At 49.3% G+C, this 143,763-nt stretch overlaps 2 protein-coding genes across 2 annotated transcripts in view; one reads left to right on the top strand and one right to left on the bottom strand.

The window, feature by feature from the left end:
- The window catches only part of LOC134432648 (adenylate cyclase type 3-like), a 73,965-nt gene extending 20,663 nt beyond the window's left edge, over window positions 1–53,302 (bottom strand). The window contains 16 exon segments of the mRNA XM_063181545.1: window positions 628–692; window positions 694–747; window positions 827–844; window positions 846–915; window positions 3,856–3,914; window positions 3,917–3,997; window positions 3,999–4,020; window positions 8,136–8,281; window positions 11,869–12,006; window positions 19,809–19,971; window positions 24,835–24,993; window positions 32,286–32,413; window positions 35,737–35,848; window positions 37,783–37,913; window positions 41,130–41,279; window positions 52,526–53,302. Of these exon segments, the coding sequence (XP_063037615.1) occupies window positions 628–692; window positions 694–747; window positions 827–844; window positions 846–915; window positions 3,856–3,914; window positions 3,917–3,997; window positions 3,999–4,020; window positions 8,136–8,281; window positions 11,869–12,006; window positions 19,809–19,971; window positions 24,835–24,993; window positions 32,286–32,413; window positions 35,737–35,848; window positions 37,783–37,913; window positions 41,130–41,279; window positions 52,526–53,230 (2,201 nt within the window). The 5' untranslated portion in view covers window positions 53,231–53,302.
- Window positions 53,303–67,008: 13,706 nt separating this feature from the next.
- Window positions 67,009–131,435, top strand: LOC134432647 (nuclear receptor coactivator 1-like). Its single transcript, XM_063181544.1, has 15 exons — window positions 67,009–67,066; window positions 74,472–74,572; window positions 83,795–83,899; window positions 87,883–88,049; window positions 91,466–91,560; window positions 100,984–101,161; window positions 102,051–102,230; window positions 106,070–106,165; window positions 107,037–107,177; window positions 109,819–109,966; window positions 111,533–112,706; window positions 121,292–121,667; window positions 123,947–124,034; window positions 131,012–131,116; window positions 131,195–131,435. Exons 3-15 carry the CDS (start codon window positions 83,814–83,816, stop codon window positions 131,433–131,435), a joined length of 3,075 nt encoding a protein of 1,024 aa, XP_063037614.1. The 5' UTR covers window positions 67,009–67,066; window positions 74,472–74,572; window positions 83,795–83,813.
- The last annotated feature ends 12,328 nt before the right edge of the window (window positions 131,436–143,763 follow it).

Raw genomic sequence — 143,763 nt, 5'->3', positions numbered from 1 at the left:
CCTCACGGCAGCCACGATGGGGACATGGGGACACGGTGGCCACCATGGACACCAGGGTGATGGAGCTGCACAGTGTTGCTCCTCACAGCCACCGCCCCTTGGTGGCCCTGATGTCCCACTGGCCACCACCTCCATGGTCCCCATGGCAGCTGAGCTGGGGACATGGGGACATCATGGCCACCATGGCCACCAGGGTGATGGAGCTGCACTCAGTGCTGCTCCTCACAGCCATCACCCCATGGTGTCCCCATGGCACCTGAGCTGGTGACACAGTGACAAAATGGTGGCCACCAAGGTGATGGAGCTGCACTATCGGTGCTGCTCCTCACAGCCACCATCCCATGGTGTCCCCATTGGCCACCACCACATGGTGTCCCCATCGGTCACCACCCCATGGTGTCCCCATGGCACCTGAGCTGGTGACACAGTGACAAAATGGCGGCCACCAAGGTGATGGAGCTGCACTATCAGTGTTGCTCCTCAGAGCCACCACCCCACGGTGTCCTCATCGGCCACCACCCCACGGTGTCCCCATTGTCCACTCCCCTGCGTCCCCCACCCCATCCCATCCGTGGCCACCGGGCCACGGGTGACATCGCGGCCAGGTTGGCGTCCCCCGCTCCTCACCATGTCCACTGACGTCGGCCGCAGGTGACGACGGCCACGGCCGCCGCCGCCCAGGAGTTGCGCGCCCCAGCGCGTGCGGTCGATCCAGGTGGAGAAGGCCACCAGCTTCTTGGGGAAACCCTTGGGCGACAACGCGACCGCGGTCACCGCGTGCCACCGCCTGCCGCCATGTCCCCAAGGTGACATCGTCCCACCTCACCCTCGGGAAGACGGCGGCCGATGGAGCAGAGCGTCAGCGCCGCCAGCAGCGCCTCGCCCACCACGAACGTCACGTAGTTGGTCACCAACCTGCCCAAAGGCCCCACGGAGAACCTCAGAGGTGACAACATTCGGGTGCCACCACCGCGGGCGTCCCCAAGGTGTCCCCGAGGTGTCCCCGAGGTGTCTCCATGGTGTCCCTGAGCTGTCCCCAAGGTGTTTCTAAAGTGTCCCCAAGGTGTCCCCACGTTGTCCCCATGATGTCCCCATGATGTCCCCATGCTGTCCCCGAGGTGTCCCCGAGGTGTCTCCTCCCCAAGGTGTCCCCATGATGTCCCCTTTATGTCTCCATGGTGTCCCCGAGGTGTCTCTGATGTCCCCAGATGTCCCCAAGGTGTCCCCAAGGTCTCCCCAAGGTGTTCCCAAGGTGTCCCCAGGGTGTCCCCAAGGTGTCCCCACGGTGTCCCCGAGGTGTCCCCGAGGTGTCCCCGAGATGTCCCCGAGTTGTCCCCAAGGTGTCCCCAAGGTGTCCCCATGATGTCCCCAAGATGTCCCCAAGGTGTCCCCAAGGCGTCCCCGAGGTGTCCCCAAGGTGTCCCCGAGGCGTCCCGAGGTGTCCCCAAGGTGTCCCCGAGGTGTCCCTGAGGTGTCCCCGAGGTGTCCCCGAGGGTGTCCCTGAGGTGTCCCCGAGGTGTCCCCGAGGTGTCCCCAAGATGTCCCCATGGTGTCCCCAAGGTGTCCCCAAGGTTGTCCCTGAGGTGTCCCCAAGGTGTCTCAGATGTCCCCAGATGTCCCCAGGGTGTCCCCAAGGTGTCCCAAGGTGTCCCCAAGATGTCCCCAAGGTGTCCCCGAGGTGTCCCTGAGGTGTCCCTGAGGTCTCCCCAAGATGTCCCCAAGGTGTCCCCATGGTGTCCCCTTTATGTCTCCATGGTGTCCCCGAGGTGTCTCTGATGTCTCCAAGGTGTCCCCAAGATGTCCCCAAGATGTCCCCAAGGTGTCCCCGAGGTGTCCCCAAGGTGTCCCCAAGGTGTCCCCAAGGTGTCTCAGATGTCCCCAGATGTCCCCAGGGTGTCCCCAAGGTGTCCCCAAGGTGTCCCCAAGATGTCCCCAAGGTGTCCCCGAGGTGTCCCTGAGGTGTCCCTGAGGTCTCCCCAAGATGTCCCCAAGGTGTCCCCATGGTGTCCCCTTTATGTCTCCATGGTGTCCCCGAGGTGTCTCTGATGTCTCCAAGGTGTCCCCAAGATGTCCCCAAGATGTCCCCAAGGTGTCCCCGAGGTGTCCCCAAGGTGTCCCCAAGGTGTCCCCAAGATGTCCCCAAGGTGTCCCCAAGGTGTCCCCAATGTGTCCCCAAGGTGTCCCCAGATGTCCCCAAGATGTCCCCAAGATGTCCCCTTGGTGTCCCCATGATGTCCCCAAGGATGTCCCCGAGGTGTCCTCTGCTGATGTCCCCAGATGTCCCCATGATGTCCCCAAGGTGTCCCCAATGTGTCCCCAAGATGTCCCCAAGGTGCCCCCAAGGTGTCCCCAAGGTGTCCCCAATGTGTCCCCAAGGTGTCCCCAAGGTGTCCCCAAGATGTCCCCAAGATGTCCCCTTGGTGTCCCCAATGTGTCCCCAGATGTCCCCAAGGTGTCCCCAAGATGTCCCCAAGATGTCCCCTTGGTGTCCCCATGATGTCCCCTTTATGTCTCCATGGTGTCCCTGAGGTGTCTCTGATGTCCCCAGATGTCCCCAAGGTGTCCCCAAGGTGTCCCCAATGTGTCTCCTCCCCAGGGTGTCCCCGAGGTGTCCCCAAGGTGTCCCCAAGGTGTCCCCGAGGTGTCCCCATGATGTCCCCATTATGTCCCCGAGGTGTCCCGAGGTGTCCCCGAGGTGTCCCCAAGATGTCCCCGAGATGTCTCCAAGGTGTCCCCAAGGTGTCCCCAAGGTGTCTCAGATGTCCCCAGATGTCCCTGAGGTGTCCCCAAGGTGTCCCCGAGGTGTCTCTGATGTCCCCAGATGTCCCCAAGATGTCCCCTTGGTGTCCCCATGATGTCCCCATTATGTCTCCATGGTGTCCCCAAGGTGTCTCAGATGTCCCCAGATGTCCCCGAGGTGTCCCTGAGGTGTCCCTGAGGTGTCCCCAAGGTGTCTCAGATGTCCCCAGATGTCCCCAAGATGTCCCCTTGGTGTCCCCGAGGTGTCCCCGAGATGTCCCCAAGATGTCCCCGAGGTGTCCCCCGAGGTGTCCCTGAGGTGTCCCTGAGGTGTCCCTGAGGTGTCCCCAAGGTGTCCCCAAGGTGTCCCCATGATGTCCCCATTATGTCTCCATGGTGTCCCCGAGGTGTCTCTGATGTCCCCAGATGTCCCCAAGGAGTGTCCCCAAGGTGTCTCAGATGTCCCCAGATGTCCCCGAGGTGTCCCCAAGATGTCCCCAAGGTGTCCCCACGTTGTCCCCATGATGTCCCCATTATGTCTCCATGGTGTCCCCAAGGTGTCTCCAAGGTGTCCCCGAGGTGTCCCTGAAGTGTCCCCATGATGTCCCCATTATGTCTCCATGGTGTCCCCAAGGTGTCCTGAGGTGTCCCCAAGATGTCCCCAAGGTCTCCCCAAGGTGTCCCCGAGGTGTCCCTGAGGTCTCCCCAAGATGTCCCCATTATGTCTCCATGGTGTCCCCAAGATGTCCCCAGATGTCCCCAAGGTGTCCCCATGATGTCCCCGAGGTGTCCCCAAGATGTCCCCAAGGTGTCCTGAGGTGTCCCCATGATGTCCGCATTATGTCTCCATGGTGTCCCTGAGGTGTCCCCAAGGTGTCTCTGATGTCCCCAAGATGTCCCCAAGATGTCCCCAAGGTGTCCCCAAGGTGTCCCCAAGGTCTCCCCAAGGTGTCCCCAAGGTGTCCCCAAGGTCTCCCCAAGGTGTCCCCAAGTTGTCCCCGAGGTGTCCCCGAGGTGTCTCTGATGTCCCCAAGATGTCCCCAAGATGTCCCCAAGATGTCCCCAGATGTCCCCAAGATGTCCCCTTGGTGTCCCCTTGGTGTCCCCAGTCCGTACCCGGGGTCCACGGTGGCCTCCACGAGGGTGGAGAAGACGAGCACCACGCAGGAGCAGCCTGAAGGCGGCCGCCGCTCTGCTTCTCCTTCTCCAGCGAGAAGCGCGTCTCCATGGCCGGGTCCCTGAAGCGCAGCGACAGCCGGGAACGTGCTCCGACCCTTCAGCCTGAAACGTTTGGGCGAAATTTGGGAATTTTGGGGATTTTATGGAATTTTTTGCGATTTTTTGGAGGAATTTTAGGGAATTTTTGAGAATTTTTGTAGATTTCTGGAGGGGTTTTTTTGCAAATTTTGGAGAATTTTTGCAGATGGCTGGGACAGCCGGAACGTGCTCCGACCCTTCAGCCTGAAAGGTTCGGGGAAATTTGGGGCATTTTGGGGATTTTATGGAATTTTTTGGAGGAATTTTGGAAATTTTGGGGAAATTTTGGGGAAATTTTGCGAATTTTTGTAGATTTTCTGGAGGGGTTTTTGCGAATTTTGGAGAATTTTTACAGATGCCTGCGACAGCCGGAACGTGCTCCGACCCTTCAGCCTGAAACGTTTGGGCGAAATTTGGGAATTTTGGGGATTTATGGAATTTTTTGCGATTTTTTGGAGGAATTTTAGGGAATTTTTGAGAATTTTTGTAGATTTTTCTGGAGGGGTTTTTTTGCAAATTTTGGAGAATTTTTGCAGATGGCTGGGACAGCCGGAACGTGCTCCGACCCTTCAGCCTGAAAGTTTGGGCAAAATTTGGATTTTGGGGATTTTATGGAATTTTTTGCGATTTTTTGCAGGAATTTTGGGGAAATTTTTGGGAATTTTTGAGAATTTTTGAAGATTTTTTGGAGGGGTTTCTGCGAACTTTGGAGAATTTTTGGCAGATGGCTCGGACAGCCGGAACGTGCTTCCGACCCTTCAGCCTGAAATTTTGGGGAAAATTTGGAAATTTGGGCGTTTTCCTGGAATTTTTTTGCGATTTTTCTGAAGGAATTTTGGAAATTTTGGGAAAATTTTGGGGAATTTTGAGAATTTTTGTAGATTTTTTGGAGGGGTTTTTTGCGAATTTTGGAGAATTTTTGCAGATCACTGGGACAGCCGGAACGTGCTTCCGACCCTTCAGCCTGAAAGGTTCGGGGGAAATTTGGGGGATTTTGGGGTTTTTTATGGAATTTTTTGCGATTTTTTGGGGGAAATTTTAGGGAAATTTTGAGAATTTTTGTAGATTTTTTGGAGGGGTTTTTGCGAATTTTGGAGAATTTTTGCAGATGGCTGGGACAGCCGGAACGTGCTCCGACCCTTCAGCCTGAAAGGTTCGGGGGAAATTTGGGGGATTTTGGGGTTTTTTATGGAATTTTTTGCGATTTTTTGTGGGGAAATTTTAGGGAAATTTTGAGAATTTTTGTAGATTTACTGGAGGGGTTTCTGCGAATTTTGGAGAATTTTTGCAGATGGCTGGGACAGCCGGAACGTGCTCCGACCCTGCAGCCTGAAAGTTTTGGAGGAAATTTGAGGATTTTGGGGATTTTATGGAATTATTTGCGATTTTTTTTGAAGGAATTTTGGAAATTTTGGGGAAATTTTGGGGAAATTTTGAGAATTTTTGTAGATTTTTTGGAGGGGTTTCTGCAAAATTTGGAGAATTTTTGCAGATGGCTGGGACAGCCGGAACGTGCTCCGACCCTTCAGCCTGAAAGTTTGGGCAAAATTTGGGAATATTTGGGGATTTTATGGAATTTTTTGCGATTTTTTTGGAGGAATTTTAGGGAATTTTTTGAGAATTTTTGTAGATTTTCTGGAGGGGTTTTTGCGAATTTTGGAGAATTTTTGCAGATGCCTGCGACAAGCCGGAACGTGCTCCGACCCTTCAGCCTGAAATTTTGGGGAAATTTGGAAATTTTGGGATTTTTCTGGAATTTTTTGCGATTTTTTGGGAGGAATTTGGGAAATTTTGGGGAAATTTTGGGAATTTTTTGTAGATTTTCTGGAGGGGTTTCTGTGCATTTTGCAGAATTTTTGCAGGTGGCTGGGACAGCCAGAACGTGCTCCGAACCTTCAGCCTGAAAGGTTTGGGGCAAATTTGAGGGATTTGGGGGTTTTTATGGAATTTTTTGCGATTTTTTTTGGAGGAATTTTGGGAATTTTGGGGAAATTTTGGGGAAATTTTGAGAATTTTTGTAGATTTTTTGGAGGGGATTTTGCGAATTTTGGAGAATTTTTGCAGATGGCTGGGACAGCCGGAACGTGCTCCGACCCTTCAGCCTGCACGGTTTGGGGGAAAATTTGGGGGATTTTGAGATTTTTCTGGAATTTTTTGTGATTTTTTTTTAGGAATTTTGGAAATTTTGGGGAAATTTTGGGGAAATTTTGAGAATTTTTGTAGATTTTCTGGAGGGGTTTTTGCGAATTTTGGAGAATTTTTGCAGATGGCTGGGGACAGCCAGAACGTGCTCCGACCCTTCAGCCTGAAATTTTCGGGAAAATTTGGGATTTTTGGGATTTTTCTAGAATTTTTTGTGATTTTTTGAAGGAATTTTGGGGGGGAAATTTTGAGAATTTTTGTAGATTTTTTGGAGGGGTTTTTGCAAATTTTGGAGAATTTTTGCAGATGGCTGGGACAGCCGGAACGTGCTCCGACCCTTCAGCCTGAAAGGTTCGGGGGAAATTTGGGGCATTTTGGGGATTTTATGGAATTTTTTGGGATTTTGTGGAATTTTGGGGAGATTTTTGGGAGATGTTTTGAGGATTTTTTGAGGAATTTTGGGGGAAATTTTGGGGATTTTGCGGAAATTTGAAGAATTTTTTTAGATCTTTGAGACGATTTTTTGAGAGCTTTTGGGACGCTTTTGGGAATTTTGGGGAATTTTCAGGAATTTGTGGGAATTGGGTTCGAATCTCTGGGAATTTATTGGGATTTTTTGTTAATTTTTGGGAATTTTGGGGAGATTTTTTAGGAATTTTGGGGGATTTTTTGGATTTTTATTTAATTTTTGGGAATTTTGGGGAGATTTTTTTTGGATTTTTTAAATTTTTGGAGAATTTGGGGGGATTTTCAAGATTTTTTTTTAATTTTGGGGAATTTTGGGGGATTTTTAGAATTTTTAAAATTTTTCAGAATTTTGGGGGAATTTTTAGGAATTTCTGAGGAATTTTTAGGAATTTCTGAGGAATTCTTAGGAATTTTTGACAATTATTTTGATTTTTAGGGAATTCTCGAGATTTGTTTGGGATTTTGTAATATTTTGGAGGGCTTAATAGAATTTTCAGGAATTTGGGGGAATTTTTGGGGGATTTTTGGAAATTTTGGGGAAATTTTGGGAATTTTTGTAGATTTTTTGGAGGGGTTTTTGTGAATTTTTGAGAATTTTTGCAGATCACTGGGACAATTTTTGAGAACTTTCGGGATGCTTTTGGGAATTTGGTTTGAATTTCTGGGAACTTTTGCAAAATTTTTGAGGGATTTTTGTGGAAATTTTAGGGAAATTTTGAGACTTTTTGTAGATTTTTTTGGAGGGATTTTGGGGAATTTTTGAGAATTTCTGCAGATTTTTGAGGGGATTTTTGGAGAATTTTCATGAATTTTAGGGATTTTATGGGATGCTTTTAGGATGCTTGTGGGAATTTTTTTGGAATTTTGGAGAGATTTTGGGGGATTTTTTAAAATTTTTTTTTTAATTTTTGGGAATTTGGGGGGATTTTTAGGAATTTTTAAAACTTTTTCGGAATTCGGGGAGATTTTTTGGAAATTTTAGGGGATTTTTAGGATTTTTTTTTAATTTTTGGGAATTTTGGAGAGATTTTTTGGGGAATTATTGGGAATTTCTGGGGAATTTTGGTGAGATTTTTTGGGAATTATTGGGAATTTCTGGGGAATTTTGGTGAGATTTTTTGGGAATTATTGGGAATTTCTGGGGAATTTTTGGGGGATTTTTTTTTGGAATTTTGCAGGATTTTTTAGAATTTCTTTTTAATTTTTCAGAATTCTGTGGCGATTTTTTAAAATTTTTTGGGACTTTTGGGTGAATTTTTGGGAATTTTTGCGTATTTTAGGGCTATTTTTGGGAATTTTCATGAATTTTCCAGAATGTTCAGGAACTTCTGTGATTTTTGAGAATTATTTGGAATCTTTGGGAATTTTCAGCAATTTTGAGGGTTTTTTTTAGGAATTACCGTGATTTTTCCGAAATTTTCGGGATTCTTTTTTAATCCTTGGAAAATTCATGGGTTGTTTGTTTTTTTTAATTTTTTGGGGAATTTTTTTTGGGGGTAATTGGCGGGAATTGGGTGCTGCCGACTCACGCCCGGATGCTCTCGCGCTCCAGCAGGGCCTCGTTGAGCAGCCGGTTCAGCTCCTGCTCGTTCTGCGCCGCCCCCGCCGCGCGCGCCTCGGCCAGGTCCCGCAGACGCAGACGGCGACGCGGGTTCGGGAACGACGGGTTGGGGACCTGGGGACAATGGGGGACATTGCCAGGACAGGTCATGGACACCATGGGGACACCATTGGGACACCATTGAGACAGCCCAGGGACAGCCTGGGGACACCGCGCGCTCGGCCAGGTCCCGCAGACGCAGCCGGCGCCGAGGGTTCGGGAACGACGGGTTGGGGACCTGGGGACAATGGGTGACACCATGGGGACACCGTGGGGACAGGTCATGGACACCATGGGGACACTGCAGGGACAGCCTGGGGACACCGCGCGCTCGGCCAGGTCCCGCAGACGCAGCCGGCGACGAGGGTTCGGGAACGACGGGTTGGGGACCTGGGGACACCATGGGGACATTGTGGGGACACCGTGGGGACACCATTGGGAGAGCCCAGGGACAGGGCAGGGACAGCCTGGGGACACTGTGGGGACACCATGGGGACAGGGCAGGGACAGCCTGGGGACACGGCGCGCTCGGCCAGGTCCCGCAGACGCAGCCGGCACCGAGGGTTCGGGAACGACGGGTTGGGGACCTGGGGACAACGAGGTGACACCTTGGGGACACTGTGGGGACAGCCCAGGGACACTGCAGGGACAGCCTGGGGACACCGTGGGGACACCATTGGGACAGCCCAGGGACACTGCAGGGACAGCCTGGGGACACTGTGGGGACACCGTGGGGACACAATTGGGACAGGGCAGGGACAGCCTGGGGACACGGCGCGCTCGGCCAGGTCCCGCAAACGCAGCCGGCGACGCGGGTTCGGGAACGATGGATTGGGGACCTGGGGACAACGAGTGACCCTTTGGGGACACTGTGGGGGACACCATTGGGACAGCCTGGGGACACCGCACGCTCGGCCAGGTCCCGCAAACGCAGCCGGCACCGAGGATTGGGGAACGACGGGTTGGGGACCTGGGGACAACGAGGGTGACACCTTGGGGACATTGCCAGGACAGTCTGGGGACACTGTGGGGACACCATTGGGACACCATGGGGACACTGCAGGGACAGCCTGGAGACACCGCGCACTTGGCCAGGTCCTGCAAACGCAGCCGGCGACGAGGATTGGGGAACGATGGGTTGGGGACCTGGGGACAATGGGGGACACCGTGGGGACACTGCCAGGACAGGTCATGGACACCATGGGGACACCATGGGGACACTGTGGGGACACCGCGCGCTCGGCCAGGTCCCGCAGACGCAGCCGGCGACGAGGATTGGGGAACGATGGGTTGGGGACCTGGGGACAATGGGTGACACCATGGGGACACTGCCGGGACAGGTCATGGACACTGTGGGGACACCATTGGGACAGCCTGGGGACACCGCGCGCTCGGCCAGGTCCCGCAAACGCAGCCGGCGACGAGGGTTCGGGAACGATGGATTGGGGACCTGGGGACAATGGGGGACAGCATGGGGACACTGCCGGGACAGGTCATGGACACCATGGGGACACCGTGGGGACACTGTGGGGACACCATTGGGACAGGGCAGGGACAGCCTGGGGACAGCCTGGGGACACTGTGGGGACACCATGGGGACAGGTCAGGGACAGGGCAGGGACAGCCTGGGGACACTGTGGGGACACCATTGTGGCAGGGCAGGGACAGCCTGGGGACACTGCAGGGACAGCCTGGGGACACGGCGCGCTCGGCCAGGTCCCGCAAACGCAGCCGGCGACGCGGGTTCGGGAACGACGGGTTGGGGACCTGGGGACAACGAGGTGACACCTTGGGGACACCATGGGAACACCAAGGGAACACCATGGGGACACCAAGGGAACACCATGGGGACATCATGGGGACAACACAGGGACACCATGGGGACACCATAGGGACATCCTGGGGACACCAAGGTGACTCCGTGGAAACACCAAGAGGACACCAAGGGGACACCCTGGGGACACTGCAGGGACACCTTGGGGACACCAAGGGGACACTGCAGGGACATTGTGGGGACACCATGGGGACATCACGGGGACAACGTGGGGACAGCATGGGCACCCCAAGGGGACACCAAGGGAACACCATGGGGACATCACAGGGACACCAAGGGGACAATGAGGGGACAATGAGGGGACATGGTGGGGACACCAAGGGGACACCAAGGGGACACCACGGGGAGAGACCAAGGGGACAATTGGGGGACACCATGGGGACATCGAGGGCACACTGTGGGGACACCAAGGGGACACCAAGGGGACACGGTGGGGACACCATGGGGACACCATGGGGACACCAAGGGGACACGGTGGGGACAGCCCAGGGACACCTTGGGGACACCACAGGGACACCAAGGGGACACTGAGGGGACACTGAGGGGACACTGAGGGGACATCTTGGGGGCACCAAGGGGACACAAGAGAGGACACCGTGGGGACAGCCCAGGGACACCTTGGGGACACCGTGGGGACACCAAGGGGACACCAAGGGGACACCAAGGGGACAACAAGGGGACACACTGGGGACACCTTGGAGACACTGTGGGGACAGCAAGGGGACACCAAGGGAACACCTTGGGGACACCATGGGGACACTGTGGGGACATGGTGGGGACACCAAGGGGACACCACAGGGACAACGTGGGGACAGCACGGGCACCCCAAAGGGACACCAAGGGAACACCATGGGGACACCACAGGGACACCGAGGGGACAATGAGGGGACACTGTGGGGACACTGTGGGGACACTGTGGGGACACGGTGGGGACACCAAGGGGACACCACGGGGAGAGACCAAGGGGACATGGCAGGGACAGCCCAGAGACACCTTGGGGACACCACAGGGACACCAAGGGGACACCAAGGAGACATCAAGGGGACACCACATGGACACTGTGGGGACACTGTGGGGACACTGTGGGGACATGGTGGGGACACCAAGGAGACACAAGAGAGGACACTGTGGGGACAGCCCAGGGACACCACAGGGACACCAAGGGGACAATGAGGGGACACTGTGGGGACACCAAGGGGACACCAAGGGGACACCAAGGGGACAACACGGGGAGAGACCAAGGGGACAATTGGGGGACACTATGGGGACACATCGAGGGCACACTGTGGGGACACCATGGGGACACCAAGGGGACATCAAGGAGACACCAAGGGGACACGGTGGGGACAGCAAGGGGACAACACGGGGAGACACCAAGGGGACACGGCAGGGACAGCCCAGGGACACCTTGGGGACACCACGGGGACACCAAGGGGACACTGAGGGGACACTGTGGGGACACTGAGGGGACACTGAGGGGACATCTTGGGGGCACCAAGGAGACACAAGAGAGGACACCGTGGGGACAGCCCAGGGACACCAAGGGGACAATGAGGGGACACTGTGGGGACATGGTGGGGACACCAAGGGGACAACACGGGGAGAGACCAAGGGGACAATTGGGGGACACCGTGGGGACATCGAGGGCACACTGTGGAGACACCAAGGGGACACCAAGGGGACACGGTGGGGACACCAAGGGGACAACACGGGGAGACAGCAAGGGGACACGGCAGGGACAGCCCAGGGACACCTTGGGGACACCACAGGGACACCAAGGGGACACCGTAGGGACACCATGGGGACACGGTGGGGACAGTTTGGGTACCTCGGTGTCGTCGTCGTCGTCGAGCTCCACGGAGCTGCTGCGGCCGCGCTCGGCGTCCTCGGGCGGCTCCGGGCTGAGGCCACCGTTGGTGGTGACAGGAGGGGGGGACACGCCCTGGGACGAGGTCAGGGACAGCTTCTGCGGGGACAGGGACACCGTGGGTGACACCGTGTCACTGTGTCACCAGTGTCACCCATCATGCCCTGGGACGAGGTCAGGGACAGCTTCTGCAGGGACAGGGACACCGTGGGTGGCACCGTGTCACCGTGCCACCCATCACACTGTGGGACAAGGTCAGGGACAGCTTCTGTGGGGGACAGGGACACCATGGGTGACACTGTGTCACAAGTGTCACCATGTCACTCATCATGCTGTGGGACGATGTCAGGGACAGCTTCTGCAGGGACAGGGACACCATGGGTGGCACCGTGTCACAAATGTCACCATGTCACTCATCACGCTGTGGGACAAGGTCAGGGACAGCTTCTGCAGGGACAGGGACACCATGGGTGGCACCGTGTCACTGTGTCACTGTGTCACTGTGTCACCCATCACGCTGTGGGACGAGGTCAGGGACAGCTTCTGTGGGGACAGGGACACCATGGGTGGCACCGTGTCACCGTGTCACCAGTGTCACCAGTGTCACCAGTGTCACCGTGTCACCCATCACAGTGTGGGACAAGGTCAGGGACAGCTTCTGTGGGGGACAGGGACACCATGGGTGGCACCGTGTCACTGTGTCACTGTGTTACCAGTGTCACCATGTCACCAGTGTCACCCATCACACTGTGGGACAAGGTCAGGGACAGCTTCTGTGGGGACAGGGACACCATGGGTGGCACCGTGTCACTGTGTCACCAGTGTCACCGTGTCACCAGTGTCACCCATCACACTGTGGGACAAGGTCAGGGACAGCTTCTGCGGGGACAGGGACACCATGGGTGGCACCGTGTCACAAGTGTCACCAGTGTCACCAGTGTCACCGTTGTCACCCATCACGCTGTGGGACGAGGTCAGGGACAGCTTCTGTGGGGACAGGGACATCATGGGTGGCACCGTGTCACTGTGTCACCCATCACCATGGAATGAGGTCAGCGACAGCTTCTGCGGGGACAGGGACACCATGGGTGACACCGTGTCACCAGTGTCACCGTGTCACCAGTGTCACCAGTGTCACCGTGTCACCCATCACAGTGTGGGACAAGGTCAGGGACAGCTTCTGTGGGGACAGGGACACCATGGGTGGCACCGTGTCACCGTGTCACCGTGTCACCAGTCCCAGTGTGGGACAAGGTCAGGGACAGCTTCTGCAGGGACAGGGACACCATGGGTGACACCGTGTCACTGTGTCACTGTGTCACCGTGTCACCCATCACGCTGTGGGACAAGGTCAGGGACAGCTTCTGTGGGGACAGGGACACCATGGGTGGCACTGTGTCACTGTGTCACTGTGTCACCAGTGTCACCAGTGTCACCGTGTCACCCATCACACTGTGGGACAAGGTCAGGGACAGCTTCTGTGGGGACAGGGACACCATGGGTGGCACCGTGTCACCGTGTCACCAGTGTCACTGTGTCACCGTGTCACCCATCATGCCATGGGATGAGGTCAGGGACAGCTTCTGTGGGGACAGGGACACCATGGGTGGCACCGTGTCACCGTGTCACCAGTGTCACCAGTGTCACCAGTGTCACCGTGTCACCCATCACACTGTGGGACAAGGTCAGGGACAGCTTCTGCAGGGACAGGGACACCATGGGTGACACTGTGTCACCGTGTCACCAGTGTCACCAGTCACAGTGTGAGACAAGGTCAGGGACAGCTTCTGTGGGGACAGGGACACCATGGGTGACACCGTGTCACTGTGTCACTGTGTCACTGTGTCACCCATCACGCTGTGGGACAAGGTCAGGGACAGCTTCTGTGGGGACAGGGACACCGTGGGTGGCACCGTGTCACTGTGTCACCGTGTCACCCATCACGCTGTGGGACAAGGTCAGGGACAGCTTCTGTGGGGACAGGGACACCATGGGTGGCACCGTGTCACCAGTGTCACCGTGTCACCCATCATGCCCTGGGGTGAGGTCAGGGACAGCTTCTGTGGTGACAGGGACACCATGGGTGGCACCGTGTCACCGTGTCACCAGTGTCACCAGTCACAGTGTGGGACGAGGTCAGGGACAGCTTCTGTGGGGACAGGGACACCGTGGGTGGCACCGTGTCACCGTGCCACCCATCACACTGTGGGACAAGGTCAGGGACAGCTTCTGCGGGGACAGGGACACCATGGGTGGCACCGTGTCACCAGTGTCACCGTGTCACCCATCATGCCCTGGGACGAGGTCAGGGACAGCTTCTGTGGGGACAGGGACACCATGGGTGGCACCGTGTCACCAGTGTCACCGTGTCACCAGTGTCACCAGTGTCACCGTGTCACCCATCACACTGTGGGACAAGGTCAGGGACAGCTTCTGTGGGGAACAGGGACACCATGGGTGGCACCGTGTCACCGTGTCACCAGTGCCACAAGGTGCCACCTGTGTCACTCACCGTGCCATGCGACAAGGTCAGTGACACTGTGATGGCATGTGGTCACCTTGAGCTGTCCCCACACGCCATGTCCCCAGTGGCCCCAGCAGTGTCACCACACCATGGGACGAGGTCAGTGACAGACACGGTCACCTTGAGTGTCCCCACGCACATGTCCCCATTGTCCCTGTTGTCCCCAGTGTCCCAGCTGTGTCACCCACCACGCCGTTGATGCCATCAATGACAATGTCCCCACACCCGTGTCCCCGTGTCCCCTCCATTGTCCTCCCATTGTCCCCATTGTCCCCACCACGTCACTCACCACGCCGTTGACGCCATCATTGACAATGTCCCCACTCCCGTGTCCCCAGTGTCCCCACCATTGTCCTCCCATTGTCCCCATTGTCCCCACCACGTCACTCACCATGCTGTTGACGCCATCATTGACAATGTCCCCCCCAGCCATGTCCCCATGTCCCCATTGTCCCCATCAGTGTCACTCTCCACGCCATGGGACAGGGTCAGTGACAGAATGGCCACCCTGGCTGTCCCCACTCCCGTGTCCCCAGTGTCCCCATTGTCCCCATCAGTGTCACTCTCCACGCCATGGGACAAGGTCAGTGACAGACATGGTCACCTTGAGTGTCCCCCCAGCCATGTCCCCAGTGTCCCCATTGTCCCCATCAGTGTCACTCTCCATGCCATGGGACAGGGTCAGTGACAGACATGGCCACCCTGGCTGTCCCCACTCCCGTGTCCCCAGTGTCCCCATTGTCCCCATCAGTGTCACTCTCCATGCCATGGGACAAGGTCAGTGACAGACATGGTCACCTTGAGTGTCCTCCCAGCCATGTCCCCAGTGTCCCCATTGTCCCCATCAGTGTCACTCTCCACGCCATGGGACAAGGTCAGTGACAGACATGGCCACCCTGGCTGTCCCCACTCCCGTGTCCCCAGTGTCCCCATTGTCCCCATTGGTGTCACTCTCCACGCCACGGGACAGGGTCAGTGACAGACATGGTCACCTTGAGTGTCCCCACTCCCGTGTCCCCAGTGTCCCCAGTGTCCCCATCAGTGTCACTCTCCACGCCATGGGACAAGGTCAGTGACAGACATGGCCACCCTGGCTGTCCCCACTCCGGTCAGTGACAGACATGGCCACCCTGGCTGTCCCCACTCCCGTGTCCCCAGGGTCCCCACCAGCGTCCCTGGTGTCCCCCCATTGTGTCACTGCTGTCACTCACCACGCCATGGACACAATCACTGGCAAGGTCTCCCCACCCCCCATGTCCCCAGTGTCCCCCACCACTGTCCCCAGTGTCCCCAGTGTCCCCCACCACTGTCCCCCACTGTCCCCAGTGTCCCCACCGCTGCCACTCACCACGCCATTGACGTGATCATTGGCAATGTCCCCATACCCCAGTGTCCCCATCGTCCCCACTGGTGTCACTCACCATTCCATTGACACAATGTCAACGTCCCCATTGTCCCCCCATTGTCCCCACCACTGTCCCCGTTGGTGCCACTCACCACGCCATTGACACAATCAATGTCAACGTCCCCATTGTCCCTCCCACTGTCCCTGCTGGTGCCACTCACCATTCCATTGACACAATCAATGTCAACGTCCCCATTGTCCCCCACCCATTGTCCCCACTGTGCCCGTTGGTGCCACTCACCACTCCATTGACACAATCAATGTCAATGTCCCCATGTCCCCTCCACTGTCCCCATTGTCCCCGTTGGTGCCACTCACCACTCCATTGACACAATCAATGTCAATGTCCCCACACCCATGTCCCCATGGTGTCCCCAGTGTCCCCACTGGTGCCACTCATCACACCATGGGACACCATCAGTGTCAATGTCCCCACACCCCACACCCATGTCCCCAGTGTCCCCACCATTGTCCCCATTGGTGCCATTCACCACTTCATTGACACAATCAATGTCAATGTCCCCACACCTCACACCTCATGTCCCCATTGTCCCCACCATTGTCCCCGTTGTCCCCATTGGTGCCACTCACCACACCACTGACACAATCAATGTCAATGTCAATGTCCCCACACACATGTCCCCACTGTCCCCACTGTCCCCACTGGTGCCACTCATCACACCATGGGACACCATCAGTGTCAATGTCCCCACACCCCACACCCATGTCCCCATTGTCCCCGCTATTGTCCCCATTGGTGCCACTCACCACGCCAATGACACAATCAATGTCAATGTCCCCACACCCACACCTCATGTCCCCATTGTCCCCACCATTGACCCCATTGTCCCCGTTGGTGCCACTCACCACGCCATTGACACAATCAATGTCAATGTCCCCACAGGCATGTCCCCCCATTGTCCCCACTGTCCCCGTTTGGTGCCACTCACCACGCCATTGACACAATCAATGTCAACGCCCCCACAGCCATGTCCCCCCAGTGTCCCCCACTGTCCCCACTGGTGCCACTCATCACACCATGGGACACCATCAGTGTCAATGTCCCCCACACCCATGTCCCCCAGTGTCCCCATTGTCCCCCCATTGTCCCCAACAGTGCCACTCACCACTTCATTGACACAATCAATGTCAATGTCCCCACACCTCACACCTCATGTCCCCATTGTCCCCCCCATTGTCCCCGTTGTCCCCCACTGGTGCCACTCACCACGCCATTGACACAATCAATGTCAATGTCCCCACAGGCATGTCCCCCCATTGTCCCCACTGTCCCCGTTGGTGCCACTCACCACGCCATTGACACAATCAATGTCAATGCCCCCACAGCCATGTCCCCATTGTCCCCACCACTGTCCCCGCTGTCCCCACCGGTGTCACTCACCACGCCATTGACACAATCAATGTCAATGCCCCCACTACCAAGTCCCCATTGTCCCCACCACTGTCCCCACTGTCCCCACTGGTGCCACTCACCACGCCATTGACACAATCAATGTCAATGTCCCCCACAGCCATGTCCCCATGGTGTCCCCACTGTCCCCACTGGTGCCACTGGTGCCACTCACCACGCCATTGACACAATCAATGTCAATGTCCCCACAGCCAAGTCCCCATTGTCCCCCCCACTGTCCCCGCTGTCCCCATTGGTGCCACTCACCACGCCATTGACACAATCAATGTCAATGTCCCCACTACCATGTCCCCATTGTCCCCCCCACTGTCCCCACTGTCCCCATTGGTGCCACTCACCACGCCATTGTCATGATCATTAGCAATGTCCCCACAGCCATGTCCCCATTGTCCCCACCATTGTCCCCATTGTCCCCGTTGGTGCCACTCACCACACCATTGACACAATCAATGTGAATGTCCCCAATGTCCCTCCCACTGTCCCCACCGGTGTCACTCACCACGCCATTGACACAATCAATGTCAATGTCCCCAATGTCCCTCCCACTGTCCCCGTTGGTGCCACTCACCACGCCATTGACACAATCAATGTCAACGTCCCCACAGCCAAGTCCCCATTGTCCCCACTGTCCCCATTGGTGCCATTCACCACTTCATTGACACAATCAATGTCAATGTCCCCACAGCCATGTCCCCATGGTGTCCCCACTGTCCCCACTGCTGCCACTCATCACACCATGGGACACCATCAGTGTCAATGTCCCCACACCCCACACAGATGTCCCCAATGTCCCCACCACTGTCCCCGTTGGTGCCACTCACCACGCCATTGACACAATCAATGTCAATGTCCCCACACCTCACACCTCATGTCCCCATTGTCCCCACCATTGTCCCCGTTGTCCCCACTGGTGCCACTCACCACGCCACTGGCACAATCAATGTCAACATCCCCATTGTCCCCCCCACTGTCCCCACTGTCCCCGTTGGTGCCACTCACCACGCCACTGACACAATCAATGTCAATGTCCCCACACCCATGTCCCCCATGGTGTCCCCAGTGTCCCCACTAGTGCCACTCATCACACCATGGGACACCATCAGTGTCAATGTCCCCACACCCCACACCCATGTCCCCAGTGTCCCCGCTATTGTCCCCATTGGTGCCACTCACCACGCCATTGACACAATCAATGTCAATGTCCCCACACCTCACACCTCATGTCCCCATTGTCCCCCCCATTGTCCCCGTTGTCCCCACTGGTGCCACTCACCACGCCATTGACACAATCAATGTCAACGTCCCCAATGTCCCTCCCACTGTCCCCACTGGTGCCACTCACCACACCACTGACACAATCAATGTCAATGTCAATGTCCCCACACACATGTCCCCACTGTCCCCACTGTCCCCACTGGTGCCACTCATCACACCATGGGACACCATCAGTGTCAATGTCCCCACACCCCACATACCCAGTGTCCCCACTGTCCTCACCATTGTCCCCACTGGTGCCACTCACCACGCCATTGACATGATCATTAGCAATGTCCCCACAGCCATGTCCCCATTGTCCCCACCATTGTCCCCATTGTCCCCGTTGGTGCCACTCACCACACCATTGACACAATCAATGTGAATGTCCCCAATGTCCCTCCCACTGTCCCCACCGGTGTCACTCACCACGCCATTGAAACAATCAATGTCAATGTCCCCAATGTCCCTCCCACTGTCCCCGTTGGTGCCACTCACCACGCCATTGACACAATCAATGTCAATGTCCCCACAGCCATGTCCCCATTGTCCCCCCCACTGTCCCCGCTGTCCCCACCGGTGTCACTCACCACGCCATTGACACAATCAATGTCAATGTCCCCACAGCCAAGTCCCCATTGTCCCCCCCACTGTCCCCACTGTCCCCACCGGTGTCACTCATCACGCCATTGACACAATCAATGTCAACGTCCCCAATGTTCCTCCCATTGTCCCCCCCCACTGTCCCCACTGGTGCCACTCACCACGCCATTGACACAATCAATGTCAATGCCCCCACAGCCATGTCCCCATGGTGTCCCCCCATTGTCCCCACTGTCCCCATTGGTGCCACTCACCACGCCATTGACACAATCAATGTCAACGTCCCCAATGTCCCCCCCACTGTCCCCACTGTCCCCCCCACTGTCCCCATTGGTGCCACTCACCACGCCATCGACACAATCAATGTCAACGTCCCCAATGTTCCTCCCATTGTCCCCCCCACTGTCCCCACTGGTGCCACTCACCACACCATTGACACAATCAATGTCAATGTCCCCACAGCCATGTCCCCATGGTGTCCCCCCATTGTCCCCACTGTCCCCACCGGTGTCACTCACCACGCCATTGACACAATCAATGTCAATGCCCCCACAGCCATGTCCCCATTGTCCCCCCCATTGTCCCCACTGTCCCCACCGGTGTCGCTCACCACGCCATTGACACAATCAATGTCAATGTCCCCACAGCCATGTCCCCATGGTGTCCCCACCGGTGTCACTCACCACGCCGTTGACGCCGTGCCGCAGGCCCTGCTTGGGGACCACCACCAGGTAGGTGACGATGCCCTTGTCCCTCAGGTAGTCGCAGCGGGAGCCGCCCTCGCCCGGCTCCACCTCGAACTCTCCCTTGAGGCAGTCCACGGTGCTCTGCGAGATGTGCACGCGCCTGCCGCGGCCACCGCGCGTCACCTCGGCGTCACCTCGGTGTCACCCACCACGCCGGTGACACCATCACTGGCGATGTCCCCACACCCCACACCCACGTCCCCACATTGTCCCCATTGGTGCCACTCACCATGCTGTGGGACACAATCAGTGGCAATGTCCCCACACCCCATGTCCCCACCGCGCGTCACCTCGGCGTCACCTCGGTGTCACCCACCACGCCGGTGACACCATCACTGGCGATGTCCCCACACCCCACACCCACGTCCCCCCATTGTCCCCGTTGGTGCCACTCACCACACCGTTGGCACAATCAATGGCAATGTCCCCACAACCCCATGTCCCCACCATTGTCCCCACCTGTGCTGTTCACCACACTGTTGACATGATCAGTGGCAATGTCCCCACACCCCATGTCCCCACCATTGTCCCCATTGTCCCCATTTGTGTCACTCACCACACCATTGACGCAATCAGTGGCAATGTCCCCACACCCCATGTCCCCATGTCCCCCCATTGTCCCCGTTGGTGCCACTCACCACACCGTTGGCACAATCAATGGCAATGTCCCCACACCCCATGTCCCCACCGCGCGTCACCTCGGCGTCACCTCGGTGTCACTCACCATGCAGTGACACCATCACTGGCAATGTCCCTCCGCCCCACACCCCATGTCCCCCCATTGTCCCCATTGGTGGCACTCACCATGCTGTGGGACAAAATCAGTGGCAATGTCCCCACACCCCATGTACCCATGTCCCCACCGTGTGTCACCTCGGTGTCACCTCGGTGTCACCCACCATGCCGTGGCACCATCACTGGCGATGTCCCCACACCCCACACCCACGTCCCCCCATTGTCCCCGTTGGTGCCACTCACCACACCGTTGGCACAATCAATGGCAATGTCCCCACACCCCATGTCCCCACCATTGTCCCCATTGGCGTCACCCACCATGCCGTTGGCACCATCACTGGCAACGTCCCCACACCCCACACCCACGTCCCCACATTGTCCCCATTGGTGCCACTCACCATGCTGTGGGACACAATCAGTGGCAATGTCCCCACACCCCATGTCCCCACCGCGCGTCACCTCGGCGTCACCTCGGTGTCACCCGCCACGCCGGTGACACCATCACTGGCAATGTCCCTCCGCCCCACACCCCATGTCCCCACATTGTCCCCATTGGTGTCACTCACCATGCTGTGGGACAAAATCAGTGGCAATGTCCCCACACCCCATGTCCCCACCTCAATGTCACCTCGGCGTCACCTCGGTGTCACCCACCACGCCGGTGACACCATCACTGTCGATGTCCCCACACCCCACACCCATGTCCCCCCATTGTCCCCATGGTCCCCAGTGTCCCCATTGTCCCCATTGGTGCCACTCACCACACCGTTGGCACAATCAATGGCAATGTCCTCACACCCCATGTCCCCATGTCCCCACCATTGTCCCCACCTGTGCTGTTCACCACACTGTTGACATGATCAGTGGCAATGTCCCCACACCCCATGTCCCCACCATTGTCCCCATTGTCCCCATTTGTGTCACTCACCACACCATTGACGCAATCAGTGGCAATGTCCCCACACCCCATGTCCCCATGTCCCCACCGTGTGTCACCTCGGTGTCACCTCGGTGTCACCCACCATGCCGTGACACCATCACTGGCAATGTCCCTCCGCCCCACACCCATGTCCCCCCATTGTCCCCATGGTCCCCAGTGTCCCCATTGTCCCCACCTGTGCCACTCACCACACCGTTGGCACAATCAGTGGCAATGTCCCCACACCCCATGTCCCCATGTCCCCACCATTGTCCCCACTGTCCCCGTTGGTGCCACTCACCATGCCGTTGGCACAATCAATGTCAATGTCCCCACACCCAAGTCCTCAGTGTCCCCAGTGTCCCCATTGTCCCCATTATTCCTGGTGTCCCCATCACTGTCATTCACCACCCCAGTGTCCCCAGTGTCCCCAGGATCCCCAGTGTCCCCATTGTCCCCAGCATTCCTGGTGTCCCCACCACTGTCACTCACCACGCCATTGATGCGATCATTGGCAGTGTCCCCACACCCATGTCCCCAATGTCCCCACCATTGTCCCCAATGTCCCCGTTGGTGCCACTCACCACACCATTGGCACAATCAGTGACAATGTCACCCCACCCATGTCCCCAATGTCCCCATTGTCCCCATTGTCCCCATTGTCCCCAATATCCCCAGTATCCCCAGTGTCCCCATTATTCCTGGTGTCCCCAGCACTGTCATTCACCACCCCAGTATCCCCAGTGTCCCCAGTGTCCCCAATATCCCCATTGTCCCCAGTGTCCCCAGTGTCCCCATTGTCCCCATTATTCCTGGTGTCCCCACCACTGTCATTCACCACCCCAGTGCCCCCAGTTTCCCCAGTATCCCCATTGATTGTCCCCAGTATCCCCAGTGTCCCCATTGTCCCCATTGTCCCCATTATTCCTGGTGTCCCCACCACTGTCATTCACCACCCCAGTGTCCCCAGTGTCCCCACCACTGTCACTCACCATGCCATTGACGCGATCATCGGCAATGTCCCCACACCCATGTCCCCAGTGTCCCCACCATTGTCCCCAGTATCCCCAGTATCCCCAGTGTCCCCAGTGTCCCCATTGTCCCCAGCATTCCTGGTGTCCCCACCACTGTCACTCACCATCCCAGTGTCCCCAGTGTCCCCACCACTGTCACTCACCATGCCATTGACAGTGTCCCCACACCCATGTCCCCATTGTCCCCCCATTGTCCCCATTGTGCCCATTGGTGTCACTCACCACACCATTGGCACAATCATTGACAATGTCACCCCCCCCATGTCCCCAATGTCCCCAGTGTCCCCATTGTCCCCATTTTGCCCATTAGTGTCACTCAACACACCATTGGCACAATCATTGACAATGTCACCCCACCCATGTCCCCATTGTCCCCATTGTCCCCAATATCCCCAGTATCCCCAGTGTCCCCATTTTGCCCATTGGTGTCACTCACCACGCCGTTGGCACAATCATTGTCAATGTCACTCCCCCATGTCCCCAGTGTCCCCATTGTCCCCAGTGTCCCCAGTGTCCCCAGTATCCCCAGTGTCCCCAATATCCCCAGTATCCCCAGTGTCCCCAGTGTCCCCAATATCCCCAGTATCCCCAGTGTCCCCAGTGTCCCCAGTGTCCCCAGTGTCCCCAGTGTCCCCAATATCCCCAGTATCCCCAGTGTCCCCATTGTCCCCAGTATCCCCAGTGTCCCCAGTATCCCCAGTGTCCCCAATATCCCCAGTATCCCCAGTGTCCCCAGTATCCCCAGTGTCCCCAGTGTCCCCAATATCCCCAGTATCCCCAGTATCCCCATTGTCCCCAGTGTCCCCAATATCCCCAGTATCCCCAGTGTCCCCAGTGTCCCCAGTGTCCCCAATATCCCCAGTATCCCCAGTGTCCCCAGTGTCCCCATTGTCCCCAATATCCCCAGTATCCCCAGTGTCCCCAATATCCCCAGTATCCCCAGTATCCCCATTGTCCCCATTTTGCCCATTGGTGTCACTCACCACGCCATTGGCACAATCATTGTCAATGTCACCCCCCCATGTCCCCAGTGTCCCCATTGTCCCCAGTGTCCCCAATATCCCCAGTATCCCCAGTGTCCCCATTGTCCCCAGTATCCCCAGTGTCCCCAGTATCCCCAGTGTCCCCAATATCCCCAGTATCCCCAGTGTCCCCAGTGTCCCCAGTGTCCCCAATATCCCCAGTATCCCCATTGTCCCCAGTGTCCCCAATATCCCCAATATCCCCAGTATCCCCAGTGTCCCCATTGTCCCCAGTGTCCCCATTGTCCCCAATATCCCCAATGTCCCCATTGTCCCCATTGTCCCCAGTATCCCCAGTATCCCCATTGTCCCCAGTGTCCCCAATATCCCCAGTATCCCCAGTGTCCCCATTGTCCCCAATATCCCCAATGTCCCCATTGTCCCCAGTGTCCCCAATATCCCCAGTATCCCCAGTGTCCCCAGTGTCCCCAATATCCCCAGTATCCCCAGTATCCCCATTGTCCCCAGTGTCCCCAATATCCCCAGTATCCCCAGTGTCCCCATTGTCCCCAGTGTCCCCATTGTCCCCAATATCCCTAATGTCCCCATTGTCCCCAGTGTCCCCAATATCCCCAGTATCCCCAGTGTCCCCAGTGTCCCCAATATCCCCAGTATCCCCAGTATCCCCATTGTCCCCAGTGTCCCCAATATCCCCAGTATCCCCAGTGTCCCCAGTGTCCCCAGTGTCCCCAATATCCCCAGTATCCCCAGTGTCCCCAGTGTCCCCATTGTCCCCAATATCCCCAGTATCCCCAGTGTCCCCAATATCCCCAGTATCCCCAGTATCCCCATTGTCCCCAGTGTCCCCAATATCCCCAGTATCCCCAGTGTCCCCAGTGTCCCCAGTGTCCCCAATATCCCCAGTATCCCCAGTGTCCCCAGTGTCCCCATTGTCCCCAATATCCCCAGTATCCCCAGTGTCCCCAATATCCCCAGTATCCCCAGTATCCCCATTGTCCCCAGTGTCCCCAATATCCCCAGTATCCCCAGTGTCCCCAGTGTCCCCAGTGTCCCCAATATCCCCAATGTCCCCATTGTCCCCAGTGTCCCCAATATCCCCAATATCCCCAGTGTCCCCAGTGTCCCCATTGTCCCCAATATCCCCAGTATCCCCAGTATCCCCATTGTCCCCATTTTGCCCATTGGTGTCACTCACCACGCCGTTGGCACAATCATTGACAATGTCACCCCACCCATGTCCCCAGTGTCCCCACTGTCCCCAGCGGTGCCACCATCGGTGTGGGGACACTCACCCGGGGATGCCGCCCGCCTCCATCTTGTTGGCCACGGTGACGTCGGTGGACCAGACGTCGTACTGCCAGCGCTTCTGGCCCAGCACGCCGCCGAGCACCGCGCCGCTGTGCACGCCCACGCGCATGTCCACGGCCGTGTGCGTGCGCTCCCGCACCGAGCTGGGACACGGGGACATCGTGGGGACATCGTGGGGACACCGTGGGGACATGGGGATTGTCACCAGGAATGGCCATGGTCACCAGGAATGGGCAATGGGGAATGTCCACGGCGGTGTGCGTGCGCTCCCGCACCGAGCTGGGACACGGGGACATCATGGGGACATCGTGGGGACACCGTGGGGACATGGGGATTGTCACCGGGAATGGGGAATGTCCACCAGGAATGGGCAATGGGCAATGGGGAATGTCCACGGCGGTGTGCGTGCGCTCCCACACCGAGCAGGGACACGGGGACATGGGGACATCGTGGGGACACCGTGGGGACATTGTGGGGACATGGGGATTGTCACCAGGAATGGGCAATGGGCAACGGGGAATGTCCACGGCCGTGTGCGTGCGCTCCCGCACTGAGCTGGGACATGGGGACATTGGGGACATCGTGGGGACATGGGGATTGTCACCGGGAATGGGGAATGGCCACCAGGAATGGGCAATGGGGAATTTCCACGGCCGTGTGCGTGCGCTCCCGCACCGAGCTGGGACACGGGGACATCATGGGGACATCGTGGGGACACCGTGGGGACATGGGGATTGTCACCAGGAATGGGGAATGGGGAATGTCCACGGCCGTGTGGGCGCAGTCCCGCACCGAGCTGGGACATTGGGGACATCATGGGGACACCTTGGGACACCGTGGGGACATGGGGATTGTCACCAGGAATGGGGAATGGCCACCAGGAATGGCCATGGTCACCAGGAATGGGCAATGGGGAATGTCCACGGCCGTGTGGGTGCGCTCCCGCACCGAGCTGGGACATGGGGACATGGGGACATTTTGGGGACACCGTGGGGACATGGGAATGGGGAATGTCCACGGTTGTGTGTGTCCTCTCCTGCACCGAGCCGGGACACCATGGGGACACCATGGGGACACCATGGGGACAGGGAATGGTCACAGGGACCGGGATTGGCCACCGGGAATGGGGAATGGCCACGGCCGTGCGTGTGCGCTCCCGCAGCCAGCTGGGACACCACGGGGACACTATGGGGACACCATGGGGACACCATGGGGACATCGGGAGTGGCAGTGGGAACCAGGAGGGGTCACAAGGACTGGGAATGGCCGTGGGGAAGGGGGATGGAATGGGGAAGGGCCATGGGCGACGTCAGCACAGAGAGAGGAGCGGCCGCAGGGAATGCAAACAATCCTCGGAATGAGGAACATTCCGGCAACACTCACACCCCAAGGCCGTCCTGAATTCCCCTTCCCATTCCCATCCCAATTCTCATCCCCATTGCCATGCGCATTCCCAATTCCCAATCCCCAATCCCCAATTCCCAATTCCCAATCCTAATCCCCAGTTCCCAATCCCAATTCCCAATTCCCCATTCCCATTCCTCTTCCCATTCCCATCCCAATTCTCATCCCCATTCCCATTCCCATTCCCATTCCCATCCCATCCCATTCTCATTCTGATTCCCATCCCATCCCAATTCCCATTTCCATTCCCATTCCGTTTCCATTCCCATCCCAATTCCCAATCCCCAATCCCCAATTCCCAATTCCCAATTCCCAATTCCCAATTCCTATCCCCATCCCATCCCAATCTCCAATCCCCAATTTCCATTCCCAAAACCCAATCCCCCCAATTCCCATTCCCAATCTCCAATCCCAATTCCAAACTCCCAATTCCCAATTTCCCATTCCCAATCCCATCCATGGATCCCATCCCAATTCGTAATTCGCAGTTCACAATTGGCAATTCCCAGTTCCCAATTCTCATTCCCAATCCCCAATCCCCAATCCCCATCCTCATCCCAATCCCCATTCCCATTCCATCCCAAATCCCATTCCTATCCCATCCCAATTTCCATCCCAATCCCATTCCCAAACCCCAATTCCCAATTCTCAGTTCCCAATTTCCCATTCCCATCCCAATTCCCAATCCCCATTTCCCGTCCATGGATCCCATCCCAATTCGTCATTCCCAATCCCCAATTCCCAATCCCCAATCCCCAATTCCCATCTCATCCCATGGATCCCCAATCCCAAATCCCCAAATCCCTTACGCAATGGCGTCGACCATGGCCAGCCCCATGCGGATGGAGCACGCCGCGTGGTCCTCGCGGAATTCCCAATCCCCAATCCCCAATTCCCAATCCCCAAATCCCCCATTCCCAAATCCCAATTCCCCAATTCCCAATTCATTCCCAAATCCCAAATCCCCAATTCCCAATTCCTAATTCCCAATTCCCAATTCCCATCCCCATCCCATCCCAATCTCCAATCCCCAATTTCCGTTCCCAAATCCCAATCCCCCCAATCCCCAATCCCCAATCCCCAATTCCCAATCCCCAAATCCCAAATCCCAATTCCCCAATCCCAAATCCCCAAATCCCAAATCCAAATCCCCCAATTCCCCAGTTCCCAATCCCCAATTCCCAATCCCCAATTCCCAAATCCCAAATTCCCAAATCCCTTACGCGATGGCCTCCACCATGGCCAGCCCCATGCGGATGGAGCACGCCGCGTGGTCCTCCCGGAATCCCCAATTCCCAATTCCCAATCCCATCCATGGATCCCATCCAAATTCGTAATTTGCAATTCACAATTGGCAATTCCCAATCCCCAATCCCCAATCCCCAATTCCCATCCCCATTTCCAACCCCATCCCAATTCCCATCTCATCGCATGGATCCATTCCCATTCCCATTCCCATTCCCAATTTCCCATTTCCCATTCCCATCCCAATTCCCCATCCCCAATTCCCAATCCCCAATTCCCAATTCCCCAATCCCCAATCCCAAATCCCAAATCCCGTGGAATTCCCGTTTCCCTTACGCGATGGCGTCGACCATGGCCAGCCCCATGCGGATGGAGCACGCCGCGTGGTCCTCCCAGAATCCCCAATTCCCAATCCCCAATTCCCAATCCCCAATCCCCAATTCCCAAATCCCAACTCCCAGTTCCCAATTCCCATTTCCCATTCCCATTCCCCAACCCCCAATTCCCAATCCCCAATTCCCATCCCCATTTCCAACCCCATCCCAATTCCCATCTCATCCCATTCCCATTCCCATTTCCCATTTCCCATTTCCCATTCCCAATTCCCATCTCATCCCATGGATCCCAAATCCCAAATTCCCGTTTCCCTTACGCGATGGCGTCGACCATGGCCAGCCCCATGCGGATGGAGCACGCCGCGTGGTCCTCCCGGAATCCCCAATCCCCAATCCCCAAATCCCCAATCCCCAATCCCCAAATCCCAAATCCCCAATCCCCAATCCCCAATCCCCAATCCCCAAATCCCAAATCCCCCAATCCCACATCCCAATTTCCAATTCCCAATCCCCAGATCCCAATCCCCATCCCCAATTCCCAATCCCCAAACCCCAAATCCCAATCCCCAAATCCCCAGTCCCCAAATCCCAAATCCCAAATCCCAAATCCAAATCCCCCAATTCCCGAATCCCAAATCCTGTAGAATTCCCGTTTCCCTTACGCGATGGCATCGACCATGGCCAGCCCCATGCGGATGGAGCACGCCGCGTGGTCCTCCCGGAATCCCCAATCCCCAAATCCCAATTCCCAATCCCCAATCCCCAATTCCCAATTCCCAATCCCCAATCCCCAATCCCAAATCCCAAATCCCAATTCCCAATCCCCAATTCCCATCCCAATCCCCAATTCACATTCCCATTCCATCCCAATTCCCATTCCCATTCCAATCCCCATCCCAATCCCCAAATCCCAACTCCCAACTCCCAACTCCCAACTCCCAATTCCCAATCCCCAATCCCCAATTCCCATTTCCCATTCCCAATCCCATCCATGGATCCCATCCAAACTCGTAATTTGCAATTCACAATTGGCAATTCCCAGATCCCAATCCCCAATCCCCAATCCCCATTTCCAACCCCATCCCAATTCCCATCTCATCGCATGGATCCATTCCCATTCCCATTCCCATTCCCAATTTCCCATTTCCCATTCCCATCCCAATTCCCCATCCCCAATTCCCAATCCCCAATTCCCAATTCCCCAATCCCCAATCCCAAATCCCAAATCCCGTGGAATTCCCGTTTCCCTTACGCGACGGCGTCGACCATGGCCAGCCCCATGCGGATGGAGCACGCCGCGTGGTCCTCGCGGAATCCCCAATCCCCAATCCCCAATTCCCAATCCCCAATCCCCAATCCCCAAATCCCAACTCCCAGTTCCCAATTCCCATTTCCCATTCCCATTCCCCAACCCCCAATTCCCAATCCCCAATTCCCATCCCCATTTCCAACCCCATCCCAATTCCCATCTCATCCCATTCCCATTCCCATTTCCCATTTCCCATTTCCCATTCCCAATTCCCATCTCATCCCATGGATCCCCAATCCCAAATTCCCGTTTCCCTTACACGATGGCGTCGACCATGGCCAGCCCCATGCGGATGGAGCACGCCGCGTGGTCCTCCCGGAATCCCCAATCCCCAAATCCCCAAATCCAAATCCCCCATCCCCCAATCCCCAATTCCCAATTCCCAATTCCCAATTCCCAATCCCCCATCCCCAATTCCCAATTCCCATCCTCATCCCAATCCCCAATTCCCATTCCCATTCCATCCCAATTCCCAATCCCAATCCCCAACTCCCATTCCCCAATCCCCAATTCCCAATTCCCATTTCCATCCATGGATCCCATCCCAATTCGTAATTTGCAATTCACAATTGGCAATTCCCAGTTCCCAATTCCCATTCCCAATTCCCAATCCCCAATCCCCAAATCCCCAATTCCCAATCCCCAATCCCCAATTCCCATCCCCAATACCCAATCCCCAATCCCCAATCCCCAATTCCCATCCCCATTTCCAACCCCATCCCAATTCCCATCTCATCCCATGGATCCATTCCCATTCCCAATTTCCCATTCCCATTCCCATTCCCAATTTCCCATTTCCCATTCCCCATTCCCATCCCAATTCCTCATCCCCAATCCCAATCCCCAAATCCCCAAATCCCAAATCCCGTGGAATTCCCGTTTCCCTTACGCGATGGCGTCGACCATGGCCAGCCCCATGCGGATGGAGCACGCCGCGTGGTCCTCCCGGAATTCCCAATTCCCAATTCCCAATCCCATCCATGGATCCCATCCAAACTCGTAATTTGCAATTCACAATTGGCAATTCCCAATTCCCAATCCCCAATCCCCAATCCCCATTTCCAACCCCATCCCAATTCCCATCTCATCGCATGGATCCATTCCCATTCCCATTCCCATTCCCAATTTCCCATTCCCATTCCCATTCCCAATTTCCCATTTCCCATTCCCCCATTCCCATCCCAATTCCTCATCCCCAATCCCAATCCCCAAATCCCCAAATCCCAAATCCCGTAGAATTCCCGTTTCCCTTACGCGATGGCATCGACCATGGCCAGCCCCATGCGGATGGAGCACGCCGCGTGGTCCTCCCGGAATCCCCAATCCCCAAATCCTCAATTCCCAATCCCCAATCCCCAATTCCCAATCCCCAATCCCAAATCCCAAATCCCAATTCCCAATCCCCAATTCCCATCCCAATCCCCAATTCACATTCCCATTCCATCCCAATTCCCATTCCCATTCCAATCCCATTCCCAACCCCCAATTCCCAATTCCCAATTCCCAACTCCCAACTCCCAACTCCCAATTCCCAATCCCCAATCCCCAATCCCCAATTCCCATTTCCCATTCCCAAATCCCATCCATGGATCCCATCCCAATTCGTAATTCGCAATTCACAATTGGCAATTCCCAGTTCCCAATCCCCAATCCCAATCTTCAATTCCCAATCCCCATTTCCAACCCCATCCCAATTCCCATCTCATCGCATGGATCCATTCCCATTCCCATTCCCATTCCCAATTTCCCATTTCCCATTCCCATCCCAATTCCCCATCCCCAATTCCCAATCACCAGTTCCCAATTCCCCAATTCCCAATCCCAAATCCCAAATTCCCAAATCCCAAATCCCAAATTCCGGTTTCCCTTACGCGATGGCGTCGACCATGGCCAGCCCCATGCGGATGGAGCACGCCGCGTGGTCCTCCCGGAATCCCCAATCCCCAAATCCCAATCCCCAATTCCCAATCCCCAAATCCCAATCCCCAAATCCCAACTCCCAGTTCCCAATTCCCATTTCCCATTCCCATTCCCCAACCCCCAGTTCCCAATCCCCAATTCCCATCCCCATTTCCAACCCCATCCCAATTCCCATCTCATCCCATTCCTATTCCCATTTCCAATTTCCCATTTCCCAATTCCCATCTCATCTCACGGATCCCAAATCCCAAATCCCGTGGAATTCCCGTTTCCCTTACGTGATGGCGTCGACCATGGCCAGCCCCATGCGGATGGAGCATGCCGCGTGGTCCTCCCGGAATCCCCAATCCCCAAATCCCAAATCCCCAAATCCCAAATCCCCAAATCCGAAATCTGAAATCCCAAATCCCAAATCCCAAATCCCAAATCCCAAATCCCATTAAATTCCCATAGAATTCCCGTAGAATTCCCATTTTCTCCCATCCCTTACGCGATGGCGTCGACCATGGCCAGCCCCATGCGGATGGAGCACGCCGCGTGGTCCTCCCGGAATTCCCAATTTCCAATTCCCCAATCCCCAATCCCAAATCCCAATTCCCAATCCCCAAATCCCAAATTCCCAATTTCCCAGTCCCCAAATCCCAATTCCCAATACCCAATTCCCATCCCAATCCCCAATTCCCATTGCTATCCCATCCCAATTCCATTCCCATTCCAATCCCATTCCCAATCCCAATCCCAATGCCCAACTCCCAACTCCCAACTCCCAATTCCCATTCCCCAATCCCTCCAGTCCCCAATCCCCAATTCCCAATCCCCAATTTCCCATTCCCAATCCTATCCATGGATCCCATCCCAAGTCGTAATTCGCAGTTCACAATTGGCAATTCCCAGTTCCCAGTTCCCATCCCCATTTCCAACCCCATCCCAATTCCCATCTCATCCCATTCCCATTCCCATTTCCCATTTCCCATTCCCAATTCCCAATTCCCATTTCATCTCACGGATCCCAAATCCCAAATCCCAAATTCCCGTTTCCCTTACGCGATGGCGTCGACCATGGCCAGCCCCATGCGGATGGAGCACGCCGCGTGGTCCTCCCGGAATCCCCAATTCCCAAATCCCAATCCCCAATCCCCAATCCCCAAATCCCAATCCCCAAATCCCCCATTCCCAAATCCCCAAATCCAAATCCCAAATCCCAAATTCCCGTTTCCCTTACGCGATGGCGTCGACCATGGCGAGCCCCATGCGGATGGAGCACGCGGCGTGGTCCTCGCGGAACTCGGGCAGGCCGCAGATGCAGTAGTAGCAATCCCCCAGGATCTTGATCCGCAGCTGGTGGTGCCTCTGGACAACGCCGGAATGCCCGGGAAAACATTAAAAAAAAATTCCCAAAATTGTCCCCGGAATTCCCAGGAAAAATAAAAAAAAAATTCCCGAAATCGTCCCCGGAATTCCCGGAAAAAAATAAAAAAAAATTCCCCAAAATTGTCCCCGGAATTCCAGGGAATAAAAAACAAATTCCCAAAATTGTCCCCGGAATTCCCGGGAAAAAAAAAATTCCCAAAATTGTCCCCGGAATTCCCAGGAAAAAAAAAAAAACAAATTCCCGAAATCGCCCCTGGAATTCCCGGGAAAAAAAAAATTCCCGAAATTGTTCCTGGAATTCCCAGGAAAAAAAAAAAACCAAAATTGTCCCCGGAATTCCCGGGAAAAAAAAAAACAAATTCCCAAAATTGTCCCCGGAATTCCCGGGAAAAAATTAAAAAAAAATTCCAAAAATCGTCCCCGGAATTCCCGGAAAAAAAAGAAAAAAATTCCCAAAATTGTTCCCGGAATTCCCGGGAAAAATAAAAAAAATTTCCCGAAATCATCCCTGGGATTGCTGGGAAAAAAAACCCAAATTCCCAAAATTGTACCCGGAATTCCCGGGAAAAAAAAACAGCAAATTCCCAAAATTCTCCCCGGAATTCCCGGGGGAAAAAAATTCCCAAAATTGTCCCCGGAATTCCCGGGAAAAAAAAAACAAATTCCCAAAATCGTCCCCAGAATTCCCAGGAAAAAAAAAAAAACAAATTCCCAAAATTGTCCCCGGAATTCCCGGGAAAAAAAAACCAAATTCCCAAAATTGTCCCCGGAATTCCCGGGAAAAAAATAAAAAAAATTCCCAAAATCGTCCCCAGAATTCCCGGAAAAAAAAAAAAAAATTCCCCAAATTGTCCCCGGAATTCCCGGGAAAAATAAAAAAAATTTCCCGAAATCATCCCTGGGATTGCTGGGAAAAAAAAAACAAATTCCCAAAATTGTCCCCGGAATTCCCGGGAAAAAAGAAACAAATTTCAAAAATTGTCCCTGGGATTCCCGGGAAAAATAATGAACAAATTCCCAAAATTGTTCCCGGAATTCCCAGGAAAAAAAAACAAATTCCCAAAATTGTACCCGGAATTCCCGGGAAAAAAGAAACAAATTTCCAAAATCGTCCCCAGAATTCCCGGGAAAAATAAAAAAATTCCCAAAATTGTCCCCGGAATTCCCGGGAAAAAAAAACAAATTCCCGAAATTGTCCCCAGAATTTCGTGGAAAAAAAACCCAAATTCCCGAAATTGTCCCCGGAATTCCCGGGAAAAAAAAAAAAACAAATTCCTGAAATTGTCCCCGGAATTCCCACGATCCCACAATAAATCCCAGATTTCCCAGTTTTCCCATTTTTTCCCCATTTCCCACCCGCCGAAGCTCGAACGTCTCCGTCGCCTCGTGGACTCCCAAAATCCTGGCCAGGATTTATTTTTGGGGGGAATTCCGGGGATTTTTGTTTGGGAATTCTGGGAATCTCGTGGGAGGAATTCTGGGGATTTTTTGGGAGGAATTCCTGGAATTTTTTTTGAATTTTAGGGGATTTTTTTCTGGGAATTCCGGGGATTTTTGGGGGCAAAATCTGGGGATTTTTGGGAGGAATTCCTGGAATTTTTGGGGGCAAATTCCGAAGATTTTTGGGAGGAATTCGGGGGATTTTTTTGGGGGGAATTCTGGGGATTTTTGGGAGCAATTCCTGGAATTTTTCTTTGGGAATTCTGGGGAGTTTTGGGAGGAATTCCTGGAATTTTTTTCCAGGAATTCTGGGGGTTTTGGGAGGAATTTTGGGGACTTTTTTGGGAAGAATTCCAGGAATTTATGGGGGGGAAATTCTGGGATATTTTGGGGGGAATTCCAGGAATCTTTTTCTGGGTATTCTGGGGATTTTTGGAGGAATTCCTGAGATTTTTGGGGGGGGAAATTCTGTGAATTTTTGGGAGGAATTGCAGGAATTTTTGGGAGGGACATTCCAGGAATTTTTTAGGAGGCCTTCCAGGAATTTTTGGGGGGCAAATTCCAGGAATTTTTTGGGAGGGCTTCCAGGAATTTTTTGGGGGTGGAAATTCTGGGGATTTTAGGGAGGAATTCTGGGGAATTTTGGGAGGAATTCTGGCGATTTTTTGGGAGGACATCCAGGAACTTTTTGGGAGGGAATTCTGAGGATTTTTTGGGAGGGAATTCTGGGGATTTTGCGGAGAAATTCCAGGAATTTTTCCAGGGAATTATGGAGATTTTAGGGAAGAATTCCAGGAATTTTTTGGGGGGGAATTCCGGAGATTTTAGGGAGGGAATTCCAGGAATTTTTTCAGAGAGTGCTGGGGATTTTGTGTGGGGGGGGGAATTCTGGGAATTTTTGTGGAAAATTCTGGGGATTTTTTGGGGGGAATTCCAGGAATTTTTTCAGGGAATTCTGGGGCTTTTTGGGAGGAATTCCTGGAATTTTTTTGGGGAATTCTGAGGAGTTTTGGGAGGAATTCCTGGATTTTTTTTTTCCAGGAATTCTGGGGGGGTTTGGGAGGAATTTTGGGGATATTTTTGGGGAAAATTCTGGGAGTTTTTGGGGGGGAATTCCAGGGATTTTTGTGGGAAATTCCAGGGATTTTTTGGGGAAATTCTGGGGATTTTTTGGGGGGAATTCTTGGAATTTTTTGGGAGGAATTCCTGGAATTTTCGGGGGGGAATTCTGGGGATTTTTGTGGAAAATTCTGGGGATTTTTGCGGGGGAGAATTCCAGGAATTTTTTCAAAGAACTATGGAGGTTTTTGGGAGGAATCCCGAGGATTTTTGGGGGGAATTCTGGTGATTTTTGGGAGGAATGCCTGGAATTTTTTTGGGGAATTCTGAGGAGTTTTGGGAGGAATTCCTGGATTTTTTTCCAGGAATTCTGGGGGGGTTTGGGAGGAATTTTGGGGATATTTTTGGGGAAAATTCTGGGAGTTTTTGGGGGGGAATTCCAGGGATTTTTGTGGGAAATTCCAGGGATTTTTTGGGGAAATTCTGGGGATTTTTTGGGGGGAATTCTTGGAATTTTTTGGGAGGACTTTCGGGAATTTTTTGGGGGGGAAATTCTGGGGATTTTAGGGAGGAATTCTGGGGATTTTGGGGGGAATTCCAGGAATTTTTTCAAGGAATTATGGGGGGTTTTGGGGAGGAATTCCGAGTATTTTTGGGGGGAATTCTGGTGATTTTTGGGCGGAATTCCTGGAATTTTTGGGGGAATTCTGAGGAGTTTTGGGAGCAATTCCTGGAATTTTTTGGGGAGGAATTCCTGGCATATTTTTTTCAGGAATTTTTGGGAATTCTGTGCAGGGACTCACGGCGGCCAGCTTGTCGAAGCGGGCGAAGAGCTCGTTGAGGAGCTTGACGAGCTCCTGGGCGCTGCAGGACGACGAGAGCTGCGTGAAGCCCACGATGTCAGCGAAGAGGATGCTGCCCACGGAAACGATTCCCATCAATCCCGGCCCCACAAACACGTCCCAGGCACCCCAAAAAATTCCCAGACGTGGGGGAACTCAAATCCAGCCTCCCAAACCTCATCCCAACCTCCCCACGCACTGCTTTACCCAGAAAAAATATCCTGGATTGGGCAAAACGATGCTCTGCGAACTCAATCCCAAATTCCTCATTCTTGTTTTCCCCCCAAAAAAATATCCTGGATGTGGGGATACAAACGAAATCCCAAATTTTTGGAAACATTTTCCACGCAGAACGGGGGAATTTTGGGGAATTTCCGTGGTTTTTTCCAGGAGCGTTTTCCACTCGGAATGGGGGAAGTTTGGGAATTCCCAGCAATTTTCTGGGAGCATTTTCCACGTGGAATGGGAGGGAATTTTGGGAATTCCACTGGGTTCTGTGGGAACGTTTTCCACCCTGGAATTTTGGGAATTCCCACTGTTTTTCCTGGCAACACTTTCCACACAAAACGGGGAATTTTGGGAATTCCCAGCAATTTTCTGGGAACATTTTCCACCCTGGAATTTTGGGAATTCCCACCATGTTTTTCTGGGAATGTTTTCTGTGGGGAATTTTGGGGATTTTGAGAATTCACGGTGGTTTTCCAGAGAAATTTTCCTGTGCAAGAATGGGAGGGAATTTTGGGAATTCCCACTGTTTTTCCTGGCAACATTTTCCACACAGAAAGGGGAATTTTGGGAATTCTCAATGGGTTTTCTGGGAACGTTTTCCACCCTGGAATTTTGGGAATTCCCACCATTTTTCTGAGAATGTTTTCCACGCAGAATGGGAGGATTTTGGGAATTCCCAGCAATTTTCTGGGAGCATTTTCCACCCTGGAATTTTGGGAATTCCCACCCATTTTCCGGGACCATTTTCCACGTAGAATGGGAGAATTTTGGGAATTCCCACTGGGTTTTCTGGGAATATTTTCCACCCTGGAATTTTGGGAATTCCCACTGTTTTTCCTGGCAACATTTTCCACACAAAACAGGGAATTTTGGGAATTCCCAATGGGTTTTCTGGGAACAATTTCCACCCTGGAATTTTATCAATTCCCACCGTTTTTCCAGGAATGTTTTCTCCGTGGAAAGGAGAAATTCAAGGAATTCCCAGTGGTTTTCTGTGAACATTTTCCAGGCAGAACGGGGGGAATTTTGGGAATTCCCAATGGGTTTTCTGGGAATATTTTTCACCCTGGAATTTTGGGGAATTTCCGTGGTTTTTTCCAGGAGCGTTTTCCACTCAGAATTGGGGAATTTTGGGAATTGCCAGCAATTTTCTGGGAGCATTTTCCACCCTGGAATTTTGGGAATTCCCACTGGGTTCTCTGGGAAGGTTTTCCACCCTGGAATTTTGGGAATTTCCACTGTTTTTCCTGGCAACATTTTCCACACAAAACGGGGAATTTTGGGAATTCCCAATGGATTTTCTGGGAACATTTTCCACTCTGGAATTTTGGGAATTCCCACCATGTTTTTCCGGGAATGTTTTCTGTGGGGAATGAGGGGATTTTGAGAATTCACGGTGGTTTTCCAGAGAAATTTTCCTGTGCAAGAATGGGAGGGAATTTTGGGAATTCCCACTGTTTTTCCTGGCAACATTTTCCACACAGAACGGGGAATTTTGGGAATTCCCAATGGGTTTTCTGGGAACGTTTTCCATCCTGGAATTTTGGGAATTCCCACCCTTTTTCTGAGAACGCTTTCCACGCAGAACGGGAGGATTTTGGGAATTCCCGGTGGTTTTCCTGCCACCGTTTCCCACACAGAAAGGGGTGGATTTTTGGGGAATTTTGGGGGATTTTTTCCGGGAATTTTTTTCCGGGAATTTTTTTCCGGGAATTTTTTTCTGGGAATTTTTTCCCGGGAATTTTTTTTCCCGGGAATTTTGTTGGGGAGGCTGCTCACCTGACGTTCTCGTGGCGGTACATGTACATGGTGTTGAACTGCTGCAGCTCCTTCTGGCTCGGGTCCTTCTTCATGTCCTTCAGCATCTCGTCCGCCACGTGCTTGGGCAGGATGGACAGCATCAGCCGCTCCTGCAATTCCCGGGGGGAGGGAGGAAAAAACGTCGGGAATTCCGCGGGAAAAGGTCGGGAATCGTAGGGGAAAATGTTGGGAATGGCAGGGGAAAAATTGTTGGGAATTACAGGGAAAAAATCTGGAATTTTGGGATCGCATTCCCACCTCCCACCCAAATCCCAAAATCCCTCTGGGTATCCCGGCCCCATTCCCAATCCCATTCCCACCTGGCATCCTGTTCCCACCTCCCACCACCATGATCCCAAAATCCCTCTGGGTATCCCGGCCCCATTCCCGATCCCATTCCCGGCCCCATTCCTGATCCCATTCCCGCCCGGCGCCGTGTTCCCACCACCCAGCACAATCCCAAAATCCCGCTGGCCATTCCAAACCCATTCCCATTCCCATTCCCAATCCCATCCCCACCCCATTCCCATCCCAATCCAGTTCCTGTTCCTCATCTCGTTCACAATCCCATTCCCATTCCCATTCCCAATCCCATTCCCATCCCCAATGCCATTCCCACTCCCATTCCCAATCCTGACCCCATTCCTAATCCCATTCCCAACCCCACCCATTCCCATTCTCATTCCTGACCTTGTTTGCATCCCCATTCCCATCCCCAATCCCATTCCCCATCGCCATCCCATTCCCATTCCCAATCCCATTCTCACTCCTTTCCCATTCCCAATCCCATCCCCATTCCCATCCCCAATCCCAATCCCATTCCCCATCGCCATCCCATTCCTATTCCCAATCCCATTCTCACTCCATTCCCATTCCCAATCCGATCCCCATCCCCATCCCCAATCCCCATTCCCAACCCATTTCCCAATCCCATTCCTGATCACGGTCCAGTCCTATTCCTATTCCTATTCCTATTCCCATTCTCACTCTATTCCCATTCCCTTCAACAATCCCAATCCCAATCCCATTCCATCCCAATCCCAATCCCAAACCCATTCCATCCCATTCCCAATCCCAATCCCATTCCCATTCCCATCCGAATGCCATCCCCATCCCCATTTCCGATCCCAATTCCCACAATTCCCGCCATGTCCCCACCTGCTGCTGGCTCTGCTCCTCCAGGTTGAGTTTGACCCCAATCCCATCCCCATCCCATTCCCATTCCCATTCCCAATCCCAATCCCATTCCCATTCCATCCCCATTCCCAATTCTCAATCTCATTCCCAATCCCCATTCCCATTCCCAATTCCGAATTCCCGCATTCCCGCCATGTCCCCACCTGCTGCTGTCTCGCCTCCTCCAGGTTGAGTTTGACCTCAATCCCATCCCAATCCCAATCCCAAACCCAAACCCAATCCCAATCCCATTCCCAATCCCAATCCCATTCCCAATCTCAATTCCAATCCCAAATTCCCGATCCCAATCCGCGCATTCCCGCCGTCCATCCATCCCCACCTGCTGCTGACTCTGCTCCTCCAGGTTGAGTTTGACCTCAATCCCATCCCCATCCCATCCCCATCCCATCCCCAATCCCAATGCCAACCCTATTCCCATTCCCATTTCCAATCCTAAATTCCCAATCCCAAATCCCCAATCCCAAATCTCAATCCCCATTCCCAATCCCATCCCCATCCCCAATCCCAAATCCCCAATCCCAATCCCAATCCCCACATTCCCGCCATGTCCCCACCTGCTGCTGGCTCTGCTCCTCCAGGTTGAGTTTGACCCCAATCGCATCCCCAATCCCAATCCCATTCCCATTCCCAATTCCATTCCCAATCCCAATCCCAATTCCATTCCCATTCCCATTCCCAATCCCAATCCCATTCCCAATCCCATCCTCCCCCCATCCCCAGTCTCAATTCCAATCCCATTCCTGCCCCCATGTCCCGATCCCATTCCCATTCCCAATCCCAATCCCATCCCCATCCTCACCCCATTCCCAATCCCAATCCCAATCCCAAATTCCCAATCCCCAATCCCAATCCCCACAATTCCCGCCATGTCCCCAGCTGCTGCTGGCTCTGCTCCTCCAGGTTGAGTTTGACCCCAATCCCATCCCCAATCCCAATCCCATTCCCATTCCCCAATCCCCACTCCCTTCCCCATTCCCAATCCCATCCCCAATCCTGGATTCCCAATCCCAATCCCCGCATTCCCGCCGTCCGTCCATCCCCACCTGCTGCTGGCTCTGCTCCTCCAGGTTGAGTTTGATCTCAATCCCATCCCCATCCCAACCCCAACCCCAATCCCAATCCCAATCCCAATCCCAATCCCAATCCCATTCCCAATCCCAATCCCAATCCCAATCCCATTCCCAATCCCAATCCCATTCCAAATCCCAATCCCAATCCCAATCCCAAATTCCCAATTACCAACCCCAATCCCAATCCCCGATCCCAATTCCCACAATTCCCGCCATGTCCCCAGCTGCTGCTGGCTCTGCTCCTCCAGGTTGAGTTTGACCCCAATCCCATCCCCATCCCACCCCCAATCCCAATCCCAACCCCAATCCCAATTCCCAAACTCATTCCCAATCCCATTCCCATTCCCAATCCCAATCCCAATTCCCACAATTCCCGGCATGTCCCCACCTGTTGCTGGTTCTGCTCCTCCAGGTTGAGTTTGACCCCAATCCCATCCCCAATCCCAATCCCCACTCCCAATCCCAACCCCATTCCCAATCCCATCCCCACCCCATCCCCAGTCTCAATCCCAATCCCATTCCTGCCCCCATGTCCCGATCCCATTCCCGTTCCCAATCCCAATCCCATCCCCATCCCATCCCCATTCCCAATCCCAATCCCAAATTCCAAATCCCAAATCCCAAATCCCAATCCCAAATTCCCAATCCCAAATTCCCAATCCCCAATCCCCATCCCCAATCCCACTCCCAGATTCCCGATCCCACTCCCCGCATTCCCGCTGTCCGTCCATCCCCACCTGCTGCTGGCTCTGCTCCTCCACGTTGAGTTTGATCTCAATCCCATCCCCATCCCAACCCCAATCCCAATCCCAATCCCAATCCCAATCCCAATCCCAATCCCATTCCCAATCCCAATCCCAATCCCATTCCCAATCCCAATCCCAAATTCCAAATCCCAAATCCCAAATCCCAAATCCCAAATCCCAATCCCAAATTCCCAATCCCAAATTCCAATCCCAAATCCCAATCCCAAATTCCCAATCCCCAATCCCCATCCCCAATCCCACTCCCAAATTCCCATTCCCACTCCCCGCATTCCCGCCGTCCGTCCATCCCCACCTGCTGCTGGCTCTGCTCCTCCAGGTTGAGTTTGACCTCCAGCGACTGCCGCGCCTCCAGGAACGCCTTCCGGTGCTTCCGGTCGGCCATCACGTACGACATGGCGCCCACCGCCACCGCGCACGCGTACAGCGCCACGTTGGACAGCAGCTGCAGGGATGGAAACCACCAAAATCTGGGAATTTGGGGTATTTGGGATATTCAGGAATTTGGGATATTCAGGAATTTGGGATATTTAGGATGAGACACTGGGATTTGGGAGGAACGCCTTCCAGTGTTTCCGGTCAGCCATCACGTACGACATGGCGCCCACCGCCACCGCGCACGCGTACAGCGCCACGTTCGACAGCAGCTGCGGGGACGGAAATCACCAAAATCTGGGAATTTGGGATGTTTGGGAATTTTTGGGATATTTGGGATGGAACACCGGGGTTTGGGAGGAACGGCTTCCGGTGCTTCCGGTCGGCCATCACGTACGACATGGCGCCCACCATCATGGCCGCTGCACACATACAGCGCCACCTTGGACAGCAGCTGCGGGGATGGAAACCACCAAAATCTGGGAATTTGGGGTATTTGGGAAATTTTGGGAATTTTTGCGATATTTGGGATGGGACACCGGGGTTTGGGAGGAACGGCTTCCGGCGCTTCCGGTTGGCCATCATGTACAACATGGCGCCCGCCATCATGGCCGCCGCGCACGCGTACAGCGCCACGTTGGACAGCAGCTGTGGGGATGGGAACCACCAAAATCTGGGAATTTGGGATATTTGGGAATTTGGGATATTTGGGATGGAACACTGGGATTTGGCAGGAACAGCTTCCTGGGCTTCTGGTCAGCCATCACGTATGACATGGCGCCCGCCATCATGGCCGCCGTGCATGCATACAGCGCCACGTTGGACAGCAGCTGTGGGGACGGGAACCACCAAATCTGGGAATTTTTCCCAAAATTTGGGAATTTTTGGGATATTTGGGATGGAACACCGGGGTTTGGGAGGAATAGCTTCCAGCGCTTCCGGTCGCCCATGGCACACAACATGGCACCCGCGATCATGGCCGCCACGCACGCATACAGCACCACGTTGTACAGCAGCTGGGGATGGAAACCACCAAAATCTGGGAATTTGGGATATTTGGGATATTCAGGAATTTGGGATATTTGGGAATTTGGGATATTTGGGATGGAACACCAGGATTTGGGAGGAACGGCTTCCGGTGCTTCCGGTCGGCCATCATGTACAACATGGCGCCCGCCATCATGGCCGCTGCACACATACAGCGCCACATTGGACAGCAGCTGCGGGGATGGAAATCACCAAAATCTGGGAATTTGGGATATTTGGGATCATGGGATATTTGGGATATTTGGGATGGAACACTGGGGTTTGGGAGGAACGGCGTCCGGTGCTTCTGGTCGGCCATGACACACAACATGGCGCCCATCATCATGGCCATCATGGCCGCCGCGCACACATACAGCGCCACATTGGACAGCAGCTGCGGGGATGGGAACCACCAAAATCTGGGAATTTGGGATATTCGGGAATTTTTGGGATATTTGGGATGGGACGGAGGAGGTTTGGCAGGAAGGGCTTCCGGTGCTTCCGGTCGGCCATCATGTACAACATGGCGCCCGCCATCATGGCCACCGCGCACGCGTACAGCGCCACGTTGGACAGCAGCTGTGGGGATGGGAACCACCAAAATCTGGGAATTTGGGATATTTGGGATATTCAGGAATTTGGGATATTTGGGATATTCAGGAATTTGGGATATTTGGGATGGGACACTGGGATTTGGGAGGAACGCCTTCCAGTGTTTCCGGTCAGCCATGATATACGACATGGCACCCACCGCCACCGCGCGCGCGTACAGCGCCACGTTGGACAGCAGCTGGGGATGGAAACCACCAAAATCTGGGAATTTGGGGTATTTGGGATATTCAGGAATTTGGGAATTTTGGGATGGAACACCGGGGTTTGGCAGGAATGGCTTCCGGTGCTTCCGGTCGGCCATCACTTACGACATGGCGCCCACCGCCACCGCGCACGCGTACAGCGCCACGTTCGAGAGCAGCTGCGGGGACGGAAATCACCAAAATCTGGGAATTTGGGATGTTTGGGAATTTTTGGGATATTTGGGATGGAACACCAGGATTTGGGAGGAACGGCTTCCGGTGCTTCCGGTCGGCCATCACGTACAACATGGCGCCCGCCATCATGGCCGCCGCGCACGCGTACAGCGCCACGTTGGACAGCAGCTGTGGGGATGGAAACCACCAAAATCTGGGAATTTGGGGTATTTCGGATATTCGGGAATTTTTGGGATATTTGGGATGTAACGGAGGAGGTTTGGCAGGAACGGCTTCCGGCCGGCCATCACGTACGACATGGCGTCCACCATCATGGCCGCCGCGCACACATACAGCGCCACGTTGGACAGCAGCTGCGGGGATGGGAACCACCAAAATCTGGGAATTTGGGATATTTGGGAATTTTGGGGATATTCTGGAATTTGGGATATTAGGGATATCCGGGAATTTGGGATCATGGGATATTTGGGAATTTGGGATATTTGGGATATTCGGGAATTTGGGACACCCTGGATATTTGGGAATTTGGAACACCCTGGATATTTGGGAATTTGGGACACCCTGGATATTTGGGAATTTGGAACACCCTGGATATTTGAGAATTTGGGATATTAGGGATATTCGGGAATTCAGAATCACAGGATATTCGGGATATTCTGGAATTTGGGATGCTCGGGATATTTGGGATGGAACAGCTGGAATTTGGGATCGTGGAATATTTGGGATGGAACGGCGGGGATTTGGGATCGTGGAATCTTCGGGATCGAACCGTGGGAATTTGGGATCAGGAATCTTTGGGATCGAACCGCAGGAATTTGGGATCAGGGATAATCAGGAATGAACGGCAGGAATTTCCGATATTCGGGAAATTTGGGGTGGAACGGCAGGAATTTGGGCTCTCAGGACCTTTGGGATGGAATCGAGGGAATTTGGGATAAGGGGATTTTTGGGATGAAACAGCAGGAATTTGGGATCACGGGAAATGCGGGAATTTGGGACCGTGTGCTGCTCGGGATTGGACGGTGAGAATTTGGGATCACAGAATATTCGGGATGAAAGAGCAGGAATTTGGGGCTGGGGGAGCTCCAAGATGGAGCAGCAGGAATTCGGAATTGTGGAATATTTGGGATGGAACAGCAGGAATTTGGGATCATGGGGTCTCTGGGATGAAAGGTCTGGAATTTGGGATCCCAGGATCTTTGGGGACAAACAGCGGGAATTTGGGATCACGGGATCTTTGGGAAAAATGGTGGGAATTTGGGGTCAGAGGATCTTTGGGAAGAAAGAGTGGGAATTTTTGGGATCGTGCGGTATCAAGAATGAAAAGAGGAGAATTTGGGATTGCAGGATCTTTGGGAAAAAACAGCAGGAATTTGGGATCACAGGATCTTAGGGATGAAATTGGGAATTTGGGATCACCAGATCTTTGGGAAGGAAGAGCGGGAATTTGGGATCAGGCGATCATTGGGAGAAAAGAGCTGGAATTTGGGATCACAGGATTTTTGGGAACAAACAGCGGGAATTTGGGGTCGGAGGATCTTTGGGAAGAAAGAGCGGGAATTTGGGATTGTGGGAGATTCAGAATGGAAGCCCTGACATTTGGGATCACGGGATTTTTGGGAACCAGCGGCGGGAATTTGGGATCGCAGGATCTTCGGGAAGAGAGACTGGGAATTTGGGATCGTGGGATCTTTGGGTGGGAATAACAGGAATTTGGGATCACAGGATCTTTGGGAACAAACAGCGGGAATTTGGGGTCAGAGGATCAGAGGGAGCGGGAATTTGGAATCACGGGATTTTTGGGAGGAAACAGCGGGAATTTGGAATTGTGAAATATTTAAAATTAAAGACCAGGAATTTTGGATCACAGGATCATTGGGATAAAAGAGCTGGAGTTTGGGATCACGGGATTTTTGGGAACAGCAGGAATTTGGGATCGCAGAATCTTTGGGGAAAAAAAAAGCAACGGGAATTCCGGATCACGGGATCTTTGAGAAAAAATTGGAAATTTGGGATCGGAGAATCTTCGGGAAGAAATACTGGGAATTTGGGATGGTGGGATCTTTGGGTGGGAATAACAGGAATTTGGGATCACAGGATCTTTGAGAAAAAATTGGAATTTTGGGGTCAGAGGATCAGAGAGAGCGGGAATTTGGGATTTGGGATTTTTGGGAGGAAACAGCAGGAATTTGGAACTGTGGAATATTTAGAATTAAAGACCAGGAATTTTGGATCACGGGATCATTGGGATGAAAGAGCTGGAATTTGGGATCACAGGATCTTTGGGAACAGCAGGAATTTGGGATCGCAGAATCTTTGGGAAAAAAAAAAAGCAACAGGAATTCGGGATCATGGGATCTTTGAGAAAAAATTGGAAATTTGGGGTCGGAGGATCTTCGGGAAGAGAGAGTGGGAATTTGGGATCGTGGGATCTTTGGGTGGAAATAACAGGAATTTGGGATCACCGGATCTTTGACAAAAAATTGGAATTTTGGGGTCAGAGGATCAGAGGGAGCGGGAATTTGGGATCTCGGGATTTTTGGGAGGAAACAGCAGGAATTTGGGATCCTGAAATATTTAGAATTAAAGAGCAGGAATTTTGGATCAGGGGATCATTGGGATGAAAGAGCGGGAATTTGGGATCACAGGATTTTTGGGAACAGCAGGAATTTGGGATCACGGCAGCTTTGGGAAAAAAACAAAAACAGGAATTCTGGATCACGGGATCTTTGAGAAAAAATTGGAAATTTGGGATCAGAGGATCTTCGGGAAGAGAGAGTGGGAATTTGGGATCGTGGGATCTTTGGGTGGGAATAACAGGAATTTGGGATCACCGGATCTTTGAGAAAAAATTGGAATTTTGGGGTCAGAGGATCAGAGGGAGCGGGAATTTGGGATCTCGGGATTTTTGGGAGGAAACAGCGGGAATTTGGAATAGTGAAATATTTGGAATGAAAGAGCAGGAATTTTGGATCACGGGATCATTGGGGTAAAAGAGCTGGAATTTGGGATCACGGGATTTTTGGGAATAGCAGGAATTTGGGATCACGGCATCTTTGGGGAAAAAAAAAAAACAACGGGAATTCCAGATCACGGGATCTTTGGCAAAAAATTGGAAATTTGGGATCGGAGAATCTTCGGGAAGAGAGAGTGGGAATTTGGGATCGTGGGATCTTTGGGTGGAAATAACAGGAATTTGGGATCACAGGATCTTTGGGAACAAACAAGCGGGAATTTGGGGTCAGGGGATCAGAGAGAGCGGGAATTTGGGATCTCGGGATTTTTGGGAGGAAACAGCAGGAATTTGGGATCCTGAAATATTTAGAATTAAAGAGCAGGAATTTTGGATCAGGGGATCATTGGGATGAAAGAGCTGGAATTTGGGATCACGGGATTTTTGGGAACAAACAGCGGGAATTTGGGATCACGGGATTTTTGGGAGGAAACAGCAGGAATTTGGAACTGTGGAATATTTAGAATTAAAGACCAGGAATTTTGGATCGTGGGATCATTGGAATAAAAGAGCTGGAATTTGGGATCACGGGAATTTTGGGAACAAACAGCGGGAATTTGGGATCACGGCAGCTTTGGGAAAAAAACAAAAACAGGAATTCTGGATCACGGGATCTTTGAGAAAAAATTGGAAATTTGGGGTCAGAGGATCTTCAGGAAGAGAGAGTGGGAATTTGGGATGGTGGGATCTTTGGGTGGGAATAACAGGAATTTGGGATCACGGGATCTTTGACAAAAAATTGGAATTTTGGGGTCAGAGGATCAGAGGGAGCGGGAATTTGGGATCTCGGGATTTTTGGGAGGAAACAGCAGGAATTTGGAACTGTGAAATATTTGGAATTAAAGAGCAGGAATTTTGGATCAGGGGATCATTGGGATAAAAGAGCTGGAATTTGGGATCACGGGATTTTTGGGAACAGCAGGAATTTGGGATCATGGCAGATTTGGGAAAAAAAAAAACAACAGGAATTCCGGATCGCGGGATCTTTGAGAAAAAATTGGAAATTTGGGATCAGAGGATCTTCGGGAAGAGAGAGTGGGAATTTGGGATCGTGGGATCTTTGGGTGGAAATAACAGGAATTTGGGATCACGGGATCTTTGGGAGAAAGGAGCTGGCATTTGGGATCACGGGATTTTTGGGAATAAACAGCAGGAATTTGGGATTGCGGGATTTTTGGGAACAAACAGCAGGAATTTGGGATCACAGAATCTTTGGGAAGAAAGGCCGGGAATTCGGGATCACGAGATCTCCAGGATGAACAAGGAGCGACTCCAGGCTGAGCAGATCCAGCCTGGCCCCAATCTCTGTTCCCACCCCGAATAAAAAAAACCCCAAATCCCATTTTGGGGTAAAACCTCGGGAATTTGGGGGCAGAGGCGGCTCCGGGAGCATCCCAGGGTTCGGAATCCCGGGGATGTTTTGGAAAAAGGCGGCAGCCGGGCCGGGATCCCGAGGGATCCGGGGGATCCCGGGGGAGGGAAGGCGGCGGCTCCGGGCCGATCACGTGGAGCCGTTCCCTGGGAATTGCAGCCCCGGCAGAGAGAAAGTTCCGGAAAAACACGGCCGGGCTGCGAATCCGCATCCCCGGGAGCGGCCGAAAATCCGGGAGAGGTTCTGGTGCGTCCCACAGGGAACGGCCGGGGCAGGGGGGGCATCCCTGGGATCCCATTGGCTGGATCCTGACCCCATGGATTCAATCCTGATCCCATTGGCTGGATCCCGACCCCATGGATTCAATCCTGATCCCATTGGCTGGATCCTGAACCCATGGATTCAATCCTGATCCCATTGGCTGGATCCTGAACCCATGGATTCAATCCTGATCCCATTGGCTGGATCCTGAACCCATGGATTCAATCCTGATCCCACGGGATTGGTGCAGGCCCAGGGGGTGGGGCCCGTCCTAGGGCTGGGGTCTGATCCCATTGGCTGGATCCTGATCCCATGGATTGGATCATCCTGATCCCATTGGCCGGATCCTGACCCCATGGATTCAATCGTGATCCCATGGGATTGATCCCGATCCATGGGATGGATCCCATCCTTGGATTGGGTCCTGACCCCATGGATTGGGTCCTGACCCCATGGATTGGATCCTGACCCCATGGATTGGATCCTGATCCCATGGATTGGGTCCTGACCCCATGGATTGGGTCCTGACCCCATGGATTGGATCCTGACCCCATGGATCGGGTCCTGATCCCCATGGATTGGGTCCTGACCCCATGGATTGTGTCCTGATCCGATGGATTGGATCCTGACCCCCTGGATCGGGTCCTGATCCCAAGGATTCAATCCTGACCCCATGGATTGGATCCTGATCCCATGGATCGGGTCCTGACCCCATGGATTGGGTCCTGACCCCATGGATTGGATCATCCTGATCCCATTGGCCGGATCCCGACCCCATGGATTCAATCGTGATCCCATGGGATTGATCCTGATCCATGGGATGGATCCCATCCTTGGATTGGGTCCTGTCCCCATGGATTGGATCCTGATCCCATGGATTGGATCCTGATCCCAAGGATCGGGTCCTGACCCCATGGATTGGGTCCTGACCCCTTGGATTGGATCCTGACCCCATGGATTGGATCCTGATCCCATGGATTGGGTCCTGTCCCCATGGATTGGATCCTGATCCCATGGATCGGGTCCTGACCCCATGGATTGGGTGCTGACCCCATGGATTGGGTCCTGTCCCCATGGATTCAATCCTGACCCCATGGATTGGGTCCTGACCCCATGGATTGGGTCCTGACCCCATGGATTGGGTCCTGATCCCATTGGCTGGATCCTGACCCCATGGATTCAATCCTGACCCCATGGATTGGATCCTGACCCCATGGATTCAATCCTGACCCCATGGATTGGATCCTGACCCCATGGATCCGGTCCTGACCCCAAGGACTGGATCCTGATCCCAAGGATTGGATCCTGACCCCATGGATCGGGTCCTGATCCCCGTCACTTTTCCACCATTCCCGCACATTCCCAGACGGCTCCATGCATGGAATTCCCGCCCCATTCCCAACTTGCCCGCCCCATTCCCTCAATCCATTCCCACACCTGCCTGGCCACCTCACCTCCATCCATGGAATTCCCACCCCATTCCCACCCCATTCCCAACTTTCCCGCGCCAGGCCCTGAACCCATTCCCACCCCATTCCCATTCCCAGCGTTCCCAAACCATTCCCTGACCGATTCCCAGTCCCCATTCCCAGTCCATTCCCAGTCCATTCCCATTCCATTCTCTTCCCATTCCCACCCCATTTCCAATGCATTCCTGCACCTGCTGGGCCACCAACCCTCAATCCATGGAATTCCCATTCCCATTCCCATTCCCAGCCTGTTCCTGCCCCATTCCCAGTCCCCTTTCCCTGGCCCCATTCCCAGCCCAGTCCCAGCCCATTCCTGGTCCATCCCCATCACTTTTCCACCATTCCCACACCTGCCAGACCCCTCAATCCGTGGAATTCTCACCCCATTCCCAGCCCATTCCCATCTCATTCCTAGTCCATTCCCACCCCATTCCCACTCCATTCCTGCACCTGCCTGGCCAGAACCCCTCGATCCATGGAATTCCCACCCCACTCCCAGTCCATTCCTGGTCCATCCCCGTCACTTTTTCACCATTCCCGCACCTGCCAGACCCCTCTATCCATGGAATTCCCACCCCATTCCCACCATTCCCGCACCTGCCTGGCCGCCTCACCTCGATCCAAGGAATTCCCACCCCATTCTCACCTCATTCCCAGCCCATTCCTGGTCCATCCCCATCACTTTTCTGCCATTCCCGCACCTGCCGGACCCCTCAATCGGTGGAATTCCCACCCCGTTCCCACCTTTCCCAACCCATTCCCTGTACCCATTCCCGCACCTGCCAGACCCCTGCCTGAGCCACCTCACCTCGATCCAAGGAACTCCCACCCCATTCCCAGTCCCATTCCCAGCCCCATTCCCGCACCTGCCTGGCCGCCTCCCCTCCATCCATGGAATTCCCATTCCCATTCCCATTCCCAGCCTGTTCCTGCCCCATTCCCAGTCCCCTTTCCCTGGCCCCATTCCCAGCCCAGTCCCAGCCCATTCCTGGTCCATTCCCAGCACTTTTCCACCTTTCCCGCCCCATTCCCGCACCTGCCTGAGCCACCTCACCTCGATCCATGGAATTCCCACCCCATTCCCAACTTTCCCGCTCCATTCCCGCACCTGCCTGAGCCACCTCCCCCGATCCAAGGAATTCCCACCCCACTCCCGCCCCATTCCCATCTCATTCCCAGCCCATTCCTGGTCCATCCCCATCACTTTTCCACCATTCCCACACCTGCCAGACCCCTCTATCCATGGAATTCCCACCCCATTCCCACCTTTCCCAACCCATTCCCTGACCCCACTCCCGCACCTGCCTGGCCACCTCACCTTAATCCAAGGAATTCCCACCCCATTCCCAGCCCAGTCCCACCCCATTCCTGGTCCATCCCCATCACTTTTTCACCATTCCCACACCTGCCAGACCCCTCAATCCATGGAATTCTCATCCCATTCCCATTCCCAGCCTGTTCCTGCCCCATTCCCAGCCCATTCCCAGTCCCCTTTCCCTGGCCCCATTCCAGTCCAGTCCCACCCCATTCCTGGTCCATCCCCATCCCTTTTCCACCATTCCCGCACCTGCCAGACCCCTCAATCCATGGAATTCCACCCCATTCCCACCTTTCCCAACCCATTCCCTGTACCCATTCCTGCACCTGCCGGACCCCTCAATCCATGGAATTCCCATTCCCATTCCCAACTTTCCCAACCCATTCCCTGCACCCATTCCTGCACCTGCCTGAGCCACCTCACCTCGATCCATGGAATTCCCACCCCATTCCCACCCCATTCCCAGCCCCATTCCCGCACCTGCCTGAGCCACCTCACCTCCATCCAAGAAATTCCCACCCCATTCCCACCCCATTCCCACCATTCCCGCACCTGCCTGGCCACCTCCCCTCGATCCAGGAATTCCCACCCCATTCCGCCCCATTCCCGCACCTGCCTGAGCCACCTCACCTCAATCCAAGGAATTCCCACCCCATTCCCACCCCATTCCCACCCCATTCCCGCCCCATTCCCGCCCCATTCCCGCACCTGCCTGGCCACCTCACCTCAATCCAAGGAATTCCCACCCCATTCCCACCCCATTCCCAACTTTCCGCCCCACTCCCGCACCTGCCTGGCCACCTCCCCTCGGTCCACGTCCTCCTCCTCTCCGCCGTCGCGGCCGCTCCCCCGCGGAGCTGCACGATGCCCAGCACCAGGGCGTGCCCGCCGCAGGCCGCGGCCGCCAGCAGCAGGATGCGCGCCAGGCCCTCAACCCATTCCCACCCCATTCCCATTCCCAGCGTTCCCAAACCATTCCCTGACCGATTCCCAAACCATTCCCAGTCCATTCCCAGTCCATTCCCAGTCCATTCTCTTTCCATTCCCACCATTCCCAGTCCCCAATTCCTGCTCCATTCCCTGCACCTGCCTGGCCAGAGCCCCTCAACCCATGGATTCCCCATTCCCATTCCCATTCCCATTCCCATTCCCAGCCTGTTCCTGCCCCATTCCAGTCCCCTTTCCCTGGCCCCATTCCCAGTCCAGTCCCACCCCATTCCTGGTCCATCCCCATCACTTTTTCACCATTCCCGCACCTGCCCAGACCCCTCAATCCATGGAATTCTCACCCCATTCCCACCCCATTCCCATCTCATTCCCACCCCATTCCCACCCCATTCCCACTCCATTCCTGCACCTGCCTGGCCACCTCACCTCGATCCAAGGAATTCCCACCCCATTCCCAGCCCATTCCTGGTCCATCCCCGTCACTTTTCCACCATTCCCGCACCTGCCAGACTCCTCAATCCATGGAATTCCCACCCCATTCCCAACTTTCCCGCCCCATTCCCGCACCTGCCTGGCCGCCTCACCTCGATCCAAGGAATTCCCACCCCATTCCCACCATTCCCGCACCTTCCTGGCCACCTCCCCTCCATCCATGGAATTCCCATCCCATTCCCAGCCCATTCCTGGTCCATCCCCATCACTTTTCCACCATTCCCACACCTGCCAGACCCCTCAATCCATGGAATTCCCACCCCATTCCCGCCCCATTCCCACCCCACTCCCGCACCTGCCTGGCCGCCTCCCCCCGATCCAAGGAATTCCCACCCCATTCCCGCCCCACTCCCGCACCTGCCTGGCCACCTCCCCTCGGTCCATGGAATTCCCACCCCATTCCCAACTTTCCCGCCCCACTCCCGCACCTGCCTGGCCACCTCCCCTCGGTCCACGTCCTCCTCCTCTCCGCCGCCGCGGCCGCTCCCGCCGCGGAGCTGCACGATGCCCAGCACCAGGGCGTGCCCGCCGCAGGCCGCGGCCGCCAGCAGCAGGATGCGCGCCAGGCGCAGCGGCAGCGTCAGGAAGCAGGAGAAGGCGAAGAACGCCTGCCAGCCCGCCGTGTCCACCGGCTCCGGGGAGCTCCGGCGGAACTCCAGCCCCAGCAGCGCCCACAGCTGCGCCACCGTCAGCGCCCACAGCCCGCACGGCAGGAACCTCTGGGAGAAATCCTCGGGGAGAAGCCGCGATCTCAGCAGCAGGAAAATCGCCCCGTGCGCCACCAGCCCTCCGAGCGCCGCCAGCGCCGGGAGGAGTTTCTCCACTCGGGAGAACGCGGCGCACATCCCCAGCACGTAGAGGTCGAAGAGGGCCGAGAAGACGACGAGGACCAGCAGCGTTTCGTGGCGCTGGCGGCGGAAATAGGTCTGGTAGAGCTTCTCCAGGGACTCCGGGGAGAAGGCGGAGAGGCGGCCGGGCAGGCACGGGCACGGAGCGCCGGGCGCGCCGGGGGAGCCGCGGGAGCGGCGGAGCTGGTGGCTCCCGTCGGGCTCCGAGGGGAAGCTCAGCGAGTAATCGGCGGAGTACTCGGCGGAGAACTCGGGCTCCGAGAAGGCGCGGTTCCTGGGCATCATCGTGGTGGTGGGGTTTTGGGGATAATTCACGGGGTTTTGGGGTTTTCTTTGTGGTGGTTTTTTTTTTTTTTTTTTTTTCCGGTGGGGATGCTCAGCGCAGCGGCGGCGCTGGCGGCATCGGGGTTCGGAGGATGCTTCGGTGCACGGGAAACGGCGGGGTTTGCGGGTTTTGGAGGGTGGGATGGCCGGGATTCCTTCCCGGTTAATTCCCGGGTCCTTCCCGGCTGAATCCCGGACGAATTGCGGCTCCTTCCCGGCTGATTCCCGAAATTCCTTCCCGGTCAATTCCCGGCCGATTCCCGAAATTCCTTCCCGGTCAATTCCCGGTTCCTTCCCGGCTGAATCCCGGCCGATTCCCGGCTGATTCCCGAAATTCCTTCCCGGTTCCTTCCCGGCCGATTCCCGGACGAATCCCGAAATTCCTTCCCCCGCCAATTCCCGGTTCCTTCCCGGCCGATTCCCAAAGTCCTTTCCCGGTTTTTACCCGGCTGAGTCCCGAAATTCCTTCCCGGCTGAATCCCGGTCGAATCCCGGCTCCTTCCCGACCGAATTCCAGAAATTCCTTCCCGGCCAATTCCCGGTTTCTTCCCCAAATATTTCCCCGGGTTTTTCCCGGTTGATTCCCAAAATCCTTTCCCGGTTTTTTCCCGGTTGATTCCCGGCTGATTCCCGAAATTCCTTCCCGGCCAATTCCCGGTTTCTTACCGGCCCCTTCCAGGCCGATTCCCGAAATCCTTTCCCGGTTTCTTCCCGGTTGATTCCCGAAATTCCTTCCCGGTTTCTTCCCGGCTGGATCCCGGTTTTCTTCCCCGCCGATTCCCGGGTTTTTTCCCGGATTATTCCCGGATTATTCGCGGTCAATTCCCGGCGGAATTCCGGCTCCTTCCCGGCCGATCCCCGAAATCCTTTCCCGGTTCCTTCCCGGTTTTTACCCGGGTGAATCCCGAAATTCCTTCCCGGTCAATTCCCGGGCCGAATCCCGGTTTCTTCCCCGCCGATTCCCGGATTTTTTCCCGGATTTTTTCCCGGATTTTTCCCGGCCGATTCCCGGAATTCCTTCCCGGCCGATTCCCGGCTCCTTCCCCTTTAATTCCCGGAATTCCTTCCCGGTCAATTCGCGGTCAGTTCCCGGCTGATTCCTGAATTTCCTTCCCGGCCGGATCTCCGCTCCTTCCCCGCCGATTCCCGGATTTTTTTCCCGGTTTTATCCCGTTTTTTTTTCCTTTTTTTTCCCGGATTTTTCCCGGTTTTTTCCTGGATTTTTCCCGGTTTTTTTCCTGGATTTTTCCCGGTTTTTTCCCGTTTTTTTTTCCCGGTGTTTTCGCGGCCGATTCTCGGTGTTTTGCAGGCGCTTTCCCAGCTGTCCCAGCTCTGCCCCAGAGATGTCGCGATGCCTCCGCTGCTCCTCCTTCCCGAGATCCCGCCGGGATCCGCACACACAAAAAAAACCAAAAAAACCCGGGAAAAAAGGCAAAAAAAAAAAAAAAAATGGGGAAAAAACGCAAAAACATCGGGAAAAAACACAAAAAACGGGGAAAATAAAATAAAAATAAAATAAAATACAAATAGAATAGACTAGAATAGAATAAAATAAAATAAAGATAAAATAAAAATAAAATAAAAATAAAATAAAAATAAATAAATAAAATAAAAATGAAATAAAAAAATAAAAATAAAATAAAATAAAATAAAAATAAAAAATGAAATAAAAATAATAATAAAATAAAATAAAATAAAATAAATAAAAATAGAATGAAAATAAAAAATTAAAATAAAAATAGAAAAATAAAATAAAATAAAAATAAAATAAAAATAAAATAAAAATTTAAAAAAATAAAATAAAAATAGAATGAAAATAAAATAGAAATAATATAATAAAGTGAAAGAAAAATAAAAAATAAAGTAAAATTAAATTAAATTAAATTAAATTAAAATTAAAATTAAATTAAATTTAAAAATAAAAATAAAAATAAAATAAAATAAAAATAACATAAAAATAAAAATTAAAATAATAATAAAAAAATAGAATGAAATAAAAATAAAATAAAAATAAAATAAATTTAAATTAAAATTAAATAAAATAAAAATAAAAATAAAATAAAATGAAAATAACATAGAAATAATATAATAAAGTGAAATAAAAATAAAAAAATAGAAAAATAAAGTAAAATAAAATAAAATAAAATAAAATTAAATTAAATTAGAATAAAATTAAAATAGAATTAAATTTAAAAATAACAAAAATTAAAATAAAAATAAAAATAAAAATAAAAATAAAAATAAAAATAAAAATAAAAATAAAATAAAAATATTTTCGGTTCCCGCATCCTCCTCCCGCCGGGGTTGGGGCGATGGGAAAAGCTCGGGATGGGAAAAGAACGGGAGGGGATTTCTGAGGGAATTTCCCGGATATGGAGGAGATCCCGCCCCCTGTAACCCTTGCGCTGCCGGCATGGGGAGAAAAACCGACAAAAAAACAGAAAAATTTAAAAAAAACCCACAAAAAAGCAAAAAATAACCCACGAAAAACCAGCAAATCCCCCCCACAAAAAACCCCCCAAAAGAACAAACAAAAGAAAAACGAAAAACCCACAAAAAAACCCCAAACATTCAAAAAAAAGCCCCTCCCAAATCCCCCAAAATTTTAAAAAGTTCCTCAAAAGGCTCCCCAAGATCGTCAAAAAGTCGCCAAAAAAACCCGCCAAAAATCCTAAAAAAAAATAAAAAAAAAATATCCAAGAAGTGCCCCCCAAAACCCCACAAAAAATTTTCAAAAAATCCCCCCAAAAAATCCCAACCCCCCCCCCAAAAAAAAAAAAAGAAAACAAAAAAACCACCAAAAAACTCCAAAAAAATCTCCAAAAGGACCCCCAAAAGGACCCCCAAAAAACAAATTAAAAAATCCCAAAGAAAACCGCATGAAAAAACCCAAAAACCCCCCAAAGAACAAATTTTAAATAAACAAGAGGAAAAAAAAAACCAAAAAAAACCCCAAAAAAACAAAAACAAAAAAAAAACTCAAACCCAAGAAACAAAAAAATGAAACGAATAAAAACCCAAACAAACAAAAAGAAAACCACAAATCCCCCCCGGAAAAACCAAGAAATAAAAAAACTCAAAAAAAAAAAAAAAAACAAACCACAAAAAATCCCCAAAAACCAAGAAGTTCATCCCCAAAACCCCAAATTTCCCCCCAAATTTCATCCCAGATTCCCCCAAAATCCCCAAACCCCCAAAACTCACCGCAAATCTCTCCAGTCGCACCCCAAAAATCCCAAATTCCCCAAATCTCACCCCAAACCTCCCCCAAAACCCCCAAATTTCACCCCAAACTCCCCAAATCCCACCCCAAACCCCGAAGTCTCGTCCCAAACCCCCAAAATTTCACCCCAAATTTCACCCCAAATTCACCAAACCCCCAAATCTCCCCAAACTTCCCCAATCTCACCCCAAATCTGACCCCAAATCTCTCCAAAAACCCCCAAATTTCTCCCCAAAAATTGCCCCAAAAATCCCCCAAATCTGAGCCCAAATCTCTCCAAAACCCCCAAATTTCACCCCAAACACCCCAAATTCCCCAAATTTCCCCCCAAATTCCCCCAAAATCACCCCAAATTCAGCAAACTCCCAAAACCCCCAAATCTCACCCCAAAACCCCAAATTTGACCCCAAATCCCCCAAATCTCACCCCAAAATCTTCCCCAAAATCCCCCAAATCTCCCCAAAATCTCCCAACATTTCAACCCAAACCCCCGAAAATTTCCCCCAAATTTTCCCCAAATCCCCAAAATCTCCCCCCAATTTCACCCCAAAACCCCCAAATCCACCCCAAATTCCACAAATTTCACCCCAAATTCACCGAACTCCCAAAACCCCCAAATCTCACCCCAAAATCTTCCCCAAAATCCCCCAAATCTCACCCCAAATCCCCCAAATCTCTCCAAAAACCCAAAATTTCACCCCAAACACCCCAAATCCCCAAATCTCACCCCAAATTCCTCAAATTTCCCCAAATCCCAAAAATCTCCCCCAATTCCACCCCAAATTCCCCAAATTTCACCCCAAATTCAGCAAACTCCCCAAACCCCCAAATCTCACCCCAAATCCCCCAATCTCACCCCAAAATCTTCCCCAAAAACCCCCAAATCTCCCCAAAATCCTCCAACATTTCGACCCAAAGCCCCGAAAATTTCCCCCAAATTTCCCCCAAATCCCCCCAAAATCCAAAAATCCCCAAAGCCCCAAAATCCCCCCCCAATTTTCCCACTTTTCACCCCAAATTTCCCCCCAAATCTCATCCCAAAACCCCCAAATTTCACCCCAAAACCCCCAAATCTCCCCAAACTTCCCCAATCTCACTCCAAATTTCCCCAAATTCCCCAAATTTCACCCCAAATTTCACCCCAAACCCCGCAAATTTCCCAAATTTCCCCAAATCCCCCAAAATGTCCCCCAATATCACCCAAAATTCCCCAAATTTCACCTCAAATTCCCCAAATTTCCCCAAATCCCCAAAATCTCCCCCAATATCACCCCAAATTCACCAAACTCCCAAAACCCCCAAATCTCACCCCAAAATCTCCCCAAAATCCCCCAAATCTCTCCAAAAATCCAAAATTTCACCCCAAACACCCCAAATCCCCAAATCTCACCCCAAATTCCCCAAATCCCCCCAAATTTCACCGGAAATTTCACCCCAAATCCCCCAAATTTCCCCCAATCCCCAAAATCTCCCCCCAATTTCACCCCAAATTCCCCAAATTTCACCCCAAAACCCCAAATTTCACCCCAAATTCACCAAACTCCCAAACCCCCCAAATTTCACCCCAAAAAATTGATTTCAAATCAAAAAAAAAAAAGAAGAAAAATAAATTTCACACACATCCGTTATTTCAGTTTTTTATTTTATTTTTATTTTTCTTCCACAATAAAGAATCAAAAATTTTTAATTTTTCTTTCCTTAAAACCCCCCAAATTTGAAAATTGTAATGATTTAATTTAATTAAAATGAAATAATTTAATATTAATATCAATAGTAATGCCGATATTAATATTATATTAAAATAACATTCATGTTAGCATTAATATTAATATTAATATTAATATTAATATTAATATATTAATATACATTATTGTGCATTAATATATTAATATTAATATTAATGTATTATCAATATAAATATTAATGTTAATGTTAATGTTAATATTAATATTGTATTGATATTGTTATATTAACATCAATATTAACATTATGTTAGATTACAAGAATTTAATTTAATTTAATTTAATTCCATTTAATTCCATTTAATTTCCTTTTAATTTAATTCCATTTAAATCCATTTAATTTAATTTAATCCAATTCGATTTAATTCAGTGTAATTTAATTTAATTTAATTTAATTTAATTTAATTAATTTAATCTAATTCCATTTAATTTCCTTTTAATTTAATTTCATTTAAATCCGTTTAATTTAATTTCATCCCAGTCAATTTAATTCAGTGTAATTCAATTACATTTAAATTAATTAATTTAATGTAATTAATTTAATTTAATTATATTAATACATCGTTATTAACAATAAATATTGAGCCTTAGGACAGCGTGGAAAATTGGGGAAAAAAATTGGGGAAAATCCTCCCAAAATCCTCCCAAAATCTCCCAAAATCCTTCCAAAATTTCCCAAATCCTCCCAAAATTCCCCAAAATTTCCCAAAATTCCCCAAAATCTCCCAAAATTTCCCAAATCCTCCCAAAATCTCCCAAAATTTCCCAAAATCTCCAAATTCCTCCCCAAATCTCCCAAATTTTCCCAAAATCTCCCAAAATTTTCCCAAATCCTCCCAAAATCACCCAAAATCCTCCCAAAATCTCCCCAAAATCATCTAAAATCTCCCAAATCCTCCCAAAATCTCCCAAAATGTCCCAAATTCTCCCAAAATCTCCCAAATCCTCCCAAAATCTCCCAAAATCTCCCAAAATCCTCCCAAAATCTCCCCAAATCTCCCAAAATCCTCCCCAAATCCTCCCAAAATCTCCCAAAATCTCCCAATATCTCCCAAATTTTCCCAAATCCTCCCAAAATCTCCCAAAATCCTCCCAAAATCTCCCCAAAATCCTCCCAAATCCTCCCAAAATCCTCCAAAATCTCCCAAAATCTCCCAAAATTTCCCAAAACCTCCCAAAATCTCCCAATATCTCCCAAAATTTCCCAAATTTTCCCAAATCCTCCCAAAATCACCCAAAATCTCCCAATATCTCCCAAAATCCTCCCCAAATCCTCCCAAAATCTCCCCTATTCCTCCCAAAATCTTCCCAAAATCTCCCCAATTCCTCCCCAAATTGTTTGGGAATTGTTTGGGAATATTTTGGGAATTGTTTGGGAATTTTTTGGGAATTGTTCAGGAATTTTTGGGGATTGTTTGGGAATTATTTGTGAATTGTTCGGAGATTATTTGGGAATTATTTCGGGAATCCTTTGGGAATTTTTTTGGAATTGTTTGGGATTGTTCGGGAATTGTTTGGGAATTGTTTGGGGATTGTTTGTTTGGGAATTCTTTCGGGATTGTTTGGGAATTGTTTGGGAATCGTTCGGGAATTGTTGGGGAATTGTTTGGGAATTGTTCGGGAATTGTTCAGGGAATTGTTTGGGGATTGTTTGGGAATTGTTCAGGGAATTGTTTGGGAATTATTTGGGAATTGTTCAGGAATTTTTGGGGATTGTTTGGGAATTGTTCGGGAATTGTTTGGGAATTATTTGGGAATTGTTCAGGGAATTGTTTGGGGATTGTTTGGGAATTGTTCGGGAATTATTTGGGAATTATTTGGGAATTGTTCGGGAATTGTTTGGGAATTGTTCGGGAATTGTTCGGGAATTGTTCGGGAATTGTTCGGGAATTGTTTGGGAATTGTTTGGGAATTGTTTGGGAATTGTTTGGGAATTATTTGGGAATTATTTGGGAATTGTTTGGGAATTGTTTGGGAATTGTTCGGGAATTGGTGGGAATTTTTTGGGAATTTTGTGGGAATTATTTGGGAATTATTTGGGGATTGTTCGGGAATTATTCGGAATTGTTGGGGAATTGTTCGGGAATTGTTTGGGAATTATTTTGGAATTATTTGGAAATTGTTCGGGAATTGTTTGGGAATTGTTTGGGAATTTTTTCGGAATTGTTTGGGAATTATTTGGGAATTATTTGGGAATTGTTTGGGAATTGTTTGGGAATTGTTCAGGAATTGTTCGGGAATTTTTTTGGGGGATTGTTTGGGAATCGTTTGGGGATTATTTTGGAATTGTTTGGGGATTGTTTGGGGAATTGTTTGGGAATTATTTGGGAAATATTTGGGAATTTTTTGGGAATTGTTCGGGAATTGTTTGGGAATTGTTGGGGAATCGTTTGGGAATTGTTTGGGAATTGTTTGGGGACAAACCCTGCCCCGGGATGTGGGGAAGCGCTTTGGGATCGTTGGACCCGGGAGTGTCCCGGGAAAGGCTGGAAAATCCCGGAATTGTGGGCTGGGGATGGGATGGGGTTTATCCCGAGGGGGGTTTTGTGGGATTTGGGGAGCCCCGAATTCCCAGGGAATTCCCGAAATCCCTTCCCAGAGAGGAGCTGGGATGGGGATGGATCCAGTGCCAGGCTGGGAGAGCTGGGAATGGAGGGAATTCCCTGGGAAAGGGGAAAAATGGGGCTGGGGAAGGAATTCTGGAATTCCCAGAGAATCCCTGGGAGTGTCCAAAAATCCCAAAATTGTGGGGTGGGAATGGGATGGGATTGAAGGTCCATGGATCCCCCTCCCAAACCATCCCGGGATTCTGGGATCCAGGACACTCAGGATCCATCCCAGGGGTTTTTATGGGATTTGGGGATGGAAAAGGGAAGGGAGAAACTTCCTGGAGTGCCCAATTCCCAAGGGAATTCCCAAAATCCCTTCCCGGAGAGGAGCTGGGATGGGGATGGATCCAGTGCCTGGCTGGGAATGGAGGGGAATTCCCTGGGAAAGGGGAAATGGGACTGGGGGAAGGAATTCCCGGAGAATCCCTGGGAGTGTCCAAGGAAAGGTTGGAGCAATCTGGGATGATGGGATCAGAGAATGGGATGGGATTGAAGGTCCATGGATCCCATCCCAAACCATTCTGGGATTGGGAGCTCAAGGATGGATCAAAATCCATCCCGAGGGATTTTTTATGGGATTTGGGGATGGAAAAGGGAAGGGAGATCGCCGATATTCCCAAGGGAATTCCTGAAATTCCTTCCCAGAGAGGAGCTGGGATGGGGATGGATCCAGTGCCAGGGTGGGAATGGAGGGAATTCCTTGGGAAAGGGGAGATTGGGGAAGGAATTCCTGGCTGGGCTGGAATTCCCAGAGAATCCCTGGGAGTGTCCAAAAATCCCAAAATTGTGGGGTGGGAATGGGATGGGATTGCAGGTCCATGGATCCCATCCCAAACCATCCCGGGATTCTGGGATCCAGGACGCTCAGGATCCATCCCCAGGGGTTTTTATGGGATTTGGGGATGGAAAAGGGAAGGGGGATCCCCGACATTCCCAGAGAATTCCCAAAATTCCTTCCCAGAGAGGAGCTGGGATGGGGCTGGATGCAGTGCCCGGCTGGGAGAGCTGGGAATGGAGGGAATTCCCTGGGAAAGGGGAAAAATGGGGCTGGGGAAGGAATTCCTGGGGTATCCGAAAAAAACCCCAAATCCCCACCCAAAGAAATCCCCCCCAAAAAAAATCCCCCAAAAAATCCCTCAAATTTGGGCTGGAATTCCCAGGGAATCCCTGGCAGTGTCCAAGGAAAGGTTGGAGCAATCTGGGATTGTGGGGTGGGAATGGGATGGGATTGCAGGTCCATGGATCCCCTCCCAAACCTTCCCGGGATTCTGGGATCCAGCACACTCAGGATCCATCCCCAGGGGTTTTTTATGGGATTTGGGGATGGAAAAGGGAAGGGGGGATCCCCGACATTCCCAAGGGAATTCCCGAAATTCCTTCCCAGAGAGGAGCTGGGATGGGGATGGATCCGGTGCCAGGGTGGGAGAGCTGGGAATGGAGGGAATTCCCTGGGAAAGGGGAAATGGGACTGGGGAAGGAATTCCTGGGGTATCCGAAAAAAAACCCAAATCCCCACCCAAAGAAATCCCCCCCAAAAAAATCCCCAAAAAAATCCCTCAAATTTGGGCTGGAATTCCCAGGGAATCCCTGGCAGTGTCCAAGGAAAGGTTGGAGCAATCTGGGATTGTGGGGTGGGAATGGGATGGGATTGCAGCTCCATGGATCCCATCCCAAACCTTCCCGGGATTCTGGGATCCAGGACACTCAGGATCCATCCCCAGGGGTTTTTAGGGGATTTGGGGATGGAAAAGGGAAGGGAGATCGCCGATATTCCCAAGGCAATTCCCGAAATTCCTTCCCAGAGAGGAGCTGGGATGGGGATGGATCCAGTGCCCGGCTGGGAGAGCTGGGAATGGAGGGAATTCCCTGGGGAAAGGGGAAAAATGGGGGCTGGGGAAGGAATTCCCAGGGAATCCCCGGAGCCCAAGGAAGGGTCGGGGTCGGGGGTCGGGATTTTTGGCTCCTTTCCCTCCCAAACCATTCCCAAATCCCGGAATTTCGGGGGTTTGATGCGGCCCTGGCTGGGGCTGGGCTGGGGACAGTGAGGGGACACCAAGGGGACACCGAGGGGACACCGGGGAATGATCGGGGAGCTGAGGGCACCGAGGGGACATCGAGGGGGCACCGAGGGGACACTGAAGGGACACTGGAACGATCTGGGGGCTGAGGACATCGTGGGGACACCGAGGGGACACTGAGGGGACACTGAGGGGACACTGAGGGGACACCGAGGGGACACCAAGGGGGACACTGAGGGGACACCGAGGGGACACCAAGGGGGACACTGAGGCTGAGGGGCACTGAGGGGACACTGAGGGGACACTGAGGGGACACTGGGAACAATCTGGGGCTGAGGACACTGAGGAACACTGAGGCTGAGGGCACCGAGGGGACACTGAGGGGGACATCGAGGGGACACTGAGGGGACACCGGGAAATGACCGGGGAGCTGAGGGCATCGTGGGGACACCGAGGGGACACTGAGGAACACTGAGGCTGAGGGCACTGAGAGGACACTGAGGGGACACTGAGGGGACACTGAGGGGACACTGAGGGGACACTGAGGCTGAGGGCACTGAGGGGACACTGAGGGGACATCGAGGGGACACTGAGGGGACACCGGGAATGACCGGGGAGCTGAGGGCATCGTGGGGACACCGAGGGGGACATCGAGGGGACACCGAGGCTGAGGGCACTGAGAGGACACTGAGGGGACACTGAGGGTACACCGGGAATGATCTGGGAGCTGAGGACACTGAGGGGACACTGAGGGGGCACTGAGGGGACACTGAGGGGACACCGGGAACGATCTGGGGGCGGAGGGCACCGAGGGGACACCGAGGGGACACTGAGGCTGAGGGGGACACCGAGGGGACACTGAGGGGACACCGAGGGGACACCGAGGGGACACTGAGGCTGAGGGCACTGAGGGGACACTGAGGGGACACCAAGGGGACACTGGGAACGATCTGGGGCTGAGGGCACCGAGGGGACACCGGGAATGATCTGGGGCTGAGGACACTGAGGGGACACTGAGGGGACACCGAGGGGACACTGGGACGATCTGGGGCTGAGGACACTGAGGGGACACTGAGGCTGAGGGCACCGAGGGGACACCGAGGATGATCTGGGAGCTGAGGGCATCGTGGGGACACCAGGGGGACACCGAGGGGACACTGAGGGGACACTGAGGGGGACACTGAGGGGACACTGAGGTGGGGACACTGAGGGGACACTGAGGGGACACTGAGGGGACACTGGGACGATCTGGGGCTGAGGGCACCGAGGGACACTGAGGGTACACCGGGAATGACCGGGGAGCTGAGGGCATCGTGGGGACACTGAGGGGACACTGAGGGGACACCGAGGGGACACTGAGGGGACACTGAGGGGACACTGAGGCTGAGGGCACTGAGGGGACACTGAGGGACATCGAGGGGACACTGAGGGGACACCGGGAATGACCGGGGAGCTGAGGGCATCGTGGGGAACCGAGGGGACATCGAGGGGACACTGAGGCTGAGGGCACTGAGAGGACACTGAGGGGACACTGAGGGGACACTGAGGGTACACCGGGAATGATCTGGGAGCTGAGGACACTGAGGGGACACTGAGGGGACACTGAGGGGACACCAAAGGGCACCGGGAACGATCTGGGGCTGAGGGCACTGAGGGGACACCGAGGGGACACTGAGGGGACACTGGGGAGACACCGGGAACGATCTGCGGCTGAGGGCACTGAGGAACATTGAGGCTGAGGGCACCGAGGGGACACCGGGAATGATCCCGGGGCTGAGGGCACAGCGGTGGCACCAGGAAACTCCCGGAGCTCAGGGCACCGTGAGGGCACCGGGGCTGAGGCGTCGAGGGGACACCGAGGGCTGAGGGCAATGAGGGGACACCGGGAACGGTCCGGGGCTGAGGGCACCATGAGGGCACTGAGGGCTGAGGGCAATGAAGGGACACTGAGGGACACCGGGAACGATCCGGGGCGGAGGGCACCGAGGGGACACACCAGGGACACTGAGGGACACCGGGAAGGACCCGGGGCTGAGGGCACGCGGGGACACACCGAGGGACGCTGAGGGACACCGAAGGGCGCCAGGAACGATCCAGGGCTGAGGGCACCGAGGGGACAGCGAGGCTGAGGGCACAGCAGTGATACCGGGGACCACCCGGCCTGAGGGCACCGAGGGGACACCGGGAATGATCCCGGGGCTGAGGGCACGGTGGGATACCAGAGCTGAGGGCACAGCGGCGGCACCAGGAACGATCCGGGGCTCAGGGCACCATGAGGGCACCGGGGCTGAGGGCACCGAGGGGACACCGGGGCTGAGGGCACCGAGGGGACACCGAGGGCTGAGGGCAGTGAGGGGACACCGAGGGCTGAGGGCACAGCAGTGATACCGGGGACCACCCGGCCTGAGGGCACCGAGGGGACACCGGGAATGATCCCGGGGCTGAGGGCACGGTGGGATCCCAGAGCTGAGGGCACAGCGGCGGCACCAGGAACGATCCGGGGCTCAGGGCACCGAGTGGGCACCGGGGCTGAGGGCACCGAGGGGACACCGGGAACGGTCCGGGACTGGGGCACCGAGTGGGCACCGGGGCTGAGGGCACCGAGTGGGCACCGGGGCTGAGGGCACCGAGGGGACACCGAGGGCTGAGGGCAGTGAGGGGACACCGGGAACGATCCAGGGCTGAGGGCACCGAGGGGACACTGGGCTGAGGGCACAGCGGCGGCACCGGGAAACTCCCGGAGCTCAGGGCACCGTGAGGGCACCGGGACTGAGGGCAATGAGGGGACACCGGGAACGGTCCGGGGCTGAGGGCACCGAGGGACACCTGGGGCTGGGCGGGACACCGAGGGACACCGGGAACGATCCGCGGCTCAGGGCACCGAGGGGACACTGAGGGACACCTGGGGCTGGGAGGGACACCCAGGGTTGAGGACACCCGGGCTGAGGGCACCGAGGGACACCGAGAGCTGAGGGCAATGAGGGGCACCGAGGGGACACTGGGCTCAGGGCACAGCGGTGGCACCGGGAAGGTCCCGGGGCTGAGGGCACTGAGGGGCGCCGGGAAGGATCCGGGGCTGAGGGCACCGAGAGGGCACGGGGGAGCTCTCGGAGCTAAGGGCACCGAGGCTGAGGGCACAGCAGTGACACCGGGGACCTCCCAGGGGTGAGGGCACCGAGAGGGCACTGGGGCTGACGGCACCGAGGGGACACCGGGAACGATCCGGGGTTCAGGGCACCGAGGGGTCCCGGAGCTGGGGGCACCGAGGGGACAGCGGGGAGCTCCCGGAGCTGAGGGCAGTGAGGCTGAGGGCACCGAGAGGGCACCGGGGAGCTCCCGGGGCTGAGGGCAGTGAGGCTGAGGGCACCGAGAGGGCACCGGGGAGCTCCCGGGGCTGAGGGCAATGAGGCTGAGGGCACCGAGAGGGCACCGGGAGCTCCCGGGGCTGAGGGCAGTGAGGGGACACCGGCAACGATCCGGAGCTGAGGGCAGAGCGATGGCACCGGAGAATTCCCGAGGCTCGGGGCACAGCGGCGTCCCGAAGCTGAGAGCACCGCGGGGACACCGAAAAGCTCCCGTGGCTGAGGGCACCGGAGCTGAGGGCACAGCGGTGGCACCGGCAGGGATGGGAACCGAGGGCAGAGCGGCGGCAGCGGGTAGCGATGCCCAGGCCCGGCCCTCAGCCGCCCTCAGCGCCGGCCGCCCTCAGCCGCCAACATGGCGCCGCCTTCCCCTTCCCGTCCCCTTCCCCTTCCCGTCCCCTTCCCCTTCCCGTCCCCGTCCCGGCCGCAGCAGCGGGGCCGCCCGGGCCCGCAGCCCGGGGCTGGCGGCAGAAGATGGCGGCTCCGGGCTCCGAGGCCTCGGCCGGCGGAGGAGGAGGAGGAAGGGCAGGAGGAGGAGGAGGATCCATCCCCAGCGGAGCTCCGCCGCCACCGCCCCCTTCGTCCTCCATGCCCAGCTCCGCCCCGTCCCGCCGGGAGGAGGGAGGATCGCGGCGAGCCCGAGCCGGAGCCCCGCAGCCGCGCCGCGCCGCCCAGCCGAGGGGCCCCGGCCGGCCCGGGGGGAGCCCCTGAGGGGGAGCCGGGGCCGCCAGCACCGCCCGCCGCCCTCCCCCGGCGGCTCCCGCAGGCCGCAGCCCCCGGGGCCCGGCCCGGCCGCGGGAGTCGCTGCGGCGCTGCCCGCGGCCTCGGCCCTGGCAGCGGCAGGTGAGTGCGAGCGAGCGAGCGAGCGAACGAGCGGGGCCCCGCGGGCGGAGCCGCGGCCGCGCCGCTTCCCCGCGGCTCCCCCGGCAGCTGTCACCGGGCTGGGCAGGGCGGCGAGGCGGCAGCGGCCCCGCTCCCCGCTCCTTCCCGGCCATGGCGGCCGCCGCCTCCCCCTCTCTCTCTCTCTTCTCTCCCTCTCCGTCTCCCTCTCCTTCGCTCCGTCCCCTCCCCTCGCTCCGAGCCCGCCCTCCGCCATCGCTCCCCCCTCAGGGACCCCGCGCTCCCTCCTCCCTCAGCCGCCCCCTCAGGGCTCGGCTCGGCGTGGTTGAAAGTTGATTGGCAAAAGTCCCACCGCGCTCCGGCCTCTGCACCTTCTCCTTCCTTCCTTCCTTCCTTGCTCTGCTCGAAATTCCCGACCTCGTTCCCGGCTTTTTTTTTTTTTTTTTTTTTTTTTTAATTGATTTTTTCATTTAATTTTTTTTTTTTTTTTTTTTTATTCCCGCTTGGAAAATGGCACCGCCGCCCCCGGCAATGGGGACGGGCCCTGGGGTGGGGTTGGCTGCGGGTGGCAGCGCTTTGTGTGAGGGTGACATTCCCAAAATATCCCAAAATATACTAAAATAACCCCAAATATCCGCAAAATATCCTAAAATACCCAAAATGCTGAGGATCCCCCAGCTCCAGGTGCTTCTGGAGCCGCATTCCCGAGCCAGGTGCCTCGGGAGCAGCTCCTCGCAGGGGGCTCTGCGCCCTCCGTTTGCCACAATTCCCAAATTTTTGATTTCTCTGCCCTCATTTTCCCAGAATTCCTCATTTTTTCCCATTCCCTGCAATCAATTTTCCAGAACTCCCAACATTTTCCTTTTTTTTCTGCCGAAAATTCCTTATAAATCCCATACATTTTTCTTTCCCTGCCCCGATTTTTCCATAATTCCCAAATTTTTCCTTCTCTTTGCCCTCAATTTTCCTTAATTGCCAAATATTCCCCTTTCTCTGCCCCAATTTTCCTGTAAATCCCATCAATTTTTCTTCCCTGCCCTAAATTTTCCATCATTCCCAAATTTTTCATTTTCCCGGCCCTCACTTTTCCAGAATTCCCAATTTTCCCCTTTTTTGCCCCAAATTTTCCATAATTCTCAATTTTTCCTTTTTTTTTTTTCCCCTAATTTTTCCAGAATTCCCAACTTTCTCCATTTCCCTTCCCTCAATTCTCCAGAATTCCCAAATTTTTCCTTTTCCCTGCCCTAATTTTTCCATAATTCCAATTTTTTTCCTTGGAAAATGGAGAAAATTCCAATGTTTTCGTGGAAAAATTGAGGAAATATTTGGATTTTCAGGTAAAAAAGTGGATTTTTTAGGGAAAAATGGAGGAAATTCCTGAATTTTTGGGGAAAATTGTGGATTTTTTTGGGAAAATTGAATAAATCCAGGGATAAAATGGAGGGAGTTCCAGAATTTTCATGGAAAAATTGAATAAATATTTGGATTTTTAGGGGAAAATGGAGAAAAAAAGTGGAGTTTTTAGGGGGAAATTGAGGAAAAATGTGGATTTTTGGGGGGAAAATTGAGAAAAAAGTGGATTTTCAAGGAAAAATTGAATAAATCCAGGAATTTTCATGGAAAAATGAGGAAAATTGTGGATTTTGGGGGAGAAATGAGGAAATTCCAGGATTTTAATGGAAATATAGAAAATTCCTGGATTTTTAAATGAAAAATGGAGAAAATATTTGGATTTTTTGGAAAAAAATGAGGAAATTGCAGATTTTTTTTGGAAATTTCAATAAATTCAGGATTTTGGGGGCAAAAATGTCTGGAAATATTTGGATCGTTAGGGAAAAATTGAAGAAAATTCAGAGATTCGAGGAAATCCAGGAGAGACTCGTTCAAAATCCGGGAGTAATTAATGAAAAATTAATGAAAACTCCATGGAAATCCTGGCAAAATCCAGAAAAAATTGAGGAAAAATCAGGGAGAAACTCCTTGAAAAATCTGGGATAAATCCATGAGTAATCAATGGAGAATATTTTGGAGAAATCCATGGAAAATTCAGGAAAAACCCAGCGAAAATCCAGGAGAAATTCAGGAAAAATTGAGGAAAGATTCCGGAGAAATCCATGAAAAATCTGTTAAAAATCTGACAGAAATCCATGAAAAAATCAGGAAAAATCCAGGAAGAAAAGGAGAATCTGGAAAAATCGAGGGTAATTCCATGAGAAATCCATGAAAAATCGAGGAGAAGTTGATGAAAAATCCAGGAAATTCCATGAAAAATCTGGGATCAATCCTTGAAAAATTCAGGAAAAATCCATTAAAAATCAAAGAAAAATCTGGGAGAAATCCATCAAAAATTCATGAGAAATTCAGGATAAATCTGTGAAAGATCCGTGCAAAATTTGGGAGAAATCCATGAAAAAATCTGGGAAAAATTTGGGATAAAATCCAGGAAAAAATTGGGAATAAATTGATGGAAAATCCGGGATAAACCCTGGAAAATTCCATGAAAAATTCAGAAGAAATCCAGGAAAATTCCAGGAAAAGTTGAGGAGAAATCAGGAAAATTCCCAGAGAGACACAGAAAAAATCTGGCAAAAATTTGGGATAAATCCGTGAGAAGCTTGGAATAATTCTGGGAAAAATTCCACAAAAAATCCATCAAAATTCGGAGAAATCCACGAAAAATCCATGAAAAACTTTGGGAAAAAATGGGAAAAAAACCATGGAAAATTCAGGAAAAATCCATTAAAAATCCAAGAAAAATCTGGGAGAAATCCATCAAAAATTGATGAGAAATTCGGGATAAATCCGTGAAAGTTCCGTGCAAAATCCCCTGGAAAATTTGGGAGAAATCCATGAAAAAATCTGGGAAAAATTTCGGGGAAATTCCAGGAAAAAAATTGGGAATAAATTGATGGAAAATCCGGGAGAAACCCAGGAAAATTCCATGAAAAATTCGGAAGAAATCCAGGAGAATTCCAGGAAAAGTTGAGGAGAAATCCAGGAAAATTCCCAGAGAGACACAGAAAAAATCTGGAAAAAATTTGGGATAAATCCGTGAGAAGTTTGGAATAATTCTGGGAAAAATTCCACAAAAAATCCATTCAAAATTCGGGAGAAATCCAAGAAAAATCCATGAAAAACTTTGGGAAAAAAATTGGGAAAAATCCATGAAAAATTCAGGAAAAATCCATTAAAAATCCAAGAAAAATCTGACATAAATCCATCAAAAATTCATGAGAAATTCAGGATAAATCCGTGAAAGATCCATGCAAAATCCTGTGGAAAATTTGGGAGAAATCCATGAAAAAAGCTGGGGAAAATTTCGGAGAAATCCATGAAAAATTTGGGAACAATTCTGGAGAAATCCATGAAAAAATGGGGAAAAATTTGGGAGAAATCCATGAAAAATTTGGATAAATTTAGGAGAAATCCTTGAAAAATCTGGGGAAAAATTGGGAGAAATCCATGAAAAAAAACGGGGAAAATTTGGGAGAAATCCATGAAAAAATTTGGGAGAAATCCATGAAAAAATTGGGATAAATTTGGGAGAAATCCGTGAAAATTTGGGAAAATTCTGGGAAAAATTTGGGAGAAATCCATGAAAAAAATGGGGAAAAATTTGGGAGAAATCCATGAAAAAAAAATGGGAAAAATTTGGGAGAAATCCATGAAAAATTTGGGATAAATTCAGGAGAAATCCATGAAAAAATGGGGAAAATTTGGAGAAATCCTTGAAAAATCTGGGGAAAAAATTGGGAGAAATCCATGAAAAAAACGGGGAAAATTTGGGAGAAATCCATGAAAAAATTGGGAAAAATTTGGGAGAAATCCATGAAAAAATGGGGAAAATTTGGGGGAAATCCATGAAGAAATGAGGAAAAATTTGGGAGAAATCCAGGAAAAATTTGGGATAAATTTGGGAGAATCCGTGAAAAATTTGGGAAAAATTCTGGGAAAAATTTGGGAGAAATCCATGAAAAAAATGGGGAAAAATTTGGGAGAAATCCATGAAAAATTTGGGAAAAATTTGGGAGAAATCCATGAAAAAATTTGGGATAAATTTGGGAGAAATCATGAAAAAAAAATGGGGGAAATTTGGGGAGAAATCCATGAAAAATTTGGAAAAATTTGGGAGAAATCCTTGAAAAAAATGGGGAAAAATTTGGGAGAAATCCATGAAAAATTCAGGATTTTCCCAGTAATCAAAATCCCAGAAAAATTGGGAATAAAAGCTCAAAATTCCCAAAAATTCCTGGCTGGGAGCTGAATTCCCAAATTTTCTGCTCCTTTCTCTCCCTGGAATTTTTTGGGAATTTTTCCACTTTTCCAGGGATAGTTAATGCTATAAATTCCCAATTTTTATTCCTTGACTTTTCCTTGGAATCTCCTCAAATTTTCCCAGAATTTTCCAGAATTTTTCGAATTTTTTTGGGGAATTTCCTCGAGCTTTTCCCAGATTTTCCCCAGAATTTCCCAAATTTTCTGGAATTTCCTGCAGCTATTCCCACATTTCTTTGGATTTTCCAGAATTTCCTTGAAATTTTCCTCGAATTTCCTCAAATTTTCTGGAATATCCTGGGATTTTCCCCGATTTTCTGCCAAAATTTTCAAATTTTTTCCGAGAATTTCCTCAAATTTTCCTGAATTTTTCCCCTGAAATTTCCTCAATTTTTCTGGGATTTCTTCCATCATTTCTTCAAATTTTCATGGAATTTCCTCAAATTTTCCAGGATTCCTGGAATTTTGTGGAATTTCTTCAATTTTCCCAGGATTTCATTGAAATTTTTCCTGGAATTTCCTCAACATTTCCTCAACATTTTCCTGAATTTCCCCAGAATTTCCCCAGAATTTCCTTAAGTTTCCTGGAGATTTTTCCAGAATTTCCCAAAATTTCCCGTAATTTTCTCAAAATTCCCAGGATTTCCTGGATTTTTCCTGGAATTTCCCAGAATTTTCCCAATTTTTTTTTAATTCTCTCTAATTTTCTGGAGTTTTCCACAAGCTTTTCTCCCATTTCCCAGATTTTCCCAGGATTTTCTGGATTTCCCCAAATTTCTTCAGATTTTCCCGGATTTCCTGGAATTTTCCCAGATTTCCCCCAGAATTTCCTCAGATTTTCTGAGATTTTCTAAATTTTCCAGGATTTCTTGGATTTCCCCTGTAATTCCCTCAGGTTTTTCCAGAAATTTCACAAAATTTTCCCTGAATTTCCTCAATTTTCCAAGGATATCCTGGAACTTTCCTAGCATTTCCCAGATTTTTCCTGGAATTTCTTCAAATTTTCTGGGATTTCCTGAAGTTTTTCTTAATTTTCTGATTTTTTCCTGGAGTTTTCCCCAGATTTTTGCAGAATTTCCTGAATTTTCCTTGGAATTTCCTGGTGTTTTCCCAGAATTTCCTCAAATTTTCTGGGATTTCTGGAACTTTTCTTAAATTTCCTGGATTTTTCTCGGAATTTTTGGAGCTTTTCTCAGATTTCTTTGAATTTTCCAGAATTTTTTTCCCAGATTTTTTTCCGGAGTTTTTCCCAGATTTTCTGGAGTTTCTTTCTTGGAATTTTCTGGCATTTCCTGGATTTTTCACAAATTTCCTCAATTTTCCAGAATTTCCTGGAGTGTTTCCCAAATTCTCCCAGATTTTCCCTGGAATTTCCTCCAATTTTCTGAGATTTCCTGGAGTTTTCCTCAATTTTTCCTGGAATTTCCTCAAATTTCCCAGATTTCCTGGATTTTCCCCAGAATTTCCTGGATTTTTCCTGGAGCTTTTCCCAGATTTCCTCAAATTTTCTGAAATTTCCTGGAATTTCCTCAAATTTCTCCTGGAGCTTTTCCCAATTTTCCTGGATTTTTTTTTTCATAATTTCCTCAAAATTTCCAGCATTTCCTGGAATTTTCCCAGATTTTCCCCCTGAATTTCCCCCAATTTTCCAAGATTTCCTGGAGCTTTTCCAAATTTCCTGAATTTTTCTGGCATTTTCTGGATTTTTTCCTGGAATTTTCTCCATTTTTTCCAGGGTTTTCTGGGATTTTCCTGGAATTTCCCATTTTCTTCTGTATTTCCTAAATTTTCCAGGATTTTCTAGATTTTCCACAGAATTTCCTGGATTTTCCCAGATTTTTCCTGGATTTTTCCTGGAATTTCCTCAAATTTTCTGGGATTTCCTTCAGCTTTCCTGGATTTCTTGGAATTTTCTGGCATTTCCTGGATTTTTCACAAATTTCCTCAATTTTCCAGAATTTCCTGGAGTTTTTCCCAAAATTTCCCAGATTTTCCCTGGAATTTCCTCAAATTTTCTGAGATTTTCTGGAGTTTTCCTGAATTTTTCCTGGAATTCCCTCAAATTTCCCAGATTTCCTGGATTTCCCCCAGAATTTCCCGGATTTTTCCTGGAGCTTTTCCCAAATTTCCTCAAATTTCCCGGATTTTCCCTGGAATTTCCTCAAGTTTTCCCAGATTTCCTCAAATTTTCTGAAATTTCCTGGAATTTCCTCAAATTTTTCTTGGAGCTATTGCCAATTTTCCTGGATTTTTTTTTTCATTGTTTCCTTAAAATCCCCAGCATTTCCTGGAATTTTCCCAGATTTTCCCCTGAATTTCCCCCAATTTTCCAAGATTTCCTGGAGCTTTTCCCAATTTCCTGAATTTTTCTGGGATTTCCTCGATTTACCAAATTTTTCTGGGATTTTCTGGAATTTTTCCTGGAATTTTCTCCAATTTTTTCAGGGTTTTCTGGGATTTTCCTGGAATTTCCCAATGTCTTCCATAGTTCCTAAATTTTCCAGGATTTTCTAGATTTTCCAGAAAATTTCCTGGATTTTCCTCAAATTTCCCAGAATTTTCCTGGATTTTTCCTGGAATTTCTTCAAATTTTCTGGGATTTCCTTCAGCTTTCCTGGATTTCTTGGAATTTTCTGGCATTTCCTGGAGCTTTTCCTGGATTTTTCACCAATTTCCTCAATTTTCCAGAATTTCCTCAAGTTTTCCTGGATTTTCCCCAAATTTCCTCAGATTTTTAAAAATTTCCTGGAATTTTCCCAGAATTCCACAAATTTTTCCTGGAATTTCCTCAAGTTTTTCTTGGAATTTTCCCAGAATTTCCCAGATTTTTTTTCCATAATTTCTGGAAAATTTTCCCCGTTTCCCTCCCAGTTTTTTTCCAGGACTTAACAGATTTTTCCGGATTTTTTTTGTGATTAATTATTTTAAATTAATTTCAGTGTAATTAATTTAATTTCCAGGATTTTATTTCCTCACTTTTCCATCCTGAACAATCAAAAATTTCCTTGGAATTTTTTTGGGATTCAGACCAAAACATCCACAGAAAAATCCCCAAAATACCATCAGAAATTCCTAAAAAAATCCCCAAATTTTCCCAATAATCCAAAATAATCGGAATTTTTTCTCTCTGCAGGATTTGGGAATTGAAATTCCCATGGAATTCCCGAGGTTTTAGGGTTTTCCTGGAGAATCCCGGATTTCCCATGAGCCGTCCCTCCCCTCCACCATTCCCAGGTGAGTTTGAAGCTTTTTCCTCGGAATTTTGGGGTTTTTTGGGGATCAAATTTTTGGGAATTGTTGGCAGCAAAAAAAAATTCTTGGAATTTTCCCCGTTTTTGGAGGATTTTCCAAGGATTTGTGGGATTTTCCAAAGATTTTTGGGGAATTTCCCAAGTTTTCTTGGGCATTTTCCAAGGATTTTCGGGGGGTTTTCCAAAGAATTTTTGGGATTTCCCGGGGATTTTTTGGGGATTTTCCAAGGATTTTTTTGGGATTTCCTGGGGATTTTTCGGGGATTTTCCAAGGATTTTTGGAAGTTTTTGATGGGTTTTTTTTTCACTTTTCCAAGGGTTTTTACTGGGTTTTCCAAAGAATTTTTGGGATTTCCCGGGGATTTTTTGGGGTTTTTTCCAAGGATTTTTTTGGGATTTTCCAAGGATTTTTGGGGATTTTTGAAGGCTTTTTTTTTCACTTTTCCAAGGGTTTTTATTGGGTTTTCCAAAGAATTTTGGGGATTTCCCAGGGATTTTTTAGTGATTTTCCAAGGATTTTTTTGGGATTTCCCAGGGATTTTTTTGGGGTTTTTTCCAAGGATTTTTTTGGGATTTTCCAAGGATTTTTGGGGGTTTTTGAAGGGTTTTTTTTTTCACTTTTCCAAGGGTTTTTATTGGGTTTTCCAAAGAATTTTTGGGATTTCCCGCGGATTTTTTGGGATTTTCCAAGGGGATTTTTTTGGGATTTTCCAAGGATTTTTGGGGGTTTTGAAGGTTTTTTTTTTTTTCACTTTTCCAAGGGTTTTTATTGGGTTTTCCTAAGAATTTTTGGGATTTCCCGCAGATTTTTTGGGGATTTTCCAAAGAATTTTTGGGATTTCCCGAGGATTTTTTGGGGATTTTTTTGGGATTTTCCAAGGGGATTTTTTGGGGATTTTCCAAGTATTTTTGGGGGTTTTTGAAGATTTTTTTTTTTCACTTTTCCAAGGGTTTTTATTGGGTTTTCCAAAGAATTTTTGGGATTTCCTGGGGATGTTTTGGGGATTTTCCAAGGGGATTTTTTTGGGGATTTTTCAAGGATTTTTTTGGGATTTTCCAAGGATTTTTGGGGGTTTTCGAAGGGTTTTTTTTCACTTTTCCAAGGGTTTTTATTGGGTTTTCCAAAGAATTTTTGGGATTTCCCAAACGATTTGTTTCCTTTTATTTTGCATTCTAAATTTCGTTCTATTTTATCCTTGTGTAACTTTGTTTAGTTCTGTTTCATTTCATTCTGTATTTTTTGAGCTTTCTCGTTAACTTTCTTTGTAATTTTAAACTTTTTTTTGCGTTTCAAAAATGTTTTCCTTTTTTTATAATTCTGTACTTTATTTTATGCAATATTTTATTTTGTCTGAGTTTAAATTTGATTCTATTCCATCTTATTTTATTGCATTGCATTTTGCTTCCGTTGGGTTCCGTTCCGTTGGGTTCCGTTGGGTTGGGTTTGGTTCCGTTGGGTTTGGTTCCGTTGAGTTCCGTTGGGTTCCATTGGGTTCCGTTGGGTTGGGTTGGGTTCCATTGGGTTCCATTGGGTTCTGTTGGGTTTGGTTCCGTTGGGTTGGGCTGGTTGGGTTCCGTTGGATTCCGTTGCGTTGCGTTTGGTTCCGTTGGGTTCCATTGAGTTCCGTTGGGTTGGGTTGGGTTCCGTTGGCTTCCATTGGGTTCTGTTGGGTTTGGTTCCGTTGGGTTGGGCTGGTTTGGTTCCGTTGGATTCCGTTGGGTTGGGTTTGGTTCCGTTGGGTTCCATTGGGTTCCGATGGGTTGGGTTTGGTTCCGTTGGGTTGGGTTCTGTTGGGTTCCATTGGGTTGGCTTCGGTTCCGTTGGGTTCCATTGGGTTGCATTGGGTTGGGTTTGGTTCTGTTGGGTTTGATTCTGTTGGGTCGGGTTTGGTTCCGTTGAGTTTGGTTGCATTGGGTTCTGTTGGGTCGGGTTTGGTTCCATTGGGTTGAATTGGGCTGGGTTTGGTTCTGTTGGGTTCCGTTGGGTTTGGTTCCGTTGGGTTGGGTTGGGTTCGGTTCCGTTGGGTTCCGTTGGGTTGGGTTGGGTTTTGTTGGTTGGGTTTGCTTCCATTGGGTTCTCTTGGGTTTGGTTCCGTTGCATTCCGTTGGGTTTGGTTCCGTTCCGTTGGGTTGGGTTTGGGGGCCGCTTCTGTTGAGGCCGCTTTGGTTTCCTCAGGTTGGGTTGGATGGGGTTGGATTTGGTTCTGTTGGGTTCTGTTGGGTTCTGTTGTGTTTGTTTCTATTGGGTTCCGTTGAGTTGGGTTGGGTTTGGTTCCAGTGGGTTGGATTGGACTTGGTTCCGTTGGGTTGGGTTCGGTTCCGTTGCATTCAGTTGGTTTGGTTCCGTTGGGTTCCATTGGGTTGGGTTCGGTTCCGTTGCATTCAGTTGGGTTTGGTTTGGTTCCATTGGGTTCGGTCGGTTTAGACTCCATTGGGTTTGGTTCCGTTGGGTTCCGTTGGGTTGGGTTTGGTTCCGTTGCGTTCCGTTGGGTTGGGTTCCATTGGGTTCCGTTGGGTTGGGTTTTCTTTGATTGGGTTTTGTTCTGTTGCATTCAGTTGGGTTTGGTTTGGTTCCGTTGGGTTCCGTCGGTTTAGGTCCCAGTGGGTTTCCTTCTGTTGGGTTCCCTTGGGTTGGGTTTGGTTCCCTTGGGTTGGGTTTGGTTCCGTTGGGTTGGGTTTGGTTCTGTTGCATTCAGTTGGGTTTGGTTCCGTTGGGTTGGCTTTGGTTCTGTTGCATTCAGTTGGGTTTGGTTCCATTGGGTTCCATTGGGTTTGATTTGGTTCCGTTGGGTTCCGTTGGGTTGGGTTTGGAGTTGCTTCTGTTGGGTTGGGTTTGGTTTTGTTGGGCTGGGTTGGGTTTGGTTCTGTTGGGTTCGGTTCCATTGGGTTCCCTTGGGTTCCGTTTAGTTGGGTTGGGTTGGGTTTGGTTCCGTTGGGTTGGGTTCGGTTCTCTTGCATTCAGTTGGGTTCCGTTGGGTTGTGTTCCGTTGGGTTGGGATGGGTTCCGTTGGGTTGGGTTCCATTGGGTTCCGTTCAGTTGGGTTGGGTTTGGTTCCGTTGCGTTCCATTGGGTTGGGTTTGGTTCCGTTGGGTTCCATCAGGTTGGGTTGTGTTTGGTTCTGTTGTGTTCCGTTGGTTTGTGCTTGGTTCCATTGCGTTCCATTGGGTTGGGTTTGGTTCTGTTGGCTTCCATCAAGTTGGGTTGGGTTTGGTTCTGTCGGACTGCATTTGGTTCTGTTGGGTTGGGTTGGCTTTGGTCCCATTGGGTTTGGTTGGGTTGGGTTGTTTTCAATTATGTTTGGTTCTGTTCAGTTCCATTCAGTTCTGTTGGGTTGGGTTGGGTTGGGTTGGGTTCAATTCCATTGGGTTGGGTTGGGTTGGGTTGGGTTCAATTCTCTTGGGTTGGGTTGGGTTGGGTTCAATTCCATTGGGTTGGGTTGGGTTGGGTTGGGTTGGGTTCAATTCCCTTGGGTTGGGTTGGGTTGGGTTCAATTCCCTTGGGTTGGGTTGGGTTGGGTTCAATTCCCTTGGGTTGGGTTGGGTTGGGTTCAATTCCATTGGGTTGGGTTGGGTTGGGTTGGGTTCTGTTCAATTCCCTTGGGTTGGGTTGGGTTGGGTTGGGTTGGGTTCAATTCCCTTGGGTTGGGATCTGTTCAATTCCATTGGGTTGGGTTGGGTTGGGTTGGGTTGGGTTGGGTTGGGTTCAATTCCCTTGGGTTGGGTTGGGTTGGGTTCAATTCCCTTGGGTTGGGTTGGGATCTGTTCAATTCCATTGGGTTGGGTTGGGTTGGGTTGGGTTCAGTTCTCTTGGGTTGGGTTGGGTTGGGTTGGGTTGGGTTGGGTTCTGTTCAATTCTCTTGGGTTGGGTTGGGTCGGGTTCTGTTCAATTCCATTGGGTTGGGTTGGGTTGGGTTGGGTTGGGTTGGGTTGGGTTCAGTTCTCTTGGGTTGGGTTGGGTCGGGTTCTGTTCAGTTCCATTGGGTTGGGTTGGGTTGGGTTCTGTTGCGTTCTGTTCATTCCGCTGGGTTGGGGTCACTTGGGTTTGGTTCCTTGGGTTGTGTTCTGTTGGGTTGGGTTGGGTTCTGTTCAGTTGGGTTTGGTTCGGTTGTCTTTGGTCCCGTTGGGTTTTGTTCGGTTCCATCCGGTTCTGTTTGGCTCTGTTGGTTGGGTCGGGTTTGGTTCTGTTGGGTTCCATTGGGTTCTGTTGGGTTCCATTGGGTTGCGTTGGGTTCCATTGTGTTCCGTTGCGTAGGGTTGGGTTCGGTTCTGTTGGGTTTGGTTCGGTTGTCTTTGGTCCCGTTGGGTTTTGTTCGGTTCCATCCGGTTCTGTTTGGCTCTGTTCGGTTGGGTTGGGTTCGGTTCCGTTGGGTTCAGTTGGGTTCTGTTGGGTTGGGTTCCATGGGGTTGGGTTCCAGTGGGTTCCGTTGGGTTCTGTAGGGTTGGGTTTGGTTCCTTTGGGTTGGGTTCGGTTCCGTTGGGTTCTGTCCGGTTCCGTTGTTTTTAGTTCCGTTCAGTTCCGTTGTGTTCCCGTTGGGTTCTGTAGGGTTGGGTTCAGTTCCTTTGGGTTGGGTTTGGTTCCGTTGGGTTCAGTTGGATTCGGTTCTGTTGGGTTGGGTTTGGTTTGGTTGTTCTCCGTCCCGCTTGGTTCTGTTGTGTTCCTGTTTGGTTCTGTTTGGGTTGGGGTGGGTTCTGTTGGATTAGGTTGGGTTGGGTTGGGTTCCGTTGGGTTCTCTTTGGTTCTGTTGGCTTCCATTGGGTTCGGTTCCGTTGAGTTGGGTTGGGTTCCGTTGGGTTGGGTTCCATTGCGTTCTGTTGGGTTTGGTTCCGTTGGGTTCTGTTGGGTTCCGTTGGGTTGGGTTCTGTTGTTTCCAGTTGGGTTCAGTTCTGTTGGATCAGTTTGGCTTTGGTTCCGTTGGGTTCTCTTTGGTTCCGTTGGGCTCTCTTTGGTTCCGTTGGGTTCTCGTTGGTTCCGTTGGGTTCCGTTGGTTCCTGTTTGGTTCTGTTCGGTTCCGTTGGGTTCTCGTTGGTTCCGTTGGGTTCCGTTGGTTCCCGTTTGGTTCTGTTCGGTTCCGTTGGGTTCTCTTTGGTTCCGTTGGGTTCCATGAGTTCCTGTTTGGTTCTGTTCGGTTCCGTTGGGCTCTCTTTGGTTCCGTTGGGTTCCATGAGTTCCTGTTTGGTTCTGTTCGGTTCCGTTGGGTTCTCGTTGGTTCCATTGGGTTCCGTTGGTTCCTGTTCGGTTCTGTTGGGTTCCGTTGGGTTCTGCTGGATTGTGTTGGGTTCGGTTTGCTTGGTGCCGTTGTTTCCAGCTCTGTTCCGTTCTGTTGTGTTCCTGTTTGGTTCTGCTCGGTTCTGTTGGGTTGCATTCAGTTCAGTTGGGTTGGGTTGGGTTGGGTTTTGTTCTGTTGGGTTGGACTGGGTCTTGTTGGGTTGGGTTGGGTTTGGTTCTGTTGGGTTGGGTTTCATTGGGTTCTGTTGGGTTCATTCCGTTGGCTTGGACTGAGTTGGGTTGGGTTCCGTTGGGTTGGGTTCTGTTGGGTTCAGTTGGGTTTGGTTTGGTTGTTTTCAGTTCTGTTCCATTCTGTCGCGTTCCTGTTCGGTTCTGTTGGGTTGGATTCCGTTCCGTTGGGTTCGTTTGGGTTGGGTTGGGTTCCGTTGGGTTCTGTTGGGTTTGGTTCTGTTGGGTTCAGTTGGGTTTGGTTGGGTTGTTTTCAGTTGGGTTCCATTCTGTTGGGTTGACTTTTGCTCCACTGGGTTCTGTTGGGTTTGGTTCTGTTGGGTTCAGTTGGGTTTGGATTTGTTTGGTTCCGGTTTGGATTCTGTTTGGTTCCATTGGGTTCCGTTGGGTTTGGTTGGGTTGTTTTCAGTTGGGTTCCGTTCTGTTGGGTTGACTTTTGCTCCACTGGGTTCAGTTGGGTTGGGTTGGGTTCAGTTGGGTTTGGTTCTGATGTTTTCAGTTGCGTTTGGTTGGGTTGTTTTCAGTTGGGTTCCGTTCGGTTCCGTTCCCTTGGGTTCTTTTTGGCCCATTTTGTTCCGCGGGCTTGGGTTCGGTTGCGTTTGGTTCCGTTGGGTTGGGTTGTTCTCAGTTTCATTTGGTTCCCTTTGGTTCTGTTGGGTTCAGTTCCTTTGGGTTGGGTTTGGGTCCCTGGGTCTGATTCTGTTGGGTTCCGTTGGGTTGGGTTTGGTTCTGTTGGGTTCTGTTGGACTGGATTGTTTGCCTCAGTTGGGTTTGGTTCCGTTGGGTTGGCTCTCTGTTGGGTTGGGTTTGGTTCCGTGTGGTTCTGTTGGATCCTTTTGGGTCGGGTTTGGTTCTGTTCAGTTCTGTTGGGTTCCATCGGTTTAAGCTCTGTTGGGTTTGGTTCCGTTGGGTTCCGTTGAGTTGGGTTCTGTTGGGTTGGTTGGGTTCTGTTCATTCTATTGGGTTCTGTTGGGTTGGTTGGGTTCTGTTGGGTTGGCTTCGGTTCCGTTGGGTTGGCTCCGGTTCTGTTTGGTTCCATTGGGTTGCGTTGGGTTGGGTTGGGCTCCGTTTCGTTCAATTTGGTTCTCTTGGGTTCAGTTGGGTTTGGTTCTGTTTGGTTCCGTTGGGTTGGGTTTGGTTCCGTGTGGTTCCGTTGGATCCTTTTGGGTTGGGTTTGGTTCTGTTCAGTTCTGTCGGGTTCCGTCGGTTTAAGCTCTGTTGGGTTTGGTTCCGTTGGGTTCCATTGAGTTGGGCTCTGTTGGGTTGGTTGGGTTCTGTTGGGTTGGGTTTGGTTCCGTTGGGTTGGGTTCGGTTCTGTTCGGTTGGGTTGGGTCAGTGGGGTTGGGTTTGGTTCTGTTTGGTTCTGTTTGGATCCATTGGGTTGGGTTCTGTTGGGTTCGGTTGGGTTCCATTGGGTTCTGTTGGGTTCTGTTGGGTGCTGTTGGGTTTGGTTGGGTTCCGTTGGGTTCTGTTGCGTGCTGTTGGGTTCTGTTGGGTTCAATTGGGTTTGGTTGGGTTCTGTTGGGTTCTGTTGGGTTCCGTTGGGTTCTGTTGGGTTCTGTTGGGTTCTGTTGGGTTCTGTTGGGTTTGGTTGGGTTCTGTTGGGTTTGGTTGGGTTCTGTTGGGTTCTGTTGGGTTTGGTTGGGTTCTGTTGGGTTTGGTTGGGTTCCGTTGGGTGCTGTTGGGTTTGGTTGGGTTCCGTTGGTTTCTGTTGGGTTTGGTTGGGTTCTGTTGGGTTTGGTTGGGTTCTGTTGGGTTCAATTGGGTTCTGTTGGGTTCTGTTGGGTTCTGTTGGGTTTGGTTGGGTTCTGTTGGTTTGGTTGGGTTCTGTTGGGTTCTGTTGGGTTTGGTTGGGTTCTGTTGGGTTTGGTTGGGTTCCGTTGGGTGCTGTTGGTTTGGTTGGGTTCCGTTGGTTTCTGTTGGGTTTGGTTGGGTTCTGTTGGGTTTGGTTGGGTTCTGTTGGGTTCAATTGGGTTCTGTTGGGTTCTGTTGGGTTCTGTTGGGTTTGGTTGGGTTCTGCTTGGTTCTGTTTAGCTCTGCTTGGTTTTGTTGTTTCCAGTTCCATTCGGTTCCGTTGGGTTCCGTTGGGTTCCGTTGGGTTGGGTTTGGTTCCGTTGGGTTCCGTTGGGTTTGGCTCCACTGGATTGGGTTGGGTTGAGTTTCCCCCCAAATTCCCTTTGGTTTCCCAGTATTCCCCCAAATTCCCTGGGCAATCCCAAATTCCCCAAATTCCCTTTGGTTTCCCGTTATTTCCCCCAAATTCCCTTTGGTTTCCCGTTATTTCTCCCCAAATTCCCCGGGCAATCCCAAATCCCCAAATTCCCGTTGGTTTCCCATTGTTCCCCCAAATTCCCAGGGAAATCCCAAATTCCCTTTTCCATTGTTTTCCCCAAATTCCCTTTTCTCGTTATTTTTCCCCAAATTCCCTTTGCTTTCCCATTGTTCCCCCAAATTCCCTGGGCAATCCCAAATTCCCTTTTCTCGTTGTTTTCCCCCAAATTCCTGGGGAAATCACAAATTCCCCAAATTCCCTTTTCCTGTTATTTCCCCCCAAATTCCCTTTTCCCGTTGTTTCTCCCCAAATTTCCTGGGGAAATCACAAATTCCCCAAATTCCCTTTTCCCGTTATTTCCCCCCAAATTCCCTTTCCCGTTGTTTCTCCCCAAATTTCCTGGGCAATCCCAAATTCCCTTTTCCCCTTTTTTTTCCCCAAATTCCCCGGGCAATCCCAAATTCCCTTTTCTCGTTGTTTTCCCCCAAATTCCTGAGGAAATCCCGAATTCCCCAAATTCCCTTTTCCCGTTGTTTTCCCCAAATTCCCTTTTCCCGTTGTTTCTCCTCAAATTCCCTGGGCAATTCCAAATTCCCTTTCTTGTTGTTTTCCCCAAATTCCTGGGGAAATCACAAATTCCCCAAATTCCCTTTTCCCATTATTTTCCCCCAAATTCCCTTTTCCCGTTATTTCCCCCAAATTCCCTGGCAATCCTAAATTCCCTTTTCCCATTATTTTCCCCCAAATTCCCTTTTCCCGTTGTTTTCCCCCAAATTCCCAAGGAAATCCCAAATTCCGCACATTCCCTTTTCCCGTTATTTCCCCCAAATTCCCTTTTCCCGTTATTTCCCCCAAATTCTCCAGGCAATCCCAAATCCCCAAATTCCCTTTGGTTTCCCATTGTTTCCCCCAAATTCCCCGGGAAATCCCAAATTCCCCAAATTCCCCAAATTTCCTTTGGTTTCCCGTTGTTCCCCAAATTGCCGTTGGTTTCCCATTATTTTTCCCCAAATTCCCATTGGTTTCCCGTTGTCCCCCCAAATTCCCGTTATTTTTCCCCAAATTCCCGTTGGTTTCCCGTTGTTCCCCCAAATTCCCGGGGAAATCCCAAATTCCCCAAATTCCCGTTGGTTTCCCGTTGTTCCCCAAATTCCCGTTATTTTTCCCCAAATTCCCTTTGGTTTCCCGTTATTTTTGCCCAAATTCCCGGGGAAATCCCAAATTCCCCCAAATTCCCTTTTCCCGTTGTCCCCCCAAATTCCCGTTGGTTTCCCGTTGTTTCCCAAAATTCCCGTTGATTTCCCGTTATTTTTCCCCAAATTCCCGTGATTTTTCCCCAAATTCCCGTTGGTTTCCCGTTGTCCCCCCAAATTCCCGTTATTTTTCCCCAAATTCCCTTTGGTTTCCCGTTGGTTTCCCGTTATTTTTCCCCAAATTCCCGTTGTTTTTCCCCAAAAAGTTGCCGTTGTTCCCCGCAGGAGCTGCGTAGGCGCCACCATGAGCGGCCTCGGGGACGGTGCCGGGGACGCCGCCGGCGCCGAGAGCCGCAAGCGCCGAGCGTCGCCCTGCGAGCCCCCGCACAGGTAACCCACGGCCCGGGAACCGCCCGCGGTTTGGGGGAAATACGGGCAAGTTTGGCAAAAAAATCGGGGAACAATCGGGGAACGTTCTGAGGAAATACGGGGAAAAAATCGGGAGAAAATTCGGGGAAAATTCAGGGGAATTTTGGGAAAAAAAGGAGAAACAAATTGGAAAATATTAGAAAAAATTGGGAAAAATTTGAGAGAAATTTGAGAGAAATTTAGGAAAAAAATCGGGAGAAAATTCGGGGAAAGTTCAGGGGAATTTTGGGGAAAAAAGGAGAAACAAATTGGAAAATATTAGGGAAAAAATTGGGAAAAATTTGAGAGAAATTTGAGAGAAATTTAGGAAAAAAATCAGGAGAAAACTCGGGGAAAGTTCAGGGGAATTTTGGGAAAAAAAGGAGAAAAATTTTGGAAAAAATTGGGGTAAATTTGGGAAAAAATTGGGAAAATTTTGAGAGAAATTTGAGAGAAACTTAGGAAAAAATCAGGAGAAAATTTGGGGAAGTCTCGGGAATTTTGGGAAAAAAAGGAGAAAAAAATTGGAAAATATTAGGAAAAATTGGGGAAAATATGATATAAATTTAGGAAAAAATCGGGAGAAAATTTGGGGAAAATTCAGGGGAATTTTGGGGAAAAAAAAGGAGAAAAAATTTGGGAAAAATTTGAGAGAAATTTAGGGAAAAAATCAGGAGAAAATTCGGGGAAAATTCAGGGGAATTTTGAGAAAAAAAAGGAGAAAAATTTTTGAAAAAATCGGGGAAATTTGGGAGAAAATCAGGACAAAATCAGGAGAAAATTGGGGGAAATATTTGGGAGAAAAATTTGGGAAAATTCAGGGGAAAATTCCGAAAACATTAAGGAATTTCAGGGAAAAAAATTGGGGAAAATTTGAGAGAAATTTAGGAAAAAATCAGGAGAAAATTTGGGGAAAATTCAGGGGAATTTTGGGAAGAAAAGGAGAAACAAAACTGGAAAATATTCGAGAAAATTGGGAAAAATTTGAGAGAAATTTGAGAGAAAATTAGGAAAAAAATCAGGAGAAAATTTGGGGAAATTTCAGGGGAATTTTGGGAAAAAAAAGGAGAAACAAATTGGGAAATTTTGGAAAAATTTGGGAAAAATTTGAGAGAAATTTGAAAGAAATTTAGGAAAAAAATCAGGAGAAAATTCGGGGAAAATTCAGGGGAATTTTGGGAAAAAGAAATAACTGGAAAATATTGGAAATTTGGGAGAAATTTAGGAAGAAAAGGGAGAAAATTCGGGGAAAATTCAGGGGAACTTCGGGAAAATTTGTGGAAGTTTGGGAAAAATTTGGAAAAATTTGAGAGAAATTTGAGAGAAATTTAGGAAAAAAATCAGGAGAAAATTCGGGGAAAATTCATGGAATTTTGGGAAAAAAAAGGAGAAAAATATTGGAAAAAATCGGGGAATTTTGGGAAAAAATTGGGAAAAATTGGAGAGAAATTTAGGGGAAAAATCAGGAGAAAATTCGGGGAAAATTCAGGGGAATTTTGGGAAAAAAAGGAGAAAATTTGAAAAAATTGGGGGAAATTTGGAAAAATCAGGAGAAAATTGGGGGAAATATTTAGGAGAAAAATTTGGGAAAATTCAGGAGAAAATTCTGAAAACATTAAGGGAATTTCAGGGAAAAAATTGGGGAAAATTTGAGAGAAATTAGAAATTTAGGAAAAAATCAGGAGAAAATTCGGGGAAAATTCAGGGGAATTTGGGGAAAATTTGTGGAAGTTTGGGAAAAATTTGGAAAAATTTGAGAGAAATTTGAGAGAAATTTAGGAAAAAATTGGGAGAAAATTCAGGGAAAATTCAGGGGAATTTGGGGAAAATTTGGGGAAGTTTGGAGAAAAAATCAGGGAAAAATTTGAGAGAAATTTAGGAAAAAATTGGGAGAAAATTTGGGGAAAATTCAGGGGAAATTTGGGAAAATTCAGGGAAACCTGGGAAAAATTGAGAAAAAAATCAGGTGGAATTTGGGGAAGAAATGGGGAAAATTCTGGGAAAATTAGGGAAAAATTGGGAAAACATGAAAAATTTGGGAGGACCGTGGGGGAAATTTGGGAAAAAAATGGGAAAAAATCAGGGGACAATTGGGGAAAATCCGGGGAAAATCCAGGGGAAATTTGGGAAAAAATCCGAAAATAATTGAGAAAAATCCTGGGGAAATCTGGGAAAATTCAGGGAAAATTTGGGAAAAACGGGGAAACATTCGGGGAAAAGTAGGGAAAATTTGGAGAAAAATATCGGGAAAAATCAGGACAAAATCACAGAAAAATTGGGAAATTCAGGAAAAAATTGGGAAAAACATAGAAATAATTGGGAAAAAACATAGAAAAAATTGGGGAAAAATGAGGGAAAATTTGGAATAGTGGGGAAATTTGGGGAAAAATCCGAAAATAATTGAGAAAAATCCTGGGGAAATCTGGGAAAATTCAGGGAAAATTTGGGAAAAATGGGGAAACATTCAAGGAAAAGTAGGGAAAATTTTTAGAAAAATATCGGGAAAAAACAGGACAAAATCACAGAAAAAATTGGGAAATTCAGGAAAAAATTGGGGAAAAACGTGGAAGAAATTGGGAAAAATGAGGAAAAATTGGGAATAGTGGGGAAATTTGGGGAAAACGCGAAAATAATTGAGAAAAATCCTGGGGAAATCTGGGAAAATTCAGGGAAAATTTGGGAAAAACGGGGAAACATTCGAGGAAAAGTAGGGAAAAGTTGGAGAAAAATATCGGGAAAAATCAGGACAAAATCACAGAAAAATTGGGAAATTCAGGAAAAAATAGGGGAAAAACATAGAAAAAATTGGGAAAAAATGAGGGAAAATTGGGAATAGTGGGGAAATTTGTGGAAAGGAGATAAAATGTGAATTATTTTATTTCTGACAGCTCAGAAAAGCGGTGCCACCAGCAGGAGCTGCTCTGAATGGGGGAATATTTGGGATAAAGAATTAAATTATGAGTAAATGATGAATTATTTTTAATTATTTTTATTTTGGCAGCGTGGACAAGCGGCGCCGTGAGCAGGAGCTGCTGTGAATGGGGGAATATTTGGGATAAAGAATTAAATTATGAATTATTTATGATTATTTTAATTATTTTTATTTTTGCACCGTGGACAAGCGGCGCCGTGAGCAGGAGCTGCTTTGAATGGGGGAATATTTGGGATAAAGAATTAAATTATGAATTATTTATGAATTATTTATGAATTATTTATGAATTATTTATATTATTTTTATTTTTTACAGCGTTGATAAACGGCGGTGGGAGCAGGAGCAGCGCTGCCTGGCCGAGCTGCTGTGAATGGGGGAATATTTGGGATAAAGAATTAAATTGTGAATAAATTATGAATTATTTTTAATTATTTTTATTTTTACAGCTCAGAAAAGCGGCGCCGTGAGCAGGAGCAGCGCTGCCTGGCCGAGCTGCTGTGAATGGGGAATATTTGGGATAAAGAAATAAAACAGGAATTATTTATGAATTATTTATGATTATTTATGATTATTTATAATTATTTTTATTTTTACAGCTCAGAAAAGCGGCGCCGCGAGCAGGAGCAGCGCTGCCTGGCCGAGCTGCTGTGGATGGGGGAATATTTGGGATAAAGAATTAAATTGTGAATAAATTATGAATTATTTTTAATTATTTTTATTTTTACAGCTCAGAAAAGCGGCGCCGCGAGCAGGAGCAGCGCTGCCTGGCCGAGCTGCTGTGAATGGGGGAATATTTGGGATAAAGAAATAAAACAGGAATTATTTATGAATTATTTATGAATTATTTATGAATTATTTATAATTATTTTTATTTTTACAGCGTGGATAAACGGCGCCGTGAGCAGGAGCAGCGCTACCTGGCCGAGCTGCTGTGAATGGGGGAATATTTGGGATAAAGAAATAAAACAGGAATTATTTATGAATTATTTATGAATTATTTATTAATTATTTATAATTATTTTTATTTTTACAGTGTAGATAAACGTCGCCGTGAGCAGGAGCAGCGCTACCTGGCCGAGCTGGCCGAGCTGCTCTCGGCCAACCTGGGCGAGCTCGACTCGCTCGGGGGCAAACCCGAGCAGGGGCACATCCTGAAAAAAACCGTGGACCAGATCCAGCAGATCAAGCGCCTCGAGCAGGGTGGGAAAAGTGGGGGAAAAGTTGGGAAAATGGGGGAAAAATGGATGAAAATTGGGGAAAAATTTGGGGAAAAATGGATGAAAATTTGGGAAAAATGTGGGAAAAATGGATGAAAATTGGGGAAAAATTTAGCAGATCCTGAAAAAAACGTGGACCAGATCCAGCAGATCAAGCGCCTCGAGCAGGGTGGGAAAATTGGGGAAAATGGGGGGGGGAAGTTGGGAAAAATTTGGGGAAAAATGGATGAAAATTTGAGAAAAATATGGGGAAAAATGGATGAAAATTGGGGAAAAATTTGGCACATCCTGAAAAAAACCGTGGACCAGATGCAGCAGATCAAGCGCCTCGAGCAGGGTGGGAAAATTGGGGGAAAATGGGGGGGGGAAAGTTGGGAAAAATTTGGGGAAAAATGGATGAAAATTTGAGAAATATATGGGGAAAAATGGACGAAAATTGGGGAAAAATGTGGGGGAAAATGGATGTAAATTGGGGAAAAATTTGAGAAAAAATGGATGAAAACTTGGGGAAAATTTGGGAAAAATGGATGAAAATTTGGGAAAAATTTGGGAAAATGGACACAAATTTGGGAAAAATTTGGCAGATCCTGAAAAAAAACATGGGCCAGATCCAGCAGATCAAGCGCCTCGAGCAGGGTGGGAAAACTGGGGGAATGGGGGGAAAATGGGGGGGAAAAGTTGTGAAAAATTTGGGAAAAAATGGATGAAAATTGGGGAAAAGTTTGGGGAAAAATGGATGAAAATTTGGGAAAAATTTGGCACATCCTGAAAAAAACCGTGGACCAGATCCAGCAGATCAAGCGCCTCGAGCAGGGTGGGGAAAGTGGGGGAAAAGTTGGGAAAGTTTGGGAAAAATGGGGGAAAAATGGATGAAAATTTGGGAAAAATTTGGGGAAAAATGGATGAAAATTTGGGAAAAATTTGGGGAAAAATGTGGGGAAAAATGGATGAAAATTGGGGAAAAATTTGGGAAAAAATGGATGAAAATTTGGGAAAAATGTGGGAAAAAATGGATGCAAATTTGGGAAGAATTTGGCACATCCTGAAAAAAAACATGGAGCAGATCCAGCAAATCAAGCGCCTCGAGCAGGGTGGGAAAATTGGGGGAAAATGGGGGGGAAAAGTTGGGAAAAATTTGGGGAAAAATGGATGAAAATTTGAGAAAAATATGGGAAAAATGGATGAAAATTGGGGAAAAATGTGGGGAAAAGTGGATGAAAATTGGTGAAAAATTTGGGAAAAATGGATGAAAACTTGGGGAAAATTTGGGAAAAATGGATGAAAATTTGGGAAAAATTTGGGAAAAATGGACACAAATTTGGGAAAAATTTGGCAGATCCTGAAAAAAAACATGGGCCAGATCCAGCAGATCAAGCGCCTCGAGCAGGGTGGGAAAACTGGGGAATGGGGGGAAAATGGGGGGAAAAGTTGTGAAAAATTTGGGAAAAAATGGATGAAAATTGGGGAAAAGTTTGGGGAAAAATGGATGAAAATTTGGGGAAAATTTGGCACATCCTGAAAAAAAACGTGGACCAGATCCAGCAGATCAAGCGCCTCGAGCAGGGTGGGAAAAGTGGGGGAAACGTGGGGGAAAAATTGGGGAAAAATGGGGGAAAAATGGATGAAAATTGGGGAAAAATTTGGGGAAAAATGGATGAAAATTGGGGAAAAATTTGGGAAAAAATGGATGAAAATTTGGGGAAAATGGAGGAAAATGTGGGGAAATCCAGGGAAAAATTGAAGAGAATTGGGGGATGTTTGGGGAAGATTCAGGAAAATTTGGGTGAAAATGGGGGGAAAATAAGGGAAAAATTGGGGGAAAAAAAGGGAAAATGGGGAGAAAATTTGGGGGAAAAATGTGGGAAATTTGGAAAAAATTGGGGAAAAAATGGATGAAAATTGGGGAAATGGAGGAAAATGTGGGGGAAATTTGGGGAAATGTTGGGAAATACAGGGAAAAATTGGGGGAAAATTTGGGGGGGAAATCGAGGAAAGTTTGTGGGGAAATTTGGGGAAATACAGGGGGAGCTTGGGGAAAATGCAGGGAATAATCAGGGAAAATTGAGGATAATTTGGGGTGAATTCAGGGAAATTTGGGGGAAAAACGGAGGAAAATTTGGGGAAGTTTGGGTGAAGTTTGGGGAAAATTGGGAAAATTGAGGAAGAGTCGTGGGAAACACTCAGGGCAAATTTGGATGAAGCTTAGGAAAAAATCAGGAAAAATTGGAGTATAATCCAAAAAAATCGGGGGGGGAATGGGGAAAAAATTGTGAAAAATTCAGAGAAAACTTTAAAAAAAGTGGGGGAAAATCAGGGGGAAATTCAGGAAAATATTGGGCAATATCAGGGAAAAGATTGGGAGAAATTCGGGGAAAATGTGGGTGAAAAAAGGGAAAAATCAGGGGAAAATTTGGGGAAAAACCAGGGAAAAGTTGGGGGAAGTTTAGGGTAAAATTTGGGAGAAATGCAAGAAAAAATCGGGGATATTTTGGGGAAAATTCATGAAAAATTCTGGGAAGACGGGGAAAAAATTGGGGGAAAAATTTGTGAAAAAGTCATGAAAAATGTGGGGGAAATTGGGGAATATTTTGGGGAAAATTCATGTGGAATTTTGTGAGAAATTAAGGACATTTCAGGGGAAATTCAGGGAAAATTTGGGGGCAGATTGGAAAAATCAGGAGAAAGTGGAAAAAATTTGGGAGAAATTGAGAAGAATTGGGGGAAAATGAGAGAAAATGAGGGGAAATTTGGGGGAAATTTGTGTAAAAGTTGGAGAGAATTGGGGTGAAATTTGGGGGAAATTTGTCAAAACCAAGAGAAATACAGGGCAAAACCAGAGAAAATTCGAGGAAAAAATCAGGAAAATGTGGGGGAAAATTGGAAGAAAATTTGGGGAAATTTTGGGGGGGAAATTTGGAAAAAAAATCAGGGGGAAAAATTGGGGAAAATTTGCAAAAAAAAGGGAGAATTTAGAGGAAAATTTTGGGAAAATGGGGGAGAAGTTTGGGGGAAAATTCAGAGAAAAATTCAGGGAAAATTTGGGGGGAAATGCGTGGGAAAATTCATGGAAAAATCAGGAAAAAATCGGGGAAAGTTGCAGAAAAGTCTGGATAAAACAGGCAAAATTTATTTTAAATAACGGGGAAAATTTTATGGAAATATCGACTCCAATCTCCAGATTCATCTGCCCAAAGAGCAAAAAAAAAAATCCAGAATTAAACTCCGGAAAAAAAAAAAAAGAAAAAAATCTGATTTTCCCCGCAAAATTGGTGTCGAAAAATTGAAAATTTCAATTTTTTTTCAGATTTTTACTAGGGGAAAAACACCCCAAATTTGATGTTTTACGTGGATTTGGGTTTAAAAAATTGAAAATTCCCATTTTTCGGTTGGTTTTTGCAGAGAAGACGCCGGATGACGACGTGCAGAAATCCGACATCTCCTCCAGCAGCCAGGGCGTCATCGAGAAGGAGTCGCTGGGGCCGCTCCTGCTCGAGGTGGGACCGGAATTCCCGGAAAAATCCGGAATGGGGACGGGAAAAATGGGAATGAGCAAATTCTGGGGTTTTGGGGGGTTTAATCCTGACTTTATAGAATTTGGATTTTGGGATTTGGGCCGCTCCTGCTCGAGGTGGGGACGCAATTCCCGGAAAAATCTGGAATGGGGATGGGAAAAATGGGAATGAGCAAAATCTGGGGTTTTGGGGTTTAATCCTGGGTTTTGTGGGGTTTGGGGTTTAATCCCACAATTATAGAATTTGGATTTTGGGATTTGGGCCGCTCCTGCTCCAGGTGGGGGCGGAATTCCGGAAAAATCCGGAATGGGAAAATGGGAATGAGCAAAATCTGGGGTTTTGGGGAGTTTAATCCTGACTTTATAGAATTTGGATTTTGGGATTTGGGCCGCTCCTGCTCGAGGTGGGGACGGAATTCCCGGAAAAATCCGGAATGGGGATGGGAAAAATGGGAATGAGCAAAATCTGGGGTTTTGGGGTTTAATCCTGGGTTTTGTGGGGTTTAGGCTTTAATCCCACAATTATAGAATTTGGATTTTGGGATTTGGGCCGCTCCTGCTCCAGGTGGGGTTGGAATTCCCGGAAAAATCCGGAATGGGAAAACGGGAATGAGCAAAATCTGGGGTTTTGGGGTTTAATCCTGGGTTTTGTGGGGTTTTGGGGTTTAATCCCAGGTTTTGTGGGGTTTTGGGTTTAATCCTGGGTTTTGTGGGGTTTGGGGTTTAATCCCACAATTATAGAATTTGGATTTTGGGATTTGGGCCGCTCCTGCTCAAGGTGGGATCGGAATTCCCGGAAAAATCCGGAAAACGGGAATGAGCAAAATCTGGGGGTTTGGGGGGTTTAATCCTGGGTTTTGTGGGGTTTAGGGCTTTAATCCCAGGTTTTGTGGGGTTTGGGGTTTAATCCCACAATTATAGAATTTGGATTTTGGGATTTGGGCCGCTCCTGCTCCAGGTGGGGGCGGAATTCCCGGAAAAATCCGGAATGGGAAAATGGGAATGAGCAAAATCTGGGGTTTTGGGAGTTTAATCCCCGGTTTTGTGGGTTTAGGGCTTTAATCCCAGGTTTTGTGGGGTTTTGGGGTTTAATCCTGGGTTTTGTGGGGTTTGGGGTTTAATCCCACAATTATAGAATTTGGATTTTGGGATTTGGGCCGCTCCTGCTCCAGGTGGGGGCGGAATTCCCGGAAAAATCCGGAAAACGGGAATGAGCAAAATCTGGGGGTTTGGGGGTTTAATCCTGGGTTTTGTGGGATTTAGGGCTTTAATCCCAGGTTTTGTGGGGTTTTTGGGGTTTAATCCCACAATTATAGAATTTGGAGTTTGGGATTTGGGGCCGCTCCTGCTCGAGGTGGGGGCGCAATTCCCGGAAAAATCCGGAATGGGGACGGGGAAAAATGGGAATGAGCAAAATCTGGGGGTTTGGGGTTTAATCCTGGGTTTTGTGGGGTTTAGGGCTTTAATCCCACAATTATAGAATTTGGATTTTGGGATTTGGGCCGCTCCTGCTCGAGGTGGGGGCGGAATTCCCAGAAAAATCCGGAATGGGAAAATGGGAATGAGCAAAATCTGGGGTTTTGGGGGGTTTAATCCTGGGTTTTATGGGGTTTGGGGTTTAATCCCACAATTATAGAATTTGGATTTTGGGATTTGGGCCGCTCCTGCTCCAGGTGGGGGCGGAATTCCCGGAAAAATCCGGAATGGGAAAATGGGAATGAGCAAAATCTGGGGTTTTGGGGAGTTTAATCCCCGGTTTTGTGGGGTTTTGGTGTTTAATCCCAGGTTTTGTGGGGTTTTGGGGTTTAATCCTGGGTTTTGTGGGGTTTGGGGCTTTAATCCCACAATTATAGAATTTGGATTTTGGGATTTGGGCCGCTCCTGCTCCAGGTGGGGGCGCAATTCCCGGAAAAATCCGGAATGGGAAAATGGGAATGAGCAAAATCTGGGGGTTTGGGGGGTTTAATCCTGACTTTATAGAATTTGGAGTTTGGGATTTGGGCCGCTCCTGCTCGAGGTGGGGGCGCAATTCCCGGAAAAATCCGGAATGGGGACGGGGAAAAATGGGAATGAGCAAAATCTGGGGTTTTGGGGGGTTTAATCCTGGGTTTATAGAATTTGGAGTTTGGGATTTGGGCCGCTCCTGCTCCAGGTGGGGGCGGAATTCCCGGAAAAATCTGGAATGGGGATGGGAAAAACGGGAAGGGGTCAAATTTGGGGGTCTTGGGGCTTTAATCCCTGGTTTTGACATCGTTTTGGGGTTTTAATCCCAGGTTTTGCGGGGTTTTGAGGCTTTAATCCCAGGTTTTTATGGGGTTTTGATCCCAGGCTTTTTTGGGGTTTGGAGGCCTTAATCCCAGGTTTTTATGGGATTTTAATCCCAGGTTTTTATGGAATTTGGGGGCTTTAATCCCAGGTTTTTATGGGATTTTAATCCCATGTTTTTATGGGGTTTTGATCCAGATTTTTATGGAATTTGGGGCCATTAATCCCCGGTTTTAGAATTTGGGTTTTAGGATTGGGGTTTTAATCCCGGGTTTTGGGATGTGCATTTTGGGATTTGGGGCTTTAATCCAGTTTTGGGGCTTTAATCCCAGGTTTTTGTGGGGTTTGGGGGTTTTAATCCTGGATTTTTGGGTTGGAATGTTGCTGTTTGGGGCATTAATCCTGGATTCTGGGGTTTTAGTGCCAGGTTTTAGGGTTTGAATTTGGGGATTTGGGGCTTTAATCCGGGTTTTAGGGTTATTGGATTTAGAGATTTGGGGCTTTAAGCCCAGGTTTTTATGGAGTTTTGGGGATTTAATCCCAGGTTTTTTTGGGGCTTTAATCCCAGGTTTTTATGGGGTTTTGGGGCTTTAATCCTTGGTTTGAGGGTTGGAATGTTGGGATTTGGGGCTTCAATCCCAGGTTTTGGGGGTTTAATCCTGGATTTTTATGGAGTTTTGGGGCTTTAATCCCAGGTTATTTTGGGGTTTTGGGGGTTTAATCCTGGGTTTTGCGGGGTTTTGGGGCTCCAATCCCAGGTTTTTGTGGGGTTTGGGGCTTTAATCCCACAGTTACAGAATTTGAATTTTGGGATTTGGGCCGCTCCTCCTCGAGGTGGGATCGGAATTCCCAGAAAAATCTGGGATGGGGAAAACGGGAATGAGCAAAATTTGGGGCTTTGGGGGATTTAATCCAGGTTTTGTGGGGTTTTGGGGTTTAATCCCAGGTTTTATGGGGTTTGGGCTTTAATCCCGGGTTTATAGAATTTGGATTTTGGGATTTGGGCCGCTCCTGCTCCAGGTGGGGTTGGAATTCCCGGAAAAATCCGGAAAACGGGAATGAGCAAAAACTGGGGGTTTGGGGGGTTTAATCCTGGGTTTTGTGGGGTTTTGGGGTTTAATCCTGGGTTTTGTGGGGTTTAGGGCTTTAATCCCAGGTTTTTGTGGGTTTTGGGGTTTAATCCTGGGTTTTGTGGGGTTTGGGGTTTAATCCCACAATTACAGAATTTGGATTTTGGGATTTGGGCCGCTCCTGCTCCAGGTGGGGGCGGAATTCCCGGAAAAATCCGGAATGGGAAAATGGGAATGAGCAAAATCTGGGGTTTTGGGGAGTTTAATCCCGGGTTTTGCGGGGTTTTGGGGTTTAATCCCAGGTTTTGTGGGGTTTTGGGGCTTTAATCCCAGGTTTTATGGGGGTTTCATTCTGGACTTTATGGGGTTTTTACTGCCAGGTTTTTATGAGGTTTGAATCCCAAGTTTTTGTGGCGTTTTAATCCCAGGTTTTTGTGGAGCTTTGGGGTTTTAATCCCAGGTTTTTATCCAGTTTTGGGGTTTTAATCCCAGGTTTTTATCCAGTTTTGGGGCTTTAATCCCAGGTTTTTATCCAGTTTTGGGGTTTTAATCCCAGGTTTTTATCCAGTTTTGTGGCTTTAATCCTGGGTTTTAGTGTTGGAATGTGGGGATTTAGGGCTTTAATGCCGGGTTTTGGGGGCTTAATCCAAGGTTTTTATGGAGTTTTGGGGGTTTAATCCCGGGTTTTTATGGGGTTTTAATCCAGGTTTTTATCTAGTTTTGGGGCTTTAATTCTGGGTTTTAGGGCTGGAATGTTTGTTGGGGTTTGGGGCTTTAATCCCAGGTTTTGGGGTCTCAATCCCAGGTTTTAATGGGATTTGGGGCTTTAATCCCAGGTTATTTTGGGGTTTGGGGGCTTTAATTCTGGGGTTTAGGGTTGGAATGTTGGGGTTTGGGGCTTCAGTCCCTGGTTTTTGTGGGGTTTTGATTCCAGGTTTTAGGGTTTGAATTTTGTGATTTGGAGGTTTAATCCCAGGTTTTTATGGGGTTTGGGGGCTTTAGGCCTGGGTTTGAGGGTTGGAATGTTGGGGTTTGGGGCTTTAATCCCAGGTCTGAGAGTCTTAATCCCAGGTTTTTATGGAGTTTTGGGGGTTTAATCCTGGATTTTTATGGAGTTTCGGGGTTTTAATCCCAGGTTATTTTGGGGTTTTGGGGGTTTAATCCCAGGTTTTGTGGGGTTTTGGGCTTTAATCCCGGGTTTATAGAATTTGGATTTTGGGATTTGGGGCCGCTCCTGCTCCAGGTGGGGGCGGAATTCCCAGAAAAATCTGGAATGGGGACGGGGAAAAACGGGAATGAGCCAAACCTGGGGGTTTGGGGGGTTTAATCCCAGGTTTTTACGGGGTTTGGGAGCTTTAATCCGAGTTTTAGGGTTTGGATTTTGGGGATTTAATCCCAGATTTTAGGGATTAGATTTTGGGATTTGGGGCTTCAGTCGCGGGTTTTTATGGGGTTGGAAGGGAAGGGAGATTTTCCAGGAGCTGGGAGGGGTTGGGATTGGGACTGGGATTATGGGTGGGATCAGGATCGGGACCAGGATTAGGAAAAACCAAGGTGGGCCTTGGGTCCCAAGGGGAATCCTCAAATCCGGAGACTCAAAGCCAGGAATAATCCAGGTGGATCTTGGGTCCCAAGTGGAATCCTGGAATCCCCGGAGTGGGAATCCAGCCAAGCGCTCCCAGAACCTTCTCCACACTCCAGACCTCACCCAGTTTTCCATGGAATGTTCTCCACGCTCAAGGAGCCAAACCCATGGGAATCCTTTGGAATGGCCAAGGTGGATCTGGGATCCCAGCTGGAATTTTGAGATTTGAGGAGCCAAATCTTTGATCCCAGCTGGAATCCTGGAATTCCCAGAGCGGGAACCCGGCCAGGCTTTGAGAGAACTTTCTTCTCACTCACGGATCAGGTCCATGGGAATCCATGGGAATGGCCAAGGTGGATCTTCTATCCCAGCTGGAATTTTGGGATTTGAGGACCCAAATCTTTGATCCCAGCTGGAATCCTGGAATTCCCAGAGCGGGAACCCGGCCAAGCTTTGAGGGAACCTTCTCCACACTCAAGGACCCGAATCCATGGGAATCCATTGGAATGACGGAGGTGGATCTTGGATCCCAGCTGGAATTTTGAGATTTGAGGACCCAAATCTTTGATCCCAGCTGGAATCCGGGAATTCCGAGAGCAGGAACCCGGCCAAGCTTTGAGGGAACCTTCTCCACACTCAAGGACCCGAATCCATGGGAATGACCAAGGTGGATCTTGGATCCCAACTGGAATCTTGGGATTCCAGGAAAAGTCAAGGTGGCTCTTTGAACCCGGTTGGAATCCTGGGATTTGAGGACCCAAATCTTTGTTCCCACCTGGATTCCTGGGGTCTGAGGACTCAAATCCAGGAATGACCAAGGTGGATCTTGGATCCCGGCTGGAATCCTGGAATTCCCAGAGCAGGAACCCGGCCAAGCTTTGAGGGAACCTTCTCCACACTCAAGGACCCAAATCCATGGGAATGACCAAGGTGGATCTTGGATCCCAGCTGGAATCTTGGGATTCCAGGAAAAAACAAGGTGAGCCTTGGATCCCAGTTGGAATTTTGGGATTTGAGGACCCAAATCTTTGATCCCAGCTGGAATCCGGGAATTCCGAGAGCAGGAACCCGGCCAAGCTTTGAGGGAACCTTCTCCACACTCAAGGGCCCAAACCCATGGGAATGGCCAAGGTGGATCGGGGATCCCAGCTGGAATCCTGGGATTCCCAGAGCAGGAACCCAGCCAAGCTTTGAGAGAACTTTCTTCTCACTCACGGACTCAGGTCCATGGGAATCCTTGGGAATGGCCAAGGTGGATCTTCTATCCCAGCTGGAATTTGGGATTTGAGGACCCAAATCTTTGATCCCAGCTGGAATCCGGGAATTCCCAGAGCGGGAACCCGGCCAAGCTTTGAGGGAACCTTCTCCACACTCACGGACCCGAATCCATGGGAATGGCCAAGGTGGATCTTGGATCCCAGCTGGAATCTTGGGATTCCCAGAGTGGGAACCCAGCCACACCTTCATGGAACGCTGTCGACGCTCAGGATCCCACCCAGTTTTTCATGGAACGTTCTCCACGCTCAAAGACCCAAATCCATTGGAATAACGGCGGTGGATCTTGGATCCCAGCTGGAATCCTGGAATTCCCAGAGCAGGAACCCAGCCAAGCTTTGAGAGAACTTTCTTCTCACTCACGGACTCAGGTCCATGGGAATCCATGGGAATGGCCAAGGTGGGTCTTGGATCCCAACTGGAATTTTGAGATTTGAGGACCCAAATCTTTGATCCCAGCTGGAATCCGGGAATTCCCAGAGCGGGAACCCAGCCAAGCTTTGAGGGAACCTTCTCCACCCTCAAGGGCCCAAACCCATGGGAATGGCCAAGGTGGATCTTGGATCCCAACAGGAATCCTGGAATTCCCAGAGTGGGAACCCAGCCACACCTTCATGGAACGCTGTCGACGCTCAGGATCCCACCCAGTTTTTCATGGAACGTTCTCCACACTCAAAGACCCAAATCCATTGGAATAACGGCGGTGGATCTTGGATCCCAGCTGGAATCCTGGAATTCCCAGAGCAGGAACCCGGCCAAGCTTTGAGAGAACTTTCTTCTCACTCACGGACTCAGGTCCATGGGAATCCTTCGGAATGGCCAAGGTGGATCTTGGATCCCAGCTGGAATTTTGGGATTTGAGGACCCAAATCTTTGATCCCAGCTGGAATCCTGGAATTCCCAGAGCAGGAACCCAGCCAAGCTTTGAGGGAACCTTCTCCACACTCACGGACCCGAATCCATGGGAATGACCGAGGTGGATCTTGGATCCCAGCTGGAATCTTGGGATTCCCAGAGCGGGAACCCAGCCAAGCTTGGAGGGAACCTTCTCCACACTCACGGACCTGAATCCATGGGAATGACCGAGGTGGATCTTGGATCCCAGCTGGAATCTTGGGATTCCAGGAACAGTCAAGGTGGCTCTTTGAACCCCGTTGGAATCCTGGGATTTGAGGACCCAAAATCTTTGATCTCAGCTGGAATCCTGGAATTCCCAGAGCGGGAACCCAGCCAAGCTTTGAGGGAACCTTCTCCACACTCAAGGACCCAAATCCATGGGAATCCATTGGAATGACCGAGGTGGATCTTGGATCCCAGTTGGAATTTTGGGATTTGAGGACCCAAATCTTTGATCCCAGCTGGAATCCTGGAATTCCCAGAATGGAGCTCCAATGAAGCTTTGAAGGAACCTTCTCTACGGTTTCCACCCAGTTTCCCATGGAATTTTCTCCGCGCTCAAGATCCCACCGAGTTTTCCACGGAATCTCCTCCCTGCTCTGGGAGCGCCCTCTGGAATTTCATTCTCCTCCCGTTCCGTGATCCCCCTCTGGAATTCCCTTCCCACTCCAGGCCCTGGACGGGTTCTTGTTCGTGGTGAACCGCGAGGGCCGGGTGGCGTTGACGTCGGAGAACGTGACGGGATATTTGGGACAAACCTTGGAGTTCTTTCCCATTTTCGTGATATTTGAGATAAAAGCTTGGAATTTTTTTCCATTTCTGTGCTATTTTTGATAAAACCTTGGAATTTTCCCTCATTCCAGGCCCTGGACGGGTTTTTCTTCGTGGTGAAGCACGAGGGGCGCATCGTGTTCATGTCGGAGAACGCGATGGGATATTTGCGATAAAACCTTGCAATTATTTCCAATGTTTGAGATATTTTTGATAAAACTTTGGGTTTTTTCTCCCGTTTTTCCCTCGTTCCAGGCCCTGGATGGGTTCTTCTTCGTGGTGAGCCGCGAGGGGCGCATCGTGTTCGTGTCGGAGAACGCGACGGGATATTTGCGATAAAACCTCGGAATTATTTCCGATTTTTGAGATATTTGAGATAAAACCTTGGAGTTCTTTCCCATTTTGGGATATTCAGGATAAAACTTCGGAATTCTTTCCTGTCCAAGCCCTGGGTTTTTCATCATTTGTGACTTGGAGTGGCGGATTGCGTTCGTGTTGGAGAACGCGATGGGATATTTGCGATAAAACCTTGCAATTATTTCCAATGTTTGAGATATTTTGGATAAAACCTTGGGATTTTTTCCTGTTTTTTTCCCATTTTTGTGCTATTTTTGATAAAACCTTGGAATTTTCCCTCATTCCAGGCCCTGGACGGGTTTTTCTTCGTGGTGAACCGCGCGGGGCGCATCGTGTTCGTGTCGGAGAACGCGATGGGATATTTGCGATAAAACCTTGCAATTATTTCCAATGTTTGAAATATTTTGGATAAAACCTTGGAATTCTTTCCCATTTTTGGGGTATTCAGGATAAAACTTTGGAATTCTTTCCTGTCCAAGCCCTGGGTTTTTCATCATTTTCGACTTGGAGTGGCGGATCGCGTTCGTGTTGGAGAACGCGATGGGATATTTGCGATAAAACCTTGCAATTATTTCCAATTTTTGAGATATTTTGATAAAACCTTGGAATTTTTTCCTGTTTTTCCCTCATTCCAGGCCCTGGACGGGTTTTCCTTTGTGGTGAACCGCGAGGGGCGCGTCGTGTTCGTGTCGGAGAACGCGACGGGATATTTGCGATAAAACCTCGGAATTATTTCCGATTTTTGAGATATTTGAGATAAAACCTTGGAGTTCTTTCCCATTTTTGGGGTATTCAGGATAAAACTTCGGAATTCTTTCCTGTCCAAGCCCTGGGTTTTTCATCATTTTCGACTTGGAGTGGCGGATCGCGTTCGTGTTGGAGAACGCGATGGGATATTTGCGATAAAACCTTGCAATTATTTCCAATTTTTGAGATATTTTGATAAAACCTTGGAATTTTTTCCTGTTTTTTCCCATTTTTGTGCTATTTTTGATAAAACCTTGGAATTTTCCCTCATTCCAGGCCCTGGACGGGTTTTTTCTTCGTGGTGAACCACGCGGGGCGCATCGTGTTCGTGTCGGAGAACGCGATGGGATATTTGCGATAAAACCTTGGAATTATTTCCGATTTTTGAGATATTTTTGATAAAACCTTGGAATTTTTTCCCGTTTTTCCCTCGTTCCAGGCCCTGGACGGGTTCTTTTTCGTGGTGAACCGCGAGGGGCGCATCGTGTTCGTGTCGGAGAACGTGACGGGGTACCTGGGCTACGGGCAGGAGGAGCTGATGAACTCCAGCGTGTACAGCATCCTGCACGTGGGCGACCACGCCGAGTTCGTCAAGAACCTGCTCCCCAAATCCCTCGGTACGGACACAGCGGCAAATCCTGGGAAAATCCCGGAAAAGTCCATGGGAAAATCCCAGAAAATTCAGCAAAATTTGGGGAAATAATGGAAAATCATGGAAAATTTGGGAACATTCAGGAATGGACACAAGGATTGGGGGAGGGGGTGGGGGCTGGAGATGTTGGGATTGGGGGGTTTATTAATTAAAAAAAAAATTGGGTTATTTTTATTTTTATTTTTATTTTTATTTTTATTTTTATTTTTATTTTTATTTTTATTTTTATTTATTTATTTTATTTTTAATTTTTATTCAAATTTTACTTTATTTTTCTGCGTTTATTTTTATTTTATGTTTAATTTACTGTTTATATTTTTATTTTTGCGTGTATTTGTGGTTTTATTTTCATTACATTTTTTAAAAATTACTTTTATTCTTTTTAATTTCTTCACTTTTTACTTTTTATTTTTTCTTTTTTTGTAATTATCTCGATTTTTTCCATTTTTGTTTTGTATTTTTTTTTTGTTTCGTTGTTATTTATTTATTACTTTTTATTATTATTTCTTTCAATTTCGTTTTATTTTTTGGTTGTTTTTTCATTGTTTAGATTTTATTTTAATTCCTGTTTTTGCTTATTTATTGTTTCTCTGTTGCTTTCAAAAGGTTTTTTTTTCATTTCCTTCAATCCCAGGGATCTTTGGGTATTCTGAATGGGTTTGTGCTCCTTGAATCCCAGAGACCTTGGGGAATTCTGGCTGGACTTTTCCCAGCCTGGTTCCTCAAATCCCAAGGATCTTTGGGAATTCTGCCTCCCCAAATCCCCGGGATCTTTGGGAATCCCACAATTCCCTGATTATGGATCACTCCCACATCCCAAATTCCCGTTTTTTTTCCCCCATTTTCCCCCTCAGTGAACGGGGTTCCGTGGCCGCAGGAGCCGTCGCGCCGGGGCAGCCACACGTTCCAGTGCCGGATGCTGGTGCGGCCGCCGGACGAGGCCGGGGCGGAGCAGGCGGAGCTGCGGCAGCGCTACGAGGCCATGCAGTGCTTCACCGTCAGCCAGCCCCGCGCCTTCCAGGAGGAGGGAGAAGGTGGGGTTGGGAATTTGGGATTGGGATTGGGGAATTTGGGATTGGGAAGGGGTTTGGGAATGGTGTGGGATTGGTGTTGGGGTTGGAATTGGGGCAGCGCTACGAGGCCATGCAGTGCTGCACCGTCAGCCAGCCCCGCGCCTTCCAGGAGGAGGGAGAAGGTGGGGTTGGGATTGGGATTGGGATTTGGGATTTGGGATTTGGGATTGGGATTTGGGATTGGGATTGGGGTGGGATTGGTGTTGGGGTTGGAATTGGGGCAGCGCTACGAGGCCATGCAGTGCTGCACCGTCAGCCAGCCCGCGCCTTCCAGGAGGAGGAGAAGGTGGGGTTGGGATTGGGATTGGGATTTGGGATTTGGGATTTGGGATTGGGATTTGGGATTGGGATTGGGGTGGGATTGGGTGTTGGGGTTGGAATTGGGGCAGCGCTACGAGGCCATGCAGTGCTGCACCGTCAGCCAGCCCCGCGCCTTCCAGGAGGAGGGAGAAGGTGGGGTTGGGATTGGGATTGGGATTTGGGATTTGGGATTTGGGATTGGGATTTGGGATTGGGATTGGGGTGGGATTGGTGTTGGGGTTGGAATTGGGGCAGCGCTACGAGGCCATGCAGTGCTGCACCGTCAGCCAGCCCCGCGCCTTCCAGGAGGAGGGAGAAGGTGGGGTTGGATTGGGATTGGGATTGGGGATTGGGATTGGGGTTGGGGATTTGGGAATTGGGATTGGGATTGGGATTGGGATTGGGAAGAGGTTTGGGAATGGTGTGGGATTGGTGTTGGGGTTGGAACTGGGGCAGCGCTACGAGGCCATGCAGTGCTTCACCGTCAGCCAGCCCCGCGCCTTCCAGGAGGAGGGAGAAGGCGGGATGGGGGAACTTGGGATTGGGATTTGGGATTGGGGTTCGGGGATTTGGGATTTGGGAGTTTGTTATTGGGACTGGGAATGGGGTGGGATTGGGGTGGGATTGGTGTTGGGGTTGGAATTGGGGCAGCGCTACGAGGCCATGCAGTGCTGCACCGTCAGCCAGCCCCGCGCCTTCCAGGAGGAGGGAGAAGGTGGGGTTGGGATTGGGATTGGGATTTGGGATTTGGGATTTGGGATTGGGATTTGGGATTGGGATTGGGGTGGGATTGGTGTTGGGGTTGGAATTGGGGCAGCGCTACGAGGCCATGCAGTGCTGCACCGTCAGCCAGCCCCGCGCCTTCCAGGAGGAGGGAGAAGGTGGGGTTGGGATTGGGATTGGGATTTGGGATTTGGGATTTGGGATTGGGATTTGGGATTGGGATTGGGGTGGGATTGGTGTTGGGGTTGGAATTGGGGCAGCGCTACGAGGCCATGCAGTGCTGCACCGTCAGCCAGCCCCGCGCCTTCCAGGAGGAGGGAGAAGGTGGGGTTGGGATTGGGATTGGGATTTGGGATTTGGGATTTGGGATTGGGATTTGGGATTGGGATTGGGGTGGGATTGGTGTTGGGGTTGGAATTGGGGCAGCGCTACGAGGCCATGCAGTGCTGCACCGTCAGCCAGCCCCGCGCCTTCCAGGAGGAGGGAGAAGGTGGGATTGGGATTGGGATTGGGATTTGGGATTTGGGATTTGGGGATTTGGGGATTTGGGATTGGGATTTGGGATTGGGATTGAGATGGGATTGGGGTTAAGGTTGGAATTGGGGCAGCGCTACGAGGCCATGCAGTGCTGCTCCGTCAGCCAGCCCTGCGCCTTCCAGGAGGAGGGAGAAGGTGGGGTTGGATTGGGATTTAGGGATTAGGGATTGGGATTGGGGTTGGGGATTTGGGAATTGGGATTGGGATTGGGATTGGGATTGGGATTGGGAATGGTGTGGGATTGGGGTGGGATTGGTGTTGGGGTTGGAACTGGGGCAGCGCTACGAGGCCATGCAGTGTTTCACCGTCAGCCAGCCCCGCGCCTTCCAGGAGGAGGGAGAAGGTGGGGTTGGGATTGGGATTGGGATTTGGGATTTGGGATTTGGGGATTTGGGATTTGGGATTGGGGTTGGGATTTGGGGTTGGGATCAGGACTGGGATTAGGATGGATGGTGTGAGTATTGAGATCGGGATTGATGTGGGATGGGATTGCAGGATTGAGATTGGCATTAGGATGGATAGGATGGGGATTGGGGTTGGGATTTGGCATGGGGATTGGGATTGGGATTGGGATTAGGATGGATGGCATTGGGATTGGGATTAGGAAGGATGGGATTGGGATTGGGATTCATGTGGAATGGTATTGCAGGATTGGGATTGGGATTGGGATTGAGATTGGGAAGGATGGCACGAGGATTGGGATTGGGATTGGGATTGATGTGGGATAGGATTGCAGGATTGGATTGGGATTAGGATGGATAGGATGGGGATTGGGGTTGGGATTTGGCATGGGGATTGGGGTTGGGATTAGGATGGACGGCATTGGGATTGGGATTGGGATTAGGATGGTTGGGATTGGGATTGGGATTCATGTGGAATGGTATTACAGGATTGGGATTGGGATTGGGATTGGGATTGGGATTGGGAAGGATGATACGAGGATTGAGATTGGGATTGGGATTGATGTGGGATGGGATTGCAGGATTGGATTGGGACTAGGATGGATAGGATGGGGATTGGGGTCGGGATTGATATGGGATCGGATTGCCGATTGGGATTGGGATTGGGATTGGGAATGGATGGGAGAGCAGAATGGATGAGGTTTGGGATTGGATGGGATGGAAATGCAGAATTGGGATTGGGATGGGATTGGGATTGGGATGGAGCAGGAGGGGAATGGGATGACAGTGCAGGATTGGGATGGGATGGAAATGCAGAATTGGGATTGGGATGGGATTGGGATTGGGATTGGGATTGGGATTGGGATGGAATAGCAGTGTGGGATGGTTGTGATTGGACGCCAGAGCAGGGATGGGATAGGTTGGGATGGGATGGGACTGGGATGGGATGGAGCAGGATTGGGATTGGGATAGGATTGGGATGTGAAAACAGAATTAGGATTAAGTTTGGGGTGGGATGGAATGGAGAAGGATTGGGATTGGGATTGGGATTAGGGTTGGGAATGCAGTGTGGGATTGGGGTTGGACAGGATGGGATGGGATTCAGATTAGAGGAAATTGGGATTGGGATGGAGCAGAGTTAGGATGGGCTGCGTTGGGATCGGGATGGGATTGGGATTAGATGAGATTGGGATTGAGATTGGGATGGGGATTAGATGGGATTGGGATCAGGATTGGGATGGAGCACAGTCAGGATGGGCTGGGATGAGACTGGGGATTGGGATTGGGATTGGGATTGGGATGGAGCAGAGTTAGGATGGGCTGGGTTGGGATCGGGATGGGATTGGGATGGGATTGGGATTGGGATTGGGATTAGATGGGATTGGGATCAGGATTGGGATGGAGCACAGTCAGGATGGGCTGGGATGAGACTGGGGATTGGGATTGGGATTGGGATTGGGATTGGGATTGGGATTGGCTGGGAATGCAGGCCCAGCATTGGGGTTGGGGACAGGGCTGGATCCCTCCTCACTCTCCCATCCCTCTTTTCCCACCACGTTCCCGGATGAATCCCACAATTCCCACAGGATCCCCCGCCCGGAATGCCCAAATCTCGGTGTTCCAGGAGCAGCTCCCAACAACCCCTGGAATTCCGTTACCCCAGAGTCCTCCCCAGTTAACCCCCTCGAGCTCTTCTCAGTGAATTTCAGGGAATTCCATCCCGTTTCATCAGGGAGACACTTCCAGGGCAGGGAACGAGACCCGTGAGCGAGGCGTGAGCTCGGAGCCGGGGCGGTTCCGGCATTCCCGGTGTTTTTCCCGGTGTTTTTTTTTTCCCAGATTTCCAGTCGTGTCTGATCTGCATCGCCCGGAGGTTGCCGCGCCCGGCCGCCCCCGCCCCCACCGAGTCCTTCGTCACCAAGCAGGACACCACAGGTACATCCCGAACATTCCCGGGATTTCGGGGTGAATTCCCCGGATTTTGGGGCTCTGGGGGTCGTGGGAGCGGTGAGAGGTGGGAGTGGTGGAATTCCAGAACGGTTTGGGTGGGATTTGGGGAGATTCATTCCCATCCAGTCCCAATTCCAGGATTCTCCAAGCTTTCCTTGAGTGCTCCCAGGGATTCTCTGAGAATTCCAGAATTCCTTCCCCAATCCCATTTCCCCTTCCCCAGGGAATTCCCTCCATTCCCAGCTCTCCCAGCCTGGCACTGGATCCATCCCCATCCCAGCTCCTCTCTGGGAAGGAATTTCAGGAATTCCCTTGGGAATATCGGCGATCTCCCTTCCCTTTTCCATCCCCAAATCCCATAAAAAATCCCTCAGGATGGATTTTGATCCATCCTTGAGCTCACAATCCCAGAATGGTTTGGGATGGGATCCATGGACCTTCAATCCCATCCCATTCTCTGATCCCATCATCCCAGATTGCTCCAACCTTTCCTTGGACACTCCCAGGGATTCTCCGGGAATTCCTTCCCCAGTCCCATTTCCCCTTCCCAGGGAATTCCCTCCATTCCCAGCTCTCCCAGCCTGGCACTGGATCCATCCCCATCCCAGCTCCTCTCTGGGAAGGAATTTTGGGAATTGCCTTGAAATCTGAGAGATCTACCTTTCCTTTTCCATCCCCGAATCCCATAAAAATCCTTCTGGATGGATTTTGATCCACCCCTAATCCCAAAATCCAGAAACTGTTTGGGGTGGCATCCACAGACCCTCGATCCCATTCCATCCAACCATTCCTTTGATCACTCCCAACATCCCAAATCCCCCAAATCTCCCCAAATCCTCCCTTTCTTTTCCCCCAGGAAAGATCATCTCCATCGACACGAGCTCTCTGCGCGCGGCCGGCCGGACGGGCTGGGAGGATCTGGTGCGGAAATGCATCTACGCCTTCTTCCAGCCCCAGGGCCGCGAGCCCTCCTACGCCAAGCAGCTCTTTCAGGAAGGTACCCGCTGCCTTTTCCTCCTGGGAATCAAATCCTTGAGGAAAAACGGGGAAAATCCCCGGATTTGGGGTGGGTTTGTTCCCGCTGCAGGTTGGGAAGAGGAGGAGAAAATGGCGGCCTTGTTGTGGCGGGGTTGGTGCGTGGGATTGCTTTGTTTTGGGAGGGTTTGGGGTTTTTTTTTTGGGAGGTGATGATGGTAAGATGGTTTTTTGTGAGTGGTGGTGGTGTTTTGGGATTGTTGAGGGATTTTTGTGGGATTTTTCCACGGTTTTTTTTGGAATTCAGTGGTTTTCCCTCAGTGATGATGTGGGGGCCTGGCCCTCGGGCCCGCGTCCCCTTCAGGCTGAGCAATGGGTCTGTGCTGATCCTCCCTGGGGTCTATCACGATTTTTAGGATTTTCTTGGGATTTTCTCACAATCTTCGTGGAGATTTTTTGAATTTTTGCACAATTATCCATGGAATTCAGTGGTTTTTCCCTCAGTGATGAAGTGGCGCACAGCCCTCAGGCCCTCACCCCCTTCATGCTGAGGGACAGCTCTGTGCTGATCTTCCCTGGCCTGTTGGGGTTTTTGGGATTATATTTTTATTGAATTGTCTTTTTTAATTGGATTGGGATTTCCTCAGGATTTTCTTGAGATTTTCTTGGGATTTTTCTGTAATTTAGTGTCTTTTCCCTCAGTGTTGACCCCGGCACCGCCCTCAGGCCCTCACCCCTTTCACGCTGAAGGACAGCTCCGTGCTGATCCTCCCTGGCCCTGTTGGGGCTTTTTGGGATTAGATTTTCATTGAATTGGGGTTTTTGGGATTGAATTTGGATTTATTTTGGATTTTCTCAATATTTTCCCAGAATTTTCCTGGAATTCAGTGGTTTTTCCCCTCAGTGATGACCCCAGCACCTCCCTCAGGCTCTCATCCCTTCACACTGAGGGACAGCTGCGTGCTGATCCTCCCCGTGCCCTATTGGGGTTTTTGGGTTTAGATTTTCATTGAATTGGGGTTTTTAGGTTTTTCTTGGGATTTTGTCACAATTTTAATGAGATTTTTCTCAGGATTTTCCTGGAATTCAGTATTTTTTCCCTCAGTGATGACTCCAGCACAGCTCTCCGCCCCTTGTCCCCCTCACACTGAGCGACAGCTCTGTGCTGGCCATCCCTGGGCCCTGTTGAGGTTTTTGGAATCAAATTGAATTGCTTTGGGGTTTTTGGGTTTAGATTGGGATTTTGGGGAGTTTTCTCAGGATTTTTTCCAACATTTTCCCTGGAATTCTGTGTTTTCCCCCTCAGTGATGGGGCAGGGCCCTGGCACGGCCTTGAGCCCCTCATCCCCCTCACACTGCGAGATGGTTCCATGGTGACTTTCCCTTTGCCCTATCATGATTTTTAGGATTTTCTCAGCATTTTCCCAGCTTTTCCCATATTTTTTCCTGGAATTCTGTGTGTTTTTCCCCAGTGATGATGCAGGGCACGGCCTTCAGCCCCTCGTACCGCTTCACGCTGAGCGACAGCTCCGTGCTGATCCTCCCTGGGCCTTAGTGGGGTTTTTGGGATTATATTTTCATTTATTGGTTTTTTTGGATTGGATTTGGATTTTTTTTCAGGATTTTCTTGAGTTTTTTCCCAGGATTTTCCTTTATTTCAGTTTTTTTCCTCTCAGTAATGACTCCAGTACTGTCCTAATCATTGTCCCCCTCACACTGAGCGACAGCTTCGTGCTAATCCTGCCTGGGCCCTGTTGTGGTTTTTGGGATCAGAATTCCATTGAATTAGGGGTTTTAGGACTAGATGTGGATTTTCCCTTTATTTTCTCAGAATTTTTCTGTGTTTTTCCATGGAATTCAGTGTTTTTCCCCTCAGTGATGACCCCAGCAGGGCCCTCAGCCCCTCGTACCGCTTCACGCTGAGCGACAGCTCCGTGCTGATCCTCCCTGGGCCCTGTTGGGATTTTTGAGATTAGATTTTCATTGAATTGTGTTTTTTTGGACTGGATTGGGATTTTTTTTCAGGATTTTAACAAGATTTTTCCCAGAATTCTCCTGTAATTCAGTGTTTTACCCCTCAGTGATGACTCCAGTACCGCCCTTCGCCCCTTGTCCCAGTCACACTGAGCTGCAGCTCCGTGCTGATCCTCCCTGTGCTCTGTTGGGTTTTTTGGGATCAGAATTCCGTTGAATTGGGGGTTTTGGGATTTTTTTTCAGGTTTATTTTTTATTTTCTCAGTTTTTTCATAGGATTTTCCTGGAATTCAATGATTTCCCCCTCAGTGAAAACCCCAGCAGGGCCTTCAGCCCCTTGTCCCCCTCACGCTGAGAGACGGCTCTGTGCTGATCCTGCCTGGGCCCTGTTGGGGTTTTTGGGATCAAATTGGAATTGATTTGAGGTTTTTGGGATTGGATTGGGATTTTGTCAGGATTTTCTTGGGATTTTTCCAACATTTTCCCTGGAATTCAGTGTTTTCCCCCTCAGTGATGGGGCAGGGCCCTGGCACGGCCTTGAGCCCCTCATCCCCCTCACGCGGAGTGACGGCTCCATGCTGATCCTCCCTTATTGTTATTCCCATTTTTAGGATTTTCTGGGGATTTTTTTTTGGATTTTCCCAGCTTTTCCCATGTTTTTCCCTGGAATTGTGTGTGTTTCTCCCCAGTGATGACGCGGGGCACGGCCTTCAGCCCCTCGTACCGCTTCACGCTGAGCGACGGCTCCGTGCTGAGCGCCCACACCAAGTGCAAGCTCTGCTACCCCTCGAGCCCGGAGCTGCAGCCCTTCATCATGGGCATCCACGTCATCGAGAGGTACGGAGCTCCCGGCAATCCCTCGGAATTCCATGGAATTCCCACCAAGTCCCTCAGAATTCCATGGAATTCCTCGGAATTCCGGCTGGGATCGTTGCCAGCAATCACCCGGATGGGGCTGGGATGAAGCTCCGGACGCTGATCCCACCCTGGGTTTTTCCACATTTTTGGGAATTTTTTCCGTTCTTTTATTCCCACTTTTGAGTTTTTCCTGGAGTTCTGGAGGTTTTGGGAATTTTGGTGTTTTCTAAGGAAAATTTTTCCAGGGGTTTTCACGCTCTGGGTGAGGAATTATTCCTGGAAATCTGGCCTCGACTTCATGCAGGCATTCCCTGGGTCCTCGGTGCTGGATTGGGATTGGGATTGGGATTGGGATTGGGATTGGGATTGAGACTGGAATGGGGATTGGGATTGAGATTGGATTGGGATTGGGATTGGGATTGGGATTGGGACTGAGATTGGTTTCGGGATTGGAAGTTGGATTATAATTGGTTTTGGGATTGGGACTGAAATTGGGATTGCGATTAAAATTGGAATTGGAATCAGGATTGGGATTGGGACTGGGATTGGAATTAGGTTTAGGATTGGGATTGGAATTGGAATTAGGATTACGATTGGGATTGGTTTTGGGATTTGGACTGGAATTGGGATTGAGATTGGGATTGGGACTGGAATAAGGATTAGGATTGGGATTGGTTTGGGGATTGGGATTGGAATTGGGATTATAATTGGTTTTGGGTTTGAGATTGGAATTAGGTTTAGGATTAGGAATGGGATCGGGATTGAGATTGGGATTGGAATTAGGATCAGGTTTAGGATTAGGATTGGGATGGGATTGGGATTGGGATGGGATTGGGATTGGTTTTGGGATTGGGGCTGGAAATGGAATGGGGATTGGAATTGGGATTAGGATTAGAATTGGAATTAGGATTGGTTTGGGGATTGGGATTAGGATTAGGATTTAGACTGGAATTGGAATTGGGATTGAGATTCAAGTTGGGATTAGGTTTAGATTTAGGATTGGGTCTGGAATTGGGGTTGTCGTTGAGATTAGCTTGGGATTGGGATTAGCATTGGGATCAGGATTGGGATTGGGCCTGGAATTTGGATTGGGATTGGGATTGGGATTGGAATTTTTGGGATCCTTTCTGCCATCGGAGCAGAATTTGGGAATTCCAGGCCCAAATCCAGGGTTGGAGCAGCCGGAATTCCGAGCAGGGAATTTTTGGGATCCTTCCTGCCATCGGAGCAGAATTTGGGAATTCCAAACCCTGAGAAAACCTTGGAGGAGCCGGAATTCCAAGCAGAGAATTTTATGGAATTCCTGCTGTTTTCAGAACAGGATCTGGGAATTCCAAAGCCTTGGAGCAGCCGGAATTCCGAGCAGGGAATTCTTGGGATCCTTTCTGCCATCAGAGCAGGATTTGGGAATTCCAGACCCAAAACCAGGGTTGGAGCAGCCGGAATTCCCAGCGCGGAATTTCTGGAATTCCCGCTGCCAGAACCCCTTTGAGGACCGCCAGCACCGAGCTAAAATCAGATTTTTCCCCACGTTTTCCCGCACAGGGATCACGGAATTCTGTCCCCCCAGGACGCCCCCGCCCCGGGCCTGGCGCTTGCCAGGGTGAACCCCAGCGTGGCGCCGGCGCCGGGCATGGCGCTGCCGCCCTCCCTGCCCGCGTCCAACGGCTCCCCCCACCCCGGGAACTTCGGGAACCCTCTGGGCTCCAGCGTTGCCTTAAGCCAGAGCGCCGGGAACGCCCACCCGCTGTCCCACGGCGGCTCCCCCATGAACAGCCCCGGCGTGCCGGCGCCGCCGTTCCGGCACCGAGGGAGCCCCGGCTTGATCGCCAGATCCAGAGCTCCCTTCTCGCCGGCCGTGCACTCCCCGGCTTCGTCCTCGTCGTCATCCTCGTCGTCGGGGAGCTCCCGACCCTTTCCCAGCTCGCCTCCGGCCAATCCGGCGTTCCTGAGGCAGCCGAGCGCCCAGAGCTCCCCCGGCCGCGCCAAGGGCGACGCCAAGGACGCCTCCGCCGTCATCCAGGAGAGCAGCGCGGCCGACAAAGCCTCGGAGCCGGGAATCCCGCACGGATCCGAGGGCGGCGGCGGCGGCGGGGACGGCGGCAGCGCCACCAGCAGCGGCAGCGGCAGCGGGAAGTGTCCCCAAGGCACGAGCCACCGGCTGGTGCAGCTGCTGGCCAGCACGGCCGAGCAGCAGCTGCGGCACCACCACGACGCCGACACCAGCTCCAAGGATTCCTTGGCGTGCGCCGGCATTGCCGGGAGCTCCGCGCCGGCCCCGCCGTGCCCGTCGTCGCACAGCTCGCTCACCGAGCGGCACAAGATCCTGCACCGGCTGCTGCAGGAGGGCAGCCCCTCCGACGCCACCGAGCCCGACAAGAAGGAGAATTGCGGCGTCGGGAATTCCGGCGTCGGGAATTGCGGCGTCGGGAATTCCGGCGTCGGGAGCTGCGGCGTCGGGAATTCCGGCGTTGGGAGCTGCGGGATGGCGGAGGCGGAGAAGAAGAAGGAGAGCAAGGACCACCAGCTGCTGCGGTACCTGCTGGACAAGGACGAGAAGGAGGCGGGCGCGGCGGCGGCGGCGGCACCGGGGATCAGCCTGGACGACGTCAAGGTCAAGGTGGAGAAGGGAGAGGCCGCAGAGGCGTGTCCGGCCCCGCCCGCCGGCGTTGCCAAAATTCCGGCCGGGGATGAGGTCAAGATGGAGGCGCCGGGACAGGTGGGTGGGGGAGAGTTGAGGTTTTCTGGGAATTTTCATTTTCTGGGGTTTGGTTTCATGTTCCTGTGGGATCTTGGAGTTCTGGAATGGTTTGGGTGGGATTTGTGGAGATTTCATCCCATCCCATCCCATCCCATCCAATCCCATCCCATCCCATATCTTGAGGTTCTCCAAGATTTCCTTGGATGTTCCCAAATATTTTTGAGGAATTCTCCTGGATTTGGTTTCCCGCTGAATGCCAAAGTTCTGGAATGGTGTGGGTGGGATTTGTGGAGATTTCATCCCATCTTGATCCAATCCCATCCCATCCCATCCCGTCCCATCCCATCCAAGATCTTGAGGTTCTCCAAGATTTCTGTGGACATTCCCAAATATTTTTGAGGATTTCTTCTGGATTTGGTTTCCCACCGAATGCCAAAGTTCTGGAATGGTTTGGGTGGGATTTGTGGAGCTTTGATCCCATCTTGATCCAATCCCAAGATCCTGAGGTGATCCAAGATTTTCTCGGGATCCAGGAGTTGGGATTGAGTGGGGATCCCAAGAAATGTTGGATTTTCTTTGGGAATTTTTCTTTTGGAATGGCTTGGGTGGGATTTGTGGAGATTCAATCCCATCCCATTCCAACCCTAAGATCTTGTGGTGCTCCAGGATTTCCTTGGACATTCCCAAGGATTTTCTGGGAATTTTCCTGGATTTTGTTTTTCATTCCCATGGAATCCTGAAGTTCTGGAATGGTTTGGGTGGGATTCGTGGAGCTTTGATCCCATCCTGCTCCAATCCCGTAATTCCAGGATTTCCGTGGACATTCCCAGATATTTTTGAGGAATTCTCCTGGATTTGGTTTCCCACTGAACGCCAAAGTTCTGGAATGGTTTGGGTGGATTTGTGGAGATTCGATCCCATTCCAATCCCAAGATCTTGAGGTTCTCCAGGATTTCCTTGGATGTTCCCAAAGATTTTCTGGGAATTCTCCTGGATTTTGTTTTTCATTGCCATGGAATCCTGAAGTCCTGGAATGGTTTGGGTGGATTTGTGGAGCTTTGATCCCATCCCAATCCCAAGATCTTGAGGTTCTCCAGGATTTCCTTGGATGTTCCCAAAGATTTTCTGGGAATTCTCCTGGATTTTGCTTCCTATTCCTGTGGAATCCCAAGGTTTTTCCTGGTTAATCACGGAATTTCCCCCGTTTTTTTCTGGGATTTTTCCCACCTGATCCCAGAATTTTTCCCATCTGATCCCAAGATTTTTTCCAGCCTTATCCCAGAATTTTCCCAGTTTACTCCAGAATTTTCCCCAGTTTATTCCCATATTTTTCCAGCTGATTCCAGACTTTTTCCCAGTTAATCCCAGAATTTTTCCTGTTTGATCCTGAGATTTTCCCCAGCTAATCCCAGGATTTTTCCTGTTTGATCCCAGAATTTTCCCACTTTCTGCAGAGTTTTCCCACCTGATTCCAAGATTTTTCCCTGAATTTTTCCTGCCTTCTCCCAGAATTTTTTCCCACCTGATTCCAGAATTTTTCCCATTTTTTTCCTGGGATTTTCCCTACCTTATCCCAGATTTTTTCCCACTTGATCCCAAGATATTTTCCTGCCTTATCCCAGAATTTTCCCAGTGTATTCCAGATTTTTTCCCAGCCGATCCTAGAATTTTTCCTGACCGATCCCAATATTTTTCCCTGTTGATCCCAGAATTTTTCCTGCCTTCTCCCAGAATTTTTTCTCACCTGATCCCAGAATTTTTCCCAGTTTGTTCCAGGATTCTCCTTGGCTGATCCCAGATTTTTTCCCACCTGATGCCAAGATTTTTTTCCTGCTTCATCCCAGAATTTTCCCGATTTGATCCCAGAATTTTTTCCTGCCTTCTCCCAGAATTTTTCCCACCTGGTCCCAGAATTTTTCCTGTTTGATCCCAAAATTTTTCCCGACCAATCCTGAGATTTTTCCCAGCAGATTTGAGAATTTTTCCTGGTCGATCCCAGAATTTTTCCCGGTCGATCCCAGAATTTTTCCCACTGTTTTTCTGGGATTTTTCCCACCCAATCCTAAGATTTTTTCCTGCCATATCCCCGATTTTTTTCCACCTGATCCCAAGATTTTTCCCATTTTTTTTTTCTGGCATGCTTCCCCACCTAATCCCAGAATATTTCCTGCTTTCTCCCAGACTTTTTCCCACCTGATCCCAAAATTTTTCCCAGCTAATCCCAGACTTTTTTCCCAGCAAATCCCAGACTTTTTCCCACCTGATCTCAAGATCTTTCCCTTTTTTTTTTCTGCGATTTTTCCCACTCGGTCCTAAGATTTTTTCCTGCCATATCCCCGATTTTTTTCCACCTGATCCAAGATTTTTCCCAATTTTTTTTCTGCCATTTTCCCCCACCTAATCCCAGAATATTTCCTGCTTTCTCCCAGACCTTTTTCCCACCCGATCCCAAGATTTTTCCCAGCCAATCCCAGACTTTTTTCCCTACCTTGTTGCATTCTCGTTGTCACTATCACATTTCTAGCGCCCCACACTGTTGCTATTGCATTCCTGAATCCCAAACCTTCTCGCTGGTTTTCTACCCCGCAGTTCCTCTCTGCAGCGCGGCTCCTCGTGGCTTCTCGGGGGTTCCCCCAGGGCTCTCAGCCCACCCCCGTTATCCCAGCGACCTTCACGAGCCGCAGCTGCTGCCCAGCCGAGGCCTTGGCAGCTGTGGCTCGTTTGGAACAGCTGGGACCCACTGACCGCGTGTGTCAATCACGTCGGGGTCACCACTCGTGGCATTTTTATTGTTACTATCACATTTCCAGTGTCCCACACTGTTGTTATCATATTCCTACAGCCCAAACCTTCTCACTGGTTTTCTACCCCGCAGTTCCTCTCTGCAGCGCGGTTCCTCGTGGCTTCTCAGGGGCTCCCCCAGGGCTCTCAGCCCACCCCCGTTATCCCAGCGACCTTCACGAGCCGCAGCTGCTGCCCGGCCGAGGCCTTGGCAGCTGTGGCTCGTTTGGAACAGCTGGGAGCCGCTTATCAACACAGAGATTTTACAGGGACTCCCAGGGACTCTCACTGCATTTCCCCCTTTTTCTATTACTAACACATATATTCAAACACAATATAGATATTCAAATACAATATAGATATTCAAACACAATATAGATATTCAAATACAATATAGATATTCATATACAATATAGATATTCAAATACAATATAGATATTCAAACACAATATAGACATTCAAACACAATATAGATATTCAAACACAATATAGATATTCAAACACAATATAGATATTCAAACACAATATAGATATCCAAATACAATATAGATATTCATATACAATATAGATATTCAAATACAATATAGATATTCAAACACAATATAGATATTCATATACAACATAGATATTCAAACACAATATAGATATTCAAATACAATACAGATATTCAAACACAATATAGATATTCAAATACAGTATAGATATTCAAACACAATATAGATATCCAAACACAACATAGATATTCAAACACAATATAGATATCCAAACACAATACAGACATTCAAACACAATATAGATATTCAAACACAATATAGATATTCAAACACAATATAGACATTCAAACACAATATAGATATTCAAATACAATATAGATATTCAAACACAATATAGATATTCAAGTACAATATAGATATTCAAACACAATATAGATATTCAAACACAATATCGATATTCAAACACAATATCGATATTCAAACACAATATAGATACTCAAATACAATATCGATATTCAAACACAATATAGATATTCAAATACAATATAGATATTCAAATACAATATAGATATTCAAACACAATATAGACATTCAAGCACCACACATTCATTTCTTTACAATACACGTTTTATCCCCGACACTCAAAGATCCTCACATTTATCCCCCCTCTTCTTTTAACAATTATACAATTGCAGTACACGTTTACTCCCAGCTTTTAGGCTGATATTCCAAAGTCCCAGCCCTCGGCCGTCCTCTCTTCTATAATATCAGGTGGTTCCACACCTTCTCTCGATGTTCCTCGGGGCTGCGTGTTCCTCATCACGTCACGGTCACCAGTGGTCGTTATCTCATTGTTTTTATACTCATAAAGCGTCCACACCTTCTCTCGATGTTCCTCATGGCTGCGTGTTCCTCATCATGTCGGGGTCACCAGTGGTCGTTATCTCGTTGTTATTATGTCCTTAAAGCGTCCACACCTTCTCTCGATGTTCCTCGTGGCTGCGTGTTCCTCATCACGTCGGGGTCACCAGTTGTCGTTTTTATGCTCATAAAGCGTCCACACCTTCTCGCTGCTCTTCTCTGCTCTCTGCAGCGCAGTTCCTCGTGGCTTCTCGGGGGCTCCCCCAGGGCTCTCAGCCCACCCCCGTTATCCCAGCGACCTTCACGAGCCGCAGCTGCTGCCCGGCCGAGGCCTTGGCAGCTGTGGCTCCTTTGGGTCAGCTGGGACCCACTGACCGCGTGTCTCAATCACGTGGGGGTCACCACTCGTGGCATTTTTATTGTCACTATCACATTTCCAGCGTCCCACACTGCTGTTATTGTATTCCTGAATCCCAAACCTTCTCGCTGGTTTTCTGCCACGCAGTTCCTCTCTGCAGTGCGGTTCCTCGTGGCTTCTCAGGGGCTCATCCTCAACCCACCCCTTTCTATCTCAGCGACCTTCACGAGCCGCAGCTGCTGCCCGGCCGAGGCCTTGGCAGCTGTGGCTCGTTTGGAACAGCTGGGAGCCACTGACCGCGTGTGTCAATCGCGTCGGGGTCACCACTCGTTGTTATCTCATTGTTGCTATCACATTTCCAGCGTCCCACACTGTTGTTATCATATTCCTACAGCCCAAACCTTCTCGCTGGTTTTCTGCCCCGCAGTTCCTCTCTGCAGCGCGGTTCCTTGTGGCTTCTCAGGGGTTCCCCCAGGGCTCTCAGCCCACCCCCGTTATCCCAGCGACCTTCACGAGCCGCAGCTGCTGCCCGGCCGAGGCCTTGGCAGCTGTGGCTCGTTTGGAGCAGCTGGGACCCGCTTATCAATGCATTTTACAGGGAGAGATTTTACAGGGACTCTCACTATATTTCCCCCTTTTTCTATTGCTAACAGATATATTCAAATACAATATAGATATTCAGGTACAAGGTACTCATTTCCTTACGATACATGTTTTATAATGAGACTCAAAGGCCTCACACACCACACGGGTACAGCACACACATTCCCCGTGAGTGAAAGGTCACACACACCACACGGGTACAGCACACACATTGCCCGTGACTCAAAGGTCACACACACCACACAGGTACAGCACACACATTGCCCGTGACTCAAAGGTCACACACACCACACAGGTACAGCACACACATTGCCCGTGACTCAAAGGTCACACACACCACACAGGTACAGCACACACATTGCCCGTGACTCAAAGGTCACGCACACCACACAGGTACAACACACACATTGCCCGTGACTCAAAGGCCTCACACACCACACAGGTACAGCACACACATTGCCCGTGACTCAAATGTCATGCACACCACACAGGTACAGCACACACATTGCCCGTGACTCAAAGGTCACGCACACCACACGGGTACAACACACACATTCCCCATGACTCAAAGGTCACACACAGCACACAGGTACAGCACACACATTGCCCGTGACTCAAAGGTCACGCACACCACACAGGTACAGCACACACATTGCCCGTGACTCAAAGGTCACACACACCACAGAGGTACAGCACACACATTCCCCGTGACTCAAAGGTCACGCACACCACACGGGTACAACACACACATTGCCCGTGACTCAAAGGCCTTGTCCAACACACACAGCTCCTTGCCCAAGGCCATTGCTCACAGCTCCCGGCTGCCACAGCTCCTCAATTCAATAGCTCTGTTCTTCTGCAGCTCTTGGCTGCCTTTCCCACTGTCCTGGCTCCATGGCCAACTGCAGCTCTTGGCTGTCTTATCCTCCACAGCTCTCAGGCCGCGTGTGTCAATCACGTCGGGGTCACCACTCGTTGTTATCTCATTGTCACTATCACATTTCCAGCGCCCCACACTGTTGTTATCATATTCCTACAGCCCAAACCTTCTCGCTGGTTTTCCACCCCGCAGTTCCTCTCATTTGGCTCGTTTGGAGCAGCTGGGAGCCCCTTATCAACACAGAGATTTTACAGGGACTCTCGCTGCACTCCCTGATTGCAGATTTTTTTCCCACCTGATCCTGAAATTTTGCTTTTTTTTTCCTGGGATTTTTCCCACGTAATCCCAAGATTTTTTTTCCCGCCTCATCCCAGACTTCTCCCAGTTTGATCCCAGATTTTTTCCCCGCCTAATTCCAGACTTTTTCCCAGGTAATCCCACAAGTTTTTCCCGCCTGATCCCAGAATTTTCCTCATTTTTTCTGGGATTTTTCCCACCTTATCCCAGAATTTTTCCCACCTGATCTCAGAATTTTGCTCATTTTTTGCTGGGATTTTTCCCACCTAATCCCAAGATTTTTTTCCCGCCTCATCCCACACTTGTCCCAGTTTTATCCCAGATTTTTCCCCACCTAATTCCAGACTTTTTCCCAGGTAATCCCAGAAGTTTTTCCCGCCTGATCCCAGAATTTTCCCCATATTGTTCTGGGATTTTTCCCACCTGATTCCAGAATTTTTCCCACCTGATCCCAGAATTTTGCTCATTTTTTCCCTGGGATTTTTCCCACCTAATCCCAAGATTTTTTTCCCGCCTCATCCCAGACTTCTCCCAGTTTGATCCCAGAATTTTCCCCAGCTAATCCCAGAAGTTTTTCCTGCCTGATCCCAGAATTTTCCCCATATTGTTCTGGGATTTTTCCCGGCTGATCCCAGAATTTCTGCTGTTTGATCCCAAGATTTTTCCCAGCTAATCCCAGAATTTTTCCCACTTAATTCCCAGATTGTTTCCAGCTGATCTCAGATGTTTTCCCACATGATCCTAGAATTTTCCAGGATTTTTCCCATCTGATCCCAGAATTTTTCCCACTTGATCCCAAGTTTTTTTTGCATTGTATCCCAGAACTTTCCCAGTTTGATCCCAATATTTTCCCCACCTAATCCTTAGATTTTTTTTCCCACCTCATCCCAGAATTTTCCCAATTTGATCCCAGAATTTTTTCCTGCCAATCCCAGAACGCGTCCTGGTAATTCCCAGAATTTTCCCCATTTTTTTGGGATATTTCCCAGTTTGATCCCAATATTTTCCCACCTAATCCTTAGATTTTTTTTCCCACCTCATCCCAGAATTTCCCCAATTTGATCCCAGAATTTTCCCGATTTGATCCCAGAATTTTTTCCTGCCAATCCCAGAATGTGTCCTGGTAATTCCCAGAATTTTCCCCATTTTTTTTGGGATATTTCCCAGTTTGATCCCAGTATTTTCCCCCACCTATTCCCGACTTTTCCCGCCTCATCCCAGAATTTTCCCAATTTGATCCCAGAATTTTTTCCTGCCAATCCCAGAACGCGTCCTGGAAATTCCCAGAATTTTCCCCATTTTTTTGGGATTTTTCCCACCTTGATCCCAGAATTTTCCCCATTTTTTGGGGGATTTTTTCCCACCTTGATCCCAGAATTTTCCCCATTTTTTTGGGATATTTCCCACTTTGATCCCAGAATTTTCCCCATTTTTTTGGGGATTTTTCCCACCTTGATCCCAGAATTTTCCCCATTTTTTTGGGGATTTTTTCCCACCTTGATCCCAGAATTTTCCCCATTTTTTGGGGGATTTTTTCCCACCTTGATCCCAGAATTTTCCCCATTTTTTTGGGATATTTCCCACCTTGATCCCAGAATTTTCCCCATTTTTTTGGGGATATTTCCCACTTTGATCCCAGAATTTTCCCCATTTTTTTGGGGATTTTTTCCCACCTTGATCCCAGAATTTTCCCCATTTTTTTGGGGATTTTTTCCCACCTTGATCCCAGAATTCTCCCCATTTTTTTGGGGATATTTCCCAGTTTGCTCCCAGAATTTTCCCCATTTTTTTGGGGATTTTTCCCAGTTTGATCCCAGAATTTTCCCCATTTTTTTGGGGATATTTCCCAGTTTGCTCCCAGAATTTTCCCCATTTTTTTGGGGATTTTTTCCCACCTTGATCCCAGAATTTTCCCCATTTTTTTGGGGATATTTCCCACTTTGATCCCAGAATTTTCCCCATTTTTTTGGGGATTTTTTCCCACCTTGATCCCAGAATTTTCCCCATTTTTTTGGGGATATTTCCCAGTTTGCTCCCAGAATTTTCCCCATTTTTTGGGGGATTTTTTCCCAGTTTGATCCCAGAATTTTCCCCATTTTTTTGGGGATTTTTTCCCACCTTGATCCCAGAATTTTCCCCATTTTTTTGGGGATATTTCCCACTTTGATCCCAGAATTTTCCCCATTTTTTTGGGGATTTTTTCCCACCTTGATCCCAGAATTTTCCCCATTTTTTTGGGGATATTTCCCAGTTTGATCCCAGAATTCTCCCCATTTTTTTGGGGATATTTCCCAGTTTGATCCCAGACTTTTTCCCCTTTCCCCCCCAGTTCTCGGCCGAGCTGGAGCAGCTGGATCAGCTCCTCCCTTCCCTGGACAAAGCAGCTCCGATCGCCGCCGTCTGCGGCGCCGACAGGAGCGACCCCGCAGGAGTGACCGCAGGAGTGACCGCAGGAGTGACCGCAGGAGTGACCGCAGGGGTGTCCGGAGTGTCCGGAGTGACCGGGATCTCATCACTGACCGGCGTGTCCGGAGTGACCGGCGTGTCCGGGGTGACCGGCGTGTCCGGGGTGACCGGAGTGTCCGGAGTGACCGGAATGACCGGAGTCACCGGAATGGCCGGAGTGTCCGGAGGAGTGGCCGGAGTGTCCGGAGTGGCCGGGATGTCCCCTCTGCAGCCCAGCACGGCCGCCAGAGCCCCCTCAGGTACCGGAATTCCCAGAACCCCCAAAATTCCCAGAACTCCCGAAATTCCCCAAATCCCCAAAATTCCCGGAATTCCCCAAATTCCTGAAATTCAAACAATTACTGAAATCCCCAAAATTCCCGGAATTCCCTAAATTCCCAAATTTCCCCGAATTCCCCCAATTCCCGGAATCCCCCAAATTCCCCAAATTCCCAAAATCCCCAAAATCCCCAGAATTCCCGAAATACCCCAAATCCCCAAAATTCCCGGAATTCCCCAAATTCCCAAAATTCCCATAATTCCCGGAATTCCAGAAATCCCCAAAATTCCCAGAATTCCCCAAATTCCCAAAATCCCCAAAATTCCCGGAGTTCCAGAAATCCCCAGAATCCCCAAAATTCCCAGAATTCCCAAATTCCCAAAATTCCTGGAATTCCAGAAATCCACAGAATTCCCAAAATTCCCGGAATTACCCGGAATTCCCAAAATTCCCGTAATTCCCTAAATTCCCGAAATCCCCGGAATTCCCAAAATTCCTGAAATTCCCGGAACTCCCGGAACTCCCGAAATTCCCAGAATTCTGCACCTGGGAATGGCAGGAACGGGGTGGAATCCTCGCCCGGGGTCCCGGAGTGATCCAAGGTTTTATTGGGATTTGGGGTTGGAATGCTGGGTTTGTTCTGGAAATTTTTTTCAATTTTCCTTCATTTTCCCCCATTTTCCCCCTTTTTTCCCATTTTCCCCAAATTTTACCAGTTTTCCCTCCTTTTTTCCCCCTTTTTCCCCCCATTTCCCCCCAGAATTTCCATATTTCCCCATTTCCCATTTCTCCCACTTTTTTTTCCCAATTTTCCCCATTTCCCCCCTATTTTTCCCCACTTTCCCCTATTTTTTCACTTTTTCCCAATTTCCTCCATTTTTCCCCGCTTTCCTCCATTTTTTCAATTTCCTCAATTTTCCCCCATTTTCCTCCATTTTCCCCCATTTTCACCGTTTCCCCTCCATTTCTGCCCAATTTCCCCCCGATTTTCTCATTTTGCCATTTCCCCCCCATTTCTGTCCATTTCCTTCCATTTTTCCTCAATTTTCCCTCATTTCCCTCATCCCCCCCCCCCCCATTCCTGCCAATTTCCCCCAAAAATTCACAGAAAAAAAATTTGCAAAAATCCCAAAATCCCCAAATTTTCCCCCCCTCTGCTATTCCCAATTTCCCATTTTTCCCCCCGGCTCTCCCAGATGTGGATTTGGGTGTCCCTGACCCCGTTCTGGCCGTTCCCAAAAACTGCCCAAAATCCCCCAAAAATTCCCAAGAAATTTCTAAAAAATTCCCCCCAAAATTCCCAAGAAATTCCCTAAAATTCCCCCCAAAACACCCAAAATTCCCTTCTCAAAAATCCCAGAAATTCCCCAAAATTCAAATTCGCAAAATTCTCATCATTCCCCCAAGTCTATTCCCGAAAATTCCCCAATTAAAAAAAAATTACCCAAAAATTCCATTGCCAAAATTCCCCCAAATTTCCCCAAAATTCCCCATAAAATTCACAAAGAAATTTTAAAAAGTTCAAATGAAATTCAGAAATACCCCCAAATGGTGACAAACGTTCGACAAAAAACAATCCGAATTTTCCACAAAAAAATCCCCAAATTTTCCACAAAAAAATCCCTCAAATTTCCACAAAAAAATCCCGAATTTTCCAGAAAAAATACCCCAAATTTTCCAGAAAAAATCCCCCAAATTTCCACAAAAAATCCCCAACTTTTGGCAATTCCCCCCTCTGCCATTCCCAATTTCCATGTTTAATTCCCAATTTCCCAGTTTAATTCCCAATTTCCCAGTTCAATTCCCAGTTTCCCAGTTTAATTCCCATTTCCCAGTTTAATTCCCAATTTCCCAGTTCAATTCCCAATTTCCCAGTTCAATTCCCATTTCCCAGTTCAATTCCCAATTCCCAGTTCAATTCCCAATTTCCCAGTTCAATTCCCAATTTCCCAGTTCAATTCCCATTTCCCAGTTCAATTCCCGATTTCCCAGTTCAATTCCCAATTTCCCAGTTCAATTCCCAATTTCCCAGTTCAATTCCCAATTTCCCAGTTCAATTCCCATTTCCCAGTTTAATTCCCAATTTCCCAGTTCAATTCCCAATTTCCCAGTTCAGTTCCCAATTTCCCAGTTCAATTCCCAATTTCCCAGTTCAATTCCCAATTTCCCAGTTCAATTCCCAATTTCCCAGTTCAATTCCCAATTTCCCAGTTCAGTTCCCAATTCCCAGTTTAATTCCCGATTTCCATTTCCCCCCAGGGCTCCCCGAGGTCGATGTCGCCGTCCCCGACCCCGTCCTGGCCCTCGCGGAGCCGCTGCCCTGGCCCGGCCTCGGCAAGGCCGACGAGTGAGTGACACAAAATCCCAACATTCCCAACATTCCCAAGGGTTTCCCCAAAATTCCCAAGGGTTTTCCAAAATTCCTGATGGTCGTCCTGAAATTCCCGAGGGTTTTCTCAGAATTTTATCAAAACTCCCCAAAATTCCCGAGGGTTTTTCCTAAAATTCCCAAGGTTTTTCCCAAAATTCTGAGCATTTTCCCCAAAATTCCCAAGGTTTTTCCCAAAATTCCCCACAATTCCCAAGGGTTTTCCCAAAATTCCGAGCATTTTCCCCAAAATTCCCGAAGGTTTTTCCAAAATTCCTGATGGTCGTCTTGAAATTCCCGAGGGTTTTCTCAGAATTTTATCAAAATTTCCCGAAATTCCCCACAATTCCCAAGGGTTTTCCCAAAATTCCCAAGGGTTTTTCCCAAAATTCCGAGCATTTTCCCCAAAATTCCCAAGGTTTTTCCAAAATTCCTGATGGTCTTCCTAAAATTCTCGAGGTTTTTCCCGAAATTCCCAACATTCCCAAGGTTTTTCCCAAAATTCCGAGCATTTTCCCTAAAATTCTCAAGGTTTTTCCAAAATTCCTGATGGTCTTCCTGAAATTCCCAAGCGTTTTCTCAGAATTTTATCAAAGTTTCCCAAAAATTCCCGAGGGTTTTTCCTAAAATTCCCAAGGTTTTTCCCAAAATTCTGAGCATTTTCCCCAAAATTCCCAAGGTTTTTCCCGAAATTCCCCACAATTCCCAAGGGTTTTCCCAAAATTCCGAGCATTTTCCCCAAAATTCCCGAAGGTTTTTCCAAAATTCCTGATGGTCGTCCTGAAATTCCCGAGGGTTTTCTCAGAATTTTATCAAAATTTCTCGAAATTCCCCACAATTCCCAAAGGTTTTCCCAAAATTCCCAAGGGTTTTCCCACAATTCCGAGCATTTTCCCAAAATTCCGAGCGTTTTCCCCAAAATTCCTGATGGTCTTCCTAAAATTCTCGAGGTTTTTCCCGAAATTCCCCACCATTCCCAAGGTTTTTCCCAAAATTCCCAAGGGTTTTCCCGAAATTCCCCACAATTCCCAAGGGTTTTCCCACAATTCCTAAGGGGTTTCCTGAAATTCCAAGCATTTTCCCCAAAATTCCCAAGGTTTTCCCAAAATTCACAAAGTTTTCCCCCCAAATTTCCCACAATTCCCAAGGTTTTTCCCAAAATTCCGATCGTTTTCCCCAAAATTCCCAAGGTTTTCCCAAAATTCCTGATGGTCTTCCTAAAATTCTCAAGGTTTTTCCCAAAATTCCCCACAATTCCCAAGGTTTTCCCCAAAATTCCCCAAAATTCCCAAGGTTTTCCCAAAATTCCTGATGATCTTCCTAAAATTCCTCGGGGTTTCTCCCAAAATTCCCCAAAATTCCAAGGGTTTTCCCAAAATTCCGAGCGTTTTCCCCAGAATTTCCAAGGTTTTTCCCAAAATTCCTGATGGTCTTCCTAAAATTCTTGAGGTTTTTCCCCGAAATTCCCCACAATTCCCAAGGGTTTCCCGAAATTCCCAGAATTTTCTCCAAAATTCCCAAGGTTTTCCCAAAATTCACAAAGTTTTCCCCCAAATTTCCTGAAATTCCCAAGGGTTTTCCCAAAATTCGGGGCATTTTCCCCAAAATTCCCAAAGTTTTTCCAAAATTCCTGATTCTCGTCCTAAAATTCTTGAGGTTTTTCTCAGAATTTTATCAAAATTCTCCAAAATTCCCGAGGGTTTTTCCTAAAATTCCTGAGGTTTTTCCCAAAATTCCCAAGGTTTTTCCCAAAATTCCCAAGGTTTTTCCCAAAATTCGGGGCATTTTCCCCAAAATTCCCAAGGTTTTTCCAAAATTCCTGATGCTCTTCATAAAATTCTTTGGGGTTTCTCCCAAAATTCCCCAAAATTCCCGAGGGGTTTCTCAAAATTTTCTCAAAATTCCTGAGGATTTTTCCCAAAGTTCCCGAGGCTTTCTGAGGATTTTTCCCAAAATCCCCCAGGATTTTTCCTCAAATTCCCAACAATTTTTGAGGATTTTTCCCACAATTCCCAAGGCTTTTCCCATAATTCCAAGCATTTTCTCCAAAATTCTCCAGGTTTTTCCAAAATTCCTGATGGTCTTCCTGAAATTCCCGAGGGTTTTCTCAGAATTTTATCAAAACTCCCCAAAATTCCCGAGGGTTTTTACTAAAATTTTCGAGGTTTTCCTGAATTTCCCCACAATTCCCAAGGGTTTTCCCAAAATTCCGAGCATTTTCCCCAAAATTCCCAAGGTTTTTTCCAAAATTCCTGATGCTCTTTGTAAAATTCCTGAGGTTTTTCCCAAATTCCCGAGGGGTTTCTCAAAATTTTCTCAAAATTCCTGCGGATTTTTCCCAAAATTCCCGAGGCTTTCTGAGGATTTCTCCAAAATCCCCCAGGATTTTTCCTAAAATTCCCAACAATTTTTGAGGATTTTTCCCCACAATTCCCAAGGCTTTTTCCCAAAATTCCGAGCATTTTCCCCAAAATTCCCAAGGTTTTTCCAAAATTCCTGATGCTCTTTGTAAAATTCCTGAGGTTTTTCCCAAAATTCCCCACAATTCCCAAGGGTTTTTCCCAAAACTCCTGAGGATTTTTAAGAATTTCTCCCAAAATTCCCAAAGGTTTTTTCTCAAAATTCCTGAAGAGAATTCCAGAGGATTTCTCTCAAAATTCCCGGAGTTTCTCCCAGAATTCCCAAATTTTTTTCCCGAAATTCCTGAGGATTTTTCCCAAAATCCCCCCAAAATACCTCAGAATCTTTCACAAAAATCCTGAGAATTTTTCCCGAAATTCCTGAGGATTTTTCCCAAAATTCCCCCAAAATTCCCGGTGATTTTCCCAAAATTCCCGGTGATTTTCCCAAAATTCCCGGTGATTTTCCCCACAATTTTTGCCCCAAAATTCTTGAGGGTTTTTCCCAAAATTCCCGAGGTTTTTTCCAGTTGGGAATTCCTGGATTTTCAGGCAGGGGCTTTTCCCCGTTTTTCCAGGGGTGAATTCCCATTTTCCAGGTGGGAATTCCCGGATTTCCCCCGGGATTTTTTCCCAGTTTTTCCTGGGTTTTTTTCCCACATTTCCAGTGTGTGATTCCCATTTTTCCAGGGGTGAATCCCAGATTTCCCATGTGACAATTCCCAGATTTTTCCCATTTTTCCCATTTTGTCCCATTTTTTCCCGTTTTTTCCCATTTTTCCCATTTTCCCAGTTTGCAGTGAGGAGAATTCCCAGATTTCCCCGGGATTTTTTCCCATTTTTTCCTGGGTTTTTTTCCCTTGTTTTCAGTGTGTGATTCCCATTTTTCCAGGGCTGAATTCCCAGATTTTCCCTGTGATAATTCCCAGATTTTTCCCATTTTTTCCCATTTTTTTCCATTTTTTTCCCAGCCCGCAGCGAGGAGAATTCCCAGATTTCCCTGGGGATTTTTTCCCCCATTTTTCCAGGAGTGAAATCCCAGATTTCCCTGGGGATTTTTTCCCAGGTTTTCCAGGGTTTTTTTCCCATATTTTCAGTGTGTGATTCCCATTTTCCCCAGTCTGTAATTCCCAGATTTTTCCCATTTTTTCCCATTTTCCCAGTTTGCAGCCAGGAGAATTCCCAGATTTCCCTGGGCATTTTTTCCCAGTTTTTCCAGGGTTTTTTTCCCATATTTTCAGTGTGTGATTCCCATTTTTCCAGGGCTGAATTCCCAGATTTTCCATGTGATAATTCCCAGATTTTTCCCATTTTTTCCATTTTTTCCCATTTTTTCCCCTTTTCCCAGCCCGCAGCGAGGAGAATTCCCAGATTTCCCCCGGGATTTTTTCCAGTTTTTCCTGGTTTTTTTTCCTTATTTTCAGTGTGTGATTCCCATTTTTCCAGGGGTGAATCCCCAGATTTCCCATGTGACAATTCCCAGATTTTTCCCATTTTTCCCATTTTCCCAGCCCGCAGCGAGGAGAATTCCCAGATTTCCCTGGGGATTTTTTCCCAGTTTTTCCTGGTTTTTTTTCCCATATTTTCAGTGTAGAATTCCCATTTTTCCAGGAGTGAATCTCCAGATTTCCCATGTGATAATTCCCAGATTTTTCCTGTTTTTTCCCATTTTTTCCCATTTTTCCCAGCCCGCAGCGAGGAGAATTCCCAGATTTCCCCGGGGATTTTTTCCCGGTTTTTCCTGGGTTTTTTCCCACATTTTCAGTGTGTGATTCCCATTTTTCCCAGTGTGTAATTCCCAGATTTTCCGTGTGATAATTCCCAGATTTTCCCAATTTTTCCCATTTTTTCCCATTCTTTCCCATTTTTCCCATTTTTCCCATTTTTTCCCAGACTGCAGTGAGGAGAATTCCCAGATTTTTCCCATTTTTTCCCATTTTTTCCCAGACCACAGCGAGGAGAATTCCCAGATTTCCCCCGGGATTTTTTTCCAGTTTTTCCTGGTTTTTTTTCCCTTATTTCCAGTGTGTGATTCCCATTTTTCCAGGGCTGAATTCCCCAGATTTTCCCTGTGATAATTCCCAGATTTTTCCCATTTTTTCCCATTTTCCCAGCCCGCAGCCAGGAGAATTCCCAGATTTCCCCGGGCATTTTTTCCCAGTTTTTCCTGGGTTTTTTTCCCTTGTTTTCAGTGTGTGATTCCCATTTTTCCAGGGCTGAATCCCCAGATTTTCCCTGTGATAATTCCCAGATTTTTCCCATTTTTTCCCATTTTTTCCCATTTTTTCCCATTTTTTCCCCTTTTCCCAGGCCGCAGCCAGGAGAATTCCCAGATTTCCCTGGGGATTTTTTCCCAGTTTTTCCTGGTTTTTTTTCCCATATTTTCAGTGTGTGAGTCCCACTTTTCCCAGTCTGTAATTCCCAGATTTCCCGTGTGATAATTCCCAGATTTTTCCCATTTTTTCCCATTTTTTCCCAGACCACAGCGAGGAGAATTCCCAGATTTCCCTGGGGATTTTTCCCAGTTTTTCCTGGTTTTTTCTCCCATATTTTCAGTCTGTGATTCCCATTTTTCCAGTCTGTAATTCCCAGATTTCCCATGTGATAATTCCCAGATTTTCCCATTTTTTCCCATTTTTCCCATTTTCCCAGGCCGCAGCCAGGAGAATTCCCAGATTTCCCTGGGGATTTTTTCCCCAGTTTTTTCCTGTTTTTTTTTCCCATATTTCCAGTCTGTAATTCCCATTTTCCCCAGTCTGTAATTCCCAGATTTTCCCTGTGATAATTCCCAAATTTTTCCCTTTTTTCCCATTTTTCCCATTTTTTTCCCATTTTTTTCCAGATTTTCCATGTGACAATTCCCAGATTTTTCCCATTTTTTCCCATTTTCCCAGGCCGCAGTGAGTAGAATTCCCAGATTTCCCCCGGGATTTTTTCCCAGTTTTTCCTGGGTTTTTTTCCCTTGTTTTCAGTGTGTGATTCCCATTTTTCCAGGGCTGAATTCCCAGATTTTCCCTGTGATAATTCCCAGATTTTCCCCATTTTTTCCCATTTTTTCCCATTTTTTCCCATTTTTTCCCCTTTTCCCAGCCCGCAGCCAGAGAATTCCCAGATTTCCCCCGGATTTTTTCCCCAGTTTTTTCCTGTTTTTTTTTCCCATATTTCCAGTCTGTAATTCCCACTTTTCCCAGTCTGTAATTCCCAGATTTTCCCTGTGATAATTCCCAAATTTTTCCCTTTTTTCCCATTTTTCCCATTTTTTCCCCTTTTCCCAGACTGCAGCGAGGAGAATTCCCAGATTTCCCTGGGGATTTTTTCCTAGTTTTTCCTGGTTTTTTTCCCTTATTTTCAGTGTGTGATTCCCATTTTCCCCAGTCTGTAATTCCCAGATTTTTCCCGTTTTTTCCCATTTTTTTCCCAGCCCGCAGCGAGGAGAATTCCCAGATTTCCCCGGGGATTTTTTTCCAGTTTTTCCTGGGTTTTTTTTCCCTTATTTCCAGTGTAGAATTCCCATTTTTCCAGGGGTGAATCTCCAGATTTTCCCTGTGATAATTCCCAGATTTTTCCCATTTTTCCCCATTTTTTCCCATTTTTTCCCATTTTCCAGGCCGCAGCCAGGAGAATTCCCAGATTTCCCTGGGCATTTTTTCCCCCCGTTTTTCCAGGGGTGAATCCCCAGATTTCCCATGTGATAATTCCCAGATTTTTTCCCATTTTTTCCCATTTTTCCCGTTTTTCCCCATTTTCCCCAGGCCGTGCCCCCTGGAGGAGCTGCTGCCGCCGGGCAGCGCCGAGGGCCGCAGCCAGGAGAATTCCCAGTTTTTCCTGGGTTTTTTTCCCATATTTTCAGTGTGTGATTCCCATTTTCCCAGTGTGTAATTCCAGATTTTTCCCATTTTTTCCCATTTTTCCATTTTTCCCCATTTTTCCCATTTTCCCAGGCCGCAGTGAGGAGAATTCCCAGATTTCCCCGGGGATTTTTTCCCTTATTTTCAGTCTGTGATTCCCATTTTTCCCAGTCAGTAATTCCAGATTTCCCATGTGATAATTCCCATTTTTCCCCATTTTTCCCCATTTTTATCCCCAGGCCGTGTGCCCTGGAGGAGCTGCTGCTGCCGCCGGGCAGCGCCGAGGGCCGCAGCCAGGAGAATCCCCAGATTTCCCATGTGATAATTCCCGGATATTTTTCCCATTTTTTCCCATTTTTCCCGGTTTTCCCCCAGGCCGTGTCCCCTGGAGGAGCTGCTGCTGCCGGGCAGCGCCGAGGGCCCCAGCGAGGAGAATTCCCAGATTTCCCCGGGGATTTTTTCCCACATTTTCAGTGTGTGATTCCCATTTTTCCAGGGGTGAATCCCCAGATTTCCCATGTGATAATTCCCAGATTTTTTCCCATTTTTCCCCATTTTTTCCCATTTTTTTCCCCTTTTCCCAGGCCGCAGCGAGGAGAATTCCCAGATTTCCCCGGGGATTTTTTCCCCCATTTTTCCAGGGGTGAATCCCCAGATTTCCCATGTGATAATTCCCATTTTTCCCATTTTTCCCCGTTTTTATCCCCAGGCCGTGTCCCCTGGAGGAGCTGCTGCTGCCGCCGGGCAGCGCCGAGGGCCGCAGCCAGGAGAATCCCCAGATTTCCCCGGGGATTTTTTCCCTTATTTTCAGTGTGTGATTCCCATTTTTCCCAGTCAGTAATTCCCAGATTTCCCACTGTGTAATTCCCAGATTTTCCCCATTTTCCCCCAGGCCGTGTCCCCTGGAGGAGCTGCTGCTGCCGCCGGGCAGCGCCGAGGGCCGCAGCGAGGAGAAGGCGCTGCTGGAGCAGCTCTGCACCTTCCTCAGCGGCCGCGACGACACCGAGCTGGCCGAGATCGACCGCGCCCTCGGCATCGACAAACTCGTGCAGGTGCGAGGGGAAAAAACGGGGAGAAAACGGGGAAAAACGGGGGAAAACGGGGAAAAAATCGGGGCAAAAATCGGGGAATAAACAGAGAAAAAATCGGGGAAAAATGGAGAAAAACGGGGGTAAAAAGGGGGAGAAATTGGCAGAAAAAAAGGAGAAAAAAGGGGGAAAAGCAGGAGAGAAATGGGGAAAAATCCAGGAGGAAATGGGGGAAAAAAGTGGGGGGAAAAAGGGGGAAGAAGGAGCTCCCTGAGAGGGAGGGACGAGACCGAGCTGGCCGAGATCGAGCGGGCTCTGGGCACCGACAAACTCGGGCAGGTGGGAAATGATGGGGGGAAAAACGGGGGAAAAAATTGGGGGAAAATTGGGAAAAAAAAAAGGGGAAAAATTGGGGGGAAAACTGGGGAAAATCGGGCAAAAAATCAGGGGGAAAATGGTGAAAAAAGGGGGAGAAATTGGCAAAAAAAAGGAGAAAAAAGGGGGAAAAGCAGGAGGAGCTTCCTGAGCGGGAGGGACGAGACCGAGCTGGGTGAGATCGACAGAGCCCTGGGGAGGGAGGAACTCGTGCAGGTGGGAGGGGAAAAACGGGGAAAAATGGGGGTAAAATCAGGAAAAATCAGGGAAAAAAACAGGGAAAAAATCAGGGGGAAAACAGTGAGAAATTGAGAAAAATGGGGAAAAAAAGGGGGACAAATTCACAGGAAAAAAAGGAGAAAAAAGGGGGAAAATCCAGGAAGAAATGGGTGAAAAATGTGGGGGGAAAAGGGGAAAAAGGGGCAGCTCGTCACCTTCCTGAGAGGGAGGGACGACACCGAGCTGGCCGAGATCGACCGCGCCCTCGGCATCGACAAACTCGTGCAGGTGCGAGGGGAAAAATCGGGGAGAAAACGGGGAAAAACGGGAAAAAAAATCGGGGCAAAAATCGGGGGAAAATCGGGGAATAAACAGAGAAAAAATCGGGGAGAAATGGAGAAAAACGGGGGAAAAAAGAAGGAGAAAATGGCAAAAAAGAAAGGAGAAAAAAGGGGGAAAAGCGGGGGAGAAATGGGGGAAAAATCCAGGAGGAAAATGGGGGAAAAAAGTGGGGGAAAAAGGGGAAAAAAGTGGGGGGAAAAAGGGGAAGAAGGAGCTCCCTGAGAGGGAGGGACGAGACCGAGCTGGGGAGATCAACCGCGCCCTCGGGCATCGACAAACTCGGGCAGGTGGGAGGGGAAAAAAACGGGGAGAAAACGGGGAAAAACGGGGGAAAACAGGAAAAAAATCGGGGCAAAAATCGGGGAGAAATCGGGGAAAAAAACGGGAAAAATCGGGGAAAAAATCTGGGGTAAAATCGGGGAAAAATGGAGAAAAACGGGGGAAAAAAGAAGGAGAAAATGGCAAAAAAAGAGGAAAAAAGGGGGAAAAGCAGGAGAGAAATGGGGAAAAATTGGGGGGAAAATCGGGGAAAAAATGGTGAAAAAATCAGGGAAAAATGGTGAAAAATGGAGAAAAACGGGGAAAAAAAGGAGGAGAAATTGGCAGAAAAAAAGGAGAAAAAAAGGGGGAAAAGCGGGAGAGAAATGGGGAAAAATCCAGGAAGAAATGGGTGGGAGGGGAATAATGGGGAATGGAGGGGAAAAATGGGGAAAAATTGAGAGGAAAATCGGGGGAAAACCGGGGGAAAAATCAGGGGGAAAGCGGTGAAAAATGGAGAAAAATGGGGAAAAAAGGGGGAGAAATTGGCAAAAAAAAGGAGAAAAAAGGGGAAAAAGTGGGGGAGAAATGAGGAAAGATCCAGGAGGAAATGGGGGAAAAAAGTGGGGGGAAAAGGGGGAAAAAAGTGGGGGGAAAAAGGGGGAAAAGGAGCTCCCTGAGAGGGAGGGACGAGACCGAGCTGGGTGAGATCGAGCGGGCTCTGGGCACCGACAAACTCGTGCAGGTGGGAGGGGAAAAAATGGGGAAAAATGGGGAAAAACGGGAAAAAAATTGGGGGAAAATTGGGGGGGAAATCGGGGAAAAAACGGGGAAAAATCGGGGGAAAAATCGGGGAATAGATGGGAGAAGATTCTGGGATGGATCCAGGGACGTTTTGGGGTCAGAGAAGATTCTGGGATGGATCCAGGGACGTTTTGGGATCCAGGGAGATTCTGGGATGGATCCAGGGACGTTTTGGGGTCAGAGAAGATTCTGGGATGGATCCAGGACGTTTTGGGATCCAGGGAGATTCTGGATGGATCCAGGGACGTTTTGGGGTCAGAGAAGATTCTGGATGGATCCAGGGACGTTTTGGGGTCAGAGAAGATTCTGGGATGGATCCAGGACGTTTTGGGATCCAGGGAGATTCTGGGATGGATCCAGGGACGTTTTGGGATCCAGGGAGATTCTGGGCTGGGATCTCAGGGGATTTGGGGCTCCAAGGAGATTCTGGGCTGGGCTCCAGGTCCGTTTTGTGCTCCCGGGATCTGGCCCGGCCGTTCCCCCTCTCAGCGCCGTTTCCCCCTCAGGGCGGCGGCCTCGACGCTCTCAGCGATCGCTTCCCCGCCCCACCCGGCGCCGCCGCTGCTGCTGGAGCCCAAGGCCGGGATGTTCTCCCAGCCCTTCCCTCCTTCCTCATCCTCATCCCCCTCCTCCTCCTCGCCCTCGGTTCCCGGCCGTGCTGCGGCAGAAGGGGCCCTTCCCCGTGCCCGGCCCTCCTCACCCCCCTCACCCTCCTCACCCTCACCCTCCTCATCCTCACCCTCCCCCGGCGGCTCCCGGGGCGGGGGGGGCGCGCGGAACCTTCCAGAACGGCCCCGGAGCCGCCCTGGGCCTGCCCGGCCGGGCTCGGCCGCCCCCCCCGAGCGCCCCCAACCAGCTCCGGCTGCAGCTGCAGCAGCGCCTGCAGGGACAGCAGCAGGTGAGGCAGGAATGCGCAAAATACACACAAAATATCCCTGAAATATCCAAAATATCTCCCAAAAATATCCTAAAAATACCCCAAAATATCCCCAAAATATCCCCCAAAATCCCCCAAAATCTCCCCAAAATCCCCAAGCTGTGCAGTGGCTGCCCCCAGGCAGCTCCGGCTGCAGCTGCAGCAGCGCCTGCAGGGACAGCAGCAGGTACGGCAGGAAGGCGCAAAAATACACACAAAATATCCCTGAAATATCCAAAATATCTCCCAAAAATATCCCTAAAAATATCCCCAAAATATCCCCCCAAAATATCCATAAAAAATCCCCGAAATATCCCCAAAATATCCCTAAAAATACCCAAAATATCCCCCAAAAATATCCCTAGTAATACCCCAAAATATCGCCCAAAAATCCCCAAAATATCCCCCCCAAAAAACCCCAAAATATCCCCAAAAAATCCCCAAAAATCCCCCAAAATCTCCCCAAAATCCCAAGCTGTGCAGTGGCTGCCCCCAACCAGCTCCGGCTGCAGCTGCAGCAGCGCCTGCAGGGACAAGCAGCAGGTACGGCAGGAATGCGCAAAAATAGTCCCAAAAAATCCTTAAAATATCCAAAATATCCCCCAACAATATCCATAAAAATACCCCAAAATATCCCCCAAAATACCCAAAATATCCCCAAACATATCCCTAAAAATACCCAAAATATCCCAAAATATCCCTCAAAAATATCCATAAAAATCCCCGAAATATCCCCAAAATAGCCCTAAAAATACCCAAAATATCCCCCAAAAATATCCCTAGTAATACCCCAAAATATCCCCCAAAAATCCCCAAAATATCCCCCAAAAAATCCCTAAAAATACCCCCAAAATATCCCCCAAAAATCCTCAAAATATCCCCCCCAAAAAAACCCCCAAAATCTCCCCAAAATCCCCCAAAATCTCCCCCAAAATCCCCCAAGCTGTGCAGTGGCTGCCCCCAACCAGCTCCGGCTGCAGCTGCAGCAGCGCCTGCAGGGACAGCAGCAGGTACGGCAGGAAGGCACAAGAAAATACACACAAAATATCCCTAAAAATATCCGAAATATCCCCCAAAAATATCCTAAAACATACCCCCAAACATCCCCCAAAATACCCAAAATATCTCCAAACATATCCTAAAAATACCCCAAATATCCCCAAAATATCCCCCAAAAATATCCATAAAAATCCCCAAATACCCCCAAAATAGCCCTAAAATACCCCAAAAATCCCCCAAAAATATCCCTAATAATACCCCAAAATATCCCCCACAAATCCCCAAAATATCCCCCAAAAAATCCATAAATATACCCCCAAATATCCCCAAAATATCCCCCAAAAATCCCCCAAAATATCCCCCCCACAAAAACCCCAAAAATCCCCAAAATCCCCCCCCAAAATGCCCAAAATCTCCCCAAACACCCCAAGCTGAGCAGTGGCTGCCCCCAGGCAGCTCCGGCTGCGGCTGCAGCAGCGCCTGCAGGGACAGGCAGCAGGTACGCAGGAATGCGCAAAGATATCCCACAAATATCCCTAACAAATACCCAAAATATCCCCCAAAATATTCCTAAAACATCCCCAAAATCCCCAAAATATCCCCCAGAAATATACCCCCACAATCCCCCAAAATCCCCCAAAATCCCCCCAAAATATCCCCCAAAAATCCCAAAATATCCCCCCAAAATCCCCAAAATATCCACCAAAATCCCCAATATATCCCCCCAAAAATCCCCAAAATATCCCCCCAAAATCCCCAAAATATCCCCCAAAAATATCCACCAAAATATTCCTAAAATATCCCCCAAAATCCCCAAATATCCCCAGAAATATCCCTAAAAATATCCCCAAAATATCCCCAAAATATCTCCCAAAAATCCCCGAAATATCCCCCAAAAATATCCCTAAAAATATCCCCAAAATATCCCCCCCAAAAAAACCCCAAAAAATCCCCAAATCTCCCCAAACACCCCAAGCTGTGCAGTGGCTGCCCCCAGGCAGCTCCGGCTGCAGCTGCAGCAGCGCCTGCAGGGACAGCAGCAGGTGCGGCAGGAATGCACACAAAATACACCCAAAAAATCCTAAAAATATCCAAAATATCCCAAAAAATCCTAAAATACCCCAAAATGTCCCCAAAATATCCCCCAAGCTATCCCTAAAAATAGCCCAAAATATCCCCAAAACTCCCCCAAAAATCCCCAAATATCCCCCAAAAATATCCCTAAAAATACCCCAAAATATCCCTAAAATATCCATACAAATACCCCAAAATATCCCCCAAAAATATCCCTAAAAATACCCAAATATACCCCAAAAATATCTAAAAAAAATGCCCAACATATCCCCAAAATATCCCCCAAAAATCCCCAAAATATCCCCCAAAAATGTCCCTAAAAATACCCAAAATATCTCCAAAATATCCCCCAAAATTCCCCAAAATATCCCCAAGCTATCCCTAAAAATAGCCCAAAATATCCCCAAAATATCCCCCAAAAATCCCCAAAATATCCCCCAAAAATATCCCTAAAAATACCCCAAAATATCCCTAAAATATCCATAAAAATACCCCAAAATATCCCTCAAAAATATCCCTAAAAATACCCAAAATGTCTTCAAAATATCCCCCAAAAATCCCCAAAATATCCCCCAAAAATATCCCTAAAATACCCAAAATATACCCCAAAAATATCTATAAAAATACCCAAAATATCCCCCAAATTCCCCAAAATATCCCCCAAAAATATCCCTAAAAATACCCAAATATCCCCAAAATATCCCCCAAAAATATCCGTAAAAATCCCTAAAATAGCCCCAAAATAGCCCTAAAAATACCCAAAATATCCCCAAAATATCCCTAAAAATCCCCGAAATATCCCCCAAAAATATCCCTAAAAATATCCCCAAAATATCCCCCAAAAATATCCCCAAAAATGCCAAAATCTCCCAAACACCCCAAGCTGTGCAGTGCTGCCCCAACCAGTTCCGGCTGCGGCTGCAGCAGCGCCTGCAGGGACAGCAGCAGGTGAGGCAGGAAGGCGCAAAGATATTCCCAAAAATTCCCTAAAAATATCCGAAATATCCCCCAAAAATATCCCTAAAAATACCCAAAATATCCCCCAAAAATATCCATAAAAATCCCCGAAATATCCCCAAAATAGCCCTAATAATACCCCAAAATATCCCCCAAAAATCCCAAATATCCCCCAAAAAATCCCTAAAAATACCCCAAAATATCCCCAAAATATCCCCCCCAAAAAAAACCCAAAATATCCCCCCCAAAAAAACCCCAAAAATCCCCAAAATCTCCCCAAAATCCCCAAAATCTCCCCAAACACCCCAAGCTGTGCAGTGGCTGCCCCCAGGCAGCTCCGGCTGCGGCTGCAGCAGCGCCTGCAGGGACAGCAGCAGGTGAGGCAGGAATGTGCAAAAATACACCCAAAAATAGCCCAAAGTAGCCCTGAAAATACCCAAAATATCCCGCAAAAATATCCCTGAAAATACCCCAAAATATCCCCAAAATATCCCTAAAAATCCCCAAAATATCCCCCAAAAATATCCCTAAAAATACCCCAAAATATCCCTAAAAATACCCAAAATATTCTCCAAAAATGTCCCCAAAATATCCCCCAAAAATCCCAAAATATCTCCCCAAAATACCCAAAATACCCCCAAAAATATCCCTAAAAATACCTCAAAATATCCCCCAAAATATCCCCCAAAAATCCCCAAAATATCCCCCAAAATATCCCCCCAAAAATCCCCAAATATCCCCCAAAAATCCCCAAAATATCCCCCAAAAATATCCCTAAAAATCCCCAAAATATCTCCCCAAAATACCTCCCAAAATATCCCTAAAAATACCTCAAAATATCCCCCAAAAATCCCCAAAATATCCCCCAAAAATATCCACCAAAAATCCCCAAAATATCCCCCCAAAATACCCAAAATACCCCCCAAAATATCCCTAAAAATACCTCAAAATATCCCCCAAAATATCCCCCCAAAATATTTCCCAAAAATCCCTAAAATATCCCCCCAAAAATCCCCAAAATATCCCCCAAAATCCCCAATATATCCCCCCAAAATACTCAAAATATCCCCCAAAAATCCCCAAAATATCCCCCTAAAGTACCCAAAGTACCCTCAAAAATCCCCCCAAAATAGACAAAAATATCCCCAAATAATCCCCCAAAACCCCCAAAATATCCCCCAAAAACACCCCAAAAATACCTCAAAAAATCCCCCCAAAATCCCTAAAATATCCCCCAAAAATCCCCAAAATATCCCCCAAAATCCCCAAGATATCCCTCAGAATACCCAAAAAATCCCCCCAAAATCCATTAAAAGCCCATTAAAATCCCAGAAAAATCCCCCCAAAACCGCCACAGAATTCCAAAAAATCCCCAAAATATCCCCCTCAAAAACTCCAAAGAATTCTAAAAAAAATCCCAAAAAAATCCCCCAAAAAACCTCTAAAAAACCACAAAGAATTCTGATAAAAGGAATTTTAAAACCTATAATAAACCCAAAGAATTGGAAAAAATACCCCCCAAAAAAAACCTAATAGAAACCCCATTAAAAACCCCAATAAAAATCCCATAGAAACCTCATAAAAACCCCATAAAAGTCCCATTAAAAACCCCATAAAAACCCCATGAAAACCCATTAAAAACCTCATTAAAAACCCCATTAAAACCCCATTAAAAACCCCATTAAAAGCCATAGAAACCCCATGAGAACCCCATGAAAACCCCATAAAAGCTGCATGAAAAACCCCAAAAAACCCGCATTAAAAACCCCAATAAAAATCCCATAGAAATCTCATAAAAACCCCATAAAAACCCCATGGAAACCCCATTAAAAACCCCATTAAAACCCCATGGAAACCCCATTAAAAAGCCCATTAAAAACCCCATGGAAACCCCATGAAAACCCCATGGAAACCCCATGGAAACCCCATAGAAAAACCCCATAGAAACCCCATAAAAACCCCATAGAAACCCCATAAAAACCCCATGAAAACCCCATAAAAACCTCATAAAACCCCATTAAAAAGCCCATTAAAAACCCCATGGAAACCCCATTAAAAAGCCCATTAAAAACCCCATGGAAACCCCATGAAAACCCCATGGAAACCCCATGGAAACCCCATAGAAAAACCCCATAGAAAAACCCCATAAAAGCCCAATAAAAATCCCATAGAAACCCCATGAAAACCCCATTGAAAACCCCATTAAAACCCCATAAAAACCCCATTAAAAACCTCATGAAAACCCCAAAAAACCCCATTAAAAACCCCATAAAAAAGCCAAAGAAACTCCATGAGAACCCCATGAAAACCCAATAAAAGCCCAATAAAAATCCATAGAAACCCCATTAAAAACCCCATAGAAACCCCATAAAAACCCCATAAAAACCCCATTAAACCCCATAAAAACCCCATAGAAACCCCATAGGAACCCTATTAAAAACCCCATGAAAACCCCATAAAAACCCTCATAAAACCCCCATTAAAAAGCCCGTTAAAAACCCCATGAAAACCCCATGGAAACCCCATGAAAACCCCATTAAAAACCTCATTAAAACCCCCAAAAAAAAACCCCCATGAAAACCCCATTAAAAACCTCATAAAAACCCCATAGAAACCCCATAAAAACCCCGTTAAAAACCCCATAAAAACCCCTTTAAAAACCCCATAGAAACCCCATTAAAAACCCCATAGAAACCCATTTAAAAACCCCATAAAAACCTCATAAAACCCCATTAAAAAGCCCATTAAAAACTTCATTAAAACCCCAAAAAAAAACCCCATGGAAACCCCATTAAAAACCTCATTGAAAACCTCATTTAAAACCCCAAAAAAAACCCCATTAAAAACCCCATAAAAGCCCAATAAAAACCCCATTAAAAACCTCATTGAAAACCCCATGGAAACCCCATGAAAACCCCATTAAAAATCTCATTGAAACCCCATAGAAACCCATTAAAAACCCCTTGAAAAGCCCATAGAAGCCGCATGAGAACCCCATAAAAATCCCATTGCAAACCCCATCGAAAACCCTATTAAAAACCTCATGAAAACCCCATTTAAAACCCCAAAAACCAAAAAAAATCCCATTAAAAAAGCAATAAAAACCCCGATAAAAACCCCATTAAAAACCCCATAAAAACCGCATGAAAACCCCATTAAAAACCCCATAAAAACCCCAAAAAAACCCCATGAAAGGCCCATAAAACCCCATTAAAAACCCCATAAAAGCCCCATAAAACCCCATTGAAACCCCCCTAAAAGCCCAATAAAAATCCCATAGAAACCCCATTGAAAACCCCATGGAAACCCCATAGAAACCCCATTAAACCCCATAAAAGTCCCCACTAAAAACCCCACGAAAACCCCATAAAACCCCATTAAAACCGCATAAAAAGCCCATAAAACCCCAATTAAAAACCGCATGAAAACCCCATAAAAACCCCATTAAAAAGCCCATTAAAGCCCATAGAAAAACCCCATTGAAGCCCATTAAAAACCGCATAAAAACCCCATAAAACCCCCATTAAAAACTACATGAAAGCCCCTTAAAAAACCCCATTAAAAACCCCATTAAAGCCCATAGAAAAACCCCATTGAAGCCCATAGAAAAACCCCATTAAACCCCATTAAAAACCCCATTGAAGCCATAGAAAACGCCCATTAAACCCCATTAAAAACCCCATTAAACCCCATTAAAAACCCCATTGAAGCCCATAGAAAACGCCCATTAAACCCCATTAAAAACCCCATTAAACCCCATTAAAAACCCCATTAAAGCCCATAGAAAAACCCCATTAAACCCCATTAAAAACCCCATTAAAGCCCATTAAAAACCCCATTGAAGCCCATTAAAAACCCCATTGAAGCCCATAGAAAAACCCCATTAAAGCCCATAGAAAACCCCATTAAAGCCCATTAAAAACCCTATTAAAGCCCATAGAAAAAGCCCATTGAAGCCCGTAGAAAAAACCCATTAAAGCCCGTAGAAAAACCCCATTAAAGCCCATAGAAAAACCCCATTGAAGCCCATTAAAAAGCCCATAAGAACCCCATTAAAACCCCATTAAAGCCCATAGAAGAAGCCCATTAATCCCCATAGAAAAACCCCATTAAAGCCCATTACAAAGCCCATTAAACCCCATTAAAAACCCCATTGAAGCCCATAGAAAACGCCCATTAAACCCCACTAAAAAGCCCATTGAAGCCCATAGAAAAACCCCATTGAAGCCCATAGAAAAATCCTCATTGAAGCCCATAGAAAAAGTCCATTAAACCCCATTAAAAAACCCCATTAAACCCCATTAAAAACCCCATAAAAACCCAATTAAAAACCCCATTAAAGCCCATAGAAAAACCCCATTAAACCCCATTAAAACCCCATTGAAGCCCATTAAAAACCCCATTAAAGCCATTGAAAGCCCCATTGAAGCGCGTCCAAACGCGTTGGCGCCGTTGCGTTGCAGTTGCTGCAGCAGAACCGCCAGGCGGCGCTGCTGGGGCACTTCGGGGCGCCCGTGGGGCTGTCCCTGCGCGCCGGGATCCCGCAGCAGCAGCAGCAGCAGCAGCAGCCGCAGGTAACAGCGGGAAATTCGGGGTGTTTGTGGGGTTTGTGGGGTTGGTTTGGGGTGTTTGGGGTGTTTGGGGTTTGGGAATTGAGATTTGGAGTGTTTGGGGTTTGTGGTTTTTGGGGTTTGTGATGGGGCTGTCCCTGCGCGCCGGGATCCCGCAGCAGCAGCAGCAGCAGCAGCAGCCGCAGGTAACAACGGGAAATTCGGGGTTTTTGTGGGGGTTTGTTTGGGGTTTGTGGGGTTGGTTTGGGGTGTTTGGGGTTTGTGGTTCAGGATTTGGGGTTTGGGGTTTGTGGTTTTTGGGGTTTGTGATGGGGCTGTCCCTGCGCGCCGGGATCCCGCAGCAGCAGCAGCAGCAGCAGCCGCAGGTAACAACGGGAAATTCGGGGGATTTATGGGGTTTGTGGGGTTGGTTTAGGGTGTTTGGGGTTCAGGATTTGGGGTTTGGGGTTTGTGGTTTTTGGGGTTTGGGGTTGGGGCTGTCCCTGCGCGCCGGGATCCCACAGCAGCAGCCGCAGCAGCCGCAGGTACACACGGTTTGGGGCAGTTTTGGGGTTTTTATGGGGTTTGTTTGGGGTTTTAATGGGGCGTTTTGGGGTCAGTTTGGGGTGTTTTGGGGTTTGAGATGAGTTTGGAGTTTGGGGTTTGGAGTTTGAGACAGGTTTGGGTTTGGGATGGGGCTGTCTCTGTGCGCCGGGATCCCACAGCAGCAGCAGCAGCCCCTGGTAGCTAACGGGGGATTTTGGGGTTTGTTTGGGGTTTTTGTGGGGTTTGGGTTTGGGAATTGAGATATGGAGGGTTTGGGGTTTGAGGATTCAGGATTTGGGGTTTTTGGAATTTGGGGTTTGGAGTTTGAGAGGGGTTTGGGGTTTGGGATGGGGCTCTCGCTGCACACTGGATCCCACAGCAGCAGCAGCAGCCCCTGGTAGCTAACGGGGGATTTTGGGGTTTGTTTGGGGTTTTTGTGGGGTTTGGGAATTGAGATTTGGAGTGTTTGGGGTTTGAGGATTCAGGATTTGGGGTGTTTGGAATTTGAGAGGGGTTTGGGGTTTGGGATCTCGCTGCACGCTGGGATCCCACAGCAGCAGCAGCAGCAGCCGCAGGTAACAGCGGGAAATTTGGGGGATTTATGGGGTTTGTGGGGTTGGTTTGGGGTGTTTGGGGTGTTTGGGGTTTGGGAATTGAGATTTGGAGTGTTTGGGGTTTGTGGTTTTTGGGGTTTGTGATGGGGCTGTCCCTGTGCGCCGGGATCCCGCAGCAGCAGCAGCAGCAGCCGCAGGTAACAACGGGAAATTCGGGGTGTTTGTGGGGTTTGTTTGGGGTTTGTGGGGTTGGTTTGGGGTGTTTGGGGTTTGTGGTTCAGGATTTGGGGTTTGGGGTTTGTGGTTTTTGGGGTTTGTGATGGGGCTGTCCCTGCGCGCCGGGATCCCACAGCAGCAGCAGCAGCAGCCGCAGGTAACAACGGGAAATTCGGGGGATTTATGGGGTTTGTGGGGTTGGTTTGGGGTTTGTGGGGTTGGTTTGGGGTGTTTGGGGTGTTTGGGGTTTGGGAATTGAGATTTGGAGTGTTTGGGGTTTGTGGTTTTTGGGGTTTGGGGTTGGGGCTCTCGCTGCGCGCCGGGATCCCGCAGCAGCAGCAGCCGCAGGTAACGCGGTTTGGGGCGGTTTTGGGGTTTTTATGGGGTTTTTATGGGGTTTGTTTGGGGTTTTAATGGGGCGTTTTGGGGTCAGTTTGGGGTGTTTTGGGGTTTGAGATGAGTTTGGAGTTTGGGGTTTGGAGTTTGAGAGGGGTTTGGGGTTTGGGATGGGGCTCTCGGCCGCCGTAGGGAACAGTGGGGGATTTTGGGGTTTGTTTGGGGTTTTTGTGGGGTTTGTTTGGGGTTTGATTGGGGTTTGTTTGGGGTTTTTGTGGGGTTTTGGA

Source organism: Melospiza melodia (genome assembly GCF_035770615.1).
Source record: "Melospiza melodia melodia isolate bMelMel2 chromosome 3 unlocalized genomic scaffold, bMelMel2.pri SUPER_3_unloc_2, whole genome shotgun sequence".
NCBI classification, from domain to species: Eukaryota; Metazoa; Chordata; class Aves; order Passeriformes; family Passerellidae; genus Melospiza; species Melospiza melodia.
The sequence above is the reverse complement of the archived record's forward strand: the minus strand, read 5'-3'. Positions and strand labels throughout refer to the sequence as shown.

Excerpts from the sequence above, each read along its gene's own strand:
- LOC134432647 (XM_063181544.1), top strand. The coding sequence starts at position 83,814 with ATGAGCGGCCTCGGGGACGGTGCCGGGGACGCCGCCGGCGCCGAGAGC. Across the intron at positions 88,050-91,465 it reads GATCAAGCGCCTCGAGCAGG|AGAAGACGCCGGATGACGAC; the intron begins GTGGGAAAAGTG and ends TGGTTTTTGCAG. Across the intron at positions 124,035-131,011 it reads GGCCTCGGCAAGGCCGACGA|GCCGTGTCCCCTGGAGGAGC; the intron begins GTGAGTGACACA and ends TTTTATCCCCAG.